The sequence below is a fragment of the Pelmatolapia mariae genome, linkage group LG1 (assembly GCF_036321145.2).
Source record: "Pelmatolapia mariae isolate MD_Pm_ZW linkage group LG1, Pm_UMD_F_2, whole genome shotgun sequence".
Taxonomy (NCBI): domain Eukaryota; kingdom Metazoa; phylum Chordata; class Actinopteri; order Cichliformes; family Cichlidae; genus Pelmatolapia; species Pelmatolapia mariae.
In genome coordinates, this window is record NC_086227.1 from 6,154,541 (window position 1) to 6,260,187 (window position 105,647).

General features: G+C 42.4%; 8 protein-coding genes and 1 long non-coding RNA gene across 13 annotated transcripts; 5 read left to right on the plus strand and 4 right to left on the minus strand.

Annotated features, from left to right (window-relative positions):
- Positions 1-8,104: 8,104 nt before the first annotated feature.
- On the minus strand, positions 8,105-19,249 carry tssc4 (tumor suppressing subtransferable candidate 4). Of its 4 annotated transcripts, none has more exons than XM_063470684.2 (2): positions 19,227-19,249; positions 8,105-9,260 (listed from the first exon to the last, which is right to left on the minus strand). In XM_063470684.2, the coding sequence occupies exon 2, from the start codon at positions 9,226-9,228 to the stop codon at positions 8,347-8,349; it is 882 nt and encodes a 293-aa protein (XP_063326754.1). In that variant the 5' UTR covers positions 9,229-9,260; positions 19,227-19,249; the 3' UTR covers positions 8,105-8,346. The 4 variants fall into 4 exon arrangements, with proteins under 4 accessions (XP_063326754.1, XP_063326745.1, XP_063326739.1 ...); XM_063470675.1 differs by lacking the exon at positions 19,227-19,249 and adding an exon at positions 10,667-10,738; XM_063470669.1 differs by lacking the exon at positions 19,227-19,249 and adding an exon at positions 10,483-10,660.
- A 6,275-nt stretch (positions 19,250-25,524) lies between these two features.
- Positions 25,525-36,672, plus strand: shcbp1 (SHC SH2-domain binding protein 1). The gene is made up of 13 exons (XM_063470657.1): positions 25,525-25,833; positions 26,442-26,648; positions 26,733-26,848; positions 29,046-29,254; positions 29,337-29,432; positions 29,512-29,742; positions 29,823-30,000; positions 30,692-30,812; positions 31,647-31,778; positions 34,922-35,040; positions 35,286-35,372; positions 35,602-35,740; positions 35,817-36,672. Exons 1-13 carry the CDS (start codon positions 25,695-25,697, stop codon positions 36,146-36,148), a joined length of 2,106 nt encoding a protein of 701 aa, XP_063326727.1. The 5' UTR covers positions 25,525-25,694; the 3' UTR covers positions 36,149-36,672.
- Positions 36,673-36,967: 295 nt separating this feature from the next.
- spg21 (SPG21 abhydrolase domain containing, maspardin) lies at positions 36,968-61,216 on the minus strand. The gene is made up of 9 exons (XM_063470706.1): positions 61,071-61,216; positions 60,868-60,930; positions 57,845-58,006; positions 55,497-55,577; positions 40,934-41,079; positions 40,738-40,846; positions 40,103-40,210; positions 39,864-40,004; positions 36,968-39,649 (listed from the first exon to the last, which is right to left on the minus strand). Exons 2-9 carry the CDS (start codon positions 60,928-60,930, stop codon positions 39,539-39,541), a joined length of 921 nt encoding a protein of 306 aa, XP_063326776.1. The 5' UTR covers positions 61,071-61,216; the 3' UTR covers positions 36,968-39,538.
- A 25-nt stretch (positions 61,217-61,241) lies between these two features.
- On the plus strand, positions 61,242-64,543 carry LOC134625492 (uncharacterized). The gene is made up of 3 exons (XR_010093732.1): positions 61,242-61,346; positions 61,945-62,013; positions 64,261-64,543. It is a non-coding gene; the product is annotated as an uncharacterized LOC134625492 (long non-coding RNA).
- Positions 64,544-65,437: 894 nt separating this feature from the next.
- pdcd7 (programmed cell death 7) lies at positions 65,438-75,489 on the plus strand. The gene is made up of 5 exons (XM_063470695.1): positions 65,438-66,824; positions 67,241-67,379; positions 73,044-73,274; positions 73,362-73,449; positions 75,036-75,489. Exons 1-5 carry the CDS (start codon positions 65,961-65,963, stop codon positions 75,178-75,180), a joined length of 1,467 nt encoding a protein of 488 aa, XP_063326765.1. The 5' UTR covers positions 65,438-65,960; the 3' UTR covers positions 75,181-75,489.
- Positions 75,490-76,744: 1,255 nt separating this feature from the next.
- Positions 76,745-83,688, plus strand: ubap1lb (ubiquitin associated protein 1-like b). 2 transcript variants are annotated; one of them, XM_063479685.1, is made up of 6 exons: positions 76,745-76,825; positions 78,391-78,596; positions 79,928-80,494; positions 81,232-81,438; positions 83,043-83,144; positions 83,278-83,688. In XM_063479685.1, exons 2-6 carry the CDS (start codon positions 78,489-78,491, stop codon positions 83,410-83,412), a joined length of 1,119 nt encoding a protein of 372 aa, XP_063335755.1. In that variant the 5' UTR covers positions 76,745-76,825; positions 78,391-78,488; the 3' UTR covers positions 83,413-83,688. The 2 variants fall into 2 exon arrangements, with proteins under 2 accessions (XP_063335755.1, XP_063335844.1); XM_063479774.1 differs by having other exon boundaries at positions 76,775-76,825; positions 78,476-78,596.
- Positions 83,689-84,024: 336 nt separating this feature from the next.
- Positions 84,025-85,521, minus strand: kbtbd13a (kelch repeat and BTB domain containing 13a). The gene has a single exon (XM_063469413.1). It carries the CDS (start codon positions 85,519-85,521, stop codon positions 84,025-84,027), a length of 1,497 nt encoding a protein of 498 aa, XP_063325483.1.
- A 3,707-nt stretch (positions 85,522-89,228) lies between these two features.
- Positions 89,229-95,989, plus strand: rasl12 (RAS-like, family 12). The gene is made up of 5 exons (XM_063470737.1): positions 89,229-89,628; positions 90,074-90,130; positions 92,240-92,313; positions 94,510-94,704; positions 95,655-95,989. The coding sequence occupies exons 1-5, from the start codon at positions 89,547-89,549 to the stop codon at positions 95,982-95,984; spliced, it is 738 nt and encodes a 245-aa protein (XP_063326807.1). The 5' UTR covers positions 89,229-89,546; the 3' UTR covers positions 95,985-95,989.
- Positions 95,990-98,344: 2,355 nt separating this feature from the next.
- On the minus strand, positions 98,345-102,681 carry si:cabz01068815.1 (solute carrier family 51 subunit beta). Its single transcript, XM_063470726.1, has 5 exons — positions 102,583-102,681; positions 100,873-101,256; positions 99,702-99,818; positions 98,772-98,862; positions 98,345-98,684 (listed from the first exon to the last, which is right to left on the minus strand). The coding sequence occupies exons 1-5, from the start codon at positions 102,620-102,622 to the stop codon at positions 98,372-98,374; spliced, it is 945 nt and encodes a 314-aa protein (XP_063326796.1). The 5' UTR covers positions 102,623-102,681; the 3' UTR covers positions 98,345-98,371.
- Between the last annotated feature and the right edge of the window lie 2,966 nt (positions 102,682-105,647).

The window sequence follows — 105,647 nt, forward strand, 5'->3', positions numbered from 1 at the left end:
CTGGCTCCTTTCGATGTGGAGGAGCAGCGGCTCCTCTCTGAGCCCCTCCCAAATGGCTGAACTTCTCACCCTATCTCTAAGGGAGAGGCCAGCCACCCTTCGGAGGAAGCCAATTTCTGCCGCTTGTATCCGCAATCTCGTTCTTTCGGTCACTACCCAGAGCTCATGACCATAGGTGAGGGTAGGCACGTAGATCAACCGGTAAATTGAGAGCTTCGCTTTTACACTCAGCTCTCTCTTCACCACGACAGACCGGTGCAGCGTCTGCATCACTGCACCGCTGTCGATCTCCCACTCCCTTCTCCCATCACTCGTGAACAAGACCCCGAGATACTTAAACTCCTCCACTTGGGGCAGGAACTTGTCCCTGACCCGGAATGGGCACTCCACCCTTTTCCGGCTGAGGACCATGCCCTCAGATTATGGAGGTGCTGATTCTCATTCCCACCGCTTCACACTCGACTGCAAACTGTTCCAAGGCGAGCTGGAGGCCATCACCCGATAAGGCTAACAGAACCACATCACCTGCATAAAGCAGAGATGAGATCCTGAGACCACCCAAGTGAAAGCCCTCCGCCACTTGGCTACGCCTAGAAATTCTGCCCATAAAAATTATGAACAGAATCAGTGACAAAGGGCTTCCCTGGCAGAGCGCATCACCCACCAGGAATGAGTCCGACTTATTGTCAGCTATACAGACCAAGCTCTTGCAATGGTTGTATAAGGACTGAATGGCCTGTAGCAATGGGCCAGACACCCCATACTCCCGGAGCACCCCCCACAGGACCCCCCGAGGGACACGGTCAAATGCCTTCTCCAAGTCCACAAAACACATGTAGACTGGTGGGCAAACTCCCATGCACCCCTCAAGTATCCTTGAGAGGATGAAGAGCTGATCCAGTGTTCCACGACCAGGACAAAAACCGCATTGTTCCTCCTGTATCCGAGGTTTGACTAACGGACGGACTCTCCTCTCCAGCAGGAGGCTGAGGAGTGTGATTCCCCTGTAGTAGTTAACACACACCCTCCGGTCCCCTTTCTTAAAGATGGGGACCACCACCCCGGTCTGCCAATCCAGGGGTACTACCCCTGATCTCCACGCAACATCGTTTTTAAATTCCAAATAAAAAAACAGATTTTCAAAATCGTTTTTAAACATAATTTGAAAGAGAAATAAGTAAATCTGACTTTTATTTCTGACATTTAAAATGGCGATTTCATTCATTTTCAAATCCATTTCCTCACTACATTTCCCTTTCCTGCTAGCTCATGGATTAGTGAACAAAAATGCTTTTAATAATAAAGCTTGAAGCAGCTCAAACTGTAAGAACCAGCACCGAGACCCATTACATTGTTAGTGTTAGAGCAATGGCTGCAACCTACAGCCTTTAAACTCATGATTAAAATGCTGCCTGTAAACACATCAGTCCAGATGTGACCACATAGTGACAGCGTGTCCATTTATCCACCTTGAGAAATCACCAGTAAAACACTTCTTTATCAAATTATTATTTATTTAAGCTAGCATTAACTGATTAAAAAGTATCTACATTATACTTTTTAATACTACATAATAATGCTACATAATAATCCACATATTCCCAGCAGAGGATGTACTTCCTGAGACAACTGGGGAACTATAGTCTTCCACAGGAGCTGCTAATCCAGTTCTACACTGCAGTCATTGAGACTGTCCTGACTCAATGACTGCAGTGTCCTGCAGTCCTGCCCTGTTTAAACAGGACAGGAGCAGACTGCAGCGGACTTTACGGGCAGCAGAAAAGATCATCGGCGCCCCCCTGCTCTCCATCCAGGACCTGTACCTCTCAAGAACCAGGAAACGGGCAGGGAAAATCATCACAGACCCCTCACACCCTGGACACAGACTTTTTGACCTGCTGCCCTCTGGCAGACGGTATAGAAGCCTGCAGACCAGGACCACCCGACACAGGAACAGTTTCTTTCCCCTCGGCATCTCCCTCCTAAACAGTTGACCTGTCACACTGCTCCCACTGCCAGACTGCAACTGCATCTTATGTACATTCTGTGGTACTCATTTCACTTAATTTCATTTCTGTCATCCTGTATTTCATGTACATAAGATTTGGTTATTTATGGTTGGTTTACACAGCTTTGTATATATATATATATGTGTGTGTGTGTGTGTGTGTGTGTGTGTGTGTGTGTGTGTAGGTAGAGTTAAACAACTCCTTGGTGGCAGGGCCCCTGGATGAGGTCCTTGAGTTTCTGAAGACTCTAGATGCTGCTACAAAGTTGCGCGGAGATCAGGGGCAGTACTCAGCATTTTAATCATGAGTTTAAAGGCTGTAAACTTGTGAAGAGCACATTGTTTACTAAAAACGGTAGCTAGCATCCATCGGTAGGACCACAAAATCCCCTATATAGGAAGTTGATTTCAGCTCTGATTAAAGAAAAAAAATGCCCAAATCCTTTACCCTGTGAGTCTTACTCACAAATCATCAAATCATCCATTATTTCAATAAATTTTCATCTTGCAGAAGACAAAAAGGAAGAACCCCAAATCTCTTTTACATCCCACTTTTGTACTTGCTCACCTTTTTCCCCCTTCTGTCACTGGATAGCACATTAACCAATGTCCATCCATCTCTCTCTCTCTCTCTCTCTCTCTCGCTCTCTCTCTGATTATCTGACTTACATGATTTAATACAAAGTTTAAACTTTGAAACTTTAAAATCACTTCTTTACATTTTCTCTGTTAAAAACAGAGAATTCACTTTCGCGTCCCATTTATGGATATAATTTACTTCATGTTTCATTCCGTTTATGTTCTAATTCTACTTAAATTAGATTTGTCTTTGGCACATTTTCACATGAACATTTATTGTAACACAATCCTATTTAATTCAAATACAGTGGAATGCTTACTTCCACTGTATTTGGTCGAGGACTTGCCCCTCAACTCCGGACCTGGGCCTGCTGAAGGTTGCCAGGGATTGGCAAATGCAAGTGGACTTGGATCAGAGGCTAATTTTTCCTACAGAGATCGTAACAACTACTCTGCGACCAGACCTTGTCCTTTGATCTAACTCCCCAAAACTTGCATATGTCATTGAGCTGACAGTACCATGGGAGGAAGCAATTGAGGAGGCATTTGAGCGTAAGAAGCAGCAGTATGCCAACTTGGCAGCTGAGGCAGAGGACAGAGGTTGGAAGATCAAGGTGCACCCGGTGGAAGTGGGGTGCAGGGGCTTTGTTGGCAGTACAACAGCAAAACTGCTTAGAGAGATTGGGATCAAAGGACAGGCACAACGGCAGGCTGTAAGAGAATTAGCTAACACTGCTGAGAGGACCAGTCACTGGCTATGGCTAAAAAGGGCTGACATCACTTGGGCAGCTAAGGCAGTCAGCTAACTGCGATACACATGCCAAGGATTGATCGACCAGTGGTGGGCCTGCCTCAACAGGGGGCATCGAAAGGGTAAAACATAGCATTAGAAGTTTTCTGGTTGACTGCTACAGCTTTCTCAGACCCTCCTGGGCACTGTGCAGTTAACCTCATGGTAGTGAAACTAAAAGGAGGAATGAAAAATGTTCCGTTCTTCTCCCCTCTGCTCTTCTTCCCTTTTCTGGGAGGCAGTGGGGAGGCAGAGCGTACAGCCCGATCCGGCGGGGAGGTGTGGGAATCCAGATCGGGCGTCCCCCTTCCGGCTCTCCTCTCTGCTCTCTCTTATCTTATTTTACTTACTTGTCTTACTCCTCTCTATCACCTTTTCTGTCCCTTTGAAGAAATGAGGCTCCATAAATATTAAAGAGGTAAGTATTTCTCAGTTGCAGTGAATAGATAGTATAAACTGTAGAAAACTAAACAGGAGAAAGAAGAAGAGAAATAACAATTTTAACATAAACCACTGACACATTTTAACATTTTAATAATTTAGGTCAGATCTCTAATCCCTAAACCTAACCAAGGAAAAATGGCAGATTAGCTTGGGTAAAAGAACGAAAGTTGAGGCACACAACGATGTGTGCCGCTGGTAAAGTTTCTGGGCTGCTTTTCCTCATAACAGCCATCCCCCAAGATTTTCTCAAAGCAATGCATTGTCAGGGATTGTAACATCTAGTCCTTTTACTGAATGTGTTTGTCAATTACCATTTATTTGTATTTATTTTATGCAACCTCTTGCATTAAGTCATTTTAAAAGTCAGACATTTGGAGGTTAGTGGCTCCAGTCCAGCTCTACACACACATACACCTGGATACACCAAGGTCAGGCTCTCAGTGAGGCCTGTTACTATCATTATCACAGTTATACTACACTATTATACTACTACTATATACTACATTATACTGGTTCATAATAATGGATTGCATTTTATATAGCGATTTTCAAGACCCTCAAAGTGCTTTACAATTCCACTATTCATTCACTCTCACATTCACACACTGGTGGAGGCAAGCTACAGTTGTAGCCACAGCTGCCCTGGGGCAGACTGACAGTAGCTCTGCCATATCGCGCCATCGGCCCCTCTGGCCATCACCAGTAGGCGGTAGGTGAAGTGTCTTGCCCAAGGACACAACGACCAAGACCAAGACAGACAGAGCTGTCGCCCCACAGTTAACTTAAACATATTTATTTTTTATTTGTACTCAAAATGAATCAACTTTCAGCAAAACCCCATAATTATAGTTCTGTGTTAAACAATTACAAAACTTTCAGATTCAGGATTATGTGTATGATGAGTTCGCAACACACACATCACCACCACCACCACTACCACCAAACTCAGACATTAGAACAATTATTTCTACTACTCAAACTACATTTCTCATTTATATATTAATCAAACTCGTATTCTGATTTATATTTGACCAAAAATGCTTTATTATTAGGAAATAGAGAAAAGCATTTTTACTCACATAAGGCTGGATATTAAGACCTTTTAACCTCTCTGAGCTGTGATGTGGAGGTGGCTAGTTGGAGGATTTCAATCTCTTTCTACTAATGCATAGCTTGGGAAACAAATTTCCAACGTGTGGGACTAATAAAGGTTATCTTATCTTATCTTATTGGACAATTCATTAATGAAGAAGAACATGTGAAGTAGGCAGAATCTGGACTCATCGTTGAGAATAACTGTCCTCCACATGTTCAGGTTCCAGTGGACATGTTGCTGACATGCTCTTTTGGTGCAAGCCCTATCCATATCAGTCAAACATAGCATGCTTGGAGAAGACACCGCTGTAGTAGTCCATACCCAAAAGTGCTGCTAATTAGGCTCCAATTAGGCATGTCCAATGTTCCCTCTAAGCTGCGCACGTGCGCAATTGCGCACTGCTGGCACGGTCTCTGCGCACAGAAAATCTGCGTTGCGCACAAAAAAAAAAAATAACCTGAATTGAAATTAACAATTCTGTTTTGCAGTGTTAGTCAGTAAGTGACTGGCTGCCCCCGTATGGGATTAGAACGATGCCACCTTATCCCATAGTCCAGCCAATCACGCGATTCACATTGTATATGCGCAGCTAATCAACGTGGTTGACAGGCTATGACAGCGTCCTTATGTGCCGACACCGGTGTTTTAGCTAGCAAAGCGGCGTGGCTGATGTGGAGTGAAGCCAAGTTATTGACAACGTGTACAACCATTGGAGATGTGAGCAGGACAGACGGAACAATTGACGGAAAAAGTGTGGACATTATACTAGTCTTTAAATTGTGTTGATAGGCCACGTAAAACCAGAGTTGTGATAAAAAAAATGCAATGTTTGTTTTTCTTCCTGAATACTATCGTTGTTTATATTTACTGCGGGAAGAAACGGTAAAAACGGCGTTTTGTAAGAAAAAAAGGCTCGAAAGCACTGTCCGCCTATTACCAAAAACAAACCCCCACCCCCCTCTCTCTTTCCTATTTGTCCAAAAAAGTACCATGTCGACCAATCAAAAAATGATATGGCAACGTGGCATCTAGTTGTTAAGACACGGGGGGAAGTTTTAGGAGTGACGGCGGTGTTTTGAGATGTGAGAGATTTGAGACGTTTAGCGCAAATCTTGTGTAGTTAGTGTGTAGTGTACTCAATAGTTTTGTTGTGTGTGTCAGAACAATGAGGGGACTGCTGAATGTTACAGGTGTTACAGCAGTGATACATCTCCTGTTGTCAGGCCTGCAGGTATCAGGCTGTTGTTCTCCTTTATCTCATAGTGGACAGAAATAATTTTTGGAGTGGCACAAATAATTTGTGTGGCACTCCAAAAATTTGATGCAGAAAAGCTGTTTGTTCTGTAAATATTTTTGAAATGTTTATTTAAAAATGCATTGGGTGCATTTAAAAAAATAGCTGCCAAAAACGTTGTTTGCCAAACTGAGTTACTTTTTTGAGGAGTAACTATATAATTAATTGCCCAGCATTGGTCATTATATACTGTATTTTGCAGACAGAGAGTTACAGGACTCTCTCCCAGACCACAGACTCATACTCATAATACAAGTCAGAGCTTTATACAAAAAAAAAAGAAAAGAAAGAAAGTTGTGTTTTCGAAATTGGAGTTCAAGTTATTTTTACTTCCAATAGTATTAACATAGTACACAGGCCAATGGCTAGATTTTTTTTTACATTTTCATTGTAAGTGGGCTAAAGCAGTTTAAAAGTAGTCTAACATAAATGTAAATGCTGTAATTTGATTATTTTAATAAACCATGTAACTTGGATGGATTCGGTGCTGGCGTGACCACAGTGCACACGTCTGATGTCGCTCACAGTGGTCCAAGGGACCGCTCAGGGAGTTTGTGTGTTCGCTCAGTCACATGAAAAATTAGAGGGAACATTGCATGTGACTCTCATCAACTGGAGTACCAGAAGCTCAAAAGAAGATTCAATAACAGAATAAGCTGTTTGGCATTAGAAAAGATCTGACAAGTGTTTCATGGGCACAACCCACAAATGCATTTTCTTTATGAATTGTAATGGACTTGTTCTTACCACAACTGGTCATGGCTCAGATCCCTACATTTGTTGGTTTTGTATTAGAAATAGAAATACAACAATCAGTCACAAAACTGTAGGCACTAAAAAATGAAATAAATGTAGTATTAAACACTGACTGTCTTTTACTATGGCACCTGTCAAATGGCAAAGGTAAACAATTCTTTATGTGAATGTGTTGGAAGCAGGGATTTACACCTGCAGTGAATCTCAGAACTGGGCCATGGGCCAATGGAAAAAGCTGGTTTAGTCACCTGGTCATGGTTTTTTCCTCTTACCTCACTGAGGACTATACATTGCTGACTAGGAGAGGATATGCCAGAACACTGCCTATGAGAAGAAATCAACCCATAAAGTTCTCGTGTCATGATATTCACGTGGATGTTGAACTATCTGCAGCCCACATGCACCCCATCAGGGCAGGAGAATCCCCAGATCGCAGTTCAGTCTAGTCTGCAGGAAGAATGAGTCTGATCCATGAGGGCCCTGCCTATAAAATATCAGGATTTACAGGATCTGTAACACAGGGGACTCTCAGAAGTCTCGTAGAGTCAGGTCTCACTGGTTAAGAGCTGTTTCAGCAGCCGGAGGATCCACACAATTTTAGACGAGTAGTTTGTAATGTTGTGGCTGGCTGGTGTTTATTTCACGACACCTGATGTTGTCACTGACAGGAGTTGTCGTTTAGAACCTCAGAGTTCCTAAAGAAAGGAATGCTTATGATATGAAATTAGACATTTCGTCAGAGGACATTACAGTTTTCTGTTTGTTTTTTTAACTTTAACTTTTTTGGCTTTTTATAAACTTCAGTTTTATTCCAGAAGATGGCAACAGTGTTAAATCAATGGTTAAAATTGACTTATACAAACATTTGTTTCCAAAAGGAGTAATTTAGATCCATTTTTTTCAATTAAAAAAATGACAGTTAAACCCAAAGAGGCTATTCAAATTGGAAGATGTACCAAATAATAAACCCTTAATTTTACTTAACATCTTTTTACATTTTCTGTACTGCCTGTCTCATTCATTAATGTGTTGGTGAAACTTTTCATGGTGATGATTTCAAAGGTGTGTTTATTTGTTTTTAATGATAGTAATTACTATCACTGGGAAAATTTTCCATTTCTTATTTTCTCAAAAACCTTTGAATTCAATACTTTATTTCAGAATACCAAATACAACAGGAACTAAAATTCTACAATAAGGACTGGAAACTTGAAGTATGAAGCGAAGCACTCTAGAACATCGCTGTTGGGTGAAACAGAACAAACACCTGTGGGCAGGTGATGAAGCATGTGGAGTAAGAGTGCAGTTCATATGTGACTGGACGATGAAACATTGAGATCCACCCTGCTGACGGTGAGGACGTCACTGCTTTGCTGTCATCAGTTGTCCTCACAGCCGGAACGCTTCCTGTAGTTTTTAGTCATCATATTCCTGAAGGAGGTAAACTGGTACCTGGACTCTTCTACCTTTTCTTTTTGCACCCCTTTCTTTTCCTCTCCTTGACCAATAGCTCCACTCATGTCCTTCTCTTCATCTTTTTGTCCTTTCTCAGTTTTGTCTAGATTTTCTTCTGTTTTCCTTCCTTCTGCCTCTTCGTCCTCCTCCTCCTCCAGTAGGTGACTGAGATGCATTCCTGTCTCCTTTGCACTCACAAGAGAAAGCTGATCATTAGGTTGTTCCTTCGGCAGTTGCTTGGGTCTGAAGATCATCTTGTGCTGGAGGTCACAAGGGGAACTGCCTTTTGCCTCTTGCCCCAGGCTGGACAGGAACTGATAAGCCACCCTGCTATTTTCCTGATCACTGCTCTCATTCACATCCTCCAGACTGTAATGTGTCCAGCGCTCAGGATGCACTAGGTAGTCTGGGACTAATCTCTTCTTTGGTGGTGTGGGACAGATGGATGACGGATGGCTTGTGTTTTGACTGTGAAGTGAGGATTCGTCTGCAACAGTGTTCTGATTTAGAGAGGAGAAAGTCTGCCTGCCAATACTGTCTAGGCAGTCAAAGATACTGTGGCTGCGGTCAGAGAAGGCTGAGGTCCCTCCACTCAAACTGAATGAACTCTGAGATATGGGAATAGTTGCTGGTGCACACACATTATCATGTTCATCATCATCATGATCACTGTGGTCTAGGTCTGGGTCAAATGGTGCTCTGCTGGGTTGTTGTTCAGGCTCAGATTCATCACTGGCTGACAGCTGGTCTCCATCGTCACTGTTTATCATATCACCATGCTCTCTGACATGCTTCTGATCACACATCTTGACACCAACACTCTGGCTACATCAAGAACCTGATGAGGGAGAAAGGAACAGGTCAGAGCTGTGCTATAAATAACCATTATAAGGCCAACATGGTTCAACTTTTGTTCCTCAAAGAACATTGCAAATTCAAAAAAAAAACATTTCATGCTATTGTTTTGTAATTATATTTAAACTTTTTCTCTTGACACTGCAGGGACTGCACTTAATTTTGCTGTTCCTGTTACAATGACAGTAAAGATATATTGATTCTGGACAAGAAGTCAAAACTGGATGCCAAGACTTTGTCAAGTGTTTTCCACAAACTCTCCAAGTTTTCAAACTGTTTCAATGTCTCTGAGCTTCTGTACTGGAATACATAACTAAAACGGTGGTAAAAAAAAAAAAAAAACAAAAAAAAAAAAACCTACACGATTGTACACTCGTGTCTGAAATCCAGCTGTGGAAGCCACAGCGCATTACAAAAGAGGGGGTGAGAGGTGCACGACCGACTGAAGCGCGTGACACAGGATGTGATGTCAAATTCAGCATGCAACACCCTCGACATGGTGAGAATTGGCAATTAGAGTGAAAGTCATGCCACTAATACTGTAAAGTGGGTGTAGGCCATAATAATACTGACCTTTATACTCAAGTGAGCACTCAAAGTGCTTTCTGCTGCAAGCCTCATTCAACCAATAACACACATTACATTATACAGGCTTCCTTGATACTGCCATCATTAGTATCATTCCCAGCTCTATCTGTCAATGAACAGAGATACCACCCATCAATTAGTTTAAAAACAGGAATGTCTTAAAGAACTGGATGACCTCTAATTTTCTGCTTCTAAGTTGAGATAAAACTGAGATTATTGTACTCTGCCCTAAAAATCTTAGAAATATCTAACCAGATTCTTACTCTGGATGGCATTTCCTTGGCCTGCAGTAACATTGTGAGGAATCATGGAGTCATTTTTGACCAGGATATGTCCTTCTCGCCTTCAATACACAAGTTAAACATTGCAATCAGTGGCTGACAACGTGACTGCTATACATCCTTCACTTATTCGGGTAAAGAGTGGCACTAACATAAAAAAATTATTTTTAAAGAGAGATGTGGCCAAGAGGACAACAGAAACTGTAACAAATATACCGGCATAGCTCTGATTTATTTTATATATAACCTTTTTGCAAACCCTGTTATCCACAGCCTATCTAACAATAGAAGTAAATGTACTATACGTTGGAAACACAAAGAAACATCGAAAATTACTTTCTGGCACAACGCTGTGCGGATCTCCCGGGATACTGATTCTGCGCAGTCCCGGCTCCTCTCCAGCCAGCTAGCACGCTAATGCTAAGTGCTCTTGCGCTGCAGAGCAGCGGTAAGAGAACGGCTGGTGGCAGAACTGCTGGGGATTATTCTCAAAAAACATTTCACCCTGTCAGTTGTTTACCTGACTGCTGGCGCTAACACCGACCCGGTAGTTTACAACGACGCGTAAATATCGACTTCCTCTACGCTTGCGTCTCAGAAGCTGCTGCCCCCAGCGGCCACAAACTATGGCTGCAAACGGATCAGACGAGCCTCCCGTCCATAGCGAAAAGTCTACAGGTACAGCGCGTTTCGCCCAGGAAGGATCGTAACAAATACTATGCACCGTTTTATGTTTGGAAGGAGAGTGTGGTGGCTGCCTTTTTTGACATAGAGAAAGCTTATGATATATCGTGGAAGGTTTTTAATAAAATTAAAGGAGATAGGAATTAATAGTTCAATGTTTTGTCTTTTTTTAAATATTTTTTACATGATCGGTCAATACAAGTAAGAACAGCACAAAGTGTTTCAGGGATTTGTTTTGTTTTTTGAGAATGGTTTCTCCCAGGAAAGTATAGTGAGTCTACATTCTTATCTATCATTATTACTGATAAGTTTGAAAATTTGGAGAATGGAATGGGGTTTTCTGATGATGGCATAGTCTGGAAGAGGGGTAAAATGTAACTTTTGCTTTTAAAAAGATACAAGAAGAATTTAATAAAATAGAGGATTGGTCCTTTAAATTTGGATAAAACAAAAGCTATGTTTTTAACAAGGAAAAAAGTTTGTGGAAATCTAAACTTTACACTCATGACTTGAAAAGGTTAAAACAATTTACGTTTTTGGGAATATGGTTGTATGGAAAATTTACATGGAAAGTACATATTCCAAAAATAATTGATAAATGTAAAAGAGTTATGTTATGAGGTGTCTGGTTGGGAGAGAGTAGTTTAATAAGGTCAGTATTTGATTATGGCAGTATAGCATTTGGTTCAGCACGAGTTTCATTACTCAAAAAACTATTAAATATTCAGTATCAAGCATTGAGATTATTTATAGGTGCCATAAGAACAACTCCAACACCAAGAAATACCACTTCAGCTGAGAATATGTTCTACATACTGGTTTAATTTAAATACCCATAATGAGGATCATCCATGTCAAGAGATTTTAAAACTATGTTGGGGAAAGGAAAAAAAATTGCAATCAAGTCATTTTGGCTGCACAGTAGACAAGATTACAAGGCATTTTGAATTAATGTTAAGGGTCTGAACGGGATGATGGGAAGGGCCAAATGTACCACTGTCCAGTTGACTGTCTGTCCTTTGCCAATAATTTCAATAATTTTATACTCATTTTGATACTGCAGATTTTAAAGAAAGGACAATGGACTGTGATGGCTGATGTAGCCCAGAGCACTACAATTCATCTGTCTGAGGAAATGGTTGGCAAATGTTTGTCTATGATTAAGCCATATAAAGCATCTGGGCCGGACTCTCTACATGAACGCATTTTGAAAGTTTGTTAAGCACAGTTGAAGGGGATCTTAGGATCTTGACCAAACTGTTTCGGTTTTTATTAAATACTTGTATAGTTTGTAGAACATGGAAGACTAAGAAATAATTAAGCCACTTCTCAACAGGCCAGGTTCCAAAGCGCTTAATGACTTTCGTCCAGTGGCCCTGACCCCTGTACTGGCTTAATGTATGGAGCAAGTGGTTAATAAACAGCTCACCTCTTCAATAGTGGATCAGTGGGGAAAAGACACAAAGGGCACAGAAAATGCAATGTTGTTGATTTGACTGAGATAATAACTAGAGATGGACCGATCCGATATTACGGATCGGTATCGGTCCGATACTGACTTAAATTACTGGATCGGATATCGGAGAGAAATAAAAAATATAATCCGATCCATTAAATATCAAAAAAGCACCTCACAAAACTTGCGACACGGCGTAACTCGGCTCATAACCATAGCACGTCGGAGCAGTGTGCTCACGTGATAGAGCGGCTGTGTGTATTTGTAGCCTCGCTACCAAACCGGCATTTCATCTCCAAGGAAGTGATCCCAGAGAGAAGTAAAGGAAGTAAGTTCATCTCTGAATGTTTGTAAAGCATTCCCATGTTAAGCTTAACAACCGATATATGGAGCGAGTGCCTCTTCTCTCTCCCTCCCTCTCCTGCTGCTACTTCAATCGTGAAACTGCTTAATGATCAGCTGATCGGCTTTTCTGTCGCGAGTCCGTCTTTCTTCTTTGTTTTTGATATAGTGTGTTAAAAAACACACTATATCGGATTCATATCGGTATCGGCAGATATCCAAATTTATGATATCGGTATCGGACATAAAAAAGTGGTATCGTGCCATCTCTAATAATAACCTCATTTGTTGATTTATCTTTGCAAAAGATAAGAGCTTGTCCTGAATACATAGGCCCGATAATAGTTCTTTAACTTTCTGTTCTGTCTGTGGAAGTCATTAATAACTTTAAGTGTTTGGGAACATATATTGATGACAAGTTCAATTTTATGGTTAATGCTGACTCAATTAGCAAGAAAGCTAATCAGACATTGTTTCTTATTAGAATGTTACAATGCTTTAGAGTTAGCCACAACATTTTGGAAAGATTTTATGTCAGCTTAATTGAAAACATTCTTGCGTTCAATGTTTCAGTCTGGAATGGCAACCTGATTGTAGCAATCAAGAACAAACTGAATAGGATTGTCAGAACCACTGGAAAAATTACTGGTCAACAACAAGCTTCATTGGATAAGCTGTATCACCAGGCTGCTTTGAGGATTTATTGTTCCTGACCGTGAGGACCCTCTTTGTTTTGACTTTGAATTAATGCCCTCCGGATGACATTATAGGACGCCAGCAAAAAGGTGTATGAGGAATCATTTGTGACAAGCGCAATCGGTATACTGAATAATGAGATGCTGTAATGTGTTTTTATTGTTGTTGTTCTCTATGTGAATGCGGGTTCATATGAAGTGATTTGATTGATTTGTTTATGGCTTGACAATTTTCCATTGATGCGGATAATAACGTTATTCTATTCTATCTCAAATCAGTCAAACAGTTCTTCAATCACCAATACATCAATGTCTATTACCTGGAATTTATGCTGATATTACTCAGTCTGATAAACGTAAAAACAAAGAGAACATCTCAGATCCATGTACAGTACAAGCATATTTAGATAATGGCTATTATGGGTATCTTCAAGTTTATATGGATTCATCAAAAGAATCCATATAAAGAATCCTGCAATCCATGTTGCAGGAAAATGACCTTTGTTTTCAAGAAGAGGCAGTATAACATTATTGTTCTTTACGAAATAATAGAGAACTGTTACATAATTTACAAAACAACAAATTGCAGCTGGACATAAAGACGTTTTGGACAAAGTTTCTAGTTCAGAATGTTCTTTTTTGTTGAGGTACTTAAGTTAATAGAGAGATAGTAGTTTATAATTTTATTATATATATATTATAAATATATGTCTTGATGCATGCTCAATCATCCAGGTAAGGGATTCCCAAAGGGTTGATTCTGTTTATCTGGAAGGAGCATTTACAGTGGGAAAAACGTTTCATCACTCATCCAAGTAACGCAGTCTCAGCTGACTGCAGGTTTCCCCAACCGTATAAACAGCACATTTGCATACTGAAACCAGTAGCGGTTTTAAATACGGGCGACACGGGCGGTTGCCCGGGGCGGCATCGTGGTGGGGGGCGGCATCACGGGCATCGGCAAAAAAAAAAATTGCTCGTACTCATGCTGCCCCGACATCATGCCAGCGCATATTGGGAATGGCATAGGCACCGATCGGTTTTCTATCGCCCATTTGCTGGGAGTAAGGGCGCCCTCCGTTTGCGAGGTGCGCCTGCTGCTTGCGGCACAGGGAGGAGAGGGCGGGGCGGCGGGGGATTCTCTGGGTGGCTGGAGCAGCGTCTAATAACCAACTTGCAAAATAAAACAAAATAAAAACAAACCAACAAACACGAAAACACCAGACATTATGATACAGACTTATAATTTGCACCGATGTTTTTTCGAAATTCTATACGCGAAAAGTGAGCTCGAGAGCCCTCGGTGCGCCTGCTCGCTGCTGAAGTCAAAGTAAACTTTATTGTCATCTCCGCTACACACAGTCCAGTATATAGAGAGACGAGACGATGAGGCTCCAGTTACAGCAGTGCAAGTAAACAAACAATAAATATAAGAAGAGTAAGAAAATAAATATACACTTTAGGACCAGGGGTAAAGGGATCAATAACAATTTAAAATGTATATTTTATATTTTGTTGATTTAAAGTCTCACACAACCCGTTTTTAAAGTTTAAAAAAAAAAAGAAAAGAAGAGGAGTGTAGCGACTTCCACAGTCGCTAGAGGCCGGGGATGGAGCCTGCCTATTTGCCTGACGCGCTGTCAACTGTACGCAATAATGCGAGAGGTGGAATTGCTTGCTTGTTTATTAAAGTGCTTGAAAAGCTTACAGAGTAATGTGATCGGCTCAAACTCTTAAAACATCACAGCTCTAATGCAACAAGGGGAAACTCGTTGTGCTGCGGTCAACAAAAACTACGGCTACCCAGCCCTCCTCTCTGTCAAAATCAAACCAGTGAAAGACAGACTGACAACGCCCTCTTAATGTCACCGCTAGCACCCACGTGACTCCCGTTACACATCACCATAGCAATCAAACAAATGAAAACCCAGTGATCATTAAAATTCAATACATTTAATTATGGCTCCTACAAGGAGAAACGAGCAAAAGATACAGGTAAGCAGATGTGTCATTGGATAATGGCAGGTCATGTATCCTAAAACATTAAGAATCAGAATACTTTCTTAATCCCTAAGGAAATTATGTGGGTTACAGTTCCTCCAAGAAGAAATGGTAAAAATAGTAACAGTAAGAGACTAAACTCCAAACAATATATACAATAATATAATATTAATTAGTCAGTGTCAATTGTTGATTTGTCCTGTTCTCATTGTATGACGAATTATGATGTCTGTTTAGTAGCCGTTTGCATACTATGCATACTCTCTCTCTCTTCATGTGTGTGTGTATGTGTGTGTGCGTGTGTGTGTGTGTGTGTGTGGGGGGGGGGGCGCGCCAGAGGGCGTGTTCGCCCGGGGCGCCAAACAGGCTAGGGCCGCCACTGACTGAAACTACCACCACTGGCAAACAACAGGGTGTGAGGTCAGTCCTAGATATATATGTAGAAAGTTAGTCTACGATTCATACTCCATTCCAGTTGGTGGAGGTACTGCACCAAAACGTTGCTTGCCAACCGCCAATAAACAAGCGGAAGAAGCCGAAGAAGGCCGCTTCAGAACGCAGTGTACAGTTCTTTTTTAATCAATTTAATCAAGGGACTCTGACACAGAAAGTAGAGCATTGCTGAATTACTCTGAATTTATTTTTAAAAAATGAGGCATTCGCAGAATCAGTTATAGATGTCATTCCCTCTTCACTCTTAAAAAATGGACAAATGATCAACCTATCCCCGCCCGCCAACTGTCTGGACCCTATAATGACATCAGTGTCCTCTTCATTAAAACAAAATAATTGCAACATACAGTCTGTATACGGTGACCATATTTTGATTTCCAAAAAAGAGGACACTTGGCCCAGTCATGAAGAACTTTAATGATACTGTTTGCTTAAAGAAAATTTTAACATATTTAAACGATGCCTTCTCTGTGCGGTTAATGAATGGTGAAATAAAAAATGGAATAATGGTACATAAATAAGGCCTCATCTGTATAAGAAAAATACGACGATACGAGGGATTTTTTTTTTTTTTTTTGCCGTTCGTCTGAAAAGCTGCAGTTGTGCTTTGGCTTCTTTTAAACATCAATAGGCGCTGATGCACGCAGTCTGTCCCGTCTGTGAGTGCAGAACAACCACTCACAAAGCAGCTGCTCAGGGATGAAGTCACACATATGGGTCCTCAGTAGGAAAATCTGGACATTTTCATTAGTCTCGAAAATCCCCCCGGACAGAACGTGAAAAGTGGACATGTCCGGGGAAAAGAGGACGGTTGGTCACCCTACACTACGGCAGAACATCCCATTAGCATTCCGCTTTAGCATACAGTTTTACACAATAATAAACAAATGAAAAGTACATAAAACTGGTGTTGGACATGTGTCCACTAAGCACTTATTACACTCGGTGCCCATCAGTTGATCAAACATGTTTTATGTGTCTGTACTACTTAGCTACTAGTGATGTGTCGGTCGAGAACGAAACGGCTCTTAGAGCCGGATCTTTGACGTGAACGACGCGAGCCGGCTCCTTATTGCGAGCCGTGGGTTGTTTTTTTTCCCTCTTTCTCTCACCCTCTCTCTCGCACTTTTTTTCCGCTTCACTCCGCATGCGAGCCTTGTGCTTTGCGCTGGGAAGAGGGGGGAGGGGCGGTAGCACAGGAACAGAGCGGGAGGGAGAGAGAGAGAAAGAGAGCCAGGGACAACAACGTCACATTAGAAAGGTATAGTAATCATCCACAACTATTTTCATTTGCGGATGATAAAGGATTCAGAAAGTTTATTCATGCAGGCCTATATGACAGAGAATGTGCATCTAATTTTTGTTTTCATATTTTAATTTATATTTAATTGTGTTGTGGTTTGCAGTGTTTTGTGTTGTTTCACTTTAAATTTGTTTAAAAGGAAAAAGCTGAAAATTTAAATAGTTAAAAGTTGAAACGTGAATAGTTGGTTTTTGTATTATATGATTTATTTATTACATTTTATGTGGAGTTAATAAATAAAAGTATATTTACGGTGGCCCCTAGAGACAAAGCACGTAAAAACTCCAAAACACGTAAAAACTCCGAAGCACGTAAAAACTCCGAAGCACGTAAAAACTCAGAAGCACGTAAAAACTCAGAAGCACGTATAAAAGAGAACAGAAGTGCTCCAGGATGCTAGGCGCAGTGTTGAGCTTTTGTTACCTAGTGGCTACACAAGCCAGCAAGTACCAACGACCGGATTTGGTGTGTGGTAGTAACAGGTAAATGAACATTTTTTTTTTAATTATTTGAATATATATGAGTGCTTGTGTATAAATACACAAACAATACACACATGCTTTCAATTGTGTAATTTAAGTGATCTAGGTAGCTCTGTTTTGGAAGTTCAGTTAATGCTAGAAATGTGTTTTGGAGTTTGTACATGCTTTTTGGAGTTTGTACGTGTTTTGTCTCTAGGGGCCACCGCATATATTTATATATAAACATAAATAAAAACACTTTTTTTTACGTTAGTAATTCCTTTTGTGCATATGTAGCGAGTAAAAGCCACCGAGTAACCGCTAAGGGCCTCTATACTACTCATACAAACTTTCAGGCCCAGAGCTCTTACAGGAACGAGCCCAGAATAAACGGGACAAGAGGGTCAATGTCAGTCAAATACGTAAAAATTTATTATTTTAAACAGCCTGTACCTCGAACCTCTGCTGTAGAGGTTTAAAACAACGGTTTGTGTAGAAGATAATTAAAACTTCTCAGGCTCTTCACCTACTCACACAACCATTGTTCACAGCCGCTCATCAGTGCAAATGACAGAAGAAGAGCACCTGCTGCTACTTCCTCTTTTATACCCTCCCTTGCATCCCCTGGGTCCTAAAGCCTTCCCCATTACACATAATTCTATATTATTTTAATAATAAATTAATTAAAGCAACAAAACAACCTGAAGAGCCGGTTGGGAGCCGAAAGAGCCGGCTTTTTTTAGTGAGTCGAGCTGAAAGAGCCGGTTCTCTAAAAAGAGCCGGAAATCCCATCACTATTAGCGACATTGTGTGCGGAACAATACAACTCACCTCTCGTATGGCTACGGCAGACTGGCAGCGATTACTGCAGGCAGCCTCACCTAACCAGCCACACCGTGAGGGGGGGGGGCGCTGTTTCCCCATTACACTGACATTTGTGGCAAGTGGAATAATACCACATAAACAATATTACATAAGGAAGATATGTGTTTTGGCTGATCCAGAGACTGCAAATTCTAGAAAAATTCAACAACAACTACAATCTACAGAAACGTTCAGAATATACTCAAAACACTGTTCATTTTCTACAAAGTACAAAAAAGACAGAGAACTAAAATGTATGAGGGAACGGAGTGTGAGGGTGATATTGTAACCATGTCTGAGCTCCTCGCTCTGTTCATTTGTGTTCATTAGTTCTTGGTTTGACAGTATACGTATTAATGTCTGTTAATAAAATGAATTGAAATAATAATAATAAGAAGAAGAAGAAGAAGAAGAAGAATCAGGGCGGACGCTACTCCACGGCCGTTTCTCATTTCTCAAGTACGCGAGTATGTACTCGCGTTCTCGGCGAGTACGTACTGGCCGAGAACACACGGGAGTACGGACTCGCCGAGAACGCGAGCACGGACTCGCGATTTGTACAATTGGAACACCAGCGTACGTGATGATGTCACAGGTCCGGAGTTTCTACTGCCGTCCCCTCTTAATTTAACTGTGAGTAACATGTTATGAAGCTTAACTTTAATCACAGCCAAACCGGTTTACTCAAGGACAAATAAAACACTGAAATAAACCAAACATTAACATTTAGAAGTGATCTAAGTGACTTATATATCATTTCTAACCTCAGTAGTGAAACCTCTATTAATAAAAATAGTGTACATGTACATACGTGTACATACCTTAATAAAAACAAGCAGGTGAGATGCTGGAACGCTTCTATTTTTATTTTAGTGGACACTCAATACTATAGACAGCTGCTGGGGTTTCTTTAACCTGAGTAGTGAGAAGACCGCGAGTGGGGGGGGGGGTTGAAAACGATGTGCCGGGAGTCCGCTGTTGAGTTTTGGACGAAATGCATTCTGGGATATTTAGCTGTACCAAGTCCACACAAGTCACCACCGATGCATGCTCGATAAAACGGGCGGAGCGAGAACACATCCGGGACTTTTTCGCGTTCTCGGCTTGATGCGTACTTCGAATTGGAACAGTACTTGGTCTCCGACTGATGACGTATCACGAGTACACGAGAACGCAAGTACGCACAAGTACGCATATTGAGAAACGGGCACACGTCTGCTACCTCTTCTTCTTCTTCTTCTTCTCCTACATTTTAATGGCGGTTGGCAAACAACTTTTAGGTGCATTTACCGCCACCTTCTGGAAAGGAGTGTGGGTTGGAACGGTTTTGTAATCTACAGTCTCGGATACACACCCTCAATCTTAAAAAGCCAAACACTGCCCTATAAACAGCATCCCCTGCATCCCTTTGAAATATGTCTCTCACCCTTAGGTGAACACTATTTTCTTGCAATTCAGACTTCAATCTTTCCCTTTCTCGCTTGTACTTACCGCACTCCAACACTACATGCTCAAACGTCTCCTCCTGTCCACAGAAGTCACAAGTCCCTGTGTCATGTTTGCCCATCTTTTTAAGCGTGCTATTCAAGCCTGTGTGACCAAATCTTACTCTCGAGATTATATCCTCGTCTCTTCTACTTCTAAAGCTCCTTCTACATTGCCCGACTGTTTTCTGCATGCTATAATAATACCTGCCTTTCCCGTCCCTGTTCCATTGTGCCTGCCACTTCTCCTTCAACTTTACCTTGATGAAACTTTTCACCTCACTTTTACTGTATTTGATAGTCAAACCCACATAACTTCTTCTTGCTGCACCTTTTACAAACTTATCGGCCTGTTCATTACCAATGTTCCCTCTAAGCTGCGCGCGTGCGCAATTGCGCACTGCTGGCACTTTCTCTGCGCAGAAGAAATCTGCGTTGCGCAGAAAAAAAGTGCTAACCTGAATTGAAATTAAAGTAAATACGTTAACAATTCTGTTTTGCAGTGTTAGTCAGTAAGTGACTGGCTGCTCCCGTATGGGTTTAGAACGATGCCACCTTATCCCATAGTCCAGCCAATTACGCGATTCACATTCACGTATATGCGCAGCTAATCAACGTGGTTGACAGGCTATGACAGCGTCCTTATGTGCCGACACCGGTGTTTTAGCTAGCAAAGCGGCGTGGCTGATGAGGAGTGAAGCCACATTAATGACAACGTGTACAACCATTGGAGATGTGAGCAGGACAGATGGAACAAATGACGGAAAAAGTTTGGACTTTATACCAGTTTTTAAATTGTGTTGATAGGCCACGTAAAACCAGAGTTATGATAAAAAATATCTGCAGTGTTTGTTTTTCTTCCTGAATACTATCGTTGTTTATATTTACTGCGGGAAGAAACGGTAAAAACGGCGTTTTATAAGGAAAACGCTCGAAAGCACTCTCCGCTTGTGAGCAAAGATGAAACCAAAACACCCCCAGCCTTTCCTATTGGTCGAAAAATGTACCATGTCGACCAATCAAAACATGGCATTTAGTTGTTAAGAAACGGGAGGAAGTTTTAGGAGTGACGGCGGTTTTGAGATATGAGAGATTTGCGACGTTTAGCGCAAATCTTGTGTAGTTAGTGTGTAGTGTAGTTTTGTTGTGTGCGTCAGAACAATGAGGCGACTGTTGAATGTTACAGGTGTTACAGGAGTGACACATCTCCTGTTGTCAGGCCTGCAGGTATCAGACTGTTGTTCTCCTTTATCTCATAGTGGACAGAAATTATTTTTTGGAGTGGCACAAATAATTTGTGTGGCATCAAATTTGATGCAGAACAGCTGATTGTTCTGTAAATAGTTTGAAATGTTTGTTTAAAAAAACGTCTTGGTAGCATTTTTAGGTAAACAGCTGCAAAAAACTTTGTTGTTTGCAAAACTCAGTAACTTTTTTGAAGAAGTAACTATATAATTAATTGCCCAACATTGGTCATTATATACTGTATTTGGCAGACAGAGAGTTACAGGACTCTCTCCCAGACCACAGACTCATACTCATAACACAAGTCAGAGCTTTATAAAAAAAAATAAAATAAATAAAAGTTGCGTTTTCAAAATTGGAGTTCAAGTTATTTTTACTTCCAATAGTGTTAACATACTACACAGGTCATGAACAAGACTCTTTTTTTTAATTTTCATTGTAAGTGGGCTAAAGCAGTTAATTAAAAGTAGTCTAACATAATGTAAATGCTGTAATTTGATTATTTTAATAAACCATGTAACTTGGATGGATTCGATGCTGGCGTGACCACAGTGCTCATGTCTGCTGTTGCTCACAGTGGTACAAGGGACCGCTCAGGGAGTTTGTGTGTTCGCTCAGACACATGAAAAATTAGAGGGAACATTGTTCATTACCATCAACACCGATATGCGCAGGAACCCATAAGAAAACCACTTCTATCCCTCTGTGTTTAATCCTATACAATAAATGAAATATCTCAAAAACAATATCTTGTCTAGAGTCCGAAGACATATTACCTATACTCACCAGTGCGCTGCTAGAGTCTGAGCAAACCAAGGTCAAGGTCAAGGTCAAATTTATTTATATAGCACATTTCAAACAGCCGATGCTGCACAAAGTGCTTAACAATATAAAAATGGCATTAAAAAGCAACAATGTAATACAATAATAACAATAGGACAATGAAAGAATTAAAACAATAACTAAAACTAATTCAAATAAGACCAAAATGCTTGGATCATAGTGTGTTAAAAGCCAGGGCATAAAAATGTGTCTTTAGTAATGATTTAAATTGCTCAAGTGTTTGTGCAGATCTAATATTTAAGGGGAGACTATTCCAGAGTCTGGGACCTGCCACAGAGAAGGATCTATCACCACGGGATTTGAGATAAGTCCGTGGGATAGACAGCATTAATTTTGAGCTAGACCTCATGGTTTTTCCTGGAGCATAGGCAGAGAGGAGCTCAGACAGGTAAGGAGGGGCTCGGGCATTAAGTGACTTAAAAACAAAAAGTAAAACTTTAAATTGGATCCTGTAGGAGACAGGAAGCCAGTGTAAAGAAGCTAAAACTGGGGTTATATACCTCCCCATTGGTGCGTCCTCCACCCAGGTCAAAGCCATTAAAATTGCTACAAGCTCCCCAATATAAACTGCCAAACCATCTGTAATTCGTGCACTCGCCATATAACTTATGTCTGGGAGAACAAATGCAACACCCACTCTGTTATCCAACAGTTTTGACGTATCAGTAAAAATCTTCACATAACCTGAGTACCTTCCCACTATATGATCTTGTACCTGGCTTTTAGTCACCCCCCCCCCCCCCCCCCCCCCCCCCCCCCCCACGTAGCAAATAGAAGTCAGGAATTATTTGGTCATATAACCAAGGTGGCAACACTGAAAATGCTACTGCTGGGCTAAGGTCTGTGCACCTAAATCCCATCTCATTGACTTCTTTCCCTATAGTCCACCCGAAACTTCTCCATTGACCAGTCCCTTTTTCTTGTTCTTGGCAAGGCTTAAGGCGCTATATGACTGTCACTATGTCCCTTCAAATTTGCCCAGTAAGTCAAAGCAATTTGACGCCTCCTTAGTTCTAATGGTTGCTCCCCCATTTCCACCTGCAACGCAGCCACTGGAGTAGTCTTAACAGCCCCACAACACAACTTCAGAGCTTGATATTGAACTCTGTCCAGGTCATTCAGCAAGGTTTTAGCTGCTGAACCGTAAACCAGACACCCATAATCCAGCTCTGACCTAATGAGACCTACATATAGAGCTCTCAATGCTGTCCTGTCTGCACCCCAGTCATTACCTTTTAAACACCGTAAAATATTCAGAACCTTTTTACATTTCTCAGTCATTTTCCCAATGTGTGTTTTCCATGTAAGCCGTTCATCAAACCAAGTACCTAAATATTTAAAGCAATCAACCTTATCTATGTCACTCCCATATAACTTGAGACTCAACTGGCAATGTATACTCTTACGCGTAAAAATAATCTATTTCGTTTTCGAAACAGAAAACCTAAACCCCCATGCCAGAGCCCAACTCTCCACCTTTTGTAATTCTCGCTGCATTTTAGCCATGGTGAACTGTAAGTTTCGTCCTCTCTTCCAAATAACTCCATCATCAGCAAACAATGAAACCCCCATTGAGTTATCTATATCACCAAACACCTCATTAATCATTATGGAAAACAATACCGGACTAACTATACTGCCTTGCGGAGTGCCATTCTGTACATCATATCCTATACTGAACTCCTTTCCTATTCACACAAAAATCTTCCGTCCAGTTAAAAAACTTTCAATCCAACTATACATCCTCCCTGTAATACCAATCTGACGCAACCTGATCGGGAGTCCTTCTTTCCACATCATATCGTACGCCTTCTCGACATCTAAGAACACGGCTACGACACTCTCCCTATTCACTTGGGCACGCCTTATTTCATGCTCTAGACGCACAGCCGGATCCATCGTGCTTCTCCCTTTTCTAAACCCACTCTGGTACCACTTGATCTTATCAGTAGTTTCCAAAAAGTAAAGTAATCTTTCATTCACCATCTTTTCCATTATTTTCCCCAAATGTGACGTCAAAGCAAGTCTGCTACCCAGTAGCGGTTTTAGATACGGGCGACACGGGCGGTTGCCCGGGGCGGCATCGTGGTGGGGGGCGGCATCACGGGCATCGGCAAAAAAAACCCAAAACATGCTTGTACTCATGCTGCCCCGACATCATGCCAGCGCATATTGGGAATGGCATAGGCACCGATCGGTTTTCTATCGCCCATTAGCTGGGAGTAACGGCGCCCTCAGTTTGCGAGGTGCGCCTGCTGCTTGCGGCACAGGGAGGAGAGGGCGGGGCGGCGGGGGATTCTCTGGCTGGCTGGAGCAGCATCTAATAACCAACTCGCAAAATAAAACAAAATAAAAACAAACCAACAACACGAAAACACCAGACATTATGATACAGACTTATAATTTGCACCGATGTTTTTTCAAAATTCTATACGCGAAAAGTGAGCGTGAGAGCCCTCGGTGCGTCTGCTCGCTGCTGAAGTCAAAGTAAACTTTATTGTCATCTCCGCTACATACAGTCCAGTATATAGAGAGACGAGACGATGAGGCTCCAGTTACAGCAGTGCAAGTAAACGAACAATAAATATTTAAGAGTTTCACAAATAAATATACACTTTAGGACTTGGGGTAAAGGGATCAATAACAATTTAAAATGTATATTTTATATTTTGTTGATTTAAAGTCTCATACACAACCCGTTTTTAAAGTTTAAAAAAAAAGAGAAAAGAAGAGGAGTGTAGCGACTTCCACAGTCGTTGAGCCTGCCTGACGCGCTGTCAACTTTACGCAATAATGCCAGAGGTGGAATTGCTTGCTTGTTTATTAAAGTGCTTGAAAAGTACTTTAATAAACGTGATCGGCTCGCGATTCAAACTCTTAAAACATCACAGGCTCTAATGCAACAAGGGGAAACTCGTTGTGCTGCGGTCAACAAAAACTACGGCTACCCAGCCCTCCTCTCTGTCAAAATCAAACCAGTGAAAGACAGACTGACAACGCCCTCTTAATGTCGCCGCTACCACCCACGTGACTCCCGTTACACATCACCATAGCAACCAAACAAATGAAAACCCAGTGATCATTAAAATTCAATACATTTAATTATGGCTCCTACAAGGAGAAACGAGCAAAAGATACAGGTAAGCAGATGTGTCATTGGATAATGGCAGGTCATGTATCCTAAAACATTAAGAATCAGAATACTTTCTTAATCCCTAAGGAAATTATGTGGGTTACAGTTCCTCCAAGAAGAAATGGTAAAATAGTAACAGTAGCAGACTAAACTCCAAACAATATATACAATAATATAATGTTAATTAGTCAGTGTCAATTGCTGATTTGTCCTGTTCTCATTGTATGACGAATTATGATGTCTGTTTAGTAGCCGTTTGCATACTATGCATACTCTCTCTCTCTTCATATGTGTATGTGTGTGTGTGTGTGTGGGGGGGGGGCCCAGAGGGAGTGTTCGCCCAGGGCGCCAAACAGGCTAGGACCGCCACTGCTGCTACCTCTTTTTCCACTATTGGCTTATGACCAGTTGGAGCACTAGGGGGCGGACCATCCCGCAGCTGCCCTGTTGTGATTGGTTGAGACACTCCAAGCCGGGATATTTTGAAAACAGGGTGGCTCCTGCTAGTTTTGTGACTGTTTTCCGAAGAGACGTTGGTAGCTTTCAGCCTAAAAGTGTAGAAGAAAAGATTTTACAAGTTCTTCATGGAGCAGGATTCGCGGGATGCTGCGTGTCCGGGGAACGACGCGTCAGACGTGGTCGTGGTTAATCTGGACTTTGGTAACGGAGACACGGACAACGGCCCGGCCGATAAAGGCTACAGCGGGGCGAATATAAATCGAGGTGAGGTCAGCAGCAGTGATCATCCACGCCCGCGTTGTAATCTTTTAAAACATGAACCAGCTTCTAGGTTTCCTGCCGTGCATTTATCTGCTCTAGTACTGCTTAACTGACCCGTGTGTGCTAATTACAGCGCATATGTGCTTTGTAGCAGGCCTGTCACGTTAACACTGCTAACTTTCATGTTTCGTTCACGCGACGCGTCTACGCAGACTGTTCTGCAGCAGTAATGCAGATAAACGTACACGCACATCATGCTGTAGGCTGAACCTTAAACACTACTGTGGCACTTGAGGTATGCTTAAATTTTGAATGGGTCTTTCAGCCCTCTGTGCAAATGTACTATATGCTAGTATACGCTCCAGCTGTTAGGTAACTGGTGTCGCAGATTAAGTGGTGACGGTCAAACAGATGTGTTGTAGACTTGCTTTTCAGGAGTCGCTACCAACAAACCAGGAAATAAACGCTGAATATTTCATTTTTGACATTTATGAGGTTAATTTAAACACAGTCCGTCAGTCTTATTGCTTTTGACCAGTAAAATAGTCCATGTGAATGAAGGCATGAAAGAGAAAGAAGATTTTTCTCTATGATGTTTCCGTCTTTAACAGCCCTCTTTAAAAATGAGGAGGAGAAGAAAGATGAAGATGGTAGTGATGACGACAGTGGAACATACTACTATAACACTGAAGCGTCGGGGACTCGGCTGCAGAGACGTGAGCCACCTTCAGGAGGAAGTTCAAGTCTTCCTGACACGTTCCAGACCAGCCACCTGTTGTTCTATGAGAGGTTCAAGGCCTACCAGGACTACATGCTTGGTAACCAACGTCTGGTAATATTAATAATCATAACTCTGAGAAATTAGACTGCTAATCTCAGTCCTTGTGTTCTTGTGTGTGTAGGAGACTGTAAGCCTTCAGAGGTGAAGGACTTCACAGCAGACTACCTGGAGAAGACGGTGGAGCCATGTGACTGGTTGGCTCTTTGGTCTACTGATATCTTTGATGTTCTGGTGGAGGTAACTTAATGCTTTCATTAACCTGTGATCACACAGTCTAGTCATAATGACCTTGTAAGGACTGCTTTCCATCCCTCTCTAATGACACATGTGAAAGCTGAGTCTGCTGTGCAGGGTGATGGCTGTAGCTATGTACTCCACTGTGCATCGTGTTTAGTTGGGTGCGGCAGTTTGCAATATTAGTTTGTTCAAAAGTGCAAACAAAAACCATCTCAGCTTTGTCAGCTTTATCAAACACTGATTGCCGTCTTTAACTTGTGACAGGAATGTTGTTTCTGGCTCACACTGACTTGATGTCATTCATGACAGAATGTAGGCCAGCGAGTCCTTTACAGCAATTTAAATGCCTACAAACGATTCTGGCTGTCGTTCAGCTCTAGTGATTGTAGGCTGTCAGTGCGCTGTTTACCTCAGGTGTCAAAATGTCTGTTGTCCACATCATTTACTCTGGAGGGAAGTGTAAGACTTTGTGAAAGGAGTCGATATGCGTGGATCAGTCAGTGAAGCTCACTTTTGTCTCATGACAGAGGTGAGTATGTTGAGGATATTCTGAACTTTTCTGTCACTAAATGTTGCCTATTTTATTTTTTTGCAGTCTCTGTTAGGAGAAATTTTGCTTAAAGTGGATCTAACGTTGCCAGACTCAGACACTTAGTGAAAAAACTTTTATACTGTTTAAGAATGTAATCTAAGTGTTTATCAGAGGGAAAGTGTGATTTGTAGGACACTAGAGCCTGACATGCTGGCATGACATTAGCTTATGACCAGCTGTTCTTTATCCGGCTTGTAGTCAGCTGTCCTGAGACAGAAGGGTCAGATGTGTAATCTGCTGTGACAATTTCAGGAATAAAAAAGCATGTTTATACATTGTCTAAGGAGATTGGAAAGAAAAGCGTCTGGACTTCTTTAAGTTGCTTGAAGATGTTTCGCCTCTCATCCGAGAGGCTTCTTCAGTTCTAGGGTCAAATGGTGGAGAGTCCCAGATTTAAACCCTGTGGAGTATCCCCCCAAAGAGGGACAAAGGCCCCCCTGATGATCCTTTACCTAATCACATGAGCCAAGGCGTAAAAACGGGTGTAGGTCACAATCAGCCAAGGTTTCGGGTGAGCTCATTGTGAAACCTAGCCCCACCCTGTCATGTGATTTCCTGAGGTGAGATGGCCCTCACACCCACTCAGGGTGGGTCCTTTGTCCCTTTTTGGGGGGATACTCCCACAGGGTTTAAATCTGGGACTCTCTACCATTTGACCCTAGAACTGAAGAAGCTTCTCGGATGAGAGGTGAAACGTCTTCAAGCAACTTAAAGAAGTCCAGACGCTTTTCTTTCCAAGCTCCTTAGACTACGATGACCTGGATGACTGAGAACCTTCACAGACACATGTTTATGCATGTTTTTCTGTGTTGGAGCCCTGACTTCAGTTCAGGAGACAAGGCATGAGGTGAGGAGGAGGAGGATGAGGGGCAGAAGACAGAGGCCAGTGGTGAAGTCATGTAGGTTGAGAGTTAGGCATTTGTGATCTTTAAATTAAAAATTATGCATATGGCGTAGTACGTATGTGGCTAGTCTCCAGTGACATACAGTCGTAATTAGGCAGAACAGAGACGTCCAACCTGACCGCTGTATTTAAGGTGGCGGGCCAACATAGCAGCATCCACAAATTGGTGCCTGCTCCTATGCACTCTTAATGGATAAAAGTTTTTAAGAACACATCAATTTGTTAGAGAATGTTATTGCACACTAATCAATGTATATTTATGAGTGCAGCAATCTTTTTTTTTTACTAAAAACATTACTTTCTCTACCTTTTTAAAAATTTCTTTAGTTATTCTTAAAGTAAAGTGCTCTGTGGTCTTTTTATAGTTTGACTTAAGATTTCCATGGAAACACTACCCACAGTGCTTTAGTGCTTACGTGTGACTTACACTATGTCACAACTATATTGCACTGTAACGCTGTTGATGGCACCTAGTCTCAGTAGACTCTTATTCCAGCTTAGGTAGCCTGCCATCAGTGACTGTAGCTCACTGGAAAAGGACAGAAAAAAAACTAGAGCTTGAGGGGGCTGTACAGTATCTGCTGCCTTTACAGAATGTGAAAATGCACATAATCAAAGGCGCAACAAACATGTGTGTGCTAATGTAGAGCTTGGAGGAAGGTGGTTTGTAATCCTTGGGTTGTGGCTGTTGGTGATTTCAGGTGCGAGATGTGGAAGTGAAGGACCTGAAGGCACGTGTGAGGCTGGTGCTGCCTCTGCGGTGTGATACCAGAGGCTGTGAGCTCAATGAAGAAGCCATGACATCTCTTCTGGAGGCCACTCAGCACAAAGTGCCCCTGCAGGAGCTGCAGGTGGTCTACGAGGAGTCTGGGGACTTTGATCAGACTGCCCTTGCCCTTGAGCATGTAAGGTAGGACTTGGAGGCCACAGGGAGATTACATGTTGTTGTTTTGCCCTGACGTATATGTGACATCCTTTCCTTTCATCTGCAGGTTTTTCTATAAACACATCTGGAGGGAGTGGGATGAGGAAGAGGAGGATGATGACTTTGACTACTTTGTCCGCTGTGTGGAACCCCGGATAAGACTGTGAGTACTCTAGGATGATCCTATATTAAGAAGTGTTGGTTTGTGCCCATAGCCCTGACTAAAACATGTCTTATCTCAGCTACTACGACATGTTGGAGGACAGAGTCCCAGCAGGCCTGGTGGCAGAGTACCAGTCCTTACTGGAGAAGTGTTCCAAGTGCTTCCAGCAGTTCTCCGCGTTGCGCAGTGGCCTCAGTGCCGACTCGGACTCAGAGCTTGACAACGTGTCCATGGTAGAGGGCCTGAAGCTCTGTGACCAGCTGGAGACCTTCAAACGCAAGCTGCGCATCATTGAGAACCCCCTGCTGAGGTAGTGTGCATGTCCTTCAGCCTCCTCCTCCTCATTGTTCCTTCTTGCGCCCAGTTTTCTACACCCCTCCTCTCATGTAGATACGTGCTGGCCTATAAAGGAAATACGAGGCAGCAGTGTGCGCAGAGCAGAGGACCTCGAGCATCAGGCGCAAAGGTGGTTCATGTGGTTACAGCGTCCTGCAGCACCGTTCAGCTGCAGTCCCTGCTTAGTGCCAGACTCATACCTCTATGCTCATCTGAAGACACTGAAATTCAGGTCAGTTCCACAGAAGCATAGCTGTCTGTCTAAAGATCACGTCAGCGAATCGGCTAATCGAGACACATAAATTTGGAGTTTGGACTGGATTGTTTCTTCTATAGTGCTTTTCTACTCTACCGGAACTCTAAAGCGCTTTTTATGCCTCACACCCACAAGCACTTTTTTCTATCCTTTTTTTTTTCTTCTTTTTAACGTTCATACTCCGATTGATGCATCAGAGAACAACTTGGGGTTAGTATCTTGCTTAAAGGTATTTGGCATGCAGACTGGAGCAGACAGGGATTGAACCACCAACCTTCCAATTAGCAGATGACATGCTCAAACTCCTGAGCTACAGCCACCCAAACTTTCACCTTAACCCCTTGCACTGACAGTAACACAAAAAAATGAGGGATCAAAAGTAAAATGTGGTGGAGAGAAACTTATCACAATAAATCAAAAGTTCTCTTCTCAGTTTTTAAAGACACACACACACACAGCTGCAGTGTGAACCAAAGACGTACCATTTTGTTGAAAATGCTGAAACATGACTGAAGCTCAGCCCGCTATGTACATTCATGCTCTATTACACACCAAATGGCAAAAGTATTTCTAAACTGCTTTTAATGTTGTTGGCTTGTAACCATAGTGAGGCGACTGTAAGCTGCTAATGGTGACTGTATGTCTAAAGCCTGTGTCATGTACGTAGTTCCACAGAGAGCCAGTATCAGCTGTGGATTCATGCCATCAGGGCGACTTGGTGGTTGTTCTCCCAGGAATGTACAGTGTCAGCAGCTGCATCTTCATACCAGACTCCATCACCATAGAAGGTAGGACACTCACTGTCATGCTTGTGTAGAAGTGATGCTAAACATACATGGAAACCAAAGATGTCTAGCTGATGCTGAATTAATTCAAATGTTTTATGCATTATCTGACGTTCCTCTTCTCTGGCCCACTTGAAGAGCCCTGTTTGTGTGTTCCATCAAATTAAGAAATACATGCAAGCTAGTCATGGTTGAAATGAAGGGGCCACTATGTTTTAAGCAAACTTTGGTTATAAGTTATTAACCTGGGAGCTTCACAGTGCACTTCATAGTTGTATGTACACGTAAACTGATCTATGACTGTCACATCCAGCTACACTTCAGGCCCCCTCGAACATTTACATCATCAGTGGAGCTCCTCAGCTGCAGCCTGCTGAACCCAAACATTTGCAGGTCAATATTTAAAAAAAAAAAAAAAAAGACAGCACATACACTGGTGCTGTGATATCATATCACCTGTGATAGCACTTGTACATTGATATAAACATTATTGCTATAGCAACACCATGTGTCCACATTCAGGGAGACAAGATGGACATGTCACTTTCAAGCACAATCAGCTATGAAGGTGCTGACGTGGAGCCGGATGTAAATGAATGTACCTACTGACACTTTTGAGGCTAGATTGCACACATTTCCATCTTTGTCACATTTTCTTCATCCTGAATGCCACGGTCTGTTTGCTAACTCAGCTTAGCTGAGATCTGCTTTGATCATGGTTACATTTACATGCAGCCATCATTTAATGGAAAGTGTGTGAAATGCAGAGCCCCTTTGTGTGGTTTCAGGGGCTTCTTTAACTGTGTGTGCGTGTGCGTGTGTGTGTGTGTGTGTCAGGCTTTGGGTTTCCTGATGAAGTGGTGATTGAGAAGAAAAGCAAAGGTGACTCATTTGTGGAGTCTACAGGCGCTGATGTCAGACTCTCCAACATCAAGTTCATCCAGCATGATGCCATTGAAGGCATTCTGTGTGAGTATTACATGCTCTGAGCTGCCATCACACTAACGTATTGCGTCATATTCAAACAGGCAGGGAAACTGTGGAGCTAACCTTTACTCTTTAAAAGCCCAGCCGCAAACACTGAAACAAGTGCAGACATAGGTTGATTATTTCATTTTGGGTGTTGTAGCTTTCCTGAAGAAAGAGTCAGATCAGAAGTACAGTACTCGGTATAACTTTCAAACGCACACCTTAAACAGATAATTCTTAGGAAATGATATCTCGCTAATTTAGAAGATCATTATTTAGCCCGGAAAGCCAGTTTGCTGCGTTATAAAAAAAGCTCTCCTTAAAGCTAGAACATCTTACTGATTTTCATGACTAATTGAAGAAAATATAAGCAGGCCTAGGTTTCTCTTCAGCACTGTAGCCAGGCTGACAAAAAGTCTGTACCACAGGCCTTCAGGCTGGCAGTAGTTAAACCGTTACTTCACTCAAGCCATCACCTGACCCAGCGGTCTTAGCTAATTATAAGCCAATCTCCAACCTTCCTTTTATTTTAAAAATTCTTGAAAGAGTAGTTGTCAAACAGCTAACAGATCATCTGCAGTGGAATGGCCTGATTTAAAGAGTTTGTCAGTTCAGAGCTCAACACAGCACAGAAACAGCTTTAGTGAAGGTTACAAATTATCTTCTTATGGCCTCTGACAGTGGACTCATCTCTGTGCTTGTCCTGCTAGACCTCAGTGCAGCATTCGATACTGCTGACCATAATATCCTATTAGAGCAATTCGAGCACGCTGTTGGCATTACAAGTACTGGGCTGCAGTAGTTTGTGTTATATGACACCCAACTCTATCTATCCATGAAGCCAGATAACACACACCAATTAGTTAAACTGCAGGAATGTCTTACAGACATAAAGACCTGGATGAACGCTAATTTTCTGCTGTTAAATTCAGATAAAACTGAGTTTATTGTACTCAGCCCTGAAAATCTTAGAAATATGGTATCTAACCAGATTCTTACTCTGGATAGCATTACCTTGGTCTCCAGTAAAACTGTGAGGAACCTTGAAGTCGTTTTTGACCAGGATATGTCCTTCAATGCACATAATAAACCAATATGTAAGACTGCTTTCTGCCATTTGTGCAATATCTCCAAAATTAGAAACATCCTGTCTCAGAGTGACGCTGAAAAACTGGTCCATGCATTTATTACTTAGGCTGGACTACTGTCAGTTGTTTTTGTTTGTCCTAAAAACTCCCCGAAAAGTCTTCAGTTGATCCAAAATGCTGCAGCAAAAGTACTGACAGGGAATAGAAAGAGAGAGCAGATTACTCCTATGTTGGCTTCTCTTCACTGGCTCCCTGTTAAATCCAGAATCAAATTTAAAATCCTTCTTGGACTGTATCAGGACTGAGAGTGTGATTCCCACCACACGATAAACAGCTCTCTGGACTAGTTTGGGATATTTGATATTGTGGTATGAAAGTAATGTCTTGCACCAGTGTCAGTGGGATGACCTTTTTGGTCAGGGCTGGACAATTAATTTCTACAGGGGGCCACAAAATCTGAATTGTGTTGGAAGGCTGAACCACAATAAGTTGAACTTAATTCTGCTCAATATTAATTTTCTCTCATTGTAAAAAGCTATAAATTATATATTTTGATAAGCTGCTACTGGTAATCAGAAGTATAAGAATATTCTGTAGATATTTATGTATATTTTTGAATTGTGGTGTAGGTCAAAGAAGAAAATAATCCTATAAAAGTAACAACAACTTAAAACAAAAACAATTATCACTGTTTAATATTGCTTTTAGCTTGTTAATTTTCACAAATACTGTAAAGGTGTTTAAAAATAAGCAACTTTTGATGTTTTCAGTTCAGTTTAGTGAGGAAAAATCCAATCTGTCTTCGGCTTGAACAAGTGTATTGAAATCTGGCTGAATGTCTAAGGTGGCTATTCGAAGTACAGCTAAGAGGTGATCATCAGTGATAGAGAATCTATATCTGGATTTGTTGAACTTCATCACTGAGAATGTCTGTTCACATACATAGCTAGATCCGAAGTGGAGTAGAATCCTCTGAGCTTGTGTGGAAAGTCCTCCTCTTTGAGTGGAGAGTGAAACTCAAGCAGTGGGACTGACCTAAACTGCTCTGCCAGTAGTGTGTCAGACTGCAAGTCAGTGTGTTCCATCGGGACATCACTGGTGCATTATCCACACTGCAGGTGAAGGGAGAAGAAACTGTGTGCATTTCACTCTCGGCTGTTTTGAAGTCTTGAAATTACCTTGAAAACTCACCATGCAATGCTTCCAACATGGATGAGTTACCTTTGGAGGTGATCAGCTGATGGTGTGGCTTCCTTCAGTGTCGGCACGTGAGTGAGAATATTGTCCCACATTTGGCTTCTCATGAAAGCCCTCACTGCACTGTACATTGCAAGCACAAAAAGGCCCTTGCATTGCAGTTTTCCCATGCCGAGCCACCTGACAGCTGTGTGGTAGCTTACGTTTTCCTCCAAAAGTGCAACAAACTGTCTGTGATTCAGTGCTCTTGCTCTGATGAAGTCCAACATTTTTAGCTGTCAGACTTGGTCAACCATCTGTTCTCACACCTATCGGTTTGTCCCATTTCAGTCCCAGCTTCTCCAAACATGCATTTAACTTCGTGAAGAAATCACTCCCTGTCCCTTTCACTGACTGCATGGCTGCCAGCTCCTCCGTGATTTTGAAGTCTGCAGTGATCCCACGTAAAAAGACAAGTAGCTGGGCAGTGTCACGTACACCGCAGCTCTCATCCAGAGCCAGGGAAAAGTAGTCAAAGTCGAACATGACCGACATTTTTAGGGGGCCAGGGGTAGCTGGCTAGCATCACCTGACGCTGTGCAGACAGAAGCAGATAATACGTTGAGGGTTTTCAAAATAAAAGCAACACAGTTGTATTGCATGCACAGCATAAACACTTGTTAATTTGTGCTTACGACATACCGTATGTGGCCCGTGTAAAATGCCCAGGTCTGTTTTAGGTCGTGTGGTCAGTTGGACTGGAGGGACAACAGCAGAAAACACTCGGAGGTTGTGTTTATCTTAGGTGCGTGGTGTTGTGTTGAGGTGTGTAGTAATGATGTGATGATGCCTTTCTTCTTGTTCCGGTTTGACTGCCAGGTGTGCGTCAGGGGACTCTGAATATGGAGAACTGTGTGCTACAGTGTGACACCACTGGAGTCATCGTGAGAACATCTGCCCGTCTCACCATGAACATGTGCGACCTGTATGGCTCCAAGGTGAGACCTGAACTCCATCCATCACATGGTGTTCTGGAAACAAAAACTATGGCCAGTTCCTCCATGCTGTGAAGTATGTGTTACACTGGAAATTATTTTGACCTGCCAGCTAATGCCCTGACACAAGATCAGTAAAGCTTTGTGTAAAAAAAAAAAAAAAAAATCCTATGTCCCAGTGTTCTTGTTCGGTGTGTGACGGTTCTCTGATTGGCAGACTGATTATGCTGCTCCTTGTCTGTGTGCAGGGGGCAGGTGTGGAGATTTACCCCGGCAGCGTTTGCAGTCTTGTTGGTAACGGCATCCATCATTGTAAGGATGGGATCCTCATCAAGGTGAGATGAGATGAATCTTGCCAATATTCATATTTCTGCCAACTCCATCCTCCTGACTTTGTAAAGCTGTTCTTTATCACTGATGCTGTATTGTTAGTAGGCCTTTTACCCCCATTGTGGACACAGTAGTGCTTGTGCTTTGATTGGCAGTGATGCAGTGGTTAGCACTGCTGCATTGCAACAAACAGGCTGCAGGTGTGATGCCCAGCGTGTGCGTGTCTGCGTGTAGGACTTTGCTGATCAGATGGATGCAATGCCTTCCATCACCATGGAGAACAATGTGATCCACAACAATGAAGGCTATGGGGTGATTCTGGTGAAACCCAATAGTGGGGAAGAGCCCAGCATCCCTGTGAGCAGAAGTGAAGGTGGGTTAGGTGGTAATGTGAGGCAGCTTTGATAGTCCAGTGCACAATCTATAATCAGCTGTCCTTTTCCTCGCAGAGCACCCTGATGCACACACACAAGAGGAAAAGCAGGGAGGATCTTTAGACCATCACTTGATCTCCACCTCATTTTCAACACCACCTGTCAACACCACGTCCACCAGCAAACCCTTGCTACCTCTTTTGGCTGAGTCTGCTAAGAACAGCTCAGACGGTGATGCGGCTGCGTCCACAGGCAGGAAGTGGCAGTTTAGCCGTCAGCTAAGCAGGAACGTGGAGATGTCCAGCAAAGCTGTTGAGGATCTGAAAGACCACCAAATCTTTGTGTCCTTTCAAGGAAACCAGTTCAAGCGCAACGGCATGGGCGATTTTGGCACCTTCTGCTACTAACACTGTGACCTAACATTGCCTTGCACCCCTCAGCATTTCTGCCCAGTGTGTATGATGACACTAATCTTTTTGCCATAAAATAAATGTTGCAGGAATGTGTTGTTCTGATTCACATGTGTGGAGCTGTGCACAGGCAGTTCTAAACATCAGCTCTGATGTTGCTGAAGTCCAGTGACTGTGGATGGGCCCTTCCTTTGGAATTTGCACAAATTCTTTTATCTGTTTTATTCCTCTGAGTTGCTGCTTTTAAAAAAGAATTTAAATCCACGTTGTTTTGTTTCTGTTTTATTCTGAGGTGGTGGCTTGCCGAGTGCTGAGGTTCACACAGATGCTTTTTAGAATGATGAGTTCAGATTTTCAGATGTGTATGACAAAGTTAATAGTTTAGAAAAGTTTCATTTGCCATGTTCTGAAAGTGGAATAAAAATTAACTCTACAGTTTAATATTTAGAAAGAACCAAGTGTGGTTGATGATGCATTTTGTGAAATGGATGAATAAAATACATTTTAAAGTCATATTTCCCCCATCCTTTTCTGTCTGGATGTGCACCTTACCTGGGACAAGGAACACAACATCATGTCGGACGGGTCGGGTCTTTGCTAGCAAACTTGTGTGGCTGTCCTCAACCAGTTCTCTGCAATTGTGAAGAACACAAAAACAAAACCTAATGTACAATTCCTTTTTAAATGCTATGGTTTATGTACTGTTAGGTCCATATATATGTTTAGACACTGACAAGTTATTTTTATTTATTTATTTTTTTAACCTCTTTACTGAAACATTCCAAATATAGTTATATAATGAACATAATGGTTTGAGTCTCAGCTTTCAGTGTATCCTTTCAGGGTATGTTCTGTCATTATCAATGTCATAAAAGAGCTGGAGTTGATTTGAGGTGTGATGCTATCATGTGTCAAATTTTGCTGTGAACAGGCAACATGGGGTCAAAGAAGATCTCCATGCAGGTGAAACAAGCCATCTCCTGTTATGTTGCAGGTCAGATTGACCCAGAACAGAAGAGATGTCACATGTCATCTGCATCACTACAGAAAACTAAAAAAAATCAAAATTATAAAAGAAAATTGTAAAATAATCAATGCCAGTGTTTCTGACACTTTTAGATAGGTAAACATGCCCCGGGTCAAATTGACCCAGGAACATAATTGGTGTTCCTGGAAACGAACATAACAGGAGGGTTAAGCTGCTACAATATTAGGAGTGGCAAAATCTACAGTTTGGTACAGAGAAAGAAAGAGAGCACTGGTGAACTCAGCAATGCAAAAATACCTGGACATCCACGGAAGACAACAGTGGTGGATGATCATTTCCATGGTCAAGAGAAACCCCTTGACAACAACCAACCAAGTGAACAACACTCTCCAGGAGGTAGGAATAACAATATCCAAGTCTACCATAAAGAGAAGACTGCAGGTGCAAGCCACTCATAAGCCTCAGGAATAGAAAAGCCAGATTGAAAATCATCTAAACAAAAAAAAAAAAAGAAAAACTAGCACAGCTCTGGAAAAACATCCTTTGGCAGATGAAGACAAGATCAACCTCTACCAGAGCGATGGCGTGGAAAACCTCATGATCCAAAGCATACCACAGCCCCTTTAAAACACGGCAGAGGCAGTATGATGGCTTGGGCATGCATGGTAGTCAGTGGCACTGGGACACTGGTGTTTATTGATGATGTGACACAGGACAGAATTCTGAAGCGTCCATTGTCTGATCTTAACCCAACTGAGCATTTCACTTGTTGAAAACGAAACTTCAGACAGAAAGGCCCACAAAAAACAGCAACTGAAACTGCAGTAAAGGCCTGGCAGAGCATAAAAGAGGAGGACACCCAGCATCTGGTGATGTCCATGAATGAAAAACTTCAAGGGTTTTCTACCAAGTATTAGAAATTTCATTTCCTGTCATTTAATTTGTCCGATTACTTTTGAGCACCTAAAACGAAGGGATTGTGTACAAAAAATGCTTTAGCTCCTCAATTTAAAATTCATAATGTACAGAACCCAAATTAGAAAAATGTCCGTCTAAATATTTCTGGACCTAAATGTATTTACAGCATCTAGACAGCTGACACTTCTCTTACTTTTTTTTTTACTTCACACAGCCTCACCTGAAGTGGCTGTAGTTGCCATTGTCACTGAAACGTGCTTATTTCAATCTCACAAAGTGTAATCGTCTCCGGGGATGTGTCTGTCTCCTGTTACAGTGACTATAGCACCACTACTCCCAGCACTTACTGTGTTGCAGACCTTTTAGAAGCAAATCCCGCCACGTCGCTTCATGATATTTTTCAGGCAGTTACTTTGAAAAAAAGATCGAAGTAGAGTTGGGGGGCAAGATAAACTTCAACCCTGACCAATGGGACATGAAACTATGTCCCACTGGTTACCCACCTGTCAGATCTGATAAAAACCAACTAAATGTGCTTTTCCCTACAGGTCTACTTACAGCACCATGAGTTTTTGCACAGATTTCAGTGTAGAAGTATGTCTGTTTTATAAAAATGCTATAAGGCACTGTTAGGCAGAGGGCAGGCACAGTTGCACAGGCACAGGTCTCAGGCTGCTCCACAACAGATGTTGCTGGACTTCTCTTCACCACAGAGGACTGTGTTCAGACCTGTGCACGGGGATGGATTCCTCACTCAGCATGTGCCCAGGCTGAGAAGCACTGTGTCAAACTGCACTGTTTTGGTTCTATTTGTCAGACCCCTGGTGTCACTGTGTGACAAGACTTTAAATCCTCGGGGTGATTTCAGAGTCCAGATGATAACGTTTTCATGACTTGGGATGAGCTAGAAAAGCTTTGTGCATTAGTGAAGTTGTCCACAACATTCGTGTGTCACTTAAGAGTCCAACTGCTCACATTTTACAGAAACCAAGTAAAGTGTATTTTCACGTCCATGAGACAAAAAAACAACAACAAAAAAAAAACAGCTGTACATGTGACAAATACATTGGACAAAAACGTAATTTTATCTTAAGGAGTTATACAAACATTTTCAGATATACACCATGAATCTTTCTGTTCATCTTGCTATTAACATGAGACCAGTTTACTGCTGGTTGGTGTTAACTACAATTTATCCTCCGTGCCCAAACAGGTGTGAACACAGTCCAGGCAGTACAAGTGACACAGAATCATTCCACATAAGGCAGAGTGTTAGATGTTTTTTTAAGCAAAGCGCAGTGCAAAAGTCCCATTTATGTCCAGGTCTTTTTTAATCAAAATATTGCTTCATCTGTTCAATAAAAAATAATCTCAGGTTACGTGCTGGTTAGCTGTTGAACTCCACAGAAAATCTGCCAACGTCCTGTGAAATCTGCTCAGAAAGACCCGAGCTGTGGAGACGGGCAAAGGTGGATGCCAGCTCACTGGTAGTCTTCAGAGTCCTGGTTACTGCTCATCTCCAGCTCCTCAGCGCTCACCATGGCAGGATTTATAGCAGCGTATCTTGTCCCATGAAACTGGCGCATATGAATCTGTAGACAAGTTAAAACAACATCAGCTGACAGCGTACGACACACAACAACATGATCAGTGAGCGAGCACAGCTCATCCAATATGAAAATCATCCTCATCCTCCGTCATCTAAAGCTGCAACCAACTATCCTGCCTTCAGAAGACAAGTTTGGCTAGAATGTGTTTGTGGAAAAGTGCTACACAGGAAACAGACCTGGAAGAAACGGAGCCTACCTGTATGTAGAGGTTGACCTCAGCGCTCCTGCACAGGTACGGGAAGTTTCCTCCCGTTTTCAGGTGCGCTCTTCTGGCGTTAGGATACAGCTTATACATCTCCTCTTTGGCTTCCAGTGACAGAGCGCTCTGATCAAACACCTCAACATCCAGAGGAAACACCACATCAGGTGACAGGAGCAGGAACAGAGCCGAATGGGTTCTGCTATACTTCATGAGAACTCTGGTTTAACACTTACATCTATGATGGTCACAGCAACGTCCTTTATTTTGTGTGGCTCCACATACGAGTTCTGACAGTTGAGCGTTAGTCGCGATGCTAACTCACTTTGGTTCAAACTCTCCAGCTGCGGGACCAGGAGGGGAGACACAGGAGAGAGGTGCACAAAGGTTACACGTTTACTGCTGCTTACAGTCTGAGTGCGACTGGCTGAGCATAAAGGGCAGTCGGAGGGTCACCCATCCACCTCTGGCTCTATTCAGACACGGCTGATGGAGCATAAGGAATGTCACTGCACTGGTTTAAAGAAAGCTGTTGGCAGGAGTTCAGGCTGTGTCGATAAATAAAGGTGCTCAAATCAAATATTGAGGTTTAAGAATTGTATCAGCCTCATATACTGGGTTTCTGTATATATTTGTACATGTTTTAATAAACTGTTGCACCTATGTTCCAATTTCTTAATAAAACACAGAAATGAGGGGTGCACAGTACTGTAAATATGATGCATTATGAGACTGATGGTCCTATTCTTCAGCCTGAAAGAACACCGTGTTTAGCAAAGTGAAATATCTTTGCCTTTGAAAAGCTGATCAAGCAGCAGGGTATTCTGTGGTAACAACACTGTAAAAGTAACAGACGCGCACACACACTTACCCTGTCTACCATGAAATCAATTGCATCTGCCATTTTAGGGTCCACGGGTCCTTTTGCAAAGTTTCCCAGAACAATCTTCTTCAGCAGGAACGCTGGCATCAACCAGAAACTGAGGGACAACACCAACACACATGAAATTGATCAAACACTTTGATCTATCAATCCATGCATGCAGTCATCCATCCATCAAAAGCACCTGTTTGCAGTCCATGTCTGGTTAAAGATGGAGGTGTCGCTGAATGAGTTGCAGAGGATGAGAGAGTGCACTCGGGGAGACTTGTGTGTATACTCAGCAAACTTCTGAGCCAAGAATCCTCCCAGAGATGCTCCAAACAGATGTACCTGAAGAGCCACAGCAACACCATCACACACTCGAGGCACACCTCAAACCGGCCATGAGGTCTGCACCTTAATACATGTTCAGTTAAAAACAACATGGGAACAGTAAACAGAAGGAATGAGTGAAAGCTATCCTAGTTTTGGGTAAACATCTGTTTATACTGTGGCCATAATGGCGAGTGCCAGTGGTGTCCAACAGCAGGTGTTTCACGAGGTCGCAGTTCCAGCCATTCAGATGACCATGACGATAGCTCTGTCTCCATATTCATGTCATGATTACATCCACACGCCTGCCACTGTTAGCAGTTCTGGCTCTGGTGTGAATGGATTCCATTACACAGACTGTCTATCACAATGGAGTATCTGCAGAGTGCAGGAATTGCTTTCACCACAAGGGGGCACTGTGGTGGTTCCTGAAGCACACTGCTCATTAGCCTTACCTGTGTTTTAGAACCTGGCAGAGTTCTGCATGACCTCCAGTCCTGCTCTCAGCTCACCGTCAGGGTGGTCGCACTCATAAGCTGCGGTTTTAGTACTTTTGCAAATAACTGCTTTGGCCAAATCCACTGAGCAGGATAAAAGCCGACTGAAGCCTGACTGACACGGACACCAGCGTGTAGGGATTTCAAAACTCGACAGCCTTCCCTAATATTGTCTGTGTGTAGTCATTTATGAGTTCTTACTGTGATAAGGTGACAGTGCAGTTTAAAAACAATGATTATTACAGAGCCCAGTGCAGTCAGAGTCTTGACCACAGTTGAGGTAAAGTTATCAGCAGGAGGTGGAAGGACTGTTTGATCACAATTAGGGCTGCCACGATTAGTCGACCAGTCACGATTATGTCGACTATCAAAATCGTCGACGACTAATTTAATAGTCGCTAAATTGATGCTTTGTAAGATCCTGAAAGGTGCAGGAATAAGTAGTAGGATTTAAGAGTGTAATAACGGACTGAAACAGAAGATGGCAGCACTGCATGTACAAGGATGCCAGCTGCCGTCTAAAGAGATTGAAAATGTGACGTCATTGAGGGGTAAAACCGCAAAGGATTGTGGGTATCCGTGGCAAGAAGTACTAGCGCAAGCAGGCTTTCAATTGAAATCAGTTACACAGCGATAAAAAGAAACAAAAAATGGCAAGAAGCTGTTGTATTATTAACTGCAATAGCCGGTCGCATGACAGCCACGGGAAGCCGACGGGTAAAGAGATCGGTTGTTATCGGATTACGTCGTTGAAGAGAAATTGTTCAAGCCATGTTTCCGAAGTAAAAAAGAGCCGACCGATGGCCTGGATTGCAGCCATTCAAAGACCAAATATAATGTCCCAGAACACTCCAGCTCACATGTTAGTCTGCTCCAAGCATTTCCACAAAGGTAAGTGTTTTGTAGTAGTTAATACGTCATTTTTCATAACATAATTGGTGATATAGGTTACAAGCAAGTCTGGCGCTGAACAGAAATTGTCGCGCTATGCTCCTTTGTTTATTGTGCATAAATAGTGAATTGTACTGACAGAATATTGCGTTTCGCTTCTGTTATTACCACGGTACATTGACAAAAACATATACTTTTATTCACAGGATAAAACAGTTTTTTGTATCACTAATTGCCCAGTACGATTACAACATACAATATTATTGTCACTGCTACATTTCTGTAATGCGTACCAGAAATTATTTCCACTACTAATTAATTACCGTTGAGCTCAAAGGTTATATTAATAAACGGTTAATGAATGTGTATTTATGAAGACGATTTGTGAGACTGGTAAACTTACGATACGTACGATGGTCTTGTGTTCTACACGGTGCATTTCAAGGTCCTGTACCCATCCGTCGGTAAACTGTACCTGGGCTTGTTGCAGTGACCTGAAGTTACTAAAAACTTCATGAGTGTATGCACTCACTCCAAGAACCGTATAATTATAAATCTGAGCGTGGTGAAAGTTGGGCAGCACGCTAACGTCTTTCGTCCACTCTGTGTGCTCCTAAGGGTCTGACCCTTTCACTCCTTTGATTTTTTCCTCGTACCTTTTCTTTGCCTTTTCGTCGAGTCTGTCTTTGTACGGTCCGGCATTGTTCTCCTTCGTTTTGTACATTCCTCTTTTGGGGGGCAAAGAAAAAGCAAGAAGGTATTGAAACCGGCGAATGAACGTTTTGTGGTGCTGCAAATGCTTGCATTTGATGCGGTACTTTGATTGTTTTGCCACGGGTTTCCGGCATGCAATGCGCGAAAGTCACGTGGTCTGTCAATCTCTAATGCCAAAGAAGAAGAAGAAGAAGAAGCAGTCTCCGGTATTGTAGCTGTGTCCAAATTTAAGGGCCACATCTTTTGGAGGCCGCACTTGTAGGCCGTACTTGTAGGCCGTTACGTTACAGCAGGGGTCCCCAATCCCAGTCCACGAGAGCCGGTGTCCCTGCAGATTTTAGATGTGTCCTTGATCCATCACAGCTGATTTAAATGGATGAATTACCTTCTCAACGGCCGTTTCTCAATTCTCAAGTACGCGAGTATGTACTCGCGTTCTCGGCGAGTACGTACTGGCTGAGAACGCACGGGAGTACGGACTCGCCGAGAACGCGAGCACGGACTCATGATTTGTACAATTGGAACACCAGCGTACGTGATGATGTCACAGGTCCGGAGTTTCTACTGCCGTCCCCTCTTAATTTAACTGTGAGTAACATGTTATGAAGCTTAACTTTAATCACAGCCAAACCGGTTTACTCAGGAACAAATAAAACACTGAAATAAACCAAACATTAACATTTAGAAGTGATCTAAGTGACTTATATATCATTTTTAACCTCAGTAGTGAAACCTCTATTAATAAAAATAGTGTACATGTACATACGTGTACATACCTTAATAAAAACAAGCAGGTGAGATGTTAGAACGCTTTTATTTTTATTTTAGTGGACACTCAATACTATAGACAGCTGCTGGGGTTTCTTTAACCTGAGTAGTGAGAAGACCGCGAGCGGGGGGGGTGTTGAAAACGAAGTGCCGGGAGTCCGCTGTTGAGTTTTGGACGAAATGCATTCTGGGATATTTAGCTGTACCAAGTCCACACAAGTCACCACCGATGCATGCTCGATAAAACGGGCGGAGCGAGAACACATCCGGGACTTTTTCGCGTTCTCGGCTTGATGCGTACTTCGAATTGGAACAGTACTTGGTCTCCGACTGATGACGTATCACGAGTACACGAGAACGCAAGTACGCACAAGTACGCATATTGAGAAACGCCCAACGTGTCTTGAAGTTCTCCAGAGGCCTGGTAATGAACTAATCGTGTGATTCAGGTGTGTTGACCCAGGGTGAGATCTAAAACCTGCAGGGACACTGGCCCTCGCGGACTGGGATTGGGGACCCCTGCGTTACAGTGACGTGACAAAGGCCGTCCAAATTCAAAGACTCATCCAAATGCGTCCTCCTTTTCCCCCAGATTTGAAGGATGGGTCGGGTGTATCCTTTGTGGCCCAACCTATCCCACAATTCATAGCACGGCCCAGCCAATTCCAGTTTCCAACAATGGCGGCAGCTACTTAGTTTTAATATTACTTTTTCTGGGTCATGAAATAAACTTTTTTATTTTATTTTTTTTATTTTTTTTTTAACGTATTTATTTATGCAAGTTTCAAATTTTTTTTACAGAGGAACACAGACAATAAGGACAAAAAAAAAACAAAAACAAAAAACAACAACAAAAAAACCCCCAACAAAACAAAACAAACACGGCCAGCACGTGTTAGGAACAGCAGAGAAGAAAAAAGCAAATAGTATACATGTCAAACAACTCAGAATCCAGTGAGTCCAATCCACACTGAAGTTCGAATCCAGAGATCGTTAGGAGGAGCAGTTGCACAACAGCTATGGGCAACAGCTCAGAATGATAACAGTTAAAACAACATGGTCAGGACCCAGGGCGTGGACTGTCCTTCTTAATGTGGTCTATAAAGGGCCCCCATATCTTCTTGAACTTCTCCATGGAGTCAGACGTAGAAAACCGAATTTCCTCCAGGTATAAACAGGAGACCATCTCCTCGAGCCACCTCTTGAAGCAGGGAGGGGAGGCAGATTTCCACTCACCCAAAATCAGACGTTTGGCAAGTACCAAACCAAACATAAGGGCCTGTTGCACAGCAAAAGGAAGTGCCAAGGAGTTGCCGGAGCAGCCCAGGATCACCATAAGACAGTCAGGATGCAGTTGCCTATTGTAAACAGTGCTATAAAAACTAAAAATACTAGTCCAGAAGGCAGTAAGCTTAGAACAGGACCAAAAAAGATGGCCAAGAGTACCGTCCACAAGTTTACATTTATCACATTTGGGGGAAACACTAGGAAAAATCTTGTTCAATTTGGTTTTGGAATAGTGCAACCTATGGACTACCTTAAATTGAATTAACTGAAGCCGGGCATTAACAGAGCACAGTTTTATCCGGCTTAACGCTTCAGCCCATAAACCGTCAGAGATATCCAAACCAGTGTCCCTTGTCCAAGCCTCTTTAATATGGCAAGAGGAGGTTGCCGAAGAAAAAAGGTTAACAAGCCGAGAGATTAAGTGTTTTGAGGTGGGAGGTTCGTTCATTATATTGTAAAAGACATGCTGCATGGGGATAGTATCTAAATTCGAGAACGCTTGCTTGACATAATTCCTAATTTGTAAATACCGAAAGAAATGACTTGTAGGGAGATTGTACTTTGTCTGAAGTTGAGCAAAAGAGGCAAAATGATTGTCAATATAAAGATCTTTTATAGCAGTTAACCCTTTAACAGGCCATTGTTTGAAAGCAGCATCCATTGTACTAGGCTTAAAACTAGGATTATGGCAGATCGGGGCAAAGGTTGACAATTCCGGGAGGTTCAAGATTCTCTTAATTTGGTTCAATATTTTTACGGAGTTGCAAAGAATAAAGTCATCACATATACTAGTAGTAACCGATTTTGAAAATAAAATAGCTGGTAAGGATGCTCCAGTGTGCTCGATAGCTGTGCTAAGCTCCATTTCGAGCCATTTGGGGCTGGACCCACATCCCAAAGCATCACCAACTGTAGGCAGATTCCAAAAGACCCAGGCTCTAGCATTACAGGCCCAGTAATAATGTTTGAAAATTGGAAGGCCCAGACCACCCTCGTCTGTGGGCTTTTGCAAGTGAGACTTCGAGATGCGGGGGGGCTTGTAGGCCCAAACAAAAGGCATGATAATGGCATCCAATGCTTTGAAAAAGGAGGACCTGAGAAAAATAGGAACGTTCTGGAATAAGTACGTGAATTTAGGGAGCACAACCATTTTGATTATATTGATACGGCCAATCATTGAAAGTGGGAGAAGTTTCCATTTATCTATCATACACTTGAGCTCATCAATTAGAACCGAATAATTAAGCCTGAAGAGGAGTTTTGAGTTCCTAGGGATGTTAATACCCAGGTATAAATAACTTCAAGATGGCGCCGCGGATGGCAGCCTCGGTACTGCGCTCTCTCGCACTTTTCTTGTTTTTGTTTATTTTCTGCGCTTTTGGTCACTCAGACCACATCACTTTCTCCAGAGATGAACTGCTAAACATCAGGCAGTCGTCTCACTATAGTTCTTATCCATTTTTCACAAACCCGGAAAGTTTTTTGGAGATTTTAGTTGGAGGCGCAGCAGCTCTCTGTGGCTCCTGGAGGAGACGCAGACGGGGGACCCGCGCTGGTGCACTGGTGAAACTACGTCGGCGAGGATTCCGCACGGCACTCCCCTCCATTCACCTCGCGAATCTCCGCTCTCTTCCAAACAAAGTCGACGAATTACTGCTCTTAAACCGGACTAACAAGGACTTTGCACGCTCTGCTGCCCTCTGCTTCACTGAAACCTGGCTCAGTGAGCGTGTCCCAGACGCTGTCTTAAATCTGCCGGGCTTCCAACTTCACCGGGCGGACCGCGAAACGGAGCTCTCAGGGAAAACAAAGGGTGGTGGAGTCTGCTTCTACATTAATGAAGGTTGGTGTACTGATGTCACAGTGTTACAGAAACACTGCAGCCCACACTTGGAAAGTCTTTTCATCAATTGTAAACCGTTTTATTCACCGCGGGAGTTTTCTTCCTTCATGCTGGTCGGAGTTTACATCCCTCCTCAGGCCAACGCGAACAACGCACTGTGCGAGCTGGCTGACCAGATCACCACCCTGGAGAGGAAATTCCCGGACTCCTTTACAATTATCCTTGGGGATTTTAACAGAGCAAACCTCAACCACGAACTCCCTAAATACAGACAGCATATAGACTGCCCCACCAGGGACAACATCATACTGGATCACTGCTACACCACTCTAAAAGATGCCTATCGCTCTGTGCCCCGGGCAGCTTTGGGACATTCTGATCACTGCATGGTCCATCTTATTCCAGTTTATAGGCAAAAACTCAAATGTGCCAAACCTGTAGTCAAAACTGTGAAGAAGTGGACTAACGCAGCAAAGCAGGAACTACAGGACTGTTTTGACTGCACTGATTGGACTGTTTTTTTAAAGCTGCATCTGAGAACCTGGATGAGCTCACGGACACTGTGACATCATACATCAGTTTTTGTGAAGACGTGTGTGTGCCAACAAAGACCTTTTGCACATACAACAACAATAAACCATGGTTCACTCCTAAACTCCAACATCTTCGTAAAGCTAAGGAGGACGCCTACAGAAGTGGTGACAGGGCCCTGTACAAGCAAGCCAGGAACACACTGACCAAGGAGATCAAAGCAGCTAAAAGGATCTACTCCCAGAAGCTGGAAGAACGGCTCTCAGCCAACGACCCTGCGTCAGTGTGGAGGGGCCTGCAGGAAATCACCAGCTACAGACGCCCCCCACCCACTGTTGAAGCAAACAAAGACCTGGCCAACGAGCTAAATACATTCTACTGCAGGTTTGAGACGGACAGACTCCCACGCCTCATCCTCCCCTCCCCAGAGACACTGCTTCAGACAATGACCCCCAACACACCTTCCACTTCTCCCCCCTTCACCCTCCCCCTCCCCAATCCAGTCTCAACGACAACCCCCACCCTCCCCAATCCAGACCCAACGACCACCACCACCCTTCCCATTTCAGACTCAACGACCGCCACCACCCTCTCCAATCCAGACTCAACGACCTCCATCACACCTCCCACCCCCCTTTCCTCCTCCCTGGAACTCAGAATACACACTGAGGATGTGAGCCGACTATTTCAGAAACAGAAGCCCAGGAAAGCCCCCGGACCAGACGGTGTTTCACCCTCCTGCCTCAAGACCTGTGCTGAACAGCTGGCTCCCATCTTCACTCACATCTTCAACAGATCCCTGGAGCTGTGTGAAGTTCCATCCTGCTTCAAACGCTCCACCATCATCCCTGTTCCCAAGAAACCCACCATCACAGGACTGAATGACTACAGACCTGTCGCCTTGACGTCTGTGGTCATGAAATCCTTCGAACGACTGGTGTTAGCCCATCTGAAGGACATTACAGGCCACCAGCTGGACCCTCTGCAGTTTGCCTACCGGGCAAACAGGTCGGTGGATGATGCAGTGAATATGGGGCTGCATTACATCCTGCAACACCTCGACCGCCCGGGAACTTATGCCAGGATCCTGTTTGTGGACTTTAGTTCGGCTTTTAACACCATCGTGCCTGAACTTCTCTCTTCCAAACTCTCCCAGCTCAGCGTGTCTCCAGCTACCTGTCAGTGGATCACCAGCTTCCTGACAGACAGAAAGCAACAAGTGAGGCTGGGGGAGATCACCTCTGAAACTCGGTCCCTCAGTACTGGTGCCCCTCAAGGATGTGTCCTCTCACCACTACTGTTCTCCCTCTACACTAATGACTGCACCTCCAAGAACTCGGCTGTTAAACTCCTAAAGTTTGCAGATGACACCACCGTCATTGGCCTCATTCAGGATGGTGATGAGTCAGCACAATCTGGAGCTGAACACTCTTAAAACTGTAGAGATGACAGTGGACTTCAGGAGACACCCCCCAACTCTGCCCCCCCTCATCATATCAGACAGCCCTGTGTCGACTGTGGAGATCTTCAAGTTCCTGGGTACCACCATCTCCCAGGACCTGAAGTGGGAGACCAACATCAACTCCATCCTCAAAAAGACCCAGCAGAGGATGTACTTCCTGAGACAACTGGGGAAGTACAGTCTTCCACAGGAGCTGCTGATCCAGTTCTACACTGCAGTCATTGAGTCTGTCCTGTGCTCCTCCATCACAGTCTGGTATGGTGCAGCCACTAAACAGGACAGGAGCAGACTGCAGCGGACTGTACGGGCAGCAGAAAGGATCATCGGTGCCCCCCTGCCCTCCATCCAGGATCTGTACCTCTCAAGAACCAGGAAACGGGCAGGGAAAATCGTCACAGACCCCTCACACCCTGGACACAGACTTTTTGACCTGCTGCCCTCTGGCAGACGGTACAGAAGCCTGCAAACCAAGACCACCCGACACAGGAACACTTTCTTTCCCCTCGCCATCTCCCTCCTAAACAGTTGACCTGTCACACTGCTTCCCACTGCCAGACTGCAACTGCACCTTATGTACATTCTGTAGTATTCATTCCACCTCATTTCATTTCTGTATTTTATGTACATAAGTTTAGTTATTTATAGTTGGTTCACACAGCTTTGTGTATGTATGTGTATGCATGCGTAATGTACATATAGGTGTGTGTGTGTGTGTGTGTGTGTGTGTGTGTGTGTGTGTGTGTGTGTTTTTTACATTGCTGTGCTTGAGAGCCACCATCTACCGGAACCAAATTCCTTGTATTTGTCTGCACATATACTTGGCCAATAAACACGATTCTGATTCTGATTCTGATGAAAAATAATCCTGGGAGACCTTAAAGGGCAAACTAGACAGGAAATCACGGCCCAGACCAGACGACAGCGGCATAAGAACAGACTTCTTCCAATTAATGGTGAACCCTGATAGGTGGCCAAAGCTGTCAATCAGTTTAAGAAGAGGAGGAAGGGAGATCTTTAAATCTGAAAGAGCCAATATGATATCATCTGCATACAGACCGATGGTGTACTCTGACGTACCACAATTTATACCAGAGATATGGGAATTGGCTCTGATGGCAATGGCCAGCGGCTCAAGAGCTAAAGCAAAAAGCGTTGGAGAGAGGCAACAACCCTGCCTGGTCCCATGGTGTAAGAGGAACGGGAGCGACCTCTCATGGTTGGTAAGGACCGAGGAACGAGGGCAAGCGTACAGCAACTTAACCATATTCAAAAATTTCGACCCAAAACCAAATTTGTCAAGAGTGGCAAACAAATAAGTCCATTCCACCTGATCAAAAGCCTGCTGGGCATCAAGTGAAATCACCGCAGAATTGGGCAGTGTCGTTGAGTACATTGCATCTAAGAGACATCTAGTATTTGAGAAAGAAAATCTATTGGGGATAAAACCCGATTGATCAGGATGAATTAAAGAGCCTATATGCTTATTTAACCGGTTGGTTAGGACTTTAGCGATTATTTTTTGGTCTGAGTTGAGAAGACTTAGGGGACGATAGGATGAAACGTTAGTTTCGTCTCGGTCTTTTTTCAGGAGGAGACAAATATGGGCATCATAGAAAGAATGAGGGAATGAGCCGTTTACCACTGAGCAATTTACCATCCGGAGCAGCAGGGGAGCAATAACGTCAATATGTGTCTTATAAAACTCAATCCCAAAACCGTCCGGGCCACAAGCTTTACCGTTAGGAAAGGAGCAAATTGCAATTCTAATTTCCTCCAGCGTAAAGTCTGCATCGAGTGAACCCCGTGCAACATCAGAAAGAGTTGGGATGTCTAAAGCATTAAGAAAATTAGTGATTTCAGTAACTGTGGCAGTGGTACCAGATGTATATAACTGACTATAAAAACTACGAAATCTGTCATTTATCTGTTTGTGATCAGACAGCAACTGGCCAGTTGAAGAGAGAATTCTGTGTATCGCCCTATCAGCTTGAATGCCCTTTAGCTGTCTGGAAAGAACCTTGTCAGCCTTTTCACCAAGCTCAAAATGCTTCTGTTTTAATCTGCGAATACAATTCATGACCTGCTCCCCCAACATGTGGTTGTAGTCATATCTCAATTTTAGAATGGTATTAAGTGTGTCATCAGCCCCAGTATCGCGATACTTCTCCTCCAACACAGCCAGCTCTGCCTCAATATTAGCACGCAACCTGAGTTTGTCCCTTTTCTGAGAAGCTTGATAAGCAATAATATGACCTCTAATAACGACTTTAAAGGACTCCCACAGAACTGAGTCTGAAACTACACCGTTATCATTGAATTGTAAAAATTCTGCAATTTTAGTAGATAGGTAATCCGTAAAAGAGACATTTAGATATAAAGAGGGGTTGAATTTCCAATTGTATTGGGAGGTGTAGAGGTTAAAGTCAATTACCGTTGAGAGAGGTGCGTGGTCCGAAACTAAAATACTATGATAAGTGGAACTAACCACTTTCGAAATAAGCCTGGAATCAATAAGAAAATAGTCAATTCTACTGAAACTGCCATGGACAGGGGAGAAGAAAGAGTATTGCTTTTCTAACGGATGTTGATGCCTCCAAATGTCAACCAAGTCCAAAGATTTAGTAAGAGTATTGAGCACAGAAACAGCTCTCAAAGTTGGGGCCAGGGAAGCAGAGGACCTATCCAACAATGGATCGAAATAACAATTAAAATCACCACCGATAATGATATTATGGTCATTGTATTGTGAAACAAGATTGAATACTTTACTAAAGAAGTCAGGATTATCAAAATTAGGGGCATAAATGTTCAAGAGGACTACAGGGATGGAGTTGATCGTACCTGTAACAAGTATGAACCTCCCACCTGGATCACATGTCTGATTTTTGAATATAAAAGGAATAGTTCTGCGAACAAGAATGGCAACCCCTCTCGCCCTGGAAGAAAAGGTGGACTGGTACACCTGTGACACCCATACCGATCTTAATCGCCTCTGCTCTGAAGGATGGATATGGGTCTCCTGTAAAAAAATTATATCAGAAGACAAAGATTTTAAATGCGAAAATACCTTACCACGTTTAAGAGCTTTGCCCATACCCCGACAATTCCAGGTGGTAAAAGTTATGTGGCTCATCCTCAAATTAAGTGAGTAGATGACTTACGACAGTGTGGAAGGACAAAATGAAGGCTTTGACATTTGGCAAATAAAGAGCTGGCACTTACATCAAAAGAAAAAAAAAGAAAACGACACATAATTAGAAACATGAAGACACTCACCCACCCCCCACGCCGCAAAAAGAAGAAAGCGGAACAACCCCAATATCCAACAGGGAGGCAGCCGGGAACCAGGGCCAGCCTGACCGAACGCTAATACTCCAAAAAAAAAACCATGGAGCCCCGTGCGCCCCACATATAATCTATTTAACAAACATAAAAAAACAAAATTGTGCACAAAATACAAAAGATCCAACCCAAACATCTAGATGGATATTCCCAAAATCGGAACATAACACAAATACTGTAGAGGCGGAACCCAATAGGCAGAATAGGCACTATACACCGCTTCAGTGCGGGAAAGACATGCACTCTACAATATGTAAATCACAGTATGCGCACCAACAAACCTTTATATTGTGCCTTAATCAACTGAGGACAAGGATGTTGGATCAAAACATTCAACATAGCTGGGTAGAGAACATTACAACAAAAAATGCGCAAAGTGTGTAAATATGTCGTGAAATTAGCAAGTCACTTATGAATTATTAGTCATTTGCAGGGCCTAAGGAGTCAGCAAACCGTGCAGCTTCCTCCGGCGACATAAAAGTCTTCGATGTGTTGTTATAGTCGACTTGGAGCTTTGCGGGAAAGCGAAGAGAGCACTTAGCACCGGCGTCGGTCAGCCGCTTCCTTACACCAGCAAAGGCCTGCCGCTGCGCCGAGACCTCCGCCGTGTAGTCAGGGAAAATGGAGACTCTGTCGCCGTGGTAGAGCAGAGGAGACCGTTGCCTGCTGAGTCGTAATATGTCAAACACATCCCGGTCGTTGTGGACTTTAGCAATGATGACACGTGGCCGTTCATTGGGCTGTGGCTTCGGTCTCAGACTACGGTGGGCTCGATCTATTTTTATCGGCCTGCTGAAGTTCTCATGACCCAAAAGCTCTGGAAGTAGCTTAGCAACGAAGTCGGTTGGGTTGCCTTTCTCATCCCCTTCCTTAACTCCCACAATCCTCACATTGAGTCGGCGAGAGCGCCCCTCCAGATCGTTGACTTTGGCTTTGAGGAGAGTGTTAGCCACCTGTAGCTCTTTGCACGATGCTTCAAGCTTTGCTAATCGGCTATCATTAGCGGACATAGCTTTATCAAGGTCTTCAAACCGGCGCTCAGACTCATGATATTTCTTCTGGAGAGAAGTTAGCGTTGCATCAATTGCATCGAGACGGCCCTCAACCGACTTCTTTAACCCGTCCACAAGCGAGGTTATTTTCGAAAGCTCAGCTCCATGCTTAGCGATAGCCGCTAATATGGCATCATTACCAGCCGCCGACTGGCTCGCCTTGGACGTATCCCTCTGGCTCTCATCTTTCTTCGGCATGTTGACAAAAGATCGACTCCGGCAGTCCACGAAACAAATTTTAAAACTACCCAGCTAGAAATAAACTTAAAGTGCAACTTTATGAGTGAGATGGCACGGAGAGCTCAGAAAACACGTCTACTCCATAGCTGCACACGAGCGCCCCCCCATGAAATAAACTTTTAAGATATTTTCAGGCGAGAATGTAGCAGTGTAAACTTAAAATATCTGCCCGGTTTGTCAAGACATCACATGTTTGCAAAAGTGTTCCGATGTTTTCGGAGACGTCTGCTACCCACCAGCTCGATAGCTAGCCCGGGGTTCAAGGCTCCCTAGAGCCGGCAAGAACAGTGAACTCCCAGCACATCGTTTTCAGACTCTGCGCAGTCTTTCGCTACTCAGATTAAACTTGATATAGAAGTCATTTAGATAATTTAAAATGTAATTGTTTGGCTTTTTCTGTTTTATTTGTTCCTGAATAAATCGGTTTGGCTGAGATTAAAGTTATAGTTTAAACACAGCTGAATAAACGTCAAACAGAAAACTGATTAAACTGAAATGTGAGATGGTAGAGAATTTACTTCAATGTCCTGTTATATTTTAGATAGCAAGGAGCAGACGGCTGAGTTTATTAAACCTTTAAGACCTACCATAGAACCAAGTCCGCCGGAGCTTATATTATATATTTACATGTTGTAGTGCCATTTTTGGGAGCATTTCAAGTTGCTATACATCAATACAACCGTTATAGCCCAAATTTTAATAATATGTATGCATTAAGTGCATAGTAATTACATAAATTGCAAAAAAAAAATAAATTGCAAAAAAAAAAAATTGAAAATGGTTTTAGTTTTTTTAACATATATTTCTAGTTAGAGAAATTTAAGAGGCTTATCCCTCAAAATTGTAAATACAAAAAAGTTGCATAAACTAGTTTCCCACCACAGGAAATTTATTTTGAGTGTCTTCATAGTTTTATTTTTGAAATACACCAATTTTTATATACTGCAGGAAAAACAAAAATAAATATTATAGTGCAAATTTGCAAAAAAGCAGCATATGCATCAAAATAAACTATTTCCAGCAGTGCAATATGAGTCCTAAGGATCCCAGAAACGACACAGAAAGTCATAAAGTCAAAGATAACTTTTAAAAACAACAGTATAGGCTCATGAGGCCCTGATGGTAAAAGACTACATTTCCGCGAAAATGACGTCACTTCCGGTTTCGGGCAGGTAATGGCGGACATGCGATAGTTCGCGGTGAGGTCTATTCCAACCTAGGAAGTGTTATGAACAGCTGATCGGATCGGCAAAGCGTGTTTCTGGAATATTATGTTTTTGTTGCTGCAAGCGCTTTTTATGCAGTTTTTGCAAAGCTATATGTGGAAGGAAACTGTGACCTAGGACAAGCTGATGGCATAAGATGTAAGTACAACTCCTCCAGTTTCATATGCAAAAAAAATTATTGCGCTAGCTTACGTGGTTGCAGTGCTACTGGGATTTAAAAGTATTTGCGCAAAACGGAGCGTGCCCGCTCCGACCGGTTTTAAAGGGTTAAACTCCACAGAGACAATCTGCAAATTTCATTAAAAGTTTAATAAACTATCATCTTGTCTTTATTTTTAGTTAGCACATACCTTAAACACTTCAAGCTGTAAGCTAATGATAGTTATATAAGAGCAGATGGATGCTGGTGTAATAAGCTGTACGTTTTACGTCCAATGGATGCATGATCTGATTAGACGACTCATCGCAAAACTAATCAGTGACTAGTTGACTATCAAAATAATCGTTTGTAGCAGCTCTAATCACAACCCTGGTCTACATACAGATCAGTCAGCGTCAACACAACACAAAGTACGGCCTTACTTTATCCAGCTGCAGGTGATCCAGAAGCTTCCTAAAGCCATCGCAGAACTCCATGAGATCCCAGTAGACCGGATACTGCAGCTGCAAATCACAGCACCAAAACAACTCCATCACATTCAGTTAGTGGTGTCAGGCATATTCCAACAGCAGTCTGATTATCTGGTTAGTAAGTTTGTACTTGGAATAAACTGTGTGGGGTTAGCAATGAACATTTCAAGCAGGTCCAGCATGTCCCTGACTCAGCGGCAGACACACTCCCACAGTTTCACAACTTCCTGACTAGGACTGGGTATCGTCACTGATTTCTAGAATCGATTTGATTCCGATTCACAAGGTCCCGATTCGATTCAATCCACGACTCGATTAGATCCAATTTTAATAATATAATTCTGATCATTTATCAGTACTGACACTTGTGAGACTTCATCAGAGGTCTAAGCATCACAGCAGATGCCTTGTGTCAAAGTAACTGAGAATAAAACAGAAAAACATGAAGGAGATTGTCCTGGCCTGGCTTTTTATAACAGATATACTGCAGAATATTTTTAAGGTTAACAAAAATGAAAGAAAACCATGAATCAACATATGAATATTACCTGATGTTGCTGAAGTGAAGTAGACCAAAGTTACAGAGGTTTTATTAGAAACATGGCTAAGCGTTTTGCAATTTGGCATAATTTTAAAAAGTTTATATTTCTTCAGTATTACACACCAGAAATGAGGCTTTCTTGTCGGAAGTCATTAAAAAAACAACAACAAATAAACAAACAAAAACAAAAAAAAACAGCGGCTGACAGCGATGTACACAATGTTTGACTGGTGGGTAATTAGCAAGGAAATAATACAGAAAACAGAGAGGAAACTGAGCTGTTCAGGGAGTGTGATTTTATCGTGGTGGGAGCAAAGCAGCAAAAGTCAGAGGGAATTCATGACGATGTTTATCAAACATGAAGTGTAGTTTGAATCTTCTTTTGCTGATGGTTCAGTGAATTTTGGTCGGAGAGTGACAAAACCTGCAGCATCAGAATCTGTGTACGTGCAGTCTTGTGAGAAAGCTGACATCTCACAGATGCACCTGATGCGTCGGGTCCACGCTTTGTGTTTGTGCTGAATCCATTTACCTGCTCTCATTTACTGTTTTAGCTGTTTGGTGGTTGTTGAAAGAGTTTTGTGAGGTTTAACCTAGGGCTGGGCGATATAGCCTAAAATCCATATCGCGGTATAATTTGAAGCATGTGCGGTAACGATATATATCGTGATATATTCTGTTCTTCTGTATAACGTATTTTCCACACTACAAGGGGCAAAATCCTTTAATTTTCTCAAAAATCGACAGTGCGCCTTATGTATGAATTCTGGTTGTGCTTACTGACCTCGAACCGATTTTATGTAGTACACGCTAGTTTCCACCGAAACATGAAATAGCATGTTATGACTGAAAGATTTCTGAATAAATTAAAACGTACAGCTCTGCTATCACTTCCAACATAAATGAAGACAGAAAACTAAACAGCAGTGACTTTTGTAGGGTTACTGAAGTTGGACTAGCTGGTATATAATGATGTGCTACGTGATCGCTAGCTACACAGCTATGCTAGCGTAATATAAACACTGAAGCTAGAGTACAAACGTTAACTTTTTTTCCCACTCAATAGAAGTTAACGTGGGGGTCTGATGGTTAGGGACAAATGCAATCGCATGGCAGGATGCTATAAAAGGACCAAACTTCAGTCAGGAGAACAACTGAGATGATCCATCCACAATACAAGGTTAGTTATTAATATACTGCTGCATGGGAATAGAGAGGAGAATTCAGCATAAATGAATCAATGGTACGGAACTGGAGGAAGCGCAGTTTTTGGCTTTCCCCATATTCCAAAAGTACTTAGTCTCTTTGCTATTACTGTCGCCTGGCATAATTTGCAGATGATACTGCTTGCAGCCGCTGCCATGCTTTCGTCCAAAACAGGCGCAGCTTGATGACACCATCAACATGCGCTATCGCGGTAGAGCAGTATAGTCAAAATCTCTACCGTGGGCCAGATTTAAATCGTTTCTACCGTATACCGTTTATACCGCCCACCCGTAGTTTAACCTGAGATTCTGGTGTTTCTGGCAAAATACATTTATATTTAAAAATCGATTCAGGATTTAATGAATCGATATTGCTTTATTCAAGGTAAAATTGATTTTAATTGGAAAATCAATTATCGAAACCCACTCCTAATCCCGACTGAGGCTTTGTGCTACTGTGGCAGAGTGTCTCATCTTCCAGTAACAACTGTCATTCAAAGAACTGCCAAAGAAATTTGAGTTACTGCACACAATAGTCCACCGGGATAGCTCACCGAGATGACTCTGTAGCCCCAGCCCGTCAGAGCCAGCACCTGCTGGAAGAACACCTCCGCTGTGCCGCTGACTGGAGGGAGGAAGATGATGGGACAGCGGACACTCTTTGGCCCAGCGTCGTACAGTGACCACACCTTACTGTCATCATCATCAACAATAATCTGAGGAAAGAAGCACAGCCATGTGACAGACAGAGACCAGCTGCCTATTTAAAACAACATGCCAACAGAAAGACTGCAGCTCTTCGAGGTTGTCATGAAGACCAAACATTTTACAGTTGCCGTTTTCTGAGCCCATACACTCACATCTGTTTTTCAAAAACATTCATTATGAATTCTGATTTTTGTACATTTTATATTAATTTCATCATTCACCGTGAATGTGATGCCACGTTCTTTGTTGGCCATTCTATGTGCCGCCCATCTGCAACTAAATGCTCACTACATGTATCCGTGTTGGAGTTTTATTACAGTGTTCACTAAATACAGAATAAGTGGTAAAAGTGCTGCAGGCCTGGCTCATGTTACATATATAACCATGCAGCAGTAAACGGTAAACAGGCTGCTTCTACTCTACCCAAGCATTTTTCTATGCATGTGCTTTCTATCCAGCATTCACATTCTGATGGATGCATCAGTATATAGCGTTATTTTTGTGCCTCTATTCTGAGTGCACGTACATAATGTTTGCAAATACAAATGTTGCATTTTGAGGAGAAAATTATTTTGAGTGAAGAAAATTCATTGCTGCTTGCAAGAAATGTATTTCAGTGTTTGCTATTATCCATATATACACACACACACACACACACACAATAACAGCCCCTCTCGCTCAGTTGTTGGCATTTGCTCTTGCTCAGATCTCTGTGTGCTGACAGACATCTGCAGACCTGCTCCCAGTGTGTGTCACTCCCACTCTCAACATCTCTGCTCCCTGCACACTCAACTTTTTCTGTTCATTCATTTCTCTGTTATAAATGTGCCAAATAAAACCCAACCAATCACACACTCGGATGCAAAAATTCTGATTGGCTGTTTTGGTCTCCAATCAGCTCGCTAGCTACTGCATTCTGGAAACACTGTCCAAAGTGTAGCTAAATCCAGTGGAGTGCTTTGGTTTAAACTAGATTAAAACCCATTTTTGGTTAGTATGTTTAATTATTTTATTTTAAAATATATAATTTTTTAAGAACATTGTTGGTTTTATTCTAGTTTAAACCAAACCACTCCACTGGATTTGGCTAGTAGCTAAATCTCTATCTAATATCTTTTATCCTGTCTTTCTTTTCTCACCCCAACCAGATGCAGCAGATGGCCACCCCTCCCTGAGCCTGGTTCTACCCGAGGTTTCTTCCTGTTAAGAGGGAGTTTTTCCTTCCCACTGTCGCCAAAGTGCTTGCTTAAAGGGGGGGGGGGGGGGTCATATGATTTTTGGGGTATGTATTATTGTAGCGTCTACCTTACAATATAAAGCGCCTTGAGGCGGCTGTTGTTGTGATTTGGCGCTGTGCAAATAAAATTGAATTGAATTTGAACACTTTTTACTCTCACACATGTTCTCTATTGCACAAATATGGGCACTGCACAGCTGTGGATTAAATGAAGCTTGGAAACAAAAGATTTTTTAATCGTCCATGCCGCCCTAGTTTAGCTGTCCGAACACGTGATGCTGAAAGCAGCGGCCCTGTGAGCACACAACATCAGTATAAATGTGACCATGTGACAGATGGCTGACTGACCAACATGTGTTAAGGACAGAAGCCTTCAGTGCTCACATGACAACAAAGCAGGAAGTCTGCAGTGGCAGAAAAGCAGCAGATCTGAGGACAGCCAGGCATTCAGTAGCTCACAGACTAACCACTTGGAACCTAACTATTTCCTGGCACAGCGACAGACTGAGCCCATGTTCAGACAGCACCAGCAGCAGCAGTGTGTTAGAGTGAGCAGCACTAAGCTGCTGTGACTCTCCCTGGAGGAGTGTCACTGGAACTAAAGAGAAGATGTCGCGATGAAGAGCAGCTCTAACACATCGAGGGGGGAAATGTGGTACATACTAGTACATAGTTGTACTAAAGTACTAATGTAGTAAAACTAGTTTGTGGTGCAACTCAAATGCGGCTGCACCAAAATCCTGTGGATCATATGAGATTTTGTCATGCTCAGTGCCAAAGGTCACACCGAGCACACGACTGGTGATCTGACCACAAGAATGCTTGCACGTCCACGTGTAACCCTCCATGTATTCATGTACACTGCTCTGTCATAATCACTGTGACATTTCAAAATGAAATACACTGCCATGTCAGAAACACGTATAACAACATAAACAACTCTCCTTTCAGTCATTCCAGCTCCAAACAACGTTTTTAGAGCGTTTCCTGCTCAGTCATCTCTGAAAACTCGGACATGGATGATGATGATTCTGAAATTATACCTTCATATATCACATACATTTACTTCTAAAGGCCTATCCACCCACTTTTCCACACTTTAAAGTCTGAGGCCAGATTCGAACATGAGCATTTCAAAAACTATTAAAGAAAAAAGTCTAAATTGTCTTACATCAAAATCAGGATCTGTAATTTAGGACAGACGTTAAAAAAACCTCAAAGTTGTGTTTCTAATGCCACTTCCTGTACTTTAAACTCTCCCCGACTCCTCCAGGGTATGCTCGCAAAGTGTGTTTCCCCCCAAAATTATTTAACAATCATTTTCTAATTAGTCGAACTACATGTGCAAACTCTAGATTGCCTACTGACATTTTTGTTTTCATGCTGCTCAATCCAGCACAAAAGTTAAATAAAAATGGCTTTTTCTTCATTTTGTGGTTCAGTGGAGCAGAAGGCCTCGGTGAGCTCAGATTATAGTTTCGGTTCCAGCCCGTCTCCGCCATGCACCTGTACTAAACAGTAACCTGGCTTCTAACTGCATGCGAGTTTGTTTTTCCTCGCAGACATAGAGAGGACATAACAAGTGTGTACTTCCTTAATGACGCAGTGGGCCGAGCAGCTCTGTGTACTCACTCTCTTCAGTGGCACCGTGCTTCTGAACCAGTTGTAGTCCGGAGACACTTTAATCTCGTCCATCTGTGGGCACACAAAGTAGCAGTCACAGGATGGCGGCGTGCTTCGGCCGGGGGAGGTTCGGGGAGCAAACACCGCCCGCCGCGGCTATCCGCTGTTAGCTCCGCGGTTAACTGCACGAGAGCACAAGCTAGATGACTTACCACAGATGTTCACCGCGGCCCGAGACGCCGTGACGCTGCTGTTCCCGTGCTACCCGTGGATGTCAGTCACCGTATCCGAGACTCCAGGTCCATGTCGGGGTACCGTCTCCTGGGCGGCCGCCTGCTCATGTGACTCTGCTTTCACACACTTCCGTAAAAGCTCCTGGCTGCCGCGTTCACCCCCGCACCGCTTCTTCTTCGTCTATTGGTTTAATGAAGAATGGATCGAAAGCTTTTAGCGCAACGCCCCCTGCAAATATGGTGTAACTGCTCCAGGTTTGTATTATCTGCTGTGATGAGGATAAAACACAGAAAAACATGAAGGAGATTTTCTTGGCCTGGCTTTTTATAGCAGACAACTACCTTAAAAATATTCTGCAGTAGACCAATAAACAAGCAAATAATGCAGAAAACAGATTTTTGATGGTAAACTGTTCTAGGAGCACAATGAGAGAGAGAGAGAGAGCTGTGCAGGAAGCGTGATATTATTGCGGTGGAAGCAAAACAGCAAGAGTGAATCTATGACGACGTTTTTCAAACATGAAGTGTTGTGTAGTCTCCCAATTCAGAGGGCGAATCTTTCGGAGAAGACCAATTTGAAAGCTGGTTATGTCACAGCGAGGCAACAAAGGCTGCTGCAGAAATGGAGCAGATGAAGAATATCGAAAAACTAAATGTCAACCCTTTGCACATTTCATCTAATTTTGTTTGGCAATTTACTTATTTTTACTGTTTGTCCTTTTTTGTGCTCATTTATTTCATCTGCACTTGTCTGTTTGTGACGTCTGTACTATGCCATGTTTTTGTTATTCAATAAATGTATTGCAAAAAAAAAACAACAACAACAAAAACAAATGCGTCCGCCTATTCCCAGGATTTGAAGATGGGTCGGGTGTATCCTTCGTTGTCCACGCTATCCCAGGATTCATAGCACGGCAGAAGAGTAAGCTTTTAATAGTAAGTACAAACCGGATTCCAAAAAAGTTGGGACACCAAACAAATTGTGAATAAAAACTGAATGCAATGATGTGGAGATGGCAAATGTCAATATTTTATTCAGAATAGAACATAAATCACGGAACAAAAGTTTAAACTGAGAAAATTTATCATCTCAAGGGAAAAATATGGTGATTCAAAATGCCATGGTGTCAACAAATCCCAAAAAAGTTGGGACAAGGCCATTTTCACCACTGTGTGGCATCTCCCCTTCTTCTTACAACACTCAACAGACGTCTGGGGACCGAGGAGACCAGTTTCTCAAGTTTAGCAATAGGAATGCTCTCCCATTCGTGTCTAACACAGGCCTCTAACTGTTCAATCGTCTTGGGCCTTCTTTGTCGCACCTTCCTCTTTATGATGCGCCAAATGTTCTCTATAGGTGAAAGATCTGGACTGCAGACTGGCCATTTCAGTACCCGGATCCTTCTACGCAGCCATGATGTTGTGATTGATGCAGAATGTGGTCTGGCATTATCTTGTTGAAAAATGCAGGGTCTTCCCTGAAAGAGATGACGTCTGGATGGGAGCATATGTTGTTCTAGAACCTGAATATATTTTTCTGCATTGAGGGTGCCTTTCCAGACATGCAAGCTGCCCATGCCACACGCACTCATGCAACCCCATACCATCAGAGATGCAAGGCTTCTGAACTGAGCATTGATAAAAACTTGGGTTGTCCTTGTCCTCTTTGGTCCGGATGACATGGCGTCCCACATTTCCAAAAAGAACTTCGAATCGTGACTCGTCTGACCACAGAACAGTCTTCCATTTTGCCACACTCCATTTTACATGATCCCTGGCCCAGTGAAAACGCCTGAGCTTGTGGATCTTGCTTAGAAATGGCTTCTTCTTTGCACTGTAGAGTTTCAGCTGGCAACGGCGGATGGCACGGTGGATTGTGTTCACTGACAATGGTTTCTGGAAGTATTCCTGAGCCCATTCTGTGATTTCCTTTACAGTAGCATTCCTGTTTGTGGTGCAGTGTCGTTTAAGGGCCCAGAGATCACAGGCATCCAGTATGGGTTTACGCCCTTGACCCTTACGCACAGAGATTGTTCCAGATTCTCTGAATCTTCGGATGATGTTATGCACAGTTGATGATGATAACTGCAAAGTCTTTGCAATTTTTCGCTGGGTAACACCTTTCTGATATTGCTCCACTATCTTTCTGTGCAACATTGTGGGAATTGGTGATCCTCTACCCATCTTGGCTTCTGAGAGACACTGCCACTCTGAGAAGCTCTTTTTATACCCAATCATGTTGCCAATTAACCTAATTAGTGTTAATTGGTCTTCCAGCTCTTCGTTATGCTCAGATTTACTTTTTCCAGCCTCTTATTGCTACTTGTCCCAACTTTTTTGGGATTTGTTGACACCGTGAAATTTTGAATCAACATATTTTTCCTTTAAAATGATACATTTTCTCGGATTAAACTTTTGATCTGTCATCTACGTTCTATTCTGAATGGAATATTGACATTTGCCATCTCCACATCATTGCATTCAGTTTTTATTCACAATTTGTTTGGTGTCCCAACTTTTTTGGAATCCGGTTTGTACTCCGTTTTATGTCACTTATTTATGCGGCGAAACAAATGTTTTAAGAAGATCATTAAACCATTACTATTGGCCACATGTTGGCAAAGTTATCTGACATTAGTGATGTTAGTAGCCTACTTAACACGGTTCAGGTTCTACTTGATTTTAAAGCCTTTCAAAAGTTGACTTTAATCTTACAGAGATTGTGAAGATTTTATGGATATTTAAAGTCAATAATATATCAAACAGAACAAGCTGACATATAGACAGGCCTGGTTTTCAGCCCTGAATATCACGGCACAAGCAGGATTTATTGCACTGTTAATGTAAACTTGATTATTTTCCTGCCTCTGTTTGGTGGTGTCGCGCCAAACGGATTTTAGCATTTGTCAACATCCACTAGTTCACTCGTTAGGCTAAAAGAAAGGTGCTTTCTTCATAGGAGTCAAACATGTGGCCGCAACTGGGAACTCATCTCATCTTATTTAGTACTCCTAATAACACAAAGAGAAAATACTCCTTCTCTTGTGCTGTTTTGTAGTACTATATACCACCTGAGCCTGTCACTTTTCTGTCTGTCCTGCACTTTCACCTTCTCTCTTTTTTTCTTTCTCTCTGATTGTTAAAAAAAAAGTGTGTTTGAATCCTGCAGCTTATCACACATTTGATTTACATATCTGAAACCTGCAAGTGTCCGGTCAGGACTGAGGAGCCCACTGCTGCAAATCATCTGTGAGGTTTTGCACCGCTGATGATCCACCAGGACAAACTCAGCAGTGTGTGAGGAAGAGCCAGCACCAGCTGAGAGATGGAGAGAATAGACAGATTGTTCCCTCTGTGCGAAGGACTGAAAGGTTTAAAATAACTAATTATCTGTCCTGAATCAGTCTTATTAGGTGATATTTAAAATAATTTTATCATTCAAGCGTTTTCAGTGTGGGAGAAAGTACTCAGGGCCTTGAAGGTAAACTTTAGGTTTCTGAACATTAAGCTTGTTGCTGCCTTTCATAGTGTGTAACTACACACTATGAAAGGCAGCAACAAGCTTAATGTTCAGAAACCTAAAGTATGTAAGTATCAGCAGCAGCATGCACCTGAAAATGAATATCCATATTTTATAAGGATGTTATGTGTTTGTATCATTTCTGCCCAGTTTGACCCATTTAGCAGAAATCATCCTGTTTAAGGCTCTGCTATCTATTCTGTATGACTTAAAGCAGTTATGATATGGCATGATTTTCTCCCCCAGTAAAGGAATATTTAAAATATGAGTCTACTCTTCATTTTATCAAAAACAGTTAATCACAGCTCGATTTTTTTTTTTACCCATATATGTAAGCATTCAGACAAATTTAGTAATGCCAACATATTTTAAAAGAACAATATTTGTCTTTCATACGTATCTATATATACACTGTAAAAGATAATTGTCTTTGAGATGAAGACATAAAGTGATAGGAAATGTAAAAAAAAAAAAAATGCAATTTGAATCTTTACCAAAGCTGAGTATTTGAAGCAGTTCAAGTTCAGTGCTGTAAATTTTTTATTAAATACAATAAATTTAATATTGGCCATATTATATTTGCATTACCAAAGTAAGTGTAAGCATAATATAAACACATTAGTGCAGTGAAGCTGGAGGATGAACGCTAACCTTTCTCCACTCAATAAAAGTTAACGTGAGGGTTCCCAGAGACAAATGCAATTGCATGGCAGGATGCTGTAAACAGACCAAACTTCAGTCAGGAGAACAACTGTGATAATCCATCAACAACACGAAGTTAGTCATTAATTTACTACTGCATGGGCTGTGCTGTTACAAGGTTTTAAAAAGATAAGGTTTTAAAAACTGAGCCACTAAAATCGAGAGAGGCCGACAGTGATCACTGGCTTTTTATGGACTTGTTCAGATTAAATACAACAACATACAAAGCATTAAAACATGTTAAAAACACAACAGCCTTAATAAACTCAGAGTAGTTTGGACCGGGATGCAGGGTTCATACACCATCATTTAACAGCCGTTTAACAGCCTCGCACTTCCGGCCTGCGAAGGCCATGTACTTCGAAGGATGCGGCCCCTGAGTGGCCGTTCCACATTTCCGCCTGTAGGTGGCGATGATGCAGCCGCAAGTTGGTTACCACACAAACCTCAAGAACTAAAGAAGAAAATCACCGCCGGTCCACACTCCACACCAGTTGGTGGCGGTAATGCACCATTTTGCTGTTTGCCAACCGCCAATAAACCCTATACAGAAGAAGAAGAAGATCACCGTGTACTGTTGTGTTTAGCATTTCAGCGGTGTAGTTCTGAGGGTTTTTTTTCAAGGATATGGTGACTGTTACAGGGCCATGGATAGCTCGTACCGCTCAGACACTCCGGGCTATAACAGCCGCTATGTGCACTCGCCGTACAGTCACCCCGGGCTTCACGAAGCACGGGAGCCGGACCTCACGGCTCCACCGTGGACGCCTCCGCCGGCTTACGACGCTCGTCCCTTCGGTGTGGGTTTCACGGGGCCACCTTTTGCCCAGCCTTATGGATTTGACCCCTCTGTGCCCCCGCCTGGTTTCGGCTGCCCACCCCCCGGACACCTCCTGAACGTGGCACTCCCAAGCATCCCCGGAGCCCCCCAGCAACTCCAAACACGGCCTCGCGCTCCCCGCTGTGACCGTGAGCTAGCGTCAGACCGCAGCCACACGGAGCACCGCGGCCCGGTAGCGACACAGGATCCGGACGATGATGTGGCCCGGCAGAGGAAGCAGGACACGAAATGGGTCAGACAGTTCTTACAGGCCACAGGGAAGAAGAGCTGCGGGAGGCTACAGAGCCAGCACCCGCCGCAACTGAGCTCCATCTCCTCCCTCAGACAGGCTCTGTACGGGGCAGCTCAGCTCATTTCACGGCTGGAAGACATTTGTCACACTCTGACTCACTCTCTGCACGATGACGGTGAGTGGACGCACTCATATTTAAGGGCTTTAGGCATCAAGGCAGAGCTGGCGGACAAAGCCAGACTTCTCACCGACACCTCGCGATTAGGTGAGCTGAAGGCTCAAGTGTCCCGGGCTAGTTGCAGGAGGCTCCGCAGACTGAGAGCCAGGAGAGAAGCGAAGGAGGAGGAGAAAGACGCGGAAGAGCGCAGGTCTCTCAAAGAGACCGCTGTAGACAAATGGAGGATGAAACTGATGCAGGAAGTGGAGGAGAAGAAAAAGGTATGAACGATGTTGTCAGCCACGCGTATAAAGAGTTAACTGTTACACTTCCCGTGGCTGTAATCATGGCCAGGGTTTCATATTATGAGGCCAGCTGCATGTTTGGGACAGTTTATTCCACTTTTGGCTCAGATCATAGTGCTTCAAAGACTGTGTTTATGAGCGGCAGCCAATCAGATTGCAGCAAGCTTAAAGAGCGGTTGGTCCTGAAACAAGAGGTGCTCCAAACCGCTTGTTTCAGGGGATGAAGTGAAGGGCTGCATCAAGTGCGAAGGCCCAGAATGAAACACTCTGAACAGGGCTCATTATGGCCACAGCTTGTTCCTGTCATAGCGTCTGTCCTCCTGTGTGGTGTTGTTCCTGTAGACATGATAGTGATGAAGCTTCAAATGCTAACATTAGTGTTTGTGTTGCAGGAGAAGGAACTGAAGATGGCTGCAGACTCTGTTCTTTGTGAAGTTAGGAAGAAGCAGGCCGATGTGAAGAGGATGCAGGACATCCTGAGATCCCTGGAGAAGCTGCGTAGGCTACGGAGAGAAGCGGTATCCAAGAAAGGTGAGAGTGGGTGTTGTATTGAGCTGGATGCACTCTCAGGGTGGACTCTCCCCCTGTCTGTCAGGTTGCAGCAAACCTGTTTGCTTGTTGAATCTTTCTTCTTAATTTATGCTGGAGTCTTTAATGCTTTAGCATTGAATGGGCTTTGCAGACTTCACCATGGTTACAGTTGGACAATTTTTCCATGCCTTAAAAACATTTGACACACCCCCAAAAGTCGTTGGTGGCGTTTGAATGTGTTCCTACTTAAAGACACGTTATTTGCTATAATGATTAAGGGTGACATACATTTGTTTCCCGAGATGACACAAAAATGGGTGTCTGGTGGGATGCTACGAAAGAATATTTGAGGGCGAGGATTATTTCCTTAGCTTCCTTTTATGAAGAAGGCAGCTAATGAAAATATCACCACACAGGAATCTCAGCTAAAAGGAGGCTTTACATTCTTATACTAAGAATAGGGCTATGTTAAATAGCCTTTAATTGTGTTGAATGGGATTATTTGTTTAAGACATTAGAAAAATTTGGCTTTGGCCTGCGTTTTGACAAATGGGTTTATATCGGACGCGTTTTATTCACAAAGATCCATGAGACAAGGTTGCCCCCTCAGCCCTGGGTTGTTCACAATTGCCATAGAACCTTTGGCACAAAAGCTGAGAAACAACATGAAAGTTGCTGTGGACAGTAATCATCATAAACTTATTTTATATGCAAATTAATAACATGACATGGGCAGAATAATGCCCATGTTAGGACAGTGCCCTTATACTTTATACAAACAGTGAAAATTTTGGTGGTCCTCAAATGGTCTCAGATACTCTTGTATACAAATTGCCTCCGACTATGCCGATATGGTTAAAGCAAACATGGGACCAATGCTGGAAAAAATTGGTAGATTGTTTAGAATACACCTTACACAATGGGGCAAAATCAACTATATTAAGATGATGACTGCACATGTGATTTGTTATATAATATCTAGTATCCCACTTATATATTCAAGATTCTTATTTTAAAGAACTGGATAGTTTGATTCAGCAGTTTCTCTGGGACAGGTCAAGTCAAGTGGCTTTATTGTCATTTCAACCATGTGGTACAGTACACAGTGGAGCATAACAAAGTTCCTCCAAGATCATGGTGCTACATATTACGTATAACAGGCAATCAACGAAGGACTATATAAAGTACAAGTGTGCCAAAATTGCAAAAAACAGTGCAACACCAGACAACAGAACGATACAGACACAGGACAGTGCAGTCACAACACTGCAACAATGACAGTGGGTTGTGCAAAAAGACTGAGCACTGTCCAAAAAGTAACTTAAAGTAGGTGTGCGCGCATGTGTGTATGAGATTGTGCAAAGAGACCCACCACAGTCGTTTCCTCTGCAAAATCGATGATGTAGTTCGAACTGTGCATTGCTGCACAGTCGTGAACAGCAGTAGGCTGAGCACACAGCCCTGAGGGGCTCGGGTCCTCAGTGTGGTTGTGTTGGAGATGCTGTTACTGATCCGGACTGTCTGAGGTCTCTCCATCAGAAGGTCCAGGATCCAGTTGCAGAGGTAGGTGTTCAGGCCCAGCAGGCTCAGTTTTCCAACGAGGTGCTGAGGAATGATTGTGTTGAATAATGAACTGAAGTCTATGAACAGCATTTGCACATACATGTCTTTATTGTCGAGGTAGGTGAGAGCAAGATGTTGGGTGGTGGCAATGGCGTTATCTGTTGATCGGTTTGGGTGATAGGCGAACTGCAGTGGGTTCAGTGTGGGTGGCAGCCGGGTCTTGATTGCCTCATGACGAAACTCCCGAAGCACTTCATCATAATGGGTTTAAGTGTAACGGGACGGTAGTCATTGAGGCAGGACACTGGGGACTTCTTTGGCACAGGAACAATGGTGGTGACCTTGAGGCACGTTGGGATGACAGCAGTGCTCAGGAAGAGGTTGAAGATGTCAGTGACATCTGTCAGCTGGTCTGCACATTCTCTGAACACTCTCCCAGAGATGTTAACTGGACCAGCAGCCTACCTTGGTTTAACTCTGCGAAGAGTTTTTCTCACATCAGCCGAGGTCAGACACAAAACATAAGGGGGAGTGGGCTTGCTCACCAACACTTCGTTCATCAAACCGTGCATAGAAGTTGTTCAGCACAGCGGTCCCCAACCATTTTTGCACCATGGACCAGTTTAATGTCCGACAATATTTTCATGGACCGGCCATTAAGTTGTCGTGGATAAATACAACAAAGTAAAATCATATGACCAAGACAAAAACTGTGGTATTTTGTAAATATAATAATAAACGCGAATTCATTATGTAATTTTGTAACTTTATTAGCAGCGTCCTCCTTAAATGCGCCAACAACATTGAGAGTAGCATCCTCCTCTCAGCCCCTTAATGCTCTCTGGTCACTGTGGTAACGTGTAAAGGCCTTGTCGCCTGCTCTGAAGGTGGAGTCTCTAGCAGTTTTTAGCAGTCTTTAGCAGTTCATGCACCTCTGCAGTCATCCACAGTTTCTGGTTGGACCATATATCATAATATGGTCTTGGAGTCTTGGAGACAGTGGCATCGAACACCGCAACAACTGCTCAAATGGAATTTGATACCTATAGACAATTGCTGGAGAAATGGTGGAAGGCGAAGGAGCACAAGGAGTAACTGACAACCATGCTCATCTCATCTTACAGCGAACACTGACCAACCTGCCGAGAAGATGTGGACTAAAGCGGTGGAGCGCATCCACAACATTGCAGAGGACACCGTTGGTTCAATGAAACCGGGCATTAAATACATCGAGAAACAGCTCTGGTGGTGGAATGAGGAGGTAGAAAAAGCAATAAAAGCGAAGAAGCTGGCCCATAAGACTTGGTGGCGATCGTGAGCGCATGAAGATTTCACCCGATACGCTCGCTGAAATCGGCAGCAAAGAGGACAGTGGCCTCTGCGAAAAGACGACACTACGAAGATCTTTATGACCAGCTCCAAACCCCAAAGGGGGCCAATAACATCTACCGACTCACCAAAGCCCACCACCGCGCGAAGCAGGACATCGATACGAACCATGTTGTCCAAATCAAGGGAGCCGAAAGGGCAGGTTCTGCGAGACCCCCGAGACATCCTTCAACGCTGGTCAGATTACTTCGCTGGAATCAGCAATGAAGAATTTACACATCCGCCTATCCCACCCGCAGACCCAGTCGCAGGGCCTGTCACACCAATCACCACTGCCGAAGTCCGAAACGCATTGAAGAAAATGAAAAACGGAAAAGCCACAGGACCAGACGACATCCCAGCTGAAATCTGGAAGATGATGGGCGACCGCGGTACAACATATCTTGCGGTGCTCTTCAACCGTATCACAGCCGAAGACAAAACCCCCTGAGCTTGGACAACGAGCATCACAGTGCCCACCTGGAAGGGCAAGGGAGACGTCACAGAGTGCACCAACTACCGACCGATTCGTCTACTCTGCCATGCAATGAAGATCTTCGAACGTGTCCTGGAAAATCTGATCCGTCAACTGGTCACAATCACCCCGAACCAGTGCGGCTTTGTTAAGGGCTGTGGAACTATCGAACTAACCACATGGCCCGTTTGCTGATGGAAAAGCACCGGGAAAAGAACAAGACGGTACACATGGTCTTCCTGGATCTGGAAAAGGCATTCGATCTGCGCCCCACGAGCTGATTTGGCGATCACTACGAACTCATGGTGCCCCGGAAGCTTATGTGAAATGGACTCAGCTGCTCTATCGTTATGTCACAAGCGCGGTCCGATGTTCAGCGGGAACATCACCAGCCTTCCTGATTACCGTTGGTGTCCACCAGGGCTCGGCCCTCTCTTCCCTGCTGTTCCACCCTCTGTATGGACACCACGACGGCTGATCTGCAGTCACCACATCCATGGAGCCTCCTGTATGCAGATGATGTGTGCCTATCAGAAACAGAAAACTGCCTAGCCCTGCAAACCCGAACACAAGCGTGAAAAGATCGGCTCTCCGAAAACGGCATGCGCCTGAACATCAAGAAGACTGAGTACCTTGAATGCGGCCCCCAGACCAACAGTACCATCACTATCGATGGCGTGCCGCTGACTAAAGTTGCCCAATTTAAGTACCTCAGGTCCCTTGTCACTTCGGACTGCGAAACTCTACCAGACACCAGACTCTGTGTCAACGCAGCGTGGATGAAGTGGCGTCAGGTCAGTGGAGTCTTATGCGACAAGAGAATGCCAATCTATCTTAAGGCGAAAGTCTATAAGTCGACCGTGCGCCTATTGGCACTCTACGGGTCAGAGTGCTGGCCAGCGATGACCAAACACGAACAAGCCCTTCACACCATGGAGATGAAGATGCTGAGGTGGCCTCTGGGTCTCACACGACTTGACCGAGCGAGGAACGAAGATGTCAGGAAACGTTGGGGAGTGACACCGATCACAGACAAGATGTGAGAGGCGAGGCTCCGATGGTACGGCCATGTTGTCCGTAGCGATAAGAACTCCATCGCAAAGACAGCCCAGCAATTAGATTTGGGTGGAAACAGGCCATGAGGAAGACCAAAAAAGCGCTGGATGGACCGAATCAAAGATGATATGAAGGCTGCGAATGTTACACCAGAAGACGCCCTGGATAGGAAGAAGTGGATGAAGGCATGCAAAATTGATGTACAGGTGTATGTAAGTGAGTAGTGGTTGGTGTGGGGCTTGGTGTGTGTAAAACAGAGTACAACAAGTGTTATTATTTTTGCTTTGTTCACAACTAAAAGTTTCAATAAAAAAATGTTCATTTAAAAAAAAAAAAAAAAAAAGAGATTGGTGTTCCAGCCTAAATGGAAAAAGGAGCAAGTATAATGGACACATTACCAAAGACAACCACAGGCATCATTTTGGAACCTCTGTGAGTAGAGCAATGAGTTACATGGCTGACAGGAGTTCAGTTAGTCACTAATTTGGATCTTTTGTGTTGGTCACTGATCAGTGATGACTGATCAAACAAACAAGAGATGAACTGCGTGGATTATGGACACTTGGAACAGTCTGAGGGTTGTTAGAGTGCAGGTGGGGGAACCTGACCTGATGTAGGTGAGATTTAAGGCAAATGGAATGCTTTGGACTTCAGGACACATGTATCCATACATTCATAGGTGCGTCATGAGCCTCACATCCACTGACATCCACAAGTGTCCTGGAATCTGAGAGAGTCCGTGCAGGCGTCCCAGCGTGAAGTTATGCAGAAATGTTTAATTCCCAAGTTTAAACTCGCACATAGATTTAGACATGAGACATGTGACTCTATTTATGCCAGGTGTCGTGGAAGTTTAATTAACATTGAAAAGCACACCACTTCTTTAAATACAGGTCATCCTTGACCCCCTCAGAGAAAGAGGTAGAGTTTACAACCATTATCTCCTCTTACAGTGTCACCTAAAAACTGCTTCCTGCCTCATCCCACCACTTCCCGAGAGATATTAGAACAAAAATCTCCACCACCTGTTGAATCCCCCCACATGGCCCCTGGGTGTCTGCAACGTTCTCACGAAGCCTAACTGAGCGTGCAATAAAGTTGAAACTAAATGCTGTCCCACATGAATTCAACTGAGTGACACAAAAGCGATATTACTGAAACATGTGATCAGTACATAAATAAAATACATTTCCATCACACAGGCATCGTGACTGAGTTGCAGAGTGACGAGGTGTTCAGCAGCACACTGGAGCAGCTGAGAATGGTGATAAAGAGGAGGACTGTAGTTTACTCGGCAGAGGAGAAGGCCCTGATGGTGATGCTGGAAGGAGAGCAAGAGGAGGAGAGGAGGAGAGAGCGGGAGCGCCGAGTGAGGAAGGAGAGAGAGAGACAGCTGCAGAGGAAGCACAGAGTGGACTCCATGCTGTTTGGAGGTATGGCTGTGCACGTGTTTGCGTGTGTGTGTGAGTGCACAGGGTATGACTGTGTTGTCACCCACTCCTGTTGTGTTTGTTTGATAGAGGAGTTCCCAGGCGACTTTGGCCTGCAGCCCTTCAGAGACTATTACAGCCAGGCGGAGCACTCGCTGCATGCACTCATCCACATCAGGTCAGTCTGCTCTTCACACTGCTCTTGTACACTTTGCTTTCTCTGTTGGGCTCATTCTTTTTACTCTTTGTTAGGAAAGTGTAGAAAATATGAAGGGAGAGAAAATGCCAGCGTTTGTCCTTCAGTCCATCCCTGTGAAGGATGGCTGACGACAGTGGTTAAATTGGCATCTTATGAAAAAATGGCTTGTGGTCTATTAGATAAATATTATCAGTATAACTGTATTTGGTCTTCTTTCACCAGTTGGCTCTTTGCCACTTGATGTACAGGTGTATATAAGTGAGTAGTGGTTGGTGTGGGGCTTGGTGTGTGTAAAACAGAGTACAACAAGTGTTATTATTTTTGCTTTGTTCACAACTAAAAGTTTCAATAAAAAAATGTTCATTTAAAAAAAAAAAAGATTGGTGTTCCAGCCTAAATGGAAAAAGGAGCAAGTATAATGGACACATTACCAAAGACAACCACAGGCATCATTTTGGAACCTCTGTGAGTAGAGCAATGAGTTACATGGCTGACAAGAGTTCAGTTAGTCACTAATTTGGATCTTTTGTGTTGGTCACTGATCTCTGCTCTGTCGTCTCTGTCTCTTACAGCTCAAAACATTAATACTGTGAAATCAGAGTGACAGCTGCTTGTGGACCAAAGCACTGTGTTTTTGGGGCATTTGCTTCTTATTGGACAACGCAGCACTGACGAGGGTAGAGAGTGGGGGAAGCTAAACTGGTGAACAGCCACAGTACTGTGTGACTAGAAACTGACTCAATGTTTGATTGAAATGTTGCAACATTATCATTTACAGAGTTTGAGCTTTGGAGCTGCAAGCTGAACTAAAACGTTTTGCAGCATTTTAGCGCAAGCTGTTGACCTGGCAGTACAAAGCAGCATGAGCTGACTGCTGCTGAGTGTGAAGTGTGTGTAATGGTCTTTGTTCTTGTGGTTTGTTCACATGGAACCGTGCTGCCGTGTTCTTGTACAGCGGAGAGGCTTCCTCTTGGCTGTGCTTCAAACGAGTCTCTTTTTGACCCTGCCGTCCTGAACTTTAACCGTTTAACATGCTAACTGTGGTCAGAAATAGAGGTCTTTGGTCTTTTGCAGCCAACTCACCCCAAAGAGTTGGCTGGGACATCCACTCTGGGGAAGAGTGGCAGCAGTGTTGAATGTGGATGATCCTGCTCACTGCAGAATGAAGGACTTGGAAATGACGTTTGGAAATGACAGCAGTGCTGCTGACATCTTCTTCCTTGGCACTGTGTTTAACATACCTGAGTCCTGCAGACCTGCAAACTGGCCAAACTTCTGCTTTCCTCGAGGTGTTCACACTGATGATGATGAGTTAACTAAGTGTGTGTGGCTGTTACTCCCACTCTTCATTCCAGTGGCAGCAGCAAGGCTGCAGTGGCCTCTGGTGGTTGCATTTATCATAGTTTTGCACATTCCGACATGTATAATGTTAGAAGTGACAGAGAGAGGACTCATTGGCAAAAACAGCTGTTCAATAAGAGAACGAGCTATGATTTCGTATTTCATATACCAGCAGTTTCACTAATAAAATTAAGTTCTGCTGCCCACGTATTTGTGTGTTTCAGAAAAGAATGGGACACATGTTTGGTGGCAGTAGATCATCCTGATAGTTCATCCGTTCCTCAGAGCTGGGTCCTGCCAAACCCCCCATCAGACCAGGCCTGGGCCTCCACCCTGCAGACTACTGACACTGACTGTGAGAACCTCTGACTTGTCCTCGGCATGCACAGTGCAGCAACCAGGTGACAGTGACAAAGATGGCCGCAGCTTACCTGGAGTTTTCAACACGCTTCCATCGACGTTTAGATGAGAGGAGCAGCAGGTCTCTGAATTTGAAACAGATGTAAGCCTTCTTGGGACAACAGGAAGTGTTTTATCTGTGTGAGGTGCAGCTGTGGAACAGCCCACAGTATTGACTTATGCCTGTTTTCTTTACTCAGTAATAGTTTGTATTTTACTCTGATGAATTTTCCGAAGACAAAATAAAATTAAGTGAAAATGAAGTTGTCACGCAGTTTATTATCCACAGCTTAACATATTACTCATGGTTCAGTGCCCATGTGTTTAGGAGAAAGTGTCACCTGTTGCCAGACTCACATGAGAAGGGTAAACACTGCAGCTCGATCACAGAGGTGTGGGCACATAGAGTAGCAGGATGGTGTCTGGGTCCTCTGATCGTCTGGTGTGTTTTCTCAGCTCTGTGGTCTTCAGCAGCTTCATTTCTATACAAATACTTTACAACACTATATTGTTAGGTACAAATATTACAGCCCCCCCCCCCCCCCCCCCCCAATTAACTTTAAGATGTCTGGTCTTCTGATTAGCTGCCCTGTATAAACATCAGAGCCAAGAGCCGAAAAGGTGTTTATCTCACAGGGATCACATGTACGTTCTTTGACCTCCTCGGTCATGTTGCCATGTTTAATATGATTGTCTTCCACTGTGAAAACATGCAATGCACCTAATAAAGTGACCAGGACGTAAGTGTGGCCACTATGCTGTTAGGTATAATTAGTGTGTGTTAAGTCCTTATTGACTTCAGAACAGCCTTAGTTGTCACGCTCAAGAACCCAGTCTGACATTATTTGGGCTTTACCTCACGACGGATTATCCTAAAGAAGATGCCTGCGCATAAGCAATAATACTTGGGTAGACTGGCGTTCAACAGTGTTGAGCAGGCACTAAGGAGCTCTTCTGCAGACAGTTTAAAGCAGTCTGGTCGTTCTCCCCTTACTCCTGCCACAGCTGCTTTCACCAGAAAGCTGCTCACTGAATATTTCTTTTTCAGAGGATTCTCTGTAAATCTGTGTGTGTGTGTGTGTGTGTGTGTGTGTTAAAAATGCCATCAGATCATCAGTTTCTGAAATATTCAGGTCAGCCTGGCACCAGCAACCATGCCAAACTCAAAGTCCCTTCAATCACTTTTTTTCATGTCCATTCTGTTATTTAAACTTCAGTAGTGCGTCTTGATTGGGTCTACATAGCTAAAGGGATTAAGTTGCTGCCGTGTGATTGGCTGATTATGTACTTGCACAAATAGTCAGTTGTACACGTACACCTAATAAAATGGTCTGTGTGTATATACACATATAAGTTCAGACTCAGACAGGTACCCTGGAGTCTAACATTTGGTGTGACTTCACACAAATATTAGGAACATGTGGGTGTCCTAGCGACTGGAAGCACTATCTGATGTTCTTACTTGCTTCTCTTGAGCTGTCGACTGTGTACACAGTAAGTCAGCTGATGAGGGTTACTGGAGATCAGTGGATTAGTGTCCCAGGTGGTTCTCTAAGTGATGAGTGATACATCACAAACTGAGTGACTGCAGCTCTGACAACATAAAGACACAAGGGTAAGCTTTTTTTCTATTTTAAACAGTGCATTTCATTAGATCTCTGTGTGTGTGTGTGTGTGTACATATATATATATATATATATATATATATATATATATATATATATATATATATATATATATATATATATATATATATATATATATATATATATATATATATGCAGTTTTCTGAAAGAGAGAGTGGGGGATTTAGAGCACATTTTGTTGTATTTATGAAAGGGATATAGTCTGCTATGTGCCCTCCCTAGTGACTTAAAGAGTACTGAGTGTGCAGCATCAGATAATTATACTTGTCTTAACAAGTCTTGCACAGCTTTTGAACTTAGAAATAGTCATATATACATTTGTTCTTATTTGTTCAGCAGCAGAAAGCGTCAGAGGTGACACACAAAGCCTCTCCAGCATCTGTGCTCTTTGGTGTTGCAAGTCCTCGGCCATCTGTCTGCTGGCTGGGCTGTGTCTTTATGCTGCAAAAACCTGATTAGTGCTGAGTGCACGGAGTTTTCTGTACCATCTCTCTCGCACACACACATAAACACCTACAGACACACTGTAGGTTTATATGTGTTTGTGAAAGAGGCCGTCCGTTCTCTAATCTGAGCTTGAGATGACAGAAAGGAAAAGCTCATGATGACGGTTTTCTAGGAAAATCCTTTCTCACTTCTTCATGCTCTACTGTTTATGAATGTGATCAACACTTCAGCAGAGCTCCTCTTCATCCTAGTAGTTTCTATGAGCCTAGAGGAGGATAACAGAGGCTGCATCATTTCTACTGATGCAGAGTAATGATAGAGTCATGGTACCTGTGTGCTGATGACTGAGAAATGGATTGAGTGTTGTTGGCAGTCTGACATCTTTATTCAAGCCTGACTGAGCATGGAGAACAAAACTGCCCTAAAGACCACAACCGTACCTTACAACAAAAGATTGTACTGTTTGACAAAAAGAGTAGTTGAAGGAAGATTTATGGATTGATTGTGCTGATGATGACAACCTGTACTCACTGAACAGTTTCGACTTCTAATGTGCGCCACCTTTATGAAGATGAAAATAGCCTGCTGAAGTTTAGTGGAATCCCCTCTGTGGAGGACAGGTGGAAGACTGGACTTGGACTTTGTAGGACAGACTTATTACTGTAGAATCTAAACATTCAACAGTTGTTGATCCAAAGTAACACTCAAAGCAGTGATGCTCTTACCTTTTTTCACATGCTGGAAAAAGTAAATACAAAAAGCATTAAAAGAACTGATAATAACCCAGTTATCACATAATGTTAATTGTTTTTATAACTTTATTTAATATATTAGCAATAACAATAATGTTTGACAGATTACAGAGAGAAAAAAGAGACAGTGTTTTATTTGGCCTAATGGAAATCTTCAGGCTTCTCATAGAAGGTATCATCAGGGACTCTAATATAAAACCAGAAAATATTGAAAGGTCAGCAGAAGTGGACTGCACACTTCTGGAGTTAGAGCGAAGGGGTTAGAACAGTGCCACTGCCTGAATGCTGCAGCTTTCTGAGCTCGCTGAAATACAGATTGTTGTGTTTCCTTTTAGGGAGCACGGCGGTCCACACTACAGATCCACAACTGGAGGGATTGTGTGAGTTGTTCTATGGCTGACTTATCTTTGTTTTTCTCAGTGGACTGAGCAGTATGGATGGTGTACCTCTGAGGGTTCCTCAGAGTGCTTCCTTTCAGGAACTAAAATATTCTGTCAGTATGACTGTCCCTGACTACTTCAACATCCTGCAGGAGACAGAGGTGAGTGTGTTTCTCTCTCTTGTGAAGTGTTTCCCTGTTTGTTCCTCCTCGCTGTTCTGTCTGTTGTGCGGTGTACCTTCTTTGCTGCACTGTTTTGAGCTGTCACCATTATTTCACTCCTTTAAAGGGTTAAAAAACCCCTATCACACTGACAGGTGATAAATTAAAGGAAGAACCTTGGCTCAATATCTGACTTTTTATGGTTTTTGTATGTATGTGATTAGTACACACTTACTAGCACTGTCAAATAAAAGACAACATTGCTCTTTACAGCTTTATATGAGTATATGAAAGATAAAGGTAGATCTCGGACAAGAACGTGATAGAATGTTACAACTGATCAGATTCCATACACAACATCACGGGTCAAGAGTGCAGTCCTAGGATCAGCTGAGATACTGCACAGAACCCTCAAACTCGCAGGTAGAGGGCCTTGCACATACCACTAAAGGATGTACGCTTTAACAGGTAGTACTGGTATGGATCTGTCTTAGATTCAACCAGGTGCTGGAAACATTTCTCAGACTTTGGTCCATATTGACATGACGTCATAACCCTGCACAGGAGGGTAAGCCACAGAAGATCACAGAAAAGGCTGGATGCTTGCTGAGTGCTACATCAAAGCACTTTAATAGAAAGTAGATTAAATGGGAATGGGATAGGAAAAGGAAAAGGTGGACATGACAATACAGAACATAGTATAGTCTGTTATTTTTATTTTTTTAATATATTTATATAGCACTTTAAAAACACACCTGGTAGACCAAAGTGCTGTACAATACAAATATAAATATAGTAATAAAATAGCAAAAACCAGACATAGCAAAAAAAATAATTAAAAAAATGTCAGTCACCCACAGAGTTAAAAGCCAGGATGGAAGATAAGAAACATCTGACCCCAAAATAAGGACAAGCTGAAGACTGTCATCAAAGCAACCTGGGCTTCAAATCACCTCAAAAGGGCTACAAGGGGGTTGTCTCCATGCCACATTAATGCAATAATTAATGGGAGAGCATCCCTATCAAAGTATTTTTCATCCTCATTACTGAGTGTACAAATCAACATACTTTCCAGATGTTAGACATTTCTGTATTGTAAATGGTTTTTAGAGTAGTCAGTGCTAATAATGTGAGATGCTAGATGCTACCATAAGTTTCATGAGCCTTACATTAGCCAGTTAAGGTGTTGTTTACACTCAACTGGCTAATGTTAGCAAGCCAAAAGACTAGAAAATAAAGTAAAGTAATGAAAAGCCTGTCATCATTGAGTTGAGGTTAAAAATAGCTTCAGACCTACAGAAGGACTTACACGATGTTTGCATGTTTGACAGTATGGATTCAGTCTGGAGAACTGGGTGCTAACTGGGCTGCAAAGTGGCTTTGCCACCCAGCACCAGCTTAACCCCTCTTCCTCTTCATCAAGCCTGCTGTCATCTTGTCCACCATACTGGATGCTGTTTAGCAGCCCACAACAGAACGCCAGTCGACAGAGCTTGGACTTCTGCGAGCCCAGCCCTCGGCAGCGGTCCCACAGCCTCAACTCCTCCATCCTGCGTACCAAGTTTACCATCTCACCTTCAGATGACGAAGAGGGCACTACACAGAAAGCCAAGACGAGTTCCATAGTGAAAGTGAGTCCCGGGGAACAGCCTCCTGCAAACTGTCAGCGTGGTCAGAGGAAAGCACAGAAGGCCTTTGTCCCTGACCTGCTGAACCCCCCGGCCTGTCTGAGCAGCCTGCCCCACCAGCGCAGAAAGAACCTGCGTCAGTGTTCACTGTCAGTGCTTGACACGCCCACACAACAAGATCCCAACACAGAGACTTATCCCCAGAGCACTTCATCACACACAGCCTCAAACATGAGGATCCCTCATGCCAGAACCAGCACAGCCAGCATGGTAAGAGGAACATATTGTGATCAGTAAGCTGTGTGTTTATGTGTGCGTGTGCTTTTGAAACTTTTCATTGCAGAATGTAATACACAGTACAATACAGTTGATGACTGTGATACATTCAGCATCACTGTCCAGGGAAAAAAAAGAACTAAATTCACACAGCCGTCTTCCAGCTTTACTTTGGCTGTGTTTATTGTCATAATTTTAGTATGTGGCTGTTCATTCACGAGGCCATGTGAGTTGGCAGTGTGGCTAAGTCTCAGTAGTCTAGACTATTGATAGTTCTATTTCCTAACAGTGTCTGAATATAGCTTGAAGCTCATGGCAGTACCATCACCTGAGCTGCATGGTCAATCTTGAGTATAGCTAGAACCAGACAGGCTCAGCATGAAAACAGGTTCACTCTGTTTATAGTCAGGGTTGTGGCTATTGAGATGTGTCAGATGTTCTCATGGGATTACATTTCTTTTAATGTCAGCACTATTAACTACGAAAGGAAATAAGTTCTTCCTATCCAGCTTTTCTCTATTTGCATTTTCAAAATGTTTTTCATGGATTTGCACTCTAAAAATAATCTGCGTAAAGTATGCTCTCTGAATGCAGCCAAGGTGCAAGAGCTTCACGAGGATTAGCTAGTGTGAATCCTGTGTGCTTCTCACTAAAATTGCATGTCAGGTCTACCATGCCCTGTTCTTTCTCAGCCACTCGCTGTACATTCACTGCAGTCTGCCATTTCTTAGATATTCAGACCAGACACCTGTAGAAACCCTCCTGTCATGTGGGGCCCCAGGGGTTTGTCCTCCTCTGCTTTGGACTCTACAGCAGAACTCCTGTCAGCTCTAAACCCAGAGGAGAGAGAGTTGCTGGAGGCCATCACTGCAAGGGGCTACTCTCTTCATACTGCCATCACTGCCCTTCAGAGGACAGGACAGCAGACCCCAGATGAGGTCAGTGTTATATCCAACTACAAGGCAGTGTTGCTCGGAAACACTTGGTCAACTTTTGGCTCCAGCTGTCGGGATCATACAGTCTGTTCTATAAACACTGATACAGTACAAATACAGCAACTATAAGTCAGTGTAAAAATAGTGGTCACACTTGGACCTACAGTATTATGGGTCCATGAACCAAACAGAATAAATCTAGAAAGACAAGAAAGGATAGGTGAGAAACAAGGATCAGCCTTAACTATGCATGGATTAAATAGCTTTAAAGAAACAAACTTAGTCCTTCAGCAGCATTTGTTAGTTCTGATACTGGAAGATTAAAGACTAGTGTATTTCATGATTTCACAGAGTTCACACTCTGATCTGAACTCTGTGTCTCAGTCAGTATGAGGTTCTCTATCATTGGCTTCGTCTGCTCACCCCTAACTTGTCGTGGTAGATGATTGCCCCTTCCCAAGCCTGGTTCTGCTGGAGGCTCTTCCCGTTAAAAGGGAGTTTATATTTCCCACTTTCACCAAATTTCTTGCTCATAGAGGGTCACATTGGGTTGGGGTTTTTTTTCTGTCTTCTCTGTATTAATGTAGGGTCTTTACATAACAATATAAAGCACCTTGGGGTGGCTGTTGTTGTGCTTTTTGCACTATAAATGAAATTGAATTAAATTATTATCTTCTGAATCACAGTAATAAGAAATGACTGCCTTACAGAGCATATTATTGTGTGCCTGATTGGTCTGGACACTGTGTTACTGTGCTTTGTGTATGTTAGAGCAGAAACAGGGTGAAGTAATGTGTAGATAGTGGATTAGTGTAAGTCAGAGCATTACTAAAGTTTATATACTTTGTAGAGGAACATCCACAGTTTCAAAGGCCTGTAACAGAAAAGATGACATCTTACACATAAGTTTTAACAAAATGGTTGCTTTGGAAAGTAAGTTGTTGAGAAAGTTCTACAGGAAAGTTAAGTTGTTTTTTTTCCCCAAATCACTTTAAACTTACTCTTGACTTCACTGAATATAAAAACAACAGCTGGCCCTAATATAATAGTCATCTGGCATCCTCATCTGTCACACTCATGTGCCAGGGTTGTGTTTTTGCTTTTATTTATCACCCATCTGTAAACAAATGGAAAATATAAAATTACACTTTACAAATGAAACTACACATATCTATACTACTTTTTAATTTATTTATTTATTACATATATTTACCTGAACCAATGAATCAATCAACTGACTAACAAAAAATGATTTGGCAGTTATTTTGGTTAATAATGGAGTTCCACCGGGTTCTGTCCTAGGACTAGTTCTTTTTACATTATACATGCTTCCCTTAGGCATTATCCCTAGAAGGCATAGCATACCCAGATACCCAACTTTATCTATCCGTAAACCCAGATAATGCACACCGATTAGTTAAACTGTAGGAATGCCTTAAAGATGTAATCATATGGACTACCCAAAATTTCTTGCTTCTAAATGCAGATAAAACTGAGGTTATTGTATTCAGCCATTGTATTAATTGAATCTGACTGGAAACAGACAATAACTTTTTCCATGTGACAGCTCTTCTCTTGTCCATTCTGTATGAATGAATATTTGGCAGATCTTGAGTTATCTGGTGGCTTGTGACCACCTGTGTCAGCTGGGTTATGACATGTCCCAGGTGGAAGAGGCCTTGGAGATGTTTCAAAACTGTGAAACAAAGGTAAGCCATACAAAGAGCTCCAGTATCACACAAGTCTTTAAAGTTATCAGAGACAACAAAGTTTGGCACTTTTCGTCTGATGAAGTCAGTTTGATTAGAAACTTTAAAGAAAGTAAATATTTTCTTTCTCGAGGCAAAGGAGTTCCTACACCTGCTGAATCAGTTCAATGAGATGGGCTTTCAGAAGAATGCCATCAAAGAAGTGCTGCTGGTTCATGAAAACCACCGAGATCGGGCCCTGGAGGAGCTTATGATGCGTGTTTCCTGATAAAACACACACACTTTTCACATTGATATCTTGCAGACAATCATCTGTATTCTAAAAACTGCAGTCATATCTGACCTTGTGCTGGTATGAAACAACTGCACACATATAGTTGATGCTGACACTGCACTGTTAGATGATGATCTATTCATATTTCTGAATTAACCCATATCTTCTTTACCACTTTTTTAGATTAGTTTTGAAACAAATATACACTGATTAAAGTCATGCTGTGTCTAAAGTGACGCAAATATTTGTAGTAATTGTGAACAAACTTATTAAAAGTGTGAAATCAATTTACACCATGACCATCTGTTTTCTTCAAGGACTGTGCAATAAAAATTGTATATTACAGGGTGGTTCCCACAAACAAACACGACAAAAAGCTGCAAAGCAACATAAGTGCTAGTTTTGCAGCTTCATCCATCAATTCTGCTAGTTATCAAATAACTGCTTTGATTCCTCCGTAGACAGTCTGAACAGTCAACAGTCTGAAATAATAGTTTGGGCAGACTAAACCAGTTTTTAGAGGTGCGATTTAAACAGTCGCAGTGTGGGCTGTAATCCTTTGCCACATATTATTAGAATAGAAATCACAATGATGATCACCAGCTTTTAAATGTGCTGAGAGCATCCCAGGGGAAATCTGTGACAGACATCAGTGTCTCTGAGGTTCTGGCTTGGGCAGTTTCCTAAAAGGGAGAGAGTGGGTTTAGGCAGCCTCATCAAAAATGTATATATGGATCCAATCCTGCCAAAACCTTTCATCTCACGCCTGAGCCTCCATTTGTTCTCCTCTATGGTGTACTCTGTGGTCACGTGCCTGCTGAGAGTGAACACAGAATCTCCTCTGACCACTGCCGTGAACAGAGAGCTTTTGCTGTTCCCGTACTGACCGGACATCACTGTCCACTGACCTGAAGTCAGGTTGTAACAGTCCATCACACATTGTAAGAAGTCTTCACATGGTCCGTTCCGCATCACATAGAGATTATCCCTGTGGGCCACCATATGAAGACCATAACTGTGCTGGCAGATGAGTGTAGTGACCAGATTCCACCGATTGTGTTCAGGTACGTACCCATGGATGTCTGTGGCCCCTTTCCCTTTCCAAAGACAGATATAGATCCTCTTCATGGCTACAGTGGACACCACTGAGGCTGCAGGGCACGGGAGGGAGGAAACAAAACTCCAGCTCTGATCAGACAGCCCATATCTCTCCACTGATGACAGAGCCTTCTTGTTATACTCCCCTCCTATAGCATAGAGGCATTCCTCATGACCTATCAGAGAGAAGTTGTAGCGTAGCTGCTGAGGTCCGCAAATCACTGACCATGAATTGGCCACAGGATCGTAGCAGAATCCAGTCTCCACTACCTTTTTACTTAAATCATACAATCCTCCGATTATGTACAGTTTGTTGTCGAGGACTGCCACGCCTGCCATGATGGTGCTGGTGCTCATAGGAAGATGCGTGAGGACTCGCCACTCTTTTTGCTCTTCATCCAGATGACACACTGTCCTCTGGGCATCCTGGAGCAGCTCAGTGGATGGAGAGTGACTGCACACTGCCATGTAGCTACTTGGGAGAAGAGACTCAATGTACTCCAGCAGCTTACTGGGTAAGCTACGAACCTCCTCCCCTAGGTCAGTGTACATGTCTCTGATGAATAAAGCTGCTCTGTGGAACAACTCCCACACTCCGTAGGTTGCAGCTGTATGAAACATGAGCAAGCAGTTTTCGGAATTTATAATATTGATCAAATGTTTGGTGAGAGCTGGCACCTGGAGAAAAGCCGTACACTCTATTGCTTCGACGATCTCGTCACTGTTGAGGATGGGTGGCTTCCCATCCAGCACCTGCAGCAGAACTTGAAATCCCAGATTCCCCACGCATTTCAGCTGGACCTCCTCCTGTTTAGACTCTCTCATTCCTGACTGGAACAATGCTCTGAAGTACTCACAGTTTTTGACTACGGTAGGTTTATCCACAATGAAAACACAGTCTTTAATGCTGACTCGCAGGCTGTCTACTCCCTTATATTTTCCTGACTGTTGGCTCAAGTGTGGGCAGCTGCTGGACTCCATCACATCTGTTCCATAAATCTTCATTACATCTCTGGTGGAACTGGAAGCTAACAACGAGAAAAGTTTGAATTACGCCAAACTACAGCACGTAGACTGCGTTGTACCACAAGCTTGAGCGAATCCCTCTGATCCAGACCGAGGGTATCTGACACTGTATAAACTATTTGTTTGCAGAGCTCTGACAACAGACTCTATACATAGCAGCTAGAGGTGTGACACAGTTCAAGTACATTATGAGGACATGCAGCCAGAGCAGAAAGAGGAGCTGGATAGTAGCTGTCAGTGTGCTGATGATTCGCCCTTCATTTGTGGCTGACAGTTCTGGAACAGCTGAAGCTTTGTCCTTGACCGACATAAGCAAGCAAACTATAACAATGGGCTTTTCCCCAGGGGCAGGGAAAGAAAGAGTGCAGGACCTCCACTGGTATCTTTATCTTATGTTTATTGTGTCTTTTTCCAACGTGTTTCCAACACTACAGTCGACATAAAGGCAAATGTACAGGTCTACATAGCAAGGTTATAGTAAGATTCTGCTCATAATTTCAAAATTAGAGTGAAGTATAAATATCTTGATCTCACTTTGGAGCCTACTTTAATGGTTAAACACGATCATGCTAAAACTTGTTCAGGCTTAAAACTTTTCCTTTTGATAAAGCATATAGTTAGTGCTGGATCAGGTGACCCTAAATCCTACCTTAGTTATGCTGCAATAGGCTGCTGTAGGCTGCTGGGGGATTCCTATGATGGACTGTGCTTTTCTCCTTCTCTCACCCCATTTTACTCACCATATGTTTATTCACCTCTCTGCATTTAATCATTAGTTATTATTAATCTCTGGCTCTCTTAGTCCTATGTTCCTTACCTCACCCCAAAACAGTTGTGGCAGATCCCAAAAAGTTTAATCTGTTCATCTGGACATAGCGTTTTCAGTGAGAAAAATGTTTCGTCACTCACCCAAGTGGCTTCTTCAGTCTCAGCTGACTCCAGGTTTCCCCAACCCTATAAACAGTACATTGAACAATGGGCCGTGAGGTCAGTTCACTGATCATTAATCTGCAAATTGTCATGGCCATTGATCAACAAGCACTGATCAAAGACCATTGATCATTGATCAAGAGTTGGGGAATGGCTGCAATCACAGCATTGTAAGATGGTGAAAGATGTACCCTTAGGCCCCCTCCTCGATTCAGAGATGGTCTTTCCCTTTTCATGTAAATGGCCTCCTTGACTCTCCGCTCAAACCAGTGTTCCCCCTTGTCCAGGATGTATACATCCTCATAATTGAAAAAGTGTCCACCGGCCTGTAGGTTTAGACTGAGGAGTCCTGACCTGACGAGTTAGCTCTTCTATGTTGTGCCATCCGTTTCGCCAATGTATAAATCATGGCAATCCTCCTGGCACTTGACAGTGTACACTATATAACTCTGTTTGTGTCAGGAGACCTGATCCTTGGGGTCCCCTGACACGCTTTTGGCAAAGTGTGTTTTGAGGTTTCAAAGCCACAGAGACATGGTGTTTAGAAAAAATGCGTCTAAACTGTTCCAATACTCCTGACACATACGGGATCTCTAGGCAGCAGTTCTCCATCTCTCCTGGATCAGCTGGAGCTTTCTTTGGGAGCCTTCTCAGCTTTGACAAATGTCCAACTGGGATAACAACATTTACTCAGAGCCTCCTTGATGTGATGTTCTTCTGCTTCCCTGGCTGCTGTGCCTGTGGGGAAGGTGTTTGCTCTGTGTTGTAGTGTCCTGATGACACTCAGTTTGTGCTCCAGTGGATGATTTCCACTTCTTCCATGAACAAGTTGGCCACAGTGGGTGAAACTGGGGAACCCATGGTACACCCATGTTTCTGACTGTAGTACTGACCCTTGTATGTCAAATAGGTGGAATTAAGACACAGTTCTAAAAGCAAACACACTTGGTCGGTGCTGAGAGTGGTCCTGTTGCTGAGGTGGGGGTCATTCTGTAATCTCTTACAAGCTACCTCCAACACGTCAGTGACTGGAACACATGTTTCTGTTATTTTAAGGTACAACAGTCCTTTGGCAGATTCACCTGTGAAGCTGGGATGTTTTTGTTGCCATTTTTCTTCGGTTGAATTTTACATTTATTCTACTTATTCTACTTCGGAGCACTGTGAGATGGAGTACTTCACTCTGTTTTTCGACTTCTCTAGTGCTTTTAACATGATCAGACTATCACTGCCGAGGAAAAAGCTCACGGAAATGCCAGTGGACGTCCACCCCGTAGCTTGGATTACAGACTATTAAACAAATCGACCACAGCATGTCTGTCTGAAGAGCTGCCACTCGGACAACATCCTGAGCAGCACAGGGACGCAACAGGGGACTGTCCTATCACCCTTCCTCTTCACCCTCTACATGTCTGACTTCAGGTACAAGTCTCAGTCATGTCATCTGCAGAAATTCTCTGATGACTCTGCCATTGTGGGCTGTATCAGGAATGGACAGGAAGAGGAATACAGGAGTGTGGTGGACAGCTTTGTTGAGTGGTGGGAGCTAAACCATTTACAACTTAACATCACAAAGACAAAGGAACTGATCATGGACTTTAGGAAGCAGGCTCCTCCTCCTATCCCTGTCACCATCAGAGGGGCTGACGTGGAGGTAGTTGAGGACTACCGGTACCTGAGGGTACACATTGACTGTAAACTGGACTGGTCCAAGAACACCAATACTGTCTTCAAGAAAGGGCACAGTCGGTTGTTCCTACTAAGGCGGCTCAGGTCTTTCAACGTTTGTAGGAAAATGCTGACCATGTTTTATCACTCTGTGGTTGAGAGTCCTGTGTTCTTTACAGCTGTGTGCTGGGGCAGTGGGGTGAAGACAGCTGATGCCAACAGGCTGAACAAACTGATTAAAAAAGCTGGTTCTGTCCTGGGTGTCAGACTGGAGAACCTGGTGGAGGTGTCTGAGAGGAGAATGCTAAAAAAGCTTCTCTGTATCATGTACAACCCCTCTCACCCCATGCACGCCTCCATGATGGGCCATGTTATTGAATGTTTGTTTCACCCCCCCATCATACGCTGCTACCCTCTTTTTATTCATTGCACAATACTATGTCACTTTTTTATAATCACCTGCACTGATAGTTATTTATTTTACCAGATATTGTTATATTGTTACTTGTTAGAGTTATTTTGATGTTATATTTGAACTATCCTACTGTATAATACTGTATCCTACAATTCTTATTGTATATTATTGTATATCTTTATTCCTCTGTTCCTCTGTTCCTCCTGCTGCATTGAGCATGTTTATGATTAAAGAATTTCCCTCAGGATAAATAAAGTTCATCTTATCTTATCTTATCTTATCTTATCTTATCTTATCTTATCTTATCTTATCTTATAACAATTTTATGTAGGTTGTCCTAATAATTTGGCTGCTGTAACAGTGCTTTCCAAACATTTGCATCGATAAGGTTTATCTTGTTAAAAGGAGGCTGCTAATCTGATCACAAATGTGCTTTCTTTTAATGGGAGATTTTAACTTGAAATGGGAATGAAGATGTGCTACACAAATATCCTTTGGCACCCAGAAAAGCTTGGACTGTCCCTGTACAGAGGTAAGATAAACACAGTTACAAATATATAGTTTATTTATGAAAGGATGGACTTCTGAGCCCTCTCTTGAGTGAAATCAGACAAACAATTTCCTCCACTAGCATGTGGACAGCATCAGCTCAGTAAACCTGGTGGTGCTTCCATTCAGTTCAGTTCAGCTTTTACAGGCTCCGTTTGAAATCTTTTTCCTAAAATGGAGAGGTCAATGCATCATTTGCACACGACACCGTTTCTGCTTTCCCCGGAGCAGCAGAGGCACACTGTGATCACAGCACACATCTGGATCTTATCGTCTTTTTATTTTCAGTTTTGTATTTTCATCTGAGAGAAGAGAAAACAAGCATATTTCTCAGATTCAGCATGTTTGGATGTCTATTTTCTCCCTGTTAGCATCATCTGAAAGCAGGGGCATCCGTCAGGAATAAGTCTGTGTAACAGTCTGTCTGAAGATATTCCTGTCGATGATGTTTGGGAAGGTGAAGACGTGTAATCCTGCTGAATGTAACCTGGTGATTCTTGGTGTGATGGGCTGCGGGAAGTCAGGTCTTTTAATATTTTAATGCAACAGATGTTTAGATTTTTTAATCTTCCTTTTTAAACTGAGGGCTGACTGATTTGCTAGATTGTTTTTGCCACTAACTATAGTTTTTACTTGCAACCAAATAACTGTTTTAGCAATTCATGTTTAAGAATCACAAAGTCACAACTTCAGTGAGCCTGCATGAACACCAGATCCACCAGGAAATAAAAAAGTAACAATTTTTCAGTAGTAAGTAGAAATAAAACGTTTGAACTTTCCAGAGGAAGTTGTTTCATGAGATGGACAGTTCCATAATTCCCTGGGTGTTTTTTTTATTTAGCATTTTCCCTCAAATGTTCAATGTGTTTTTGTAGCAATGGTTTTCTCATGCCCCTCACTGACCCTGGTCCCTTGAGGCTCCATGGTCACTCCCATAGACTCTCTTCTGTCTTTGTTCTTGTTTTACAGCACTGACAGTAAAATTTCTCACAAAACGCTTCATCACTGAATACGACCCTAACCTAGGTAAGAAAACAAACAGCATTGCTGGTCGATGGTAACTGACAATACTATTTACTGCAGGATGAAAGGGAGGAAGAAGATTTTTACTATTTATGTGCTGTATTTCAACTGAAATTTCCACCCAGTATATTTCCCCTTCATACTCTAGCATTTGTATTGTGTCTTGGAAGCCAGTTTCACCATATTGTTGTTTGTATTTTACAATTGTAATTTTCTTCAGCCTGTTGTGTTTCCTTTTAATGTGACTTTTGTTATGTTTCTGTGGGACACATTTTCACTCTTGAGTGCATCACCCCACCCCCATGCTGTTCTGGAGCAGATTACGTTCAGAGTTTCAAATGAAAATGGACTGAATACGTTTCATTTTCATTAATTCTTTTACTTGCAGTATGCTGTAAGTGATATTTAGCATCTCTGCTGAAGAGATTCATATGTACAACCTGTGGAGCCTTAACGTTCTCACTGGAATTTGCATGCGCAGATGATACATTATAAATGAGAAATGACTTAGATTTGTAGATTTGTTTAAAAACAAACTTTCACATTTTAGACATTTTTGTACACAGTCCCAATTTTCAGAGGCTCAAAAGTAACTGCAGAGTCAATGGCTTTGTTGTCAGGAGAGTGGCCTGGCTCTTTTGATCTATTATTCACACTCCAGTGAATGAATCAGAGAGCAGCCTGGGGTTCAGAATCGTGCCCAGCGTACATTGGCATACAGACTGGAGCAGCCATGTATCGAACCCTAGTGGATTACCTGCTCTACCTTTTGATCTACAGCTGCCCCTAGAGAGGCATGTTCCTCTGTTTTTCTGTGACAAACTGAGTAAATAAATGATCTAGAGTTTATAAAATATGTTGTGTTGAGCTTCTATTTGGTGGCTGTTAACTGAAAGTCTTAGTAGGAGTTCCAAAGAGATGTTGGTGAGTAAAGGAGGCTGCACTTTAATCACATCTTGATGATTTGATTTTAAATCCTCTGTGATGGTGTACAGAGGCAGAATTACAAAAACTGTATCATGGTGTAGAAGCACTTACCCGTATATTCTCTTTGACCTGGTGACAAACAAAAGCGATTTCTATATCTCCTCTTTTCTTATCTGAGGGACAAAGTCAGACCTGAACACAGTGACTGACGTGTAATGTTTAAGCGTATGCACTTTAAAGTTTTAGACCTCAGCTGTGATGGAACAGACTAATTTATTTCAATGAACATAACTATTTTTCTATTCTTTGTGATGAATTCATGAATTTCTGCACTTTGTTTTATCTGCAGTAGCATTGTTGCTTTTTACAACATTTTTATGTCCTTTATAGCTCTCTAGCATTCATTCATCTGATAATGCCAATGGCTGCACTCAATCGATCCCTTTTAAAGTAAAATGATGCATGAAAATGCCCCTTAACAGAATGCCCGAATTAACAAAGAAGCTTGATAGCTTTTATCTGGAGATACCTATTAATCTGGAGTTTTGTCAAATTAGATAAAGCAAAGAAAGCCTGGCTATGTTGAATTTCCTTCCTTGTATAGCCCTAAGGTGCATCTGAATATGCAGATAGTCATAGAACCTTCATGCAGTGGACTACTTTCTTTCTTAACTTTCATTCAGACTGAAAACAACCACTGAACATGATCAACATTTTTTCAAAAAACTGCAAAAAGCCTTTTCACCTAGTATACTGTGCAAGTTGTATTTCCCACAAGCTGCACAAGATTATTGGCATGAAGCAGACAGAATAGTCACATTAATGGAAAAGACAGCTAAGATAAACTGAAAATCTAAAATATATACAGTATACTGAAAATAAAACTCCCAAAACTGACTTATAATTTTATAATATAATTTTATAATTTTAAAAGTTCAATTAAAGGACATATTACATTTCACACAGAAAAGGAGCACACAGGCCAATGGAGCAGAGCTATTTTTATAATTAAAATCAGAAACATTACACTGATAATATTCTGGTTCTTCTTTAGGCTTATTTACTTTTTATTTATTTTTATTCACTGCTCCGTTACTGTGTTTACTAGAACTGTTTACTTCCTGCACAGCTATAGAAAGTCTTTGAAAAATTAGACATGGCTGTTCTGTGTCCTTGCATATACAGAAGACATCTACTCATCTGAAGAGGTGGTGGACCAGCAGCCGGTCACACTGAGAGTGATGGACACTTGTGAACAGGTATGAGCCAAAATTTGGTTTTCATACAGGAAATTATTCTGTGGACTATGTCTGGTTTTCAAAATAAAAGCCCCAGAATGGTTTGCACTTTTCCTAAATAGCTTGCAATTACTTACTGGTTGATATTAAGATGTGTCAATGGTGTAACATTTTCAAAATAAAATCTTCTAGTTAATTTTATAAAATTTACATGATACCTAGGAATGTATCTGACTTGTTTTTCTTTCTTTCTTTTTTTTCGATTGTCTTGTCCTGCACTATAGCAATCAGAATTATTGTCTGAATTCCAAGGAAAATGCCCGACAGATTTGTCTGTGAAGGTTCTCAGTCATCCAGGTGATTGTAGTCTAAGGAGCTTGGAAAGAAAAGCCTTTGGACATCTTTAAGTTTCTTGAAGACGTTTCACTTCTCATCCGAGAAGCTTCTTCAGTTCTAAGAGCAAATAGTAGAGAAGCTTGTCTGTTAAGCCCTATCCGGAGTGCCCCTAAGAGGGTCATGGACCCCCTATTGATCCTCTACCTAATCACACGAGCCAAGGTGTGAAAACAGGTGTGGGTCACAATCAGCCAAGGTTTTGAGTGAACCCATTGTGAAACCTTGCCCCACCCTATCATGTGACTTACTGAGGTCAAATGGCCCAGGATGTCACTGGGCCTTAGGGCGTCTGGGAAGGGATCTCAAAACTGGATTGTAGATGGCAGACAGTTGGTGTCGTAAGCCATCACCTCTGTTCAGAGATGGCCATTCACAGTGGACATAGATGGCTTCTTGCACTCCTCTTTCAAACCATCTGTCTTCTCTGACCAAAATGTGAACATTGGCATCCTCAAAAAAAGTGACCTTTGACCTTTAGATGCAGATGGACAGCCAAGTCTTGTCCCGTTGAGGTGGCTCTTCTGTGTTGTGCCATGTGTTTATGAAATGGCTGTTTGGTATCTCCAATGTAGAGGTCAGAGCAATCCTCGCTGCTCTGTACAGCATACACTACGTTGTTAAGTTTGGGTTTAGGAGTTCTGTGTTTGGGATGAACCAGTTTTTGTCTGAGTGTGTGGCTGGGTTTTAAGTACACTGGGATGTTGTGCTTGGAAAAGACTCTCCTGAGTTTCTCTGATAAACCTGCTACATAGGAGATGAGAATATTGTTCCGTTTGTCTTTCTGATCTCCCTAGTTGGTGTCTGATCTTCTTTTCTGTGCATCTTTGCTGATTTAGTGAAAGCCCAATTAGGATAACCACATGTTATAAAAGCTTCCATGATACATGTGTGTGTTCCCTCTTTTCCCCTTCTGGCTTAGTGGGAACATTTTCTGCCCGGTGTTGTAAGGTCCTGATTACTTCAAGTTTGTGTTCCAGAGGCTGCTGGGAGTCAAAGAGGAGGTGCTGGTCCGTGTGTGTGGGCTTCCGGTAAACTTCAATGTTGAGGTTTCCATTCTCCTCAATGCGCACGGCACAGTCCAGAAATGGCAAACTGTTATCCTTTGTGTCTTCCCTGGTGAACTTTACCAAAAGTTTACCAGTGTTCACATTTTGGGTTCAGACACTTTGATAAGACTTCAGATATCCAACACCAAAACCTCTGAACTGGTGGAAAGAACCAAAAGAGCCTGGATGTAATTGTCAGGTGTATTGCCTTGACAATGTGAGCAGTTGTTAGATGACGTAAAGCCCATCTTGAACATCCGTTGACCTGTATAGTGCACTCTATGTAGTATTTTGTATTGTATTAATAGTAGAGTGGGATTTCTAATCAATTTAAAGGTTTTTCAGCATATCTGAGACCAGAAGTTTTAATCTAAGCTGACTGATAGATGCACTTCCCATTTTGCAAGGGAAGGGATATTGATTCATCTATTTTGGAGAGTGTCCTGTGGATATCTGACTTTCAAAATAAAAGCTTGTCTGCATACCCAAGGTATCAAAATGCCCCCCACCCGCGCGTTTTGATTTTTACTTTTTATTTATTTATTTATTTACTCTGCTAAATCTGCTCAGCTTTTTATCCAACTTTTTTCCATCCAAGCTTTTGGCAGCAAAACACTGGTCAGCTCCATTAGCAGCAACATTGCACATTCATTTCTCTAGAAATTGAGATAATTAGTGCACTATGCTGTTAGCAAAATCCTTTAGTCTAGACTCTAATGATAGCTCACACAGTAATTTACAGAAAATGAAATTGAGTATGTGTGTGTGTTTGTAGGAAGGTCCAGTGAACAGTGAACGTTATCTGTCATGGGCAAATGTCTTCCTGGTGGTCTACAGCATTGATAACATGAAGAGCTTTAATGGCTGTCAGCTGTACCTGCAGACACTTGCCTCACACAACAAAACCTTCAGGCCACAAACTCCCATCATACTTCTGGGCAACAAGAAGGACATGGACAGATACAGGCTGGTATCTGTGTGTGTGTGTGTGTGTGTGTGTGTATATATATTTCTGTTGCAGCATGTAAATTAGTCTGTAGACCTTTTCACTGAAATTAGCCACATGTAGAAAGCTTTGTCTCAGAAGTCCCTGGAGAAATGAAAAAGACACCAAGGTCCTAATTTGTAAATTTTACTTACTTTAGAACACCTTTTTGATATACACTCATTAGACACTTAATTAGGTACAATTTGCTGGTACTTCTGTTGAACCCACTGATCGTGAAACACAAACAATTAACATATGTTTAACTTCCATCTTTAATTCAGTGGACTTAACAAACCATTGTGTTGACGGTTAGATACTCAAAAATAATTGGACAAACTAGTATAATTTAAAATAAAATATTTTGGATTAAAATGCTTTGCAGTCAATGACTGCCTAAAGTCTTGACACCACGATCATCACCAGGTACTCAGTTCATTTACAGCAGTCACTGTTTTTCTTTCTCTGCCTTTAGTTTTGGCTTAGCAACTGAAAAGCATGCTTTGTTGTGCTGAGAACGAGTGACTGAGCTGAACACTGAAAAAATATATCATTTCTTTGTCTGCACAAACTCTTGGGTTGGTGTTGGAGTATCCTTTAGGTCATTATCCAATTGTACTGTGTGCTGTCTGATCCGTATTGCAGCATTTCTCTGAATCTGAGCATATTATAGGCCTGTATGTGTCACATTTCATTTTGCCACTTTTACCTGCAGTCATACCATCAATAAACACCAGTGACCCAGCTCCACTGACATCCATACACGCCCTTACCAAAACATCTGGCCTTCTTGCTCTTAAGTGTAACAAGTGGTTTACACCTTGTTATAAACCTGTGTTTTAATTCATGAAGACATCTGTTGATTGCAGACTATGACAGTGATACTCGTTGTAAAGGTGTTTTTCCTAATCAGACAAATTTTTGCTATCAGACAGGTGCGTCAGTCGGATGGTGAGGCCTTGGCGTCTCATTTTGGATGTTCATTCTTCGAGGTGTCAGCCTGTCAAGATTTCCACTCTGTACAGCAAGTCTTCCACGAGGCAGTGAGGAGGGCGAGGAAAGGTGGTGCCTGTGGCTGCTTGGTCCCCGCCATCTATGCCAGCGAGGACAAAGCACTTCTGGGTGTCCCATCCTTTACTACACCATGTTATAAGGAGCTGCCAGTGCCTGCCAATGCGAAGCTGATCACAGTGAAGACATCCAGAGCTCAGAGCAAACGGAGAGCTTCCACTCTCACCTTACTCAAAGGGTTTAAGATATTTTGACACATTCTACTGCATGTCCTGTGATACTGTAAGGGACTTGTAGGTCCTTATGTAGACAGAATTCCGAAGCAGCAGGACCAGCTCCACCCTACACAGACATTTGGCAGGTTCAACGAAAAAGCCTGAGCAATCTTAATGGAAGGCTTTTCTTAATATGTTGATTTTATGTTGAGGTTTTACATTGAAAAAAAGGCCATGTTGGGTTTACTTAACTCAATAGTGGACATTGGTTGCACACAACTGTTTTGCTTTGGCAGAAATTTAAACAACTGAGATAAATCAACACAACTTATTCATGTTCAATAAACCTGTGCATTTTGTGTCGATAAAACACGATTCAAACATGTTTAGATGAAGTAAGTTGAGCTCTTGGAATATTTTAATCCTTCACAATTTTGTCATTTTATTTCAACACTATTCAATAACTTTTACCCTAGTACTACTTGGTCACTTAAATACTACATGTTGTCTTCATATTACATAATGTTCAACAAAGTCTGGTTAACATGAAAATTGAATGGATCTACAACAACTACCATCCTCCTATCTTTATCCTGTTTGCTGGGGGGCTGGGGCATAACCCTGAAGTGATAGGGAAGGAGTCAGTGTACACACTGGACAGCTCACCAGTCTATCAAATAGAGACAAACAACCGTTTGCACTCACATTCACAGGTAATTTCAAATCACCAATTAACCTAATCTAACTCTAATGACTGCATGACTTTTAACTGTGGGAAGAAACCAGAATACCCAGAGAGAAACCACTGTAAACTAGCCAAAATGTGGATTTGAACCCAGGAACTTCTTGCTGTGAGACTTCAGCACTAACCACCATGCCACCAATCCAGGCTTAACAAAAGTAGGAAAGCCATGATTTCAAGGCTTGATGCAGCATTTTCTGTACATTTTTGTCCTTGACAGGTTAAACCACAATAAATAGCAATAGCATACACGTGGTGTGTGTGTGTAGATATCTGCCTCTTATAACTCCAGTGATTTTCCTGCAGTTTGAAATCTTGTGTGATCTTGTGAATTTCGTGAGTCCAGCAACTAACCACTCTTACTAGATTGTATCTTGTTATCTCAACAAGAACAAATTAAGTTGTTGAATTTCATACAGATCCTACATGATTTCATTACGTTCAAGATAGAAACATGAAATTTTTGTATTCAAATTACAAGGTAGACTTTTTTAATGTAACAACCACCCAATTTACTTTATTCGGTATACCGAAAAAAGTAGAGGCAGGCGGCTCGGCTTGAGATGGATCCTTCCTCAAACCACGATCCAAAGCGCACGAGACTGAAATCCCGTGCGGTGTCGCGAGATTTAACATTGCTATATTATTGACTTACTTCACTCGAACATGATATGAACAATTTAATCTACCCTCTCTGCATATCATGTAGTTTCTACACTATATAGTTACACTTAACTTTAAAGCATGAGGCAATTGTGTTAAATACACGCAAGATGCTTACATAAATCCAAGAGATGGCCAAATCCCTTTTTTTCAGTGTAGTTTGTTTCTCTTATGACCTCCTTAATGTTGTCATACATCCACTGAAATGATGGATAAACCAAACCATTATGTCACATTATGTCACTGAGAAAAAGACATGCATGTCTTTTAAGCTTGCTCTTCCAATGTGGTGAGCAGCATGAAGGAAGTTCTTCCTCTACGCTAAGCAATGTTTTCCCATATCAGAGACATTTATACGAACAATGACAAGTCCGAAAGACCTTCAAAATCAGAGCAAGTGATTTATTGTGATGCAATAATATATGAGGCATCAGCACAACACACAAAAGTACTCAAATCTTATTAAGTTTTTCCCATTTCAGTTCACAACACAGGATATAGGAAGACTAGAACATTCAGTGTCTATTTGTCAGACTCCCTGTGGACAGAACCTTATTGAAAGCAACTTTACAGCCCATCAAACCATAAATCATCATCAACAACACAAGAGAAGCCCTAGAAACTGAACCATCAGCAGGGGCAGAGCTCCCTCCTTTAGCCACCCCAAAACAAACAATGGTGAAGCCCATTTGGGAAAACACACATAAGCAGATCTGAACTTACATCCAGAAACTGTTTTTATAGAATACCTTTACAGGGAACCATTTTTATACAACTTTTGTTCCCACACGGACACATTTTATGAGCGCAACCACCCACTGAAACTGTAAACTGTTATGAGCTTTATTAGGAATGAATAAAAAATGAGACTTGAGCAACTGCTCCAAATGTTTTCTGATCATTTGAGAGTTTCATAAAATTTCACTCTGAAGTCATGAAAATAAGAATCATCAGAAAAATATTATTATCAATTATTAAAGCAAACACTGTGCCACTCCCACTGGTATTCACTATGACCTCTTCAGCTCATAATCTTCACTTCAATTGGAGAGTTGAGCTCAGCAGCTGTCATCTTCTCTTTTTTCTCTTCCTCCTGTTTCTCTTCCACCGCAGGATCTGGGTACAGGCAGGAGGTGTTGCCATCTTTCCATGTGCCCACAATATTTCCCGCATTGCTCTGCTCGCTTGTGTCACTGTTGGACATGTGAGGCTTGTTTCCCTGCAGTGGCATGTCTGATGCTGGGTGTGTGCTGTTTTCTTTGAGCAGCTCCTGATCTTCATTTTTCTGAAGCAGAGATGTTGCAGCCTTGTACTCAGCTATCTTCTTCCTGCTCCTGTTTGAGTTAGTACAGAAACCTTTGATATAATATACAGTATGTTCGCTCTCAAAATAATAGCAGTCGAACAACTTCGGGTCATACTTATTTGCCATGGCTCCCATTCCCAACAGAAGAAAACCAACAAGAAGGCAGACAAAGGCCAGTCCCAGCAGTACAAATGTCCATGTGGTTGCTGCAACACAGCGAGGATAATTAAATGAGACTTGTGACTCTTTTTCAATAGTTCATGCTCTAAATAACTCCACGTGCTTTAAATATGTGAAAATCACTTGATTTAAACAGTTTCAATAATATTCCTTGTCTTCTTTGGTTTTCTCCTCTCAACCTGATGACCCATAAGGTAGGAAACCTAAAAACCTCCCTGCCCTCTTTCATATGAGAAAATCATATGCACACTGCAGAATCAGTAATACACACACAAGAGTTAAATAAGGGCTTGTCAGTATTTCCCAACTTTTTATTTTTGATAATCTGTAGAATGTTAGCCTCAAAACAGATGCATATCTACAGATGTGCCCTGTTTCCCTGATTAGAAAATGTAAAAATTTGTAATTCAATGACATAAAAGTATTTTCTGCATGACAGCATTACAACATAATAACACTAACCTTTTAGTCAGTGAATTTTGCTGGATTTTTGAATGCTCGCTTTCTTACTGAAATATGTGGTATCAACATTTTTGCAAGTTGCCAAATGTGTAAATTAACAGCATTTTGTCTGAGCTGTTCACAGCTATTCCCCCTGAAAGTTTAATGAGTAATGAAAATGAACCAGTGCCAAAACCCTTGTGGTCTGGTTCACCAGCATGAAGCTGAGAAGCTGCTGAGCAGAATTCTTGCTCTGAGCTTTATCATTTAGCTTTTTCCCCCCGAAAGGTTTCCGTTTTCTATATGGATAAGCTTTCAGCATACGATGTCCCAGGGAAAAAAAATTCGCAGACTATCCAAATTACCAAGTATTTCATGTTACACATCCATTTGGATCAAGTATTCTAGCAGGAGCAGCACTTACGGTCCTCTGTGCGGTAGAACCAACGTAGATACTCTCTTTGTTCCTTTGTCATAGCTGTCAGCTCTCCTGTTTGCTCTTCATCCTCGTACGTCGAATCGTCAGAAGCTCTCCTATGTCCTTAAGAGGACACACAGACAGACCCCACAGAAGCTTTGATTGTCAAACACAAAAGTAGCAAACTGAGAATTTCAATATCTGCACCAGTTATAATAAAGTGGTTGGAGAGCAGGAGAGCCGGTCATCTACTGCCAAGTATGCATGCCAAGTATCACTGGGCAAGATACTAACCCCAAGTTGCTCTCTGATGCATCCATCGCATTATAAATGTGTACGCATGTTTGTTAGGAAGCACTAAAAAGCTTAGAAGAAAAGTGCTTGTGTGATTGGGTGAATTTGGAATAGGCTCCAGCGCCCCCTTGACCCTGAAAAGGATAAGCGGAAGCGAATGGATGGATGGAAATTCACTGAAGTTTAAATGAGCTCCACCTTTATCAGCTGAAGAATTAAAGTGATAAATGAACACTTTAATAGAATACTTCATATTAACTACTTTTTGGTACTTCAATATATTTTCATGAAATCACATTATTGCACTTTCACTTTAAATTTGTCTGAGTTCCTCTTCTACTTATATGTGAATGTGTTGCATGTTGCTAAAGCAGGATTTACGGTCTGTCCACGTACATGTTTTCAGTCGAATGGTGGGGGTTCCACCCACCCTAGATGCATTCCCGTGCAGTCATCCAATATCCTGACTGCATGTTGTTGGAAGCATATGACATAAGCATCTGCCAAATGTAGACTGGTTAATAAGTGAGTCAGAATAGAGGAAGGAGTGATAGCAGAGTTCACTAAACTACAAAAGTCCAACATAAAAAGCACAGATAGTGGCTGTGGTGGACATTTTCATTGTTTTTAATTCTCTTTGTGTGTTAGAACTTGTCTGCTGACAGACCAAAAACTACAAGAACAACAGTGGCCTGCAGACCAACTGTTACACACACTTTGTACACTGCCTCCAACAGAGGCAGACTGCAGGCCTACAGGCAGGCCCTGGACTAAAGTGGGCAGTGAACATGCTGTCTTTGGTGGACCATAAATCCTGCTTCAGTGTGAAAAGTGTGCAAAGAACAGAAAAGCTGCTTTCTGTTCAATAACTACTGAGTCTTACTGAGTCTTTCCTGGCAGATGTCCCCCTGATCCAGAGATCTCCACTTTGGGTGTTTGCTGTATTGTACGAGGATCGCACGCTGGCCATTGTGTGACAGAAGCATTGATAGCTTTCTACTGATCAGCTGGTCCCTGTCACAGTCCCATATTAACCAAGCAGCATCCGCCTCGGGTCCATGGCAATCCTGGGTGTGCACTGGCCCTTTGTGCTGGGCTGACAGACACCTAGATGATGCGACACACATCAGCATGTCCCGACTGATCCAAATCCACTGCTGATATTCAGAGTCTAGGTTGCACGTCTTCAATTGGACTTCACCTGTATCTGCTGAACCTTCCAGACACAGGTTGTGCTGGGTGTTGTGGATCATGAATGCTCTTGTCCCTGCAGGTGTTGACAGTATAACAACGTTAGATATAGACCACTTAAAAAATGATATTTTGCATGGTTGGAGCCTAACAAGGTTCCAAGTAGAGCTTCAACATGCAACAAGACGAAATGCGAGTGAGACAAAACATTTTTTTGAGCATGCAATTTATTTAAAATAACGCTCACAGCACGCCATCGCTGCTGAGGTGGGACAAAGTAAGAAAGTCATTTGGAATTTCTTAGATGATCCTGAGGGTTATGAAACAAAAAAATCAAGTGGTAGACCCAAAAAAATGTCACCAGCACTGAGCCAGAGGATCCAATTGGCTGTCCGTCAAGACACTGGACAATCCTTGACTCAAATTAAGGCAGTTACTGGTGCCGACTGCAATCCCATAACCATCAGACGACATCTGAGACTGAAGGATTTTAAAAACAAAAAACATCTTCAATGGCCTCGTCTCCTTGAAGGCCATAGAAGTGACTGTTTTGCACTTTGCAAGAGACCACCAAACATGGGACATTGAAAGGTGGAAGAAAGTTTTACTCTCTGATGAGAAAAAAAGTTAATTTCGATGGTGCTGATGGTTTCCAACGTTACTGGCATGACAAGCAGGGGCGTCAAACAGCCGCTGGATGTGTCCATTATGTTGCAAACGGCATCCCTCATGACTGAGGGCTCTCATCCGTGTGGTAATGACTGGGTTTTTCAACAGGACAACGTTGCAGTACACAGTGACCGCAGGACAAGGGACTTCTTCCAGGAGAATTTTGGACCATCCTGCCTCTTCCTCTGATCTAAATCCAATTGAGAATCTTTGGGGAAGGATGGAAAGGGAAATTTACAAAAATGGACAACAGTTCCAGACAGTAGATGCCCTTCATGCAGCTGTCTTCACGACTTGGAGAAATGTTCCCACTCACCTCATAGAAACGCTTGCATCAAGCATGCCGCATCGAATTTTTGAAGTGATCAACAATAATGCTGGAGCTACTCATTACTGAGTTCATGTTTGGAACTTTGACTTCTGTTTTGGAGGGGGGTTACAGGCGTGGTCATTAAACTTTTAACCAGCTGTAAAACAGCCTGTTTCACTTTAAGTGTTGTTTTCAATAAATTGCCTGCTCAAAAAATGTTTTGTCTCACTCCCATTTCTTCTTGTTGCATGTTGAAGCTGTACTTGGCACCTTGTTAAGATCCAACCATGCAAAATATTGTTGTTTTTTTTTTTGTTGTTGCCATTTTTCAAGTGGTCTTCAACTTTTGATCAGGACTGTATATATTATATTAAGTATTAATAAAATCATTTCAAAATGTGTTTGAATAACGAGGTTATTTACCAGACAGGAACAGCAACAGTAAGATCCTGGCATCAAACATATCTAAAAAAGACAGAGTAAGGTGATTCTTTCAGAACACTCAATAGAAGTTGTACAATATAATGCCAAGTGCAGCAATATCATCCTGTTGGTATCAAACATACATTGAAAAAAAAATACATTTATTTATTATCAGTACATTTCTTTTATATGCACATTATTTCATCTCTTTTATCTTCCTTATCTTGCACTTTTAATCTTTTTACCACTGACAGGAGGGTTACATTTTGTTGTGCAATGACAGTAAAGCTATTCTATTCTATTCTGAATTAACAGTTTCAGGAGCTTCCATATATTATTCCAGGAAAAAAAATCTGAGAGCAAAGACTATACTAACTATGTTTTTTATACATGTTTACATGCAGATAAGAGAGAGCCAGCACAGTGACAGATTTATTCTGGTCAACCAAGAGGAAAGTGAGCACACATCCAAAGAACTAGCAGTACATAGAGAATAGTGGTGTATTTTTTTTCCACAGCCAGTAAAAAAACATTTGTATAGGGTTCACGTTTTTTCAAAACACCTTTAGTGCTTGACTGACATATTTCAGCTTGTAGGTGTCACCAGAATCATCATAAAAATATATAAATAAAACATTTCAAATAATATCTATTTTTTTAATAGGCAACCATATAACGTATGGACCAGAGAGACAAAGTTTAGACCATGTGCCGAGATTATCCACTGGACCAAACATACCGATGAAGCAATACAACTGTTCAGTCCAAAAGCATTGCTGGATATGCTTTCATCCATGCAACTTTGAAGTAGCTGTGTCAGAAATCACTTCTCTGTCTGGCTCACAGTGAACAAATCTTATTGTAAAGATCTATTTGAACAAGCATGTGATGAGCCAGTCAACTCCAGATATATACCTTGCATATAAATATAATATGATGAGCAAAAAACAACTTAAACATAAAAAATCGCAAAGAAAGAACAATACAGTATCCACATCTTCACCAAAGAGTAAAACAGTGAAATGTGGATTATTAAACATTAGGTCTCTCTCTTCCAAGTCTCTGTTAGTACATGAGTTAATAATTGATGAACAAATCGATTTAGCCTGATGCCTTGCCCACCCTAGCTGGAAAACTCAAAAATCTGTCTTATTTGTAATCATCTATCGTCCACCTGGGCCGTACAGAGAGTTTCGGTCTGATTTCTCAGCGTTTTTATCTGACTTCGTGCTCAGCTCAGATAAAATCATTATTGTGTGATTTTAACATCCATGTAGATGCTAAAATCACGGCATTTAATCTGTTATTAGACTCCGTTGGCTTCTCTCAAAATGTAAAAGAATCCATCTACCACTCACTAATCACACTCTGGATATTGTTTTACTGTCGCCAAAGTGCTCGCTCATAGGGGGTCATATGATTGGATTTTTCTCTGTATGTATTATTGTACTGTATACCTTACAATATAAAGCGCCTTGAGGTGACTGTTATTGTGATTTGGCGCTGTATAAATAAAATAAAACTGAATATAACTCTCCATAATGTGTTTCTAATATTACTGACCACTCAAAGCACTTTTAGAGTACAAGTCACATTCTAACCATAAATTCAAATATTAGGTCAGTTTTATGATTGTTACATACAAATTTTCAGCTGGTGTGATTAATGATTATGAAGGCTGGAGAAACCTGCGGTCAGCTGAGAACGAAAAAGTCACCTGGTCTCAAAATGCAATCAACTTTCTGGGGATTTGTTCAAAGACGTTTATATGGGCTGTGGCATTGATAAGCTTCAGTCTGACTCATTTTCAACATGATCTTAGGCCTTGGTGTATATCAGTCCTGATTTTCAAAAGGTTCAGCAGCTAACCTCTCACCATCATCCTAATTTAAGGGCTTAAAATTATTATTAGTACTAATTAGAGATGGACCGATCCGATATCACGTATCGGTATCGGTCCGATACTGACGTAAATTACTGGATCGGATATCGGAGAGAAATAAAAAATGTAATCCGATCCATTAAATATCAAAAAAGCACCTCACAAAACCTGCGACACGGCGTAACTCGGCTCATAACCGTAGCACGTAGGAGCAGTATGCCTCACCTGATAGAGGTGAGTATTTGTGTGTGTGTGTGTATTTGTAGCCTCGCTACCAAACCAGCATTTCATCTCCGATGAAGTTATCCCAGAGAGAAGTAAAGGAAGTGTGTAAGTTCATCTCTGAATGTTTGTAAAGCATTCCCGCGTTAAGCTTAACAACCGATATATGGAGCAAGTACCTCTTCTTGCTGCTACTTCAATCGTGAAACTGATTAATGATCAGCTGATCGGCTTTTCTGTCGCAGTCCGTCTTTCTTGTTTGTTTTTGGCCCACTTCGCGCCAGAAAGAGGAAACCAGCGGCCGAACAACAGCAGCACGTTTAAGCTTGATAAGCTGTTGTTAGAATGTATTTAATATTACTTTCTAGACCAGGATCCTTTTCTACGTAGCTGACGGCTGGTAACTGTGCAGGGGCGGATGGGGCATGAACAGGGAAAAGGGGGCACAAAGACATATTTTTCTTTCTTATTCTCATTTAAAGTGTCTAGCTTTTAATAAATAATTATCTGAATCTTACACCCCAAGTTTTAATCTTATGTAAAATATATAGAAGTCCATTACTGTATATAGTAACTGATTTCTGTGCATTTTCCCCCCACACTGCATCAAATTAAAGTTGATTACGTCGATTAAGCATCATGAGATGGAGGGTGGGGGGTGTTTCCCTATTTTTTTTTGCTGGGAGTTTGCAACCCTATTAGTTAGATTGCTTAATATTTATGCTAAGTACTCTTTAAAATACCAGAGTAGGAAGGATGGAGTAGGTTTAAGTTTATTAGATTGATCAGTATTGCTGAACTATGAAATATTTTGGGTGCATTGTATTTTTTACATACAGGTATAACAGAATAGCTTTAGTGTTGTTGTTTATTGAAACTTGAATATTAACTTATACAAAATGCAGCAATATATTAAAAAAACAGTTTTATTGATTAAAAAACACACTATATCGGATTCATA

What these genes read in the sequence shown, in the direction of transcription:
- tssc4 (XM_063470684.2), bottom strand. Translation starts at nt 9,228, where the DNA reads ATGTGTGATCAGAAGCATGTCAGAGAGCATGGTGATATGATAAACAGT.
- shcbp1 (XM_063470657.1), top strand. Translation starts at nt 25,695, where the DNA reads ATGGAGCAGGATTCGCGGGATGCTGCGTGTCCGGGGAACGACGCGTCA. An exon ending in CTACCAGGACTACATGCTTG is followed by an intron (nt 26,649 to 26,732) that starts GTAACCAACGTC and finishes TTGTGTGTGTAG; the next exon opens with GAGACTGTAAGCCTTCAGAG. An exon ending in CTGAAGACACTGAAATTCAG is followed by an intron (nt 30,001 to 30,691) that starts GTCAGTTCCACA and finishes TCATGTACGTAG; the next exon opens with TTCCACAGAGAGCCAGTATC.
- spg21 (XM_063470706.1), bottom strand. Translation starts at nt 60,930, where the DNA reads ATGGACGAGATTAAAGTGTCTCCGGACTACAACTGGTTCAGAAGCACG. An exon ending in GGGGCTACAGAGTCATCTCG is followed by an intron (nt 55,578 to 57,844) that starts GTGAGCTATCCC and finishes TGTGATTTGCAG; the next exon opens with CTGCAGTATCCGGTCTACTG. An exon ending in ATCACCTGCAGCTGGATAAA is followed by an intron (nt 41,080 to 55,496) that starts GTAAGGCCGTAC and finishes GTGGCTCTTCAG; the next exon opens with GTACATCTGTTTGGAGCATC.
- pdcd7 (XM_063470695.1), top strand. Translation starts at nt 65,961, where the DNA reads ATGGATAGCTCGTACCGCTCAGACACTCCGGGCTATAACAGCCGCTAT. An exon ending in GGACTCCATGCTGTTTGGAG is followed by an intron (nt 73,275 to 73,361) that starts GTATGGCTGTGC and finishes TTTGTTTGATAG; the next exon opens with AGGAGTTCCCAGGCGACTTT. An exon ending in CATGCACTCATCCACATCAG is followed by an intron (nt 73,450 to 75,035) that starts GTCAGTCTGCTC and finishes TGTGTGTTTCAG; the next exon opens with AAAAGAATGGGACACATGTT.
- ubap1lb (XM_063479685.1), top strand. Translation starts at nt 78,489, where the DNA reads ATGGATGGTGTACCTCTGAGGGTTCCTCAGAGTGCTTCCTTTCAGGAA. An exon ending in ACATCCTGCAGGAGACAGAG is followed by an intron (nt 78,597 to 79,927) that starts GTGAGTGTGTTT and finishes CATGTTTGACAG; the next exon opens with TATGGATTCAGTCTGGAGAA. An exon ending in TTCAAAACTGTGAAACAAAG is followed by an intron (nt 83,145 to 83,277) that starts GTAAGCCATACA and finishes TTCTTTCTCGAG; the next exon opens with GCAAAGGAGTTCCTACACCT.
- kbtbd13a (XM_063469413.1), bottom strand. Translation starts at nt 85,521, where the DNA reads ATGAAGATTTATGGAACAGATGTGATGGAGTCCAGCAGCTGCCCACAC.
- rasl12 (XM_063470737.1), top strand. Translation starts at nt 89,547, where the DNA reads ATGATGTTTGGGAAGGTGAAGACGTGTAATCCTGCTGAATGTAACCTG. An exon ending in GATGGGCTGCGGGAAGTCAG is followed by an intron (nt 89,629 to 90,073) that starts GTCTTTTAATAT and finishes CTTGTTTTACAG; the next exon opens with CACTGACAGTAAAATTTCTC. An exon ending in TGATGGACACTTGTGAACAG is followed by an intron (nt 92,314 to 94,509) that starts GTATGAGCCAAA and finishes GTGTGTTTGTAG; the next exon opens with GAAGGTCCAGTGAACAGTGA.
- si:cabz01068815.1 (XM_063470726.1), bottom strand. Translation starts at nt 102,622, where the DNA reads ATGTTTGATGCCAGGATCTTACTGTTGCTGTTCCTGTCTG. An exon ending in ACTGTTGCTGTTCCTGTCTG is followed by an intron (nt 101,257 to 102,582) that starts GTAAATAACCTC and finishes CAACACCTGCAG; the next exon opens with GGACAAGAGCATTCATGATC. An exon ending in GTTCTACCGCACAGAGGACC is followed by an intron (nt 98,863 to 99,701) that starts GTAAGTGCTGCT and finishes GCTGTGTTGCAG; the next exon opens with CAACCACATGGACATTTGTA.